Source organism: Lathyrus oleraceus, chromosome 2 (genome assembly GCF_024323335.1).
Source record: "Lathyrus oleraceus cultivar Zhongwan6 chromosome 2, CAAS_Psat_ZW6_1.0, whole genome shotgun sequence".
NCBI lineage: Eukaryota > Viridiplantae > Streptophyta > Magnoliopsida > Fabales > Fabaceae > Lathyrus > Lathyrus oleraceus.
In genome coordinates, this window is record NC_066580.1 from 107,314,222 (window position 1) to 107,450,429 (window position 136,208).

Below are 136,208 nucleotides of genomic sequence, written 5' to 3' on the forward strand. Positions count from 1 at the left end.
CAATCTTGACAAAATGGGGTTTAGCTCCTCATCATCATTTTACAAAGCAAAATGCAATGGAAGTGAACTTTGTTTTTTTCTCTTACAAAAATCTCCAAGTATGAATGTGTTAATGTTCCAATTGTTAGAATCCATATCACTTTACATTCTGATTTTCTAAAAGGGTTGACATTTCCTAAAATGATCATTTCTCATCTAAGGCAGAAAAGCTCCCCCAAGGCAGACACCAAAATGGCAAAACCAGCTGGCCTTGAAAACAACACTCTTGACCAAAATCAGCTTGCTGGATTCGCAGCCTTCGCGGCGCGAACTGAAGCTGCTTCAGCTTCCTTGCCTTGCAAGCTTCATTCAATGTCTTCCCAGTGGTATTCTTCCAAATTGGGCCTCCAATTTGCATTCAACACCTCTTCCATATTATGATGTTGCATTCCAAAAGCTCTCTTATCCAAAAATTCTACAAAACTAACAAATATGTGAAATAACTATTCAAAACAAAATAAATTAAACCTAATTGCATTTATACAAAATAGTGAGAATAATAGTGTGTAATTACATCAAAACTTGGTAAAAGGGACCAATAAAATGATATAAAAAGTAGTACTAATTGGTCCCTAACATCTATGTACGTACTCTGACTTAGGCCAAGCAGTTTTTGTGATCTATCTCTATAGATTCTGATTCCTAATATATAGGCTGCTTCACCTAGGTCCTTCATAGAAAAGCATTTCCCCAACCAAGACTCTACTTGTTGTAGGGTAGGGATATCGTTTCCAATTAGTAATATGTCATCTACATATAATACCAAGAAAACGATCATGCTCCCACTAACCTTCTTGTAGACACAAGGCTCATCTTCGTTCTTGATGAGTCCATATTGTTTTACCGTTTCATCAAAACGAAGATTCCAGCTTCTGGAAGCTTGCTTCAATCCATAGATTGATTTTTGTAACTTACATATCTTTTGGGCTTCTTCTGGTATGTCAAATCCTTCAGGTTGTGTCATGTACACATCCTCAAGAAGATTCCCATTAAGGAAAGCAGTTTGGACATCCATTTGCCATATTTCATAATCATGATATGCAGCGATAGCAAGTAAAATCTGAACAGATTTAAGAATTGCAATTAGTGAAAAGGTTTCATCATAGTCAACCCCATGAATTTGTTTATATCCTTTTGCAACCAGTCTTGCCTTATAGGTATGTACCTTACCATCCATGTCAGTCTTCTTTTTGAAGACCCACTTGCATCCTATAGGGTTAACTCCTACAGGAGGCTCTACCAAGGTCCAAACTTGGTTTGTGTACATGGAATCCATTTCAGATTTCATGGCTTCTAGCCACTTCTCAGACTCGGGACCAGTTATAGCCTCTTGGTAGGTCACATGCTCATCTTGATCCATGAGTAATACATCACCTTGACCAGTTATGAGATATCCATATCTCTCAGGTATGTGACGTATTCTGCTTGACCTACGTTGGTCTTGTTCTACTTGAGTAGGTTGCTCTTCCACAACTACTTGTGTTTCTTGCTCTAATTCCTCCATAGGTGTGTCGATGCTTTGTGATTCTTGAATTTCTTCAAGCTCTACTTTCCTCCCACTGATTCCTTTGGAAATAAAATCCTTTTCTAGGAAAACTCCAGTTCGAGCGACAAACACTTTTCCCTCAGAAGGATTGTAGAAGTAATACCCTCTTGTTTCTTTAGGATACCCCACAAATAAGCATTTGTCAGATTTGGGCTCAAGCTTAGTTGAAATTTGTCGTTTCACATAAACTTCGCAACCCCAAATCTTCATGTAAGACATATGTGGTTTCTTACCACTCCATATCTCATATGGTGTCTTTTCAACCTTTTTGGATGAAACACAGTTAAGTGTGTAAGCTGCTGTGAATAGTGCATGTCCCCAAAAGGAGTTTGGAAGATCGGCGTGACTCATCATGGATCGGACCATGTCTAACATAGTTTGATTTCTTCTCTCAGATACACCATTCCATTGGGGTGTTCCAGGAGGAGTAAGTTGGGATAGGATCCCACACTCTTTCAGATGGTCATCAAACTCTAGGCTTAAATACTAACCACCTCGATCTGATCGAAGAGTTTTAATATTCTTACCTAGTTGGTTTTGTACTTCATTCTTGAATTCCTTGAACTTTTAAAAGGATTCTAATTTGTGTTTCATTAAATACACATACCCATATCTACTGAAATCATTAGTAAATATGATGAAGTATTGAAAACCTCCTCTGGATGGTATGTTCAGTGGTCCACATACATCAGTATGTATGAGGGCCAAAAGATCATTAGCTCTTTCACCTTTTCCTGTGAATGGAGACTTTGTCATCTTTCCAATTAAACAAGATCTGCATGTCTCATATGATTCATAAAAAAGAGTCAAAGAGTCCATCTTTATGGAGTTTGGAAATGCGTTTCTCATTTATGTGGCCTAATCGACAATGCCAAAGGTAAGTTGGATTTAACTCATTAGGTTTCATCCTTTTAGTATTAATGTTATAAATAGGCATTTCAAGATCAAGGACATATAGTCCATTGTTCATTTGTGCAGTAGCATAGAATATATCATTCAAATAAATTGAGCAAAAATTGTTCTTTATTATAAATGAAAAACCAAACTTGTCCAAACAAGAAACGGAAATAATATTCCTGCTAATTGCAGGTACATAATAACAGTTCTCTAACTGAATTATTAAACCATTAGGTAAAGTCAATACATAAGTTCCTACGGCTAAAGCAACAACCTTTGCTCCATTGCCAACTCGTAGGTCGACTTCACCGTTTGCCAAATCTCTACTCCTTTTTAGTCCATGCACATTGGTACAAATGTGAGAACCGCATCCAGTATCTAATACCCATGATGCAGAAGTAGATAAATTAAATTCAATACCATAAATACCGGTAGTTGAAGTCTCTACTCCATTCTTCTTATCTTCCAGGTACTTTGGCCAGTTTCTCTTCCAGTGTCCGGTCTTACCACAATGGAAGCAGGTGCCTTCTTTTGCTATGCCTCCACTAGGCTTCAAAGAAGCAACAGTGGGTTTGGGTTTGGCAACTTCCTTGCCTTTCCCTTTATCACCTTGCTTGGTAGGCCTTTTGTTCTATCTCTTTCCATTTCCGATCATCAGAATGGACTTCCCTTTTGACTTCAGATTCTGCTCAGCAGTTCTTAACATGGGTAGCAGTTCAGGAAGAGATTTGTCCATATCATTTATATTGAAATTTATGACAAATTGACTGAATCTATCTGGCAACGATTGCAAGATCAAATCAGTCGCAAGTTCCGTTCCGAGGGGAAAACCCAACCTCTCAAGGTTTTCCACATACCAAATCATCTTGAGCACATGGGGACCTACAGGGGCTCCCTTAGCTAACTTGCCTTGAAAAAGGGATTTTGAAACTTCAAACCTTTCATGCTTTTCTTGCTCTTGATAGAGCATCTTCAGGTGTTCGATCATATCGAACACTGCCATGTTCTCATGTTGCTTTTGCAACTCTGAGTTCATGGTAGCTAGCATGAGACAAGCAGTTTCATTGGCATCATCGACATGCTTCTTATAAGCATCTCTTTCTGCCTTAGATGCATAACTAGGAGGTTCCTCTTCAGGAACAGGTTTCTCCAAGACATACAGCTTTCTATCATATTTGAGGACAATCCTCAGATTTCGGTGCCAATCCAGAAAATTTGTCCCAGACAATTTTTCCTTGTGAAGGATTGATCGCAAAATGTTGTTAGAGGTGTTTGTCGTCATGGTAATCTACATGAAAATAATGAAAATATAAGTATCAATAACATATTTAATTATGCCTTTAATTAAATATGCTCCCACTATTTTACTCAAAATAAATGAGCCTCACCATTTGATTCGGAAAATCCCGTTGGAAGATTTTCTAGTGGGTCGAGATCCATATTTCACTTTGTTTTAAGTCCGCGTAGGCGGATTACATAAAACTAGGTTATTTAGGTAGGAACTCCTTCCAATTGTATCTAATACAACTCTCGAATATTTTAGTTGGGTGAATAACTCCTTATTCCAATCCATCACATGGATCATTTCCAACTCTTGCTTCTAAACATATATAATCTTATTATAATTTGTTTAGTTAAGTTTGACCCATTGTTTTAACAATTGGATATTACAATTATCCCATCGCACCTTACTAATATAGAACATGCACCTCGCGTACGCGAAACCTACATTATCCGATACTAGTCTTGATGAGTGCTAAAACTTGGAAAGCATAAACTTAATATTTAATTTGAGGGAATTTGCAATTATTTTGATCTCACCGGCTTATTTATCATATAAATTGTCTCTCACATGCATGAACATACATTCACATGCATCAACATACATACATAATGAAACAGTTATGGCCCATAGCGCAGTTGTTCTCCCAAGCCAATGAGAGAACCTAAGCTAACCTAATAACGATCTAAGATTCTCCAAGCAAGATCTTCAAGGTTGTCCTCCTTTGATATTGAATTCTTCTCTTTCTTCATAACATTACATTACATAAAAGAAACTCGTTTTACATACGAGGGAGTGAGATGAGAAAAGAAGTTACATTAAGAGATTAAAAGAGAGGCACGACATGCATGTCGTATTTTAAAACCCAAAACAAAATAAAGGAAAACTAATGCCATAACCGATCACCACAAGACAATAATAATAAACACATTATTATTATTAATTTTAATTCTTTTAATTAATTAAAACCAAATTAAATTTCGATGACCGATCACACAACGCAGAGATAGCCGGGGGTCTGTGCCCGGTCAGCGGGAACGGGTGTTCCGCTGCCCGGTCAGCCAAATTTTTTAATGAACAATTCATTTGAAATCGACGTCATTTTTCGCATCAACACTTGATACTTTAAAGCACAACTCTTGCGCAGTCACAACCCCAATCGCATAATCAGTGATAGAATTGTTACCTCTTGTGACGATTGTAACCTTTGATGCAGATCTACGGAACAATCACGAATGTTGAACAATGACAACGCCTCTACTCAGTCCACACGAACGGATTCCTTCAATCTCAAAGCTAGCTGCTACAAATGAAGGCTTTGAGAGAGAGAGAAACGAAATTCCAACTGCACTAATGCTTCTGCATAAGGGTTCTATTTATAGAACCACTTGTGTGGGCTATAAGCTAAAAAGCCCACTTAAGTGTATGTGGCTCATATCTTATAATATGCCAAAATCACTTAAGCGTGTGGTAACTTACCATATTTTGTATTCTACTTAAGTACACTGTACCTTACGATGTTCTACAATTCACTTAAGTGCACCATACCTTATGATGTTCCTTAGTTACTCTATCTCTCATCAATCCGTCCTTTGTGTGTGACTCTGTAGGTTTTTGCGGCATCGACAATTATATTAAATCACACATTTAACATAATAAACAGTGAGCGGTATCTAGCAACACATCACTACTACCCAAGACAAGAAAATGTCATGTGATCTGAAAAATCCTTCTGTGATAATACTTATGTGTATAATTACCCTTTTTCCCTTATGTCTATATTGAACACAAGGCATATACTGTGTCATCCTTGTCCAGTTCAATATTGGGCCCATAGACATTTATCCTGTTACGCAGGATGGGAAAATTCCATCTAGGTCACTCATGTCCCTTAGCATGCTTCGTGGAGTACCCATCAACTGTCTTTATGGTCATCCAATTACGGACAATGTTTGATCAACAATAAGGCACTCGACTCTACATCTAGGGTCCATAGTGGTTTCAGGTCGAAGGGTGGTATACACCATTATCACCATGAGAATAACTTATGACACTTTGCATAACATTCTATATAGTATTCTCATAGCGGGTCAATCCAGTATAAATATTACTCTTAATATTCATACCTATGTTTAAGACTTGATAACTCCTTATCCATGATCCATGAGATGTGATCATCAGTCTATATACATAATAGTCTAAATGCTTTAATGTTATCCCACTTCACAAAAAAGCTCGACTACGGATACTTTAAGAATAGTGTCCTTATGTTTAATGTGATCTCATGATTAAGTTACACTTGATACATTAAACGGACTATCTATTCTAGGGACTTTATTAAACAAACATAATAAAGAAAAAGCCTTTTATTATTAATAAATAATTCGATACAAGTATCAAAAGTATTGGCCTCTAGGGCTTACTGTAACACCCCGATAAAAATAAGATAATTATTTAAATTAAGTTAATAATATATTTATTAATTTAATTAAATAATTGGATTATTATTTGAATATTATTGGGATTGTTATTATTGGATTATTATTATTATTATTATTGGAATAAAAGTTGGAATTAGAAAAGGTCCCATTTGGTAAAAAGAGGTTTTCACGTGAAAACAGAGAAACGACTGAAAAGTGGAAAAGGGAAAAGGGCAAAGAGCAAGAGAACAAGGGTTGAAGGAAGGAAAAGCTTGGAGCTCAGAGATTTGCCGGATTAACTCAGGTAAGGGGGGTTTATCGTCGTTTAATGGGTATTATGGGATAACATGTAATGGGTAGTGATAAACCATTGATTTGACTCTGATTAGAATGATGTATGCTGAAATTGTGAAATATTGGATGAACGAAATTTGGATTATAATTGAAAGAAATTCGTAGGAATTAGATGTAATAATGTTAGAAATTGTGAAATTGAATAGGGTATGATTTGTGTTAGATGATATGAACGAATGTTGTGTAAGAATTGGACTGTGGAAGGTTGGATCTGAGGAATCTCGTAGCAGAGAAAACCATAGCAGATCTGGAATTCTGGTTTCTGGTCATACGCGTATGGCACTAGGCAATACGCGTATGAGATGGTCTGGTACGCGTATGGCACTAGGCAATACGCGTATGGATGAGGAAGATGATGTTTTGAACGGGGTTTTGTCTCTGTTGGTACGCGTATGAGGAAGTGGTACGCGTAGCATACGCGTATGAGACAGGTGATACGCGTATGGGATTGGCTGAGAAATGGTCCATACGCGTATGGGACTAGGCAATACGCGTATGGGCAGATTTGTGATTTTTTCTGGGCAGTTTTTGGTTGTTCAGCTGAGTAATGAAATTTAGCTGATGTATGATATAGTAGGGATCATTTCCCGTTGTTTTGAGCAGTGTAGGTATTAGTAGAGTGTGCTAATACTGTGATTATTAATTGGCATGACATGATATGATTTTGTGATAATATACTGATGATGTATGATTGTATGCATAATGTATGTATTATGTGGAATGGACTGTTTTATGGCTTAGAGTGTGAGCATATGTCCATTGTGGATTGTTGTTGATGTTGTATGCTGGGTGATTTAGCGTGCATATTTTGGCCTTTATGGTGGTAGCTAATTCCCATGGTGAGGAATTAGTGAGTGAGTTATTGTGAATTGTTGTTGATGTTTGCATGCTAGGTGGTTAGCGTGCATATCATAGCCCTTGGGGTGGTAGCTAATTCCCATGGTGAGGAATTAGTGAGTGAGTCACTAGGTCTCAAATGAGTGGGACTAGTGAGCTTGGTAGCCGTATCTGGATTTGATCGGTGAGGTTGAACTATATGTTCACGAATAGTCGGTACCGCATGCATGGAGTCTCATTGCATAATGTATGTATGTATGGTGTATAATATGAATGGATGTATTCCAATATTATACGTGTTGTTTTGGTGATTGTGTTGAGTATGATTTTGGAGTTGATATTACCGTTACTGATTGTGTGATCTGATTAGGGTGATTGAATGTGTTAACTTACTTCACATTATATGATAATTTATAATGCTTATTATATCGATTGAGGAACTCACCCTTACAACTATGTTTCAGGTAACGAGCAGTGATTGAGTAGAAGCTAGTCCTTGGAGTCTAGTGTAGTTCCTTAGTGGGTCATGCTCTGGTAGATGTAACATCGGGACGGGATGTTTTACTTGTTTTCATTTTGACTGTTGAACAAGTTTACATGTAATGTGTTACATGTTTTGCATTGTGGTTAGACTTTATCCGCTGCGAATTATGCAAATGTTTTAATTTGATTAAATAAATGAGCATGACAGGATATTTTGGAAAACGGTGTGAAGTGTCAAGTGTGACACCCTTAAATTGCATATTTACTCTGATTTATGTTTTGATGTTTTAATTTAAATTTGGGGTATTTTAGAGTGGTGTTACATTAGTGGTATCAGAGCATAGTCGGTCGAGTCGAGTCGTAATTATTTTGTTTCCCTGTACGGGATAGGTGTTGTGTAACCCTATCAGTACTTATTGTTTTAGCTTGTTGGGCTTTCAGAATAGAGATGGCTGGAAGAGGAAGAGATGATGCTGCGATTGCTGAGGCTCTGGGTATGCTAGCTGGAGTACTTGGAGGGAATCCGAATGTTGTGGGACTGGGAGCTGCTCGTCAACTGAGTGAGTTCCAGAAGAATAATCCTCCAATGTTCAAGGGAGCATACGATCCAGATGGTGCTCAGAAGTGGTTGAAGGAGATCGAGAGGATCTTCCGAGTGACGGAGTGTGCCGATAACCAGAAGGTCAGGTTCGGTACGCATATGCTGTCAGAAGAAGCAGATGATTGGTGGGTTGCTACCCGCACTGAGTTGGAAGCTGCTGGGAGTGCTGAGATCACATGGGCGGTGTTCAGAGAGAGATTCCTGAGGAAGTACTTTCCAGAGGATGTCAGAGGAAAGAAAGAGATAGAGTTCTTGGAATTGAAGCAGGGTAACCGGTCTGTTACTGAGTATGCTGCTAAGTTCACAGAGCTGTCGAAGTATTACACTCCCTATAACGAGGCTACTGGGGAATTTTCAAAATGTGTGAAGTTTGAGAACGGGTTACGTCCCGAGATCAAGCAGGCTATTGGGTATCAGCGGATTAGAGTGTTTTCTGATTTGGTTGACTGTTGCAGGATTTTCGAACAGGATACCAAGGCTAGAGCGGAGAGCTATCAGCAAAGGGTTGATAGGAAAGGCAAGAATCAGAATGATCGTGGAAAACCGTATGCAGCTAGCAAAGGTTTCCAGAGACAGAGTGGGATGAGGAGATCTAGTGGGGGAGACTCCAGTGCCCCTGCTAAGTGTTACAGATGTGGTCAGGCTGGACATCGTATCCATGAGTGTACCAGTACGGAGAAGAAGTGTTTCAAGTGTGGAAAAGGTGGTCACTTGGCTGCAGAGTGCCGGTTGAAGACTGTGACTTGTTTCAACTGTGGAGAGGTGGGTCATATCAGTCCACATTGTCCTAAGCCGAAGAAAGAGAATCAGTCGGGAGGCAAGGTCTTTGCTTTATCGGGTTCTGAGACTTCTGCAGATGATCGTTTGATCCGAGGTACGTGTTATATTAATGGCTTTCCTCTTGTAGCTATTATTGACACAGGTGCGACTCATTCCTTTATATCTTTGGATTGTGCTGTGAAACTTAAATTAGAGATATCTGAGATGCATGGAAGTATGGTGATTGATACTCCTGCGAAGGGTTCAGTGACTACTACTTCAGTTTGTTTAAATTGTCCTTTGAGTATTTTTGGTAGAGACTTTGGGGTGGACCTTGTGTGTCTTCCACTAGTACAGATTGATGTTATCCTGGGTATGAACTGGTTGGTGTTTAACCGAGTTTATATCAACTGTTTTGATAAGACTGTGATCTTTCCTGAGATTGAGGAAGGAAAGAGTTTGTTTCTATCAGCAAGGCAGGTGAATGAGGCAGTAGCAGATGGGGCAGAGTTGTTTATGCTGTTAGCGACTTTGGAGGCTAAAGATAAACTGGTGATTTGCGATCTAGCCGTGGTGTGTGATTTTCCTGATGTGTTTCCTGAAGAAGTGAATGAATTACCGCCAGAGCATGAAGTTGAGTTCTCGATTGATTTGGTACCTGGTACTAGGCCGATATCGATGGCTCTGTACCGTATGTCTGCTGTTGAGTTAGCTGAATTGAAGAGTCAGCTGGAAGATCTGTTGGATAAGAAATTTATTCGTCCGAGTGTGTCACCGTGGGGTGCACCAGTGTTATTGGTTAAGAAGAAAGAAGGTACTATGAGGTTGTGTGTAGACTACAGGCAACTGAATAAAGTGACGATCAAGAATCGGTATCCTTTGCCGAGGATTGATGATTTGATGGATCAGTTGGTTGGTGCGAGTGTGTTCAGCAAAATAGATTTGAGATCGGGATATCATCAGATACGTGTGAAAACTGAGGATATTCAGAAGACTGCTTTCAGAACAAGGTATGGACATTATGAGTATTCTGTAATGCCTTTTGGTGTGACTAATGCGCCTGGGGTATTTATGGAGTATATGAATAGGATTTTCCATCCGTATCTAGACAAGTTTGTTGTGGTGTTTATTGACGATATTTTGGTGTATTCGAAATCTGAAGAAGAGCATGCTGAACATTTGAGAGTGGTTTTAGGAGTTCTACGAGAAAAGAAGTTATTTGCTAAACTATCCAAGTGTGAATTTTGGTTAGAAGAGGTTAGTTTTCTTGGTCATGTGGTTTCAAGAGGTGGTGTTGCTGTTGATCCTTCTAAGATAGAAGCGGTATCTAAGTGGGAAGCTCCGAAGTCAGTTTCTGAGATAAGAAGTTTTCTTGGACTTGCAGGTTATTATAGGAAGTTCATTGAGGGATTTTCTAAGTTGGCGTTACCGTTGACGATGTTGACTAGAAAGGGGCAAGCGTTTGTTTGGGACTCGAAATGTGAAGAAGGTTTCCAAGAGTTAAAGAGAAGGTTAACTACTGCTCCTATTCTGATATTACCGAGTCCGTCGGAACCGTTTGAGGTTTACTGTGATGCTTCATTGTTGGGTTTGGGTGGTGTTTTGATGCAGAATAAGCAGGTTGTAGCTTATGCTTCGAGACAACTGAAGGTTCATGAGGGGAACTATCCGACACATGATTTAGAGTTGGCCGCTGTGGTATTTGTTCTGAAGTTATGGAGGCATTACTTGTACGGGTCAAGATTTGAGGTTTTCAGTGACCATAAAAGTTTAAAGTATTTGTTTGATCAGAAAGAGCTGAATATGAGACAGAGGAGATGGTTAGAGTTTCTGAAGGATTATGACTTTGGTTTGAATTACCATCCGGGTAAAGCAAATGTAGTGGCTGATGCATTGAGTCGGAAATCACTGCATATGTCTATGTTAATGGTTAAGGAATTGGATTTAATCGAGCAGTTTAGAGACTTGAGTTTGGTGTGTGAGAGTACTCACAATAGTGTTAAATTGGGAATGTTGAAGTTAACGAGTGGTATTCTGGATGAGATTAGAGAGGGTCAGAAATCTGATGTGCTTTTGGTTGATAAGTTGACTCTAGTGAATCAAGGTCAAGGTGGTGAATTCAGAGTTGATGAGAATGGTGTTTTGAAATTTGGTAATCGGGTGTGTATTCCGGATGTTACCGAACTTAAGAAGAGTATTCTTGAGGAAGGACATCGCAGTGGCTTGAGTATTCATCCTGGAGCTACGAAGATGTATCATGATTTGAAAAAGTTATTTTGGTGGCCGGGAATGAAAAGAGAAATTGCGAGTTTTGTTTATTCTTGTTTGACTTGTCAGAAGTCAAAGATTGAGCATCAGAAGCCGTCTGGGCTAATGCAACCGTTGGCTATTCCAGAGTGGAAGTGGGATAGTATCAGTATGGATTTTGTTTCTGGTTTACCGAGGACGATTAAGAATTTTGAAGCTATTTGGGTGATTGTTGACAGATTGACAAAATCGGCTCATTTCATTCCGATCAGAATGGATTATTCGTTAGAAAGATTAGCCGAGTTGTATATTGAGAAGATTGTAAGTTTACATGGTATTCCGTCGAGTATCGTTTCGGACAGAGATCCTAGATTTACATCGAAGTTCTGGGAAGGTTTGCAGAGGGCTTTGGGAACTAAGCTGAGATTGAGTTCTGCATATCATCCGCAGACTGATGGTCAGACTGAGAGGACGATTCAGTCACTAGAAGATCTTTTGAGGGCTTGTGTTTTGGAAAAGGGAGGTGCTTGGGATTGTTATTTACCTTTGATTGAGTTTACCTACAACAATAGTTTTCATTCGAGCATTGGTATGGCACCGTTTGAAGCTTTGTATGGTAGGAGATGTCGGACACCTTTATGTTGGTATGAGTCCGGTGAGAATGTTGTGGTTGGACCGGAGATTGTTCAACAAACTACGGAAAGGATTAAGATGATTCAGGAGAAGATGAGAATTGCTCAGAGTCGTCAGAAGAGTTATCACGACAAGAGGAGGAAGTCACTTGAGTTTCAAGAGGGAGATCACGTGTTTCTTCGTGTTACTCCGATAACTGGGGTTGGTCGAGCTTTGAAGTCGAAGAAGTTGACACCTCGATTCATTGGTCCTTATCAGATTTTGGAGAGGATAGGGGAGGTAGCCTATCGTATCGCTTTACCGCCGTCACTTGCGAATTTGCATGAGGTTTTTCATGTGTCTCAGTTGAGGAGGTACATTCCTGATCCGTCGCATGTGGTCCAAGTAGATGATGTGCAGGTGAGAAATAACCTGACTGTTGAAACATCACCTATGAGGGTCGAGGATCGAGAGTTGAAGCAGTTGCGGGGTAAAGAGATTGTTTTAGTAAAGGTAGCTTGGGGAGGACCAGCAGGTGGCAATGTGACTTGGGAACTTGAGAGTCAGATGAAGGAGTCTTATCCAGAGTTATTCGCTTGAGGTATGTTTTCGAGGACGAAAACTCTTTTAGTGGGGGGGGAGTTGTAACACCCCGATAAAAATAAGATAATTATTTAAATTAAGTTAATAATATATTTATTAATTTAATTAAATAATTGGATTATTATTTGAATATTATTGGGATTGTTATTATTGGATTATTATTATTATTTATTATTGGAATAAAAGTTGGAATTAGAAAAGGTCCCATTTGGTAAAAAGAGGTTTTCACGTGAAAACAGAAACGACTGAAAAGTGGAAAAGGGAAAAGGGCAAAGAGCAAGAGAACAAGGGTTGAAGGAAGGAAAAGCTTGGAGCTCAGAGATTTGCCGGATTAACTCAGGTAAGGGGGGTTTATCGTCGTTTAATGGGTATTATGGGATAACATGTAATGGATAGTGATAAACCATTGATTTGACTCTGATTAGAATGATGTATGCTGAAATTGTGAAATATTGGATGAACGAAATTTGGATTATAATTGAAAGAAATTCGTAGGAATTAGATGTAATAATGTTAGAAATTGTGAAATTGAATAGGGTATGATTTGTGTTAGATGATATGAACGAATGTTGTGTAAGAATTGGACTGTGGAAGGTTGGATCTGAGGAATCTCGTAGCAGAGAAAACCATAGCAGATCTGGAATTCTGGTTTCTGGTCATACGCGTATGGCACTAGGCAATACGCGTATGAGATGGTCTGGTACGCGTATGGCACTAGGCAATACGCGTATGGATGAGGAAGATGATGTTTTGAACGGGGTTTTGTCTCTGTTGGTACGCGTATGAGGAAGTGGTACGCGTAGCATACGCGTATGAGACAGGTGATACGCGTATGGGATTGGCTGAGAAATGGGCCATACGCGTATGGGACTAGGCAATACGCGTATGGGCAGATTTGTGATTTTTTCTGGGCTGTTGTTGGGCAGTTTTTGGTTGTTCAGCTGAGTAATGAAATTTAGCTGATGTATGATATAGTAGGGATCATTTCCCGTTGTTTTGAGCAGTGTAGGTATTAGTAGAGTGTGATAATACTGTGATTATTAATTGGCATGACATGATATGATTTTGTGATAATATGCTGATGATGTATGATTGTATGCATAATGTATGTATTATGTGGAATGGACTGTTTTATGGCTTAGAGTGTGAGCATATGTCCATTGTGGATTGTTGTTGATGTTGTATGCTAGGTGATTTAGCGTGCATATTTTGGCCTTTATGGTGGTAGCTAATTCCCATGGTGAGGAATTAGTGAGTGAGTTATTGTGAATTGTTGTTGATGTTTGCATGCTAGGTGGTTAGCGTGCATATCATAGCCCTTGGGGTGGTAGCTAATTCCCATGGTGAGGAATTAGTGAGTGAGTCACTAGGTCTCAAATGAGTGGGACTAGTGAGCTTGGTAGCCGTATCTGGATTTGATCGGTGAGGTTGAACTATATGTTCACGAATAGTCGGTACCGCATGCATGGAGTCTCATTGCATAATGTATGTATATATGGTGTATAATATGAATGGATGTATTCCAATATTATACGTGTTGTTTTGGTGATTGTGTTGAGTATGATTTTGGAGTTGATATTACCGTTACTGATTGTGTGATCTGATTAGGGTGATTGAATGTGTTAACTTACTTCACATTATATGATAATTTATAATGCTTATTATATCGATTGAGGAACTCACCCTTACAACTATGTTTCAGGTAACGAGCAGTGATTGAGTAGAAGCTAGTCCTTGGAGTCTAGTGTAGTTCCTTAGTGGGTCATGCTCTGGTAGATGTAACATCGGGACGGGATGTTTTACTTGTTTTCATTTTGACTGTTGAACAAGTTTACATGTAATGTGTTACATGTTTTGCATTGTGGTTAGACTTTATCCGCTGCGAATTATGCAAATGTTTTAATTTGATTAAATAAATGAGCATGACAGGATATTTTGGAAAACGGTGTGAAGTGTCAAGTGTGACACCCTTAAATTGCATATTTACTCTGATTTATGTTTTGATGTTTTAATTTAAATTTGGGGTATTTTAGAGTGGTGTTACACTTACACCAACAGAGATGCCCAAGACGATAATGCCATATCCAATCTTCTCTACTTGCTTCAGTAGCAAGACATATATGCTCCATAACATTCAACTCAACCTTGAAGTTCTATTGGAAGCCATAAGCACTTTAAGAACCAAAACTTCTCTTGTGTTCATAATGCACAACCCATTGCTTTCCTTGTGAATCTTGTAACCCTTCTCAAGCAATTGGTCAATACTTAGAAGGTTACATTTGATTCCAAGAATGTACAATACATCTTTCACCAAGGAATGTCCATCGTCCTTTATCATGATAAAAACATCACCAATCCCATTGGCCATTAGAGTGGTGTCATCTATGAACTTTACATTGTTCTTCATGGCACAATTAATTTTGACAAACCAATTCTTTCTTCCCGTCATATGAGTTGAACAACCCAAGTCCAAATACCAATCATCACTGTATTAAACTCCTTTCAAACTCAATATAACGTCTTCCTCTTCGTGCAACCGGTTAATCGTATCATCCAATCGGCCATAGCTAAATTTTTTAGCATTCTTTGAGCTACTACGTCTGCTGTCCCGCGGTTATTGAATTCTACAATTCCCTTTCTTTATCATGACCAAGAGTGTATTCTCTTCATCAAACTCTTGTCTTGCAACCTTGGCTTCACCCTCTTGAGATTCCTTCTTATTCGCATTGCACTCTTTTGCAAAATGACCGAATATTTTACACTTATAACACTGCTCATTGCTCTTGTCAAAGCTCTACCTTTCACCTCTAAAGTTGCCTTAACCACCATTTTTATTGTAGCTGCTCTCACCCCATTGACATATCGAATTCTTTGAATTTTGGGTCTCTCTTCCACTAAAATTATGAAAATTCCCTTTTGCTATTCATGGTCCATTTTCCTTTCAATCTCTTGTTCTTCTCATTGAAATGAGCTTGAAAAGCGATCTCCGTATTTTCCTTATCGTTATTCCTCTCTTCCATGATTTGCTCATGAGCCTTAAGAGAAGTTTGCAGCTCTTATTTTCTCATCGCAGCAAGATCCTTTTACTCCTCAATCGCCATAATTATATTGTCAAATATTGGTGTTAAAGAACGCAAGATTTTAGCGACAATATATTGTTGCGTAAAAGTTTCTTTGCATGCGTTCACTTGATTCACCAACCGAGTGATTCTCATTGCGAAATCGTTGATTGTCTCCTTTTCCTCCATTTGAATCAATTTGAGTTGACATTTATGAGTTTGTAACATCACCACCTTTTCCTTGTCATCCCTTGTATAGACCTTCTCTAAGATCTCCCATGCTGCTTTGACGATTCACAATCACCAACTTTCTCAAAGTTATCGCCATCAACACATTGATGGATCAAGAATAGCGTTTTAAAGTCTTTCTTCTTCTCTTCCTTATGTGTTGCTTGTTGTGCCTCTATTTTATTTTGACCAATAGAAGTAACATAATTCTTGATCACTTCAAGAACATCTTGGTAGCCAAACAACACCTTCATTTGCTTGCACCATTTGTCGTAATTCTTCACGTCAAGGATATGTAGGTTTGTAGGGATTCTTTCATTGGAGACAGAATTCATGTTGCACACAAGGTGTTTGTGGATCTGAACCAGGCTCATGATGCCAAATGTTGGAACAAGAGACCACAAGTTTGATGAATAATGATGGAGAAACTTTAGATGTGGAAAGTGAAAGAGGAGAATTGAGAGAGAGAGAGAGAGAGAGAGAGAGAGAGAGAGAGAGAGAGAGAATTGAGGGTGAGAGATTATTATTGCATTAACAATGGATGAGTGTGCATCCTAAACACTTATACATGAGATACAATATGATTGGGAACTGAATTGACCAAGTAAAATAGTAGAAAACTCAAAATATCATGCTTGTAATCGGTTACATCAAAATGAGTAACCGGTTACATAACATGGAATTAAACCAGTTTCAGTGGTGTTTACCAGTAATTTCTGACAAACAACCGCTAGTCCTCCAATATTATTAATCTTGGTAACTTACAGGATCGACTAGATTGATCTTAGGACATGTGTCTCAAGAACTAGTGTTATGGTGATTTGATTCATGATTAAGTTTGTTTCTAGTTTATGAATGGTAATTAGGGTTCTTTATCTAGCGTTAATGGTACAATAGTAAAGGGTGTTTCGGCAATAACTCTAAACGAAATCTAAAGGCTTATGACTTTAAAGATAAAGGATAAATGGGAGTAATTTTGTAAAAAGGGCTTTTTTTAAAAATAACAAAGGTTATTGGCAAAAGTAAAGATAAATAACTTGAAGTAAAAGGTTTTAAGTTTGAAAAAGGTGCTGGAAATAAAAGTTTGACGAAATGTAAATGTAAAGGTAAAAGCAATGATGAAAGGCTTTGAAGATAAAGGCAATTCGACAGAAGGCTTAAATATAAATAAAGACAGTAAATGGTTTAATTTAAGTAACTTGCATTAAAAAAGATAACATGAAATGTAATCATGGTGTTCTTCATACATGCATTTTCAGCAAAGACTCGTTTCTCTCGCTCCGGTACTTTGAGTATTTTTAATGAATTTTGTATATCAGTTTGAACACACAAAATCTAAAAATTAAGACTCCTATTTATAACAATTCGACCCTAACGGTCTCTACACAGATGATTGCCACGTTCGAAGTTTTCAAGCATTGCGTGTCTCAGATGCTTCCACGCGTTCGTCTGACGAAACTACTTCGTTTGAATTTCAAATCTTTCCCGCTCGAAGCTTCGAATCTGCCAAACATCGTTGTCGAAGAGAACTTATGGAGATCCTAAAATCTTCTAAGTCTTAAGCTTCGACAAAAAGGTTCTTTCTCCCAAGAAAAGGATTTAATAAATAGCTTCGACAAAGCCATTTTTATATTATTCTCCAAAACATGATATTTTCAAAGAACTTCAACCTAATGGTCGAAATCTCCAACTAACAAGTGGTAACCTATTATACCAGAATGGTTAACCGATTATATCTACAAAAAAACCACATTTATGCTTTTTAATTGAGCATTTGACCTTGTTGTAATCAGTTACCTACCCATGGTAACCGATTACAACACTAGAATTACTTGAAAAACATCAACAATTTAAGGCAACTAGCTTGACCTTTGGGTATTTCTCTAGAGCAACTTTGATTGCTAAGCGTAGGGAGTACATGTATATTGGTGGTTTTGTTTATTCTGGGTTGTCCATTCTTCTCTGGTTGCACTTTGTGTCGTTCATCTTTGAAGGTTCGATGATTATCTTTAAATTTGAGGTAATTTGCTGCCATAATTCTTACTTTTCTAGAAGTTATATTTATGCTTTATTTTCTTATATGGTATTTATTTTATTCTTTTGTTGGAAGAACCAAAGTCTTAGATTCTTGGGTATTCTAGCAAGCCATCTTCCCTTTCCATGCTTCTGTTTTGTTTTGTATGTCTGTTTGATGATATAGTATCTGATGACATGTTTTAAAAATAAGATGAAGTCACTTTTACCGTCACTTATTAATGTTTGGTGATTGATACAAGATTGGGGATTCTTTGTACCATACTTGATTAAGAGTATTTATTTAGTGGTTTTGGGCATAGGCAACACATCCCCTGGGTAAGAACTAGGCTTACTAAGTAGCATTGAAAGATCTTTTCAACGTGGTTTCAGTGTTTTCCATAAAATTAATGCTCTAACTAATATGCTAGTATAGGCTTCTCCAAGAAACTATTAGCAGCTTTTTAGTAGTTTTTCCAAATTATCAATAAAGGGTTACTATACATGAAACAACCCAATTTTGAGTACTTGCCTTTTGTATATTTTGGCTGATATACATACATATATACTTAAATACATACATACATAAAGTATGAGATATACGATCTATTATATTTCATCATGCACTATAACTCAACTTTTTTTCTTTTGTTTGTTTTAGTTGTTTATCTTCCTGGATTACCTATTTTTAGATATTCTTTGGATATTGCAAAAGAGCATGTCAATTTTATTGATGAGAGGCTTGTTGGAAATCCACCATAAGCTATGGAGAATTTCAATCAAACTTGATGAACAAGATTGTTATCACCCACACAATAACAATGAAAAAATAAGAACAATTTATAAAGAAAATAAAGAACGACGAAGGAGAAGAAGAATTTTCTGCAGAGTTTCTCTCTGCCCACAACCTGTGGAAAAACTTACAATGTTATGAATACAACAATCACTTCATTACAATAATAAGGGTTACTCCCTCTATTTATAGATTTAGGTTAACTTGCTCAGTAAGCCAAGGCCCAAAACTATAAAAGCCCAAAATAGTTAACACTAATAAAAATTAGGCCAAAGTCGAAATCTTGTGTGAAGCAACATGCTTCGACATTTCGACACTAATACAACTCAACACACTAGGTGGTTCGACACTTCCTTGCTTCTTTCGAGAAACCTACTTCGACACAAGGAATTACAATTCAACACATCATTTAATTCATTATGTCTAAGCTATCCATATTCATCATAGAGCTTAGTCTTCTGAGCACTTCGACCTGCACTCCCTTTGTCATGATGTCTACAATCTGATTCTCAGTTCTGCAGTGTTCCATATTCATCTTCCTATATTCTACCTACTCTCGAAAATAATAGAACTTCATTTTGATGTGCTTGCTTCAACCATGTGCTATTGGATTCTTCGCCAGATTGATAGCTAACATGTTGTCGATTTTCATGGTAATTGCACCACGACTCTTCCCTGTTATCTCTTCGACCAGAACCATTATTCATGTTTCTTGACATGCATAAAGAGAAGAAATTATGTATTCTACTTTGCATAAAGATAATGCCACTACAAGATCCTTTCTCGAACTCTAAGCAACTGGTGCACCACCTAGCATAAACACATTACCAACTGTGGATTTTCGATCCTCAACATCACTACACCAACTTGAGTCGGTGTATCCCACTAGTTTGCATTATTTTCTTTCATCATATGTATGAAAGAAAACGTCATAGTTGAGAGTTTCTTTTAGATACCTTAGTATCCTCTTCGCCGCTGCTAGATGTGATACATTTGGCTTTTGCATGAATCTACTCACCATACCTACATTGTATGCTAAGTCAGGCCTTGCGTGACAAAGGTATCGAACTGACCCAATAAGTCTTCTATATTGGGTTAGGTTGACACCATCTGAATCTGAATCTTTCGAAAATTGTAATCTGGCCTCAGCTGGAGTCGAAGTTGGGTTACAATCTTGCATCTTAAATCTCTTGAGTATTTCTCTAGCATACCTTCTTTGATGCATCACCAAACTGTTGGTGTAAGCCCTAGAGGCCAATACTTTTGGTACTTGTATCAAATTATTTATTAATAATAAAAGGATTTTTCTTTATTATGTTTGTCTAATAAAGTCCCTAGAATAGATAGTCCGTTTAATGTATCAAGTGTGACTTAATCATGAGATAACATTAAACATAAGGACAATATTCTAAAAGTATCCATAGTCGAGCTTTATTGTGAAGTGGGATAACATTAAAGCATTAAGACTATTATGTATATAGACTGATGATCACATCTCATGGATCATGGATCAGGAGTTATCAAGTCTTAAACATAGGTATGAATATTAAGAGTAATATTTATACTGGATTGACCCGCTATGAGAATACTATATAGAATGTTATGCAAAGTGTCATAAGTTATTCTCATGGTGATAATGGTGTATACCACCCTTCGACCTGAAACCACAATGGACCATAGATGTAGAGTCGAGTGCCTTATTGCTGATCAAACATTGTCCGTAACTGGATGACCATAAAGACAGTTGATGGGTACTCCACGAAGCATGCTAAGGTACATGAGTGACCTAGATGGAATTTGCCCATCCTGCGTAACAGGATAATGTCTATGGGCCCAATATTGAACTGGACAAGGATGACACGGTATATGCCTTGTGTTCAATATAGACATAATGGCAAAAGGGTAATTATACACATAAGTATTATCACAAAAGGATTTGGCAGATCACATGACATTTTCGTGTCTTGGGTAGCAGTGATGTGTTGCTAGATACCGCTCACTGTTTATTATGTTAAATGTGTGATTTAATATAATTGTCAATGCCACGAAAACCTATAGGGTCACACACAAAAGGACGGATTGATGAGAGATAGGGTAACTAAGGAATACCGTAATGTACGGTGCACTTAAGTGAATTGTAGAACATCGTAAGGTACAGTGTACTTAAGTAGAATATGAAATATGGTAGGGTACCATGCACTTAAGTGAAATATGGTAGGCCACATACACTTGAGTGGGCTTTTTAGCTTGCAGCCCACACAAGTGGTTCTATAAATAGAACCCTTATGTAGAAGCATTTCTTTCACCCACTTCGAATCTTTCAATGCCTCAACTGCATTGACTGGTTCGACATCTGCATAGAAATCACAGTGTACCAACTCACCTTCTTTATTGACCACATCATCTGATATAATCACACATTCTTGAAACCTTTCAAGCACGTGTCTTGTTCTTTGAGGTCTACTTGGGCTTGCTTCACCTCTGACTTCTTGTTGAACTTCTCTTTCGACTTCACTAGTTGGTTCATTACAAAATGTTCTCACTAAATCCTACTTAACATTCTCAGTACAACCTCATTCCTTAAGCTCATCTATGATCACGTCTATGTTGATCACCACTTGCTTGTTTACTGGGTCGAACAACTTGTATCTTCCAGTCGAATGATATCCTATCAGGATCATCTGAATCGACTTGTCATCAAGTTTTCTTCTCAACTGATCTGGAACATGTCTATGTAATATATATCCAAACACCTTCATATGACTCAAGTTAGGCTTGACACCAGACCAACATTCTTCTTGTGTGATTCCTTCTAGCTTCTTCATCAGACATCTGCTTAGGATATATGTTGCAGTCGACAAAACTTCTGCCCATAATTCTTTGGGTATATGCTTGCCTTTCAACATGCTTCTATCCATATTCATGATGGTTCTATTCTTCCTTTCTCCGACTCCATTATATTATTGAGTGTAGGGTGGCACCACCTCATGCACGATCCCTTATTTCACACATAATGCGTCGAAATATGGCGACAAATATTCTCCACCACCATCAATTCTCCGAGTCTTGATCTTTCGATCGCTTTGTCTTTCAACCATAGATATAAACTTGGCCTCAATCACTTCACTATTATTCTTGATCAGGTAAGTCCGTAGTTTTTGACAAAAATCATTTATCCTCTAATCGACTCCACCTGGATAGGACCACATACATCTGAGTACATGACTTCAAGAATTTCCTTCGACCTGCTTCCTGCATCCTTACTGAAGTTGTTCTTGTGTTGCTTCGCCTGCACACATTCTTCACACACTTTGTTCTGAATGTCGATTTATGGTAATCCTGAAACCATATTTCTTCTCTTCAAATCTCTGATGTCTTTGAAATTGAGATGGCCAAGTCTATAATGGCATACCCTTTCATTTCTACTAGCTTCTGTTGTAAGGAATTTATGCTCCATCACATTAAGCCCAATCTTGAAGGTTCTATTCTTAGACATTGGAGCCTTCAAGATCAACCTTCCATTTGAGTCGAGAAATTTCATCATCTTGTCTTTGATCGACACCTTGTAGTTCTATTCGACTAACTGCCCTATGCTAAGCAAATTTCTCTTCATGTCTGGTATGTACAACACATTTGTAATTAATGACATCTTGCCATCTTTCGTCATAATCAGAACATCACCAACATCTTCAGCTGCTAGAGTGTTATCATTTGCAAACTTCACCATGTTTTTCAATGAGGGCTTTATGTCGACAAACCAATATTTACTTCCAGGCATGTGTGATGAGAATCCTGAGTCCAAGTACCACTGGTCCTTGAATCTCTCTTCATCTCTCTGTCATACCCCGATTTTGGCCCAGAATTTTTTTCTCATAGATCATTCATTTTCTTTTCTCCTCATGACCATTTCATCTGGTCATGAATCTATCCACCGACTTGTTTCGTTTAGACTTGTCATCACCTGATATTCCATAAACCTTTGGGCCTCACCATTTGTCTTGAGATAGAGTGATTATTTTCCCTTGGTCAAGCAAGACATGGAACCCTTTATCATGTGATAAAATCAGTTATTGCTTTGGTGTAATAACCGGTCAAGCTGCATTGAAGAGCTTGCACCCAGAAACATGTGATGGATCAAGTTGTGTAAAAGGAGGTGTGGCAATGTGTTTTACACATCTTTGAGTTTATTTGCTTTGGGTAAGAATGGAGTAAGAGGCTTCATGATTGCATTTGGGAGATGATCAACTTAATGAAAAGGAACCTAATGGAGTAAAATCATTTACGACAGATCACTTTTGTGATATAGTCAGTAAAGCTCTCAATTTACTTTATTTCAATGTTTATATTGACTCAATAGCAGCTGCTAAGGATCTCGATCCTAGTTCTATAGTGCAAACGCGGCGTCTGGTGCCGGTGGTGATACCTCTGGTTCGAGTTCCAATTATGTTGGCCTGATAACTGGCGTGAGTGTTGGGGTAGTGAGTGCAGTGGTCTTGGCCGGATACTGTGTAGAAAAAGAGGAGGTGCATAAAGACAATAAATTGAAAGCTGCAATCCAGGCGTTTGCTTTACTTGAAAGACAAATTCACAGGAAGTAAGAAACAAACATTTTATTGAACAAACTACATATTGCAATAGGAGGCAACGATACATGTTTTCTTGATATTCTTGAGACACGTATTCTTGTACATCAAATACCTTTACAACATCTACAACACCAAACACTGATACACTACATATCTTCTTTCAAATAAATGGACAAAACACACTGATAAACTACATCTTTATTTGGGGGACATCAAATGCTGCTTAAAGCTTCTCTAGTGTTAGCAAAACACATGAATTGCTTTTAATGGAGGAGACCTTCACCTCACTGCAAAAAGAAAAGATTAATCATGAAATTATACATTGTCAAAGATAATCACAGACCACATCTACCAGGCGAGGCCATAGCATTTGCGGGGTTAATTCCAAATAAAGGTAATTCAGACTTGTAACCGCAAAGGCAAGTAAGATTGCAACGGTGGACAACATGCAGCATTTCGTATCTGGGCTTGGTGGGTTTTCACCGGTAACGGCGTCATGACATAATTTTAGCTCACTTGTTTCTATGTTACATAGTAAAACAGCTAGACTTCCACCCAACATGGCAAAGATCAGAGGCTGCAAATTAGTTCAAACGTTGTGCCTTTTTGAATAAGTTAAGACAAACAAGTCATTCAGAACCAAACCATAATGAAAACCCTGATGTTTCTGAATTGGTTAACCATCTAGCTCATCAGTTATTGTCAAACAATGGATTGATTTGTATACCGTTATGACAGGATGATCTGCTAATCACGACGTAGAACCTCCTCCAAATATTGCTCTCTGTATCTCAAGTCGCACCAATTCTACGGTAATTGGACAGCAGTGTAACAACACACCTGGTTTTAGTCTTGGCACCGAATTGTCTTTAACTTCTTTCAAACACCTGAAATCAGTAAAGGGACTCAAGTTTTAAACTCATAAAAGCATGCTTGCAATGTACGCCAAAAGCTATTGAAACTTGGTCCAACCATAAGTTTTTTCAAACCATACCACCGGACCAGAGAAGCAATAGAAATGTAACAAGTGAGTTTCCAAAAAAGCATAATCATCAAGAATGTATAGTTGGTCAGTTGAATTTTGCAAACCTGGCTGTTCAACCTCAGGTAAAAGAAGGGAAAACTTTAGCACAAAATGTGAAATCCATTGATCCTAGTGTGAAGCCGCCCATAGTTCCTAAAGAGATGATATCTCAAGCAACTTTGGCATCGAAAATTGAGGTTCAACATCAAACTTCACAGCCATCATTTGATAGTCTCAAGGCTTTTACAGGCTCCATCATAGAGCATGGCGAGAATTTAGAAAAAAGCTTCAAGAGAACAAAGTTCAACTTCATAGGTTTCCGGTTCTTAACCTTTAAAACAAGTCTCCAGATTCAAAATGCAGACAAAATAAATATACCTTATAGTTCAGCTTCAGCTAGTCATTTCGGGACGGAACGGTCTGGAATCGCTCCATCTGTTGAGAAGACTCCATCTTCTAAAGATGTAGAGAATGACCATGGTTCACCTACGATACGAAGATAGCATGGACAATCTGAAAATGATAAATATCTTTTAGATAATCCAAGCTTAATTCACATGGAAAGGGACTCGACTTCCATACAAACCAATTCGTTTTGATATGCCTTGAGCTTAACCTGAACTGACCGGCGAGCGAACCTTGCAGTAGCGCCAACCTACATGTTTCGTCTCCAAGCAAGCAAAATAAAATTCGCATCAGTCCAATAATGATAATCATAAAACCATGCAAACAGAAGTAGGACAGTAAATATCAGTACCGCAATCTCGGTCCATGGCTATTTCAACTACTTCTATTTTGAGTTTTCCGACAGTGTTTCCATTTTGCATTTCCACTTCATTTTGGACATTTCTTCTAATAGATTCTTTGAAGGATATCTCAATTCTTTGTAACATCATATGCAAGAGGGACTCCTTGATTCCATGTACATCCAATGATGCCAATGGAGCATCAGAACCCTCTCCAGAATCAATCAGTTTCCAACAGCCATCATGAAATTCCACAAAAATCCTGCCACAAACTGGATCGCTTTGAGAAGCAGAAGTAATGAATCTCCAATATCGGTTTCATATTCGATCCAAACCAAGAGGTTCCAACAGTTCTGATGATGAAAATGTCAAAAGTCTTGGACCTGTCACATTATTGCTCAAGGGTCAGGACCTTCCTGTCAAGAGTGATGATGATAAAGAAGTGCAATCCAGTAAGACTTCAGGATGACAAACCTGTCCAGCCAATTGCTTTATCAGATAAAATTCTGAAAGGATCAAAAAGCTTATCATTTGTATTCCTTGGGATTCCTACAGCAGATTGAAATCAAACATCGCGACAACGCCAATTCCGCAGCATTTTACCTCCGAACGAATCGCACCAAAGCCATGTGAAATCCATGCTCACAAGCTCAATGTTTTCTCCTGCAAGCATCAAACCACACGGTTACATTTCGATAATTCGAGGAAAATGTATATTCTATTCAAGTGAAATAGACTGCAGTAAATAAGCTTCTTACCGACAGTAAAATTTTCTTGGAGATGAAGAGAATTGAGGGAGGGACCACAAGTTGGAATGAAGACAAAAATCCCCAAGCATCCTCCGTACGAACAGGTTCCACTACAGAACAGGAAACACAGCAGGAAAGGGATTAGTCGCATATAAAAGGAAAATTACTATTCATAAAAACCCTAGAGAATGGAGCGGCCATTGTTGATAAAAAGCAAGAAACAAAAGAAACCCTATTTTTGATCAGAGAAGAAGAGGCGAACCCTCACAAAGCCCAATTCGCGAACCATCTAGAAGAGGGAGAAAGGAGAACGAAGCACGAAGAAAACAAAAGAGTCAGACGAGGTGTTACCTTCTCAAATCACCGTTTCAATTTAGCGATAACAGGTAAGCTTTCTTAGCGAATCGTGCGTGTTGGTTCTCGTTTGCTAGTGACTGGGAACGATCCATTCTTGACCTTGGGTCGAATGAGGAATAGTTATCGTTATGCTGGTTGTGTCTCTTTACTGATTGAGAAGTTTCCCTCTTTTACTTATTTTCCGTTCAGTTCCAGGATGAAAGAACTGTTTTCTCTATGAAAAGTGTGGATTTTGGAAGTAGGAGACGATTACTTTTCGTTTTTTTGCTTCTGTTCCTTTGGGTTTGACCCTTTATTTTGATTGTTTTAAGGGGCATCATTGGTTAAGGGATTGATTATTGTGCCCCCTTTAAGTCTACCCGTTGGTTTTCTTTTGCATTAACTTTTTATTAATTACTGACAATAATTATTAGTGTTGGGAATCTTCGTAGTTCGTACCGAACAGCCAGGCGGCTAGGGTTTGTCTGTTAGTCTTCTTTACTTATTTTTGTGTTTGGACCAGTCATGGTGAAACAGATCTTCACTGACCCGGGGCCCGACAGTCCAAGAGTTCCACATGTGGGCCTTATTCAATCCATTTTTCACGGCCCATGTTACAGCCTTTTTGATATTGATTTTTCTCGTGAGTGGACCACTTGTCCCCTTTTATACTTTATTTATTCCAAGCCTAGTAGCAGGCAGCTCATGGCCGGATGGAATAGGAGATACTTCACCTCCCTCTTTTTCCTGGGTTCGACACCTGAGTGTTGCGTATTTGTTTTTGCAACATTTTATTTTCTTTTTAATTTATGTTTTAACCCAATTTCTCTCAAACTCATTTTTTTAATATTTACCCCTTTTATTTATTTTAATTAACAAAACATCGATTTTAATTTATGGATTCAACTACTCTCATGTTGTTTATCCATGATTATTTTAGCGAGATAACAATAGAATTTTGTCGCGTTATGATTAATCACATATGACATTTCAATCATTGTCAATATGTGCAAACCGGTTCAACTACTCTCATGTTGTTTATCCATGATTATTTTAGCGAGATAACAATAGAATTTTGTCGCGTTATGATTAATCACATATGACATTTCAATCATTGTCAATATGTGCAAACCGGCTTTGAGCACATTATTTAGGTTTTGTGTGTCCCTCAATTTCCATCCGTGCAAATCTCGATTTTACTTTTTTTGATTTAATTTTTAAGTGTGTTGTAAATATAACTTGTTGTGTTATTTATTTTCTTCACATGGCTTACTCTTGGGCCTTCTTACAATTAGACAGTTCCCTTGCACCTACACTCATTCATTCTTTATTTATTGATTGGTCCGATTTAATTATTCCATTACTTTGAATCCCCATTCGATAAAATGTACCCCCACTCCCCTGATGTGTAATAATTTTACTACTTTTTATTTCTTTATTTGCTTGACTGTTTAGTTAGCTACTAACACAAGAATAAAACCAATCATTTCCAAAAGCCCAAAAATAAGACTCGATCCAACATCGAGTATTTTCTCAACAAACAATTCAATCCATTTCTTCCTCCCATTCTATTCCATTTCTTTCAAACCTTCATCAAATGCTTGATCCAACGTCAAGCCATTTTTCATAACAAAAACTCAAAAAAATACTTAATCCCTATTTAAACACTTTTTTCAATAAAGATGAAAGTGGAACATGGTGGATACCGTGCACTCCTGAGATTAAGATTCGAGGTGGATACCTCGCCTATCTTAGTTCTCGCCATCATCCAAATTTATCTATTTTGTTTCTCTCAAACCTTCATTCAAATCTTTCTCTTAAACGTCCATCAAATGCTTGATCCAATGTCAAGCCATTTTCATAATAAAACTCAAAAATACTTAATTCCTATTTAAACACTTTTTTTCAATAAGGATGGAAATGGAACATGGTGGATATCGTGCACTCCTGAGATTAAGATTCGAGGTGGATGCCTCGCCTATCTTAGCTCTCGCCATCGTCCAAAATTGTCAATGCGGTTTCTTCAAACCCTTTCTCAATCAAACCTCAAAAACACTTAATTCTTATTAAACATTTCTGCAAATAAGATGGAAATGGAACATGGTGGATACCACGCACTCCTGGGACTAGGATTCGAGATGGATATCTCGCTCATCCAAGTTCTCGCCATAACTCAAAACATATCAAACCAATCAATTTCTTTCCTCGCCGCCGTGCGATTGACTCTTAAACCTTTTCTCGCCGTCGTGCGATTGACTTTTAAACCTTTTCTCAAACGAAAGGTACTTTATTTCAAAACAATGCAAGGAAATGTTTCTCCACCTGTTTTGGGTAGTCCAACAATGTTTTCGTCGATTTGGCACAAAGTAGCTTTCGCTAAAATCGACCAACAAACAAACATTTTTCTACCCAAAACTATGTAAGCCTTGATTTCTCTGTTGAGATACGTAGGAGAAGGATTTGTAAATCTTGTCAGGCCCACTAATAAAAAACTTAGGTTTAGTCGTTCGTCAAAAAATCCAAAAACATTCTCCTCTCTTCTATTCTTTCTTTCCCACCTAATAACTTAAAGCCTAACATTTCAAACTAACATTAATGCGCACAACTAACCTAACGGTTCTCGTTGAGTACAACGGACGTGACAGGTGCTAATACCTTCCCCTTGCGTAAGCGACTCCCGAACCCTGATTTGGTTGCGACGACCATAATCATTGTCATTATTTATTGGGTTTTATCGATATTTCCCCTTTCCTTTTTAGGAATAAATAAAGTTCGGTGGCGACTCTGTTCAGTCCATATTGCGAGCGCGCGATTGCGTTTTGTTTCTCTCAAACCTTCATTCAAATCTTTCTCTTAAACGTCCATCAAATGCTTGATCCAATGTCAAGCCATTTTCATAATAAAACTCAAAAATACTTAATTCCTATTTAAACACTTTTTTTCAATAAGGATGGAAATGGAACATGGTGGATACCGTGCACTCCTGAGATTAAGATTCGAGGTGGATGCCTCGCCTATCTTAGCTCTCGCCATCGTCCAAAATTGTCAATGCGGTTTCTTCAAACCCTTTCTCAATCAAACCTCAAAAACACTTAATTCTTATTAAACATTTCTGCAAATAAGATGGAAATGGAACATGGTGGATACCACGCACTCCTGGGACTAGGATTCGAGATGGATATCTCGCTCATCCAAGTTCTCGCCATAACTCAAAACATATCAAACCAATCAATTTCTTTCCTCGCCGCCGTGCGATTGACTCTTAAACCTTTTCTCGCCGTCGTGCGATTGACTTTTAAACCTTTTCTCAAACGAAAGGTACTTTATTTCAAAACAATGCAAGGAAATGTTTCTCCACCTGTTTTGGGTAGTCCAACAATGTTTTCGTCGATTTGGCACAAAGTAGCTTTCGCTAAAATCGACCAACAAACAAACATTTTTCTACCCAAAACTATGTAAGCCTTGATTTCTCTGTTGAGATACGTAGGAGAAGGATTTGTAAATCTTGTCAGGCCCACTAATAAAAAACTTAGGTTTAGTCGTTCGTCAAAAAATCCAAAAACATTCTCCTCTCTTCTATTCTTTCTTTCCCACCTAATAACTTAAAGCCTAACATTTCAAACTAACATTAATGCGCACAACTAACCTAACGGTTCTCGTTGAGTACAACGGACGTGACAGGTGCTAATACCTTCCCCTTGCGTAAGCGACTCCCGAACCCTGATTTGGTTGCGACGACCATAATCATTGTCATTATTTATTGGGTTTTATCGATATTCCCCTTTCCTTTTTAGGAATAAATAAAGTTCGGTGGCGACTCTGTTCAGTCCATATTGCGAGCGCGCGATTGCGTTTTGTTTCTCTCAAACCTTCATTCAAATCTTTCTCTTAAACGTCCATCAAATGCTTGATCCAATGTCAAGCCATTTTCATAATAAAACTCAAAAATACTTAATTCCTATTTAAACACTTTTTTTCAATAAGGATGGAAATGGAACATGGTGGATACCGTGCACTCCTGAGATTAAGATTCGAGGTGGATGCCTCGCCTATCTTAGCTCTCGCCATCGTCCAAAATTGTCAATGCGGTTTCTTCAAACCCTTTCTCAATCAAACCTCAAAAACACTTAATTCTTATTAAACATTTCTGCAAATAAGATGGAAATGGAACATGGTGGATACCACGCACTCCTGGGACTAGGATTCGAGATGGATATCTCGCTCATCCAAGTTCTCGCCATAACTCAAAACATATCAAACCAATCAATTTCTTTCCTCGCCGCCGTGCGATTGACTCTTAAACCTTTTCTCGCCGTCGTGCGATTGACTTTTAAACCTTTTCTCAAACGAAAGGTACTTTATTTCAAAACAATGCAAGGAAATGTTTCTCCACCTGTTTTGGGTAGTCCAACAATGTTTTCGTCGATTTGGCACAAAGTAGCTTTCGCTAAAATCGACCAACAAACAAACATTTTTCTACCCAAAACTATGTAAGCCTTGATTTCTCTGTTGAGATACGTAGGAGAAGGATTTGTAAATCTTGTCAGGCCCACTAATAAAAAACTTAGGTTTAGTCGTTCGTCAAAAAATCCAAAAACATTCTCCTCTCTTCTATTCTTTCTTTCCCACCTAATAACTTAAAGCCTAACATTTCAAACTAACATTAATGCGCACAACTAACCTAACGGTTCTCGTTGAGTACAACGGACGTGACAGGTGCTAATACCTTCCCCTTGCGTAAGCGACTCCCGAACCCTGATTTGGTTGCGACGACCATAATCATTGTCATTATTTATTGGGTTTTATCGATATTTCCCCTTTCCTTTTTAGGAATAAATAAAGTTCGGTGGCGACTCTGTTCAGTCCATATTGCGAGCGCGCGATTGCGTTTTGTTTCTCTCAAACCTTCATTCAAATCTTTCTCTTAAACGTCCATCAAATGCTTGATCCAATGTCAAGCCATTTTCATAATAAAACTCAAAAATACTTAATTCCTATTTAAACACTTTTTTTCAATAAGGATGGAAATGGAACATGGTGGATACCGTGCACTCCTGAGATTAAGATTCGAGGTGGATGCCTCGCCTATCTTAGCTCTCGCCATCGTCCAAAATTGTCAATGCGGTTTCTTCAAACCCTTTCTCAATCAAACCTCAAAAACACTTAATTCTTATTAAACATTTCTGCAAATAAGATGGAAATGGAACATGGTGGATACCACGCACTCCTGGGACTAGGATTCGAGATGGATATCTCGCTCATCCAAGTTCTCGCCATAACTCAAAACATATCAAACCAATCAATTTCTTTCCTCGCCGCCGTGCGATTGACTCTTAAACCTTTTCTCGCCGTCGTGCGATTGACTTTTAAACCTTTTCTCAAACGAAAGGTACTTTATTTCAAAACAATGCAAGGAAATGTTTCTCCACCTGTTTTGGGTAGTCCAACAATGTTTTCGTCGATTTGGCACAAAGTAGCTTTCGCTAAAATCGACCAACAAACAAACATTTTTCTACCCAAAACTATGTAAGCCTTGATTTCTCTGTTGAGATACGTAGGAGAAGGATTTGTAAATCTTGTCAGGCCCACTAATAAAAAACTTAGGTTTAGTCGTTCGTCAAAAAATCCAAAAACATTCTCCTCTCTTCTATTCTTTCTTTCCCACCTAATAACTTAAAGCCTAACATTTCAAACTAACATTAATGCGCACAACTAACCTAACGGTTCTCGTTGAGTACAACGGACGTGACAGGTGCTAATACCTTCCCCTTGCGTAAGCGACTCCCGAACCCTGATTTGGTTGCGACGACCATAATCATTGTCATTATTTATTGGGTTTTATCGATATTTCCCCTTTCCTTTTTAGGAATAAATAAAGTTCGGTGGCGACTCTGTTCAGTCCATATTGCGAGCGCGCGATTGCGTTTTGTTTCTCTCAAACCTTCATTCAAATCTTTCTCTTAAACGTCCATCAAATGCTTGATCCAATGTCAAGCCATTTTCATAATAAAACTCAAAAATACTTAATTCCTATTTAAACACTTTTTTTCAATAAGGATGGAAATGGAACATGGTGGATATCGTGCACTCCTGAGATTAAGATTCGAGGTGGATGCCTCGCCTATCTTAGCTCTCGCCATCGTCCAAAATTGTCAATGCGGTTTCTTCAAACCCTTTCTCAATCAAACCTCAAAAACACTTAATTCTTATTAAACATTTCTGCAAATAAGATGGAAATGGAACATGGTGGATACCACGCACTCCTGGGACTAGGATTCGAGATGGATATCTCGCTCATCCAAGTTCTCGCCATAACTCAAAACATATCAAACCAATCAATTTCTTTCCTCGCCGCCGTGCGATTGACTCTTAAACCTTTTCTCGCCGTCGTGCGATTGACTTTTAAACCTTTTCTCAAACGAAAGGTACTTTATTTCAAAACAATGCAAGGAAATGTTTCTCCACCTGTTTTGGATAGTCCAACAATGTTTTCGTCGATTTGGCACAAAGTAGCTTTCGCTAAAATCGACCAACAAACAAACATTTTTCTACCCAAAACTATGTAAGCCTTGATTTCTCTGTTGAGATACGTAGGAGAAGGATTTGTAAATCTTGTCAGGCCCACTAATAAAAAACTTAGGTTTAGTCGTTCGTCAAAAAATCCAAAAACATTCTCCTCTCTTCTATTCTTTCTTTCCCACCTAATAACTTAAAGCCTAACATTTCAAACTAACATTAATGCGCACAACTAACCTAACGGTTCTCGTTGAGTACAACGGACGTGACAGGTGCTAATACCTTCCCCTTGCGTAAGCGACTCCCGAACCCTGATTTGGTTGCGACGACCATAATCATTGTCATTATTTATTGGGTTTTATCGATATTTCCCCTTTCCTTTTTAGGAATAAATAAAGTTCGGTGGCGACTCTGTTCAGTCCATATTGCGAGCGCGCGATTGCGTTTTGTTTCTCTCAAACCTTCATTCAAATCTTTCTCTTAAACGTCCATCAAATGCTTGATCCAATGTCAAGCCATTTTCATAATAAAACTCAAAAATACTTAATTCCTATTTAAACACTTTTTTTCAATAAGGATGGAAATGGAACATGGTGGATACTGTGCACTCCTGAGATTAAGATTCGAGGTGGATGCCTCGCCTATCTTAGCTCTCGCCATCGTCCAAAATTGTCAATGCGGTTTCTTCAAACCCTTTCTCAATCAAACCTCAAAAACACTTAATTCTTATTAAACATTTCTGCAAATAAGATGGAAATGGAACATGGTGGATACCACGCACTCCTGGGACTAGGATTCGAGATGGATATCTCGCTCATCCAAGTTCTCGCCATAACTCAAAACATATCAAACCAATCAATTTCTTTCCTCGCCGCCGTGCGATTGACTCTTAAACCTTTTCTCGCCGTCGTGCGATTGACTTTTAAACCTTTTCTCAAACGAAAGGTACTTTATTTCAAAACAATGCAAGGAAATGTTTCTCCACCTGTTTTGGGTAGTCCAACAATGTTTTCGTCGATTTGGCACAAAGTAGCTTTCGCTAAAATCGACCAACAAACAAACATTTTTCTACCCAAAACTATGTAAGCCTTGATTTCTCTGTTGAGATACGTAGGAGAAGGATTTGTAAATCTTGTCAGGCCCACTAATAAAAAACTTAGGTTTAGTCGTTCGTCAAAAAATCCAAAAACATTCTCCTCTCTTCTATTCTTTCTTTCCCACCTAATAACTTAAAGCCTAACATTTCAAACTAACATTAATGCGCACAACTAACCTAACGGTTCTCGTTGAGTACAACGGACGTGACAGGTGCTAATACCTTCCCCTTGCGTAAGCGACTCCCGAACCCTGATTTGGTTGCGACGACCATAATCATTGTCATTATTTATTGGGTTTTATCGATATTTCCCCTTTCCTTTTTAGGAATAAATAAAGTTCGGTGGCGACTCTGTTCAGTCCATATTGCGAGCGCGCGATTGCGTTTTGTTTCTCTCAAACCTTCATTCAAATCTTTCTCTTAAACGTCCATCAAATGCTTGATCCAATGTCAAGCCATTTTCATAATAAAACTCAAAAATACTTAATTCCTATTTAAACACTTTTTTTCAATAAGGATGGAAATGGAACATGGTGGATACTGTGCACTCCTGAGATTAAGATTCGAGGTGGATGCCTCGCCTATCTTAGCTCTCGCCATCGTCCAAAATTGTCAATGCGGTTTCTTCAAACCCTTTCTCAATCAAACCTCAAAAACACTTAATTCTTATTAAACATTTCTGCAAATAAGATGGAAATGGAACATGGTGGATACCACGCACTCCTGGGACTAGGATTCGAGATGGATATCTCGCTCATCCAAGTTCTCGCCATAACTCAAAACATATCAAACCAATCAATTTCTTTCCTCGCCGCCGTGCGATTGACTCTTAAACCTTTTCTCGCCGTCGTGCGATTGACTTTTAAACCTTTTCTCAAACGAAAGGTACTTTATTTCAAAACAATGCAAGGAAATGTTTCTCCACCTGTTTTGGGTAGTCCAACAATGTTTTCGTCGATTTGGCACAAAGTAGCTTTCGCTAAAATGGACCAACAAACAAACATTTTTCTACCCAAAACTATGTAAGCCTTGATTTCTCTGTTGAGATACGTAGGAGAAGGATTTGTAAATCTTGTCAGGCCCACTAATAAAAAACTTAGGTTTAGTCGTTCGTCAAAAAATCCAAAAACATTCTCCTCTCTTCTATTCTTTCTTTCCCACCTAATAACTTAAAGCCTAACATTTCAAACTAACATTAATGCGCACAACTAACCTAACGGTTCTCGTTGAGTACAACGGACGTGACAGGTGCTAATACCTTCCCCTTGCGTAAGCGACTCCCGAACCCTGATTTGGTTGCGACGACCATAATCATTGTCATTATTTATTGGGTTTTATCGATATTTCCCCTTTCCTTTTTAGGAATAAATAAAGTTCGGTGGCGACTCTGTTCAGTCCATATTGCGAGCGCGCGATTGCGTTTTGTTTCTCTCAAACCTTCATTCAAATCTTTCTCTTAAACGTCCATCAAATGCTTGATCCAATGTCAAGCCATTTTCATAATAAAACTCAAAAATACTTAATTCCTATTTAAACACTTTTTTTCAATAAGGATGGAAATGGAACATGGTGGATACTGTGCACTCCTGAGATTAAGATTCGAGGTGGATGCCTCGCCTATCTTAGCTCTCGCCATCGTCCAAAATTGTCAATGCGGTTTCTTCAAACCCTTTCTCAATCAAACCTCAAAAACACTTAATTCTTATTAAACATTTCTGCAAATAAGATGGAAATGGAACATGGTGGATACCACGCACTCCTGGGACTAGGATTCGAGATGGATATCTCGCTCATCCAAGTTCTCGCCATAACTCAAAACATATCAAACCAATCAATTTCTTTCCTCGCCGCCGTGCGATTGACTCTTAAACCTTTTCTCGCCGTCGTGCGATTGACTTTTAAACCTTTTCTCAAACGAAAGGTACTTTATTTCAAAACAATGCAAGGAAATGTTTCTCCACCTGTTTTGGGTAGTCCAACAATGTTTTCGTCGATTTGGCACAAAGTAGCTTTCGCTAAAATCGACCAACAAACAAACATTTTTCTACCCAAAACTATGTAAGCCTTGATTTCTCTGTTGAGATACGTAGGAGAAGGATTTGTAAATCTTGTCAGGCCCACTAATAAAAAACTTAGGTTTAGTCGTTCGTCAAAAAATCCAAAAACATTCTCCTCTCTTCTATTCTTTCTTTCCCACCTAATAACTTAAAGCCTAACATTTCAAACTAACATTAATGCGCACAACTAACCTAACGGTTCTCGTTGAGTACAACGGACGTGACAGGTGCTAATACCTTCCCCTTGCGTAAGCGACTCCCGAACCCTGATTTGGTTGCGACGACCATAATCATTGTCATTATTTATTGGGTTTTATCGATATTTCCCCTTTCCTTTTTAGGAATAAATAAAGTTCGGTGGCGACTCTGTTCAGTCCATATTGCGAGCGCGCGATTGCGTTTTGTTTCTCTCAAACCTTCATTCAAATCTTTCTCTTAAACGTCCATCAAATGCTTGATCCAATGTCAAGCCATTTTCATAATAAAACTCAAAAATACTTAATTCCTATTTAAACACTTTTTTTCAATAAGGATGGAAATGGAACATGGTGGATACCGTGCACTCCTGAGATTAAGATTCGAGGTGGATGCCTCGCCTATCTTAGCTCTCGCCATCGTCCAAAATTGTCAATGCGGTTTCTTCAAACCCTTTCTCAATCAAACCTCAAAAACACTTAATTCTTATTAAACATTTCTGCAAATAAGATGGAAATGGAACATGGTGGATACCACGCACTCCTGGGACTAGGATTCGAGATGGATATCTCGCTCATCCAAGTTCTCGCCATAACTCAAAACATATCAAACCAATCAATTTCTTTCCTCGCCGCCGTGCGATTGACTCTTAAACCTTTTCTCGCCGTCGTGCGATTGACTTTTAAACCTTTTCTCAAACGAAAGGTACTTTATTTCAAAACAATGCAAGGAAATGTTTCTCCACCTGTTTTGGGTAGTCCAACAATGTTTTCGTCGATTTGGCACAAAGTAGCTTTCGCTAAAATCGACCAACAAACAAACATTTTTCTACCCAAAACTATGTAAGCCTTGATTTCTCTGTTGAGATACGTAGGAGAAGGATTTGTAAATCTTGTCAGGCCCACTAATAAAAAACTTAGGTTTAGTCGTTCGTCAAAAAATCCAAAAACATTCTCCTCTCTTCTATTCTTTCTTTCCCACCTAATAACTTAAAGCCTAACATTTCAAACTAACATTAATGCGCACAACTAACCTAACGGTTCTCGTTGAGTACAACGGACGTGACAGGTGCTAATACCTTCCCCTTGCGTAAGCGACTCCCGAACCCTGATTTGGTTGCGACGACCATAATCATTGTCATTATTTATTGGGTTTTATCGATATTTCCCCTTTCCTTTTTAGGAATAAATAAAGTTCGGTGGCGACTCTGTTCAGTCCATATTGCGAGCGCGCGATTGCGTTTTGTTTCTCTCAAACCTTCATTCAAATCTTTCTCTTAAACGTCCATCAAATGCTTGATCCAATGTCAAGCCATTTTCATAATAAAACTCAAAAATACTTAATTCCTATTTAAACACTTTTTTTCAATAAGGATGGAAATGGAACATGGTGGATACCGTGCACTCCTGAGATTAAGATTCGAGGTGGATGCCTCGCCTATCTTAGCTCTCGCCATCGTCCAAAATTGTCAATGCGGTTTCTTCAAACCCTTTCTCAATCAAACCTCAAAAGCACTTAATTCTTATTAAACATTTCTGCAAATAAGATGGAAATGGAACATGGTAGATACCACGCACTCCTGGGACTAGGATTCGAGATGGATATCTCGCTCATCCAAGTTCTCGCCATAACTCAAAACATATCAAACCAATCAATTTCTTTCCTCGCCGCCGTGCGATTGACTCTTAAACCTTTTCTCGCCGTCGTGCGATTGACTTTTAAACCTTTTCTCAAACGAAAGGTACTTTATTTCAAAACAATGCAAGGAAATGTTTCTCCACCTGTTTTGGGTAGTCCAACAATGTTTTCGTCGATTTGGCACAAAGTAGCTTTCGCTAAAATCGACCAACAAACAAACATTTTTCTACCCAAAACTATGTAAGCCTTGATTTCTCTGTTGAGATACGTAGGAGAAGGATTTGTAAATCTTGTCAGGCCCACTAATAAAAAACTTAGGTTTAGTCGTTCGTCAAAAAATCCAAAAACATTCTCCTCTCTTCTATTCTTTCTTTCCCACCTAATAACTTAAAGCCTAACATTTCAAACTAACATTAATGCGCACAACTAACCTAACGGTTCTCGTTGAGTACAACGGACGTGACAGGTGCTAATACCTTCCCCTTGCGTAAGCGACTCCCGAACCCTGATTTGGTTGCGACGACCATAATCATTGTCATTATTTATTGGGTTTTATCGATATTTCCCCTTTCCTTTTTAGGAATAAATAAAGTTCGGTGGCGACTCTGTTCAGTCCATATTGCGAGCGCGCGATTGCGTTTTGTTTCTCTCAAACCTTCATTCAAATCTTTCTCTTAAACGTCCATCAAATGCTTGATCCAATGTCAAGCCATTTTCATAATAAAACTCAAAAATACTTAATTCCTATTTAAACACTTTTTTTCAATAAGGATGGAAATGGAACATGGTGGATACCGTGCACTCCTGAGATTAAGATTCGAGGTGGATGCCTCGCCTATCTTAGCTCTCGCCATCGTCCAAAATTGTCAATGCGGTTTCTTCAAACCCTTTCTCAATCAAACCTCAAAAACACTTAATTCTTATTAAACATTTCTGCAAATAAGATGGAAATGGAACATGGTGGATACCACGCACTCCTGGGACTAGGATTCGAGATGGATATCTCGCTCATCCAAGTTCTCGCCATAACTCAAAACATATCAAACCAATCAATTTCTTTCCTCGCCGCCGTGCGATTGACTCTTAAACCTTTTCTCGCCGTCGTGCGATTGACTTTTAAACCTTTTCTCAAACGAAAGGTACTTTATTTCAAAACAATGCAAGGAAATGTTTCTCCACCTGTTTTGGGTAGTCCAACAATGTTTTCGTCGATTTGGCACAAAGTAGCTTTCGCTAAAATCGACCAACAAACAAACATTTTTCTACCCAAAACTATGTAAGCCTTGATTTCTCTGTTGAGATACGTAGGAGAAGGATTTGTAAATCTTGTCAGGCCCACTAATAAAAAACTTAGGTTTAGTCGTTCGTCAAAAAATCCAAAAACATTCTCCTCTCTTCTTTCTTTCTTTCCCACCTAATAACTTAAAGCCTAACATTTCAAACTAACATTAATGCGCACAACTAACCTAACGGTTCTCGTTGAGTACAACGGACGTGACAGGTGCTAATACCTTCCCCTTGCGTAAGCGACTCCCGAACCCTGATTTGGTTGCGACGACCATAATCATTGTCATTATTTATTGGGTTTTATCGATATTTCCCCTTTCCTTTTTAGGAATAAATAAAGTTCGGTGGCGACTCTGTTCAGTCCATATTGCGAGCGCGCGATTGCGTTTTGTTTCTCTCAAACCTTCATTCAAATCTTTCTCTTAAACGTCCATCAAATGCTTGATCCAATGTCAAGCCATTTTCATAATAAAACTCAAAAATACTTAATTCCTATTTAAACACTTTTTTTCAATAAGGATGGAAATGGAACATGGTGGATACCGTGCACTCCTGAGATTAAGATTCGAGGTGGATGCCTCGCCTATCTTAGCTCTCGCCATCGTCCAAAATTGTCAATGCGGTTTCTTCAAACCCTTTCTCAATCAAACCTCAAAAACACTTAATTCTTATTAAACATTTCTGCAAATAAGATGGAAATGGAACATGGTGGATACCACGCACTCCTGGGACTAGGATTCGAGATGGATATCTCGCTCATCCAAGTTCTCGCCATAACTCAAAACATATCAAACCAATCAATTTCTTTCCTCGCCGCCGTGCGATTGACTCTTAAACCTTTTCTCGCCGTCGTGCGATTGACTTTTAAACCTTTTCTCAAACGAAAGGTACTTTATTTCAAAACAATGCAAGGAAATGTTTCTCCACCTGTTTTGGGTAGTCCAACAATGTTTTCGTCGATTTGGCACAAAGTAGCTTTCGCTAAAATCGACCAACAAACAAACATTTTTCTACCCAAAACTATGTAAGCCTTGATTTCTCTGTTGAGATACGTAGGAGAAGGATTTGTAAATCTTGTCAGGCCCACTAATAAAAAACTTAGGTTTAGTCGTTCGTCAAAAAATCCAAAAACATTCTCCTCTCTTCTATTCTTTCTTTCCCACCTAATAACTTAAAGCCTAACATTTCAAACTAACATTTATGCGCACAACTAACCTAACGGTTCTCGTTGAGTACAACGGACGTGACAGGTGCTAATACCTTCCCCTTGCGTAAGCGACTCCCGAACCCTGATTTGGTTGCGACGACCATAATCATTGTCATTATTTATTGGGTTTTATCGATATTTCCCCTTTCCTTTTTAGGAATAAATAAAGTTCGGTGGCGACTCTGTTCAGTCCATATTGCGAGCGCGCGATTGCGTTTTGTTTCTCTCAAACCTTCATTCAAATCTTTCTCTTAAACGTCCATCAAATGCTTGATCCAATGTCAAGCCATTTTCATAATAAAACTCAAAAATACTTAATTCCTATTTAAACACTTTTTTTCAATAAGGATGGAAATGGAACATGGTGGATATCGTGCACTCCTGAGATTAAGATTCGAGGTGGATGCCTCGCCTATCTTAGCTCTCGCCATCGTCCAAAATTGTCAATGCGGTTTCTTCAAACCCTTTCTCAATCAAACCTCAAAAACACTTAATTCTTATTAAACATTTCTGCAAATAAGATGGAAATGGAACATGGTGGATACCACGCACTCCTGGGACTAGGATTCGAGATGGATATCTCGCTCATCCAAGTTCTCGCCATAACTCAAAACATATCAAACCAATCAATTTCTTTCCTCGCCGCCGTGCGATTGACTCTTAAACCTTTTCTCGCCGTCGTGCGATTGACTTTTAAACCTTTTCTCAAACGAAAGGTACTTTATTTCAAAACAATGCAAGGAAATGTTTCTCCACCTGTTTTGGGTAGTCCAACAATGTTTTCGTCGATTTGGCACAAAGTAGCTTTCGCTAAAATCGACCAACAAACAAACATTTTTCTACCCAAAACTATGTAAGCCTTGATTTCTCTGTTGAGATACGTAGGAGAAGGATTTGTAAATCTTGTCAGGCCCACTAATAAAAAACTTAGGTTTAGTCGTTCGTCAAAAAATCCAAAAACATTCTCCTCTCTTCTATTCTTTCTTTCCCACCTAATAACTTAAAGCCTAACATTTCAAACTAACATTAATGCGCACAACTAACCTAACGGTTCTCGTTGAGTACAACGGACGTGACAGGTGCTAATACCTTCCCCTTGCGTAAGCGACTCCCGAACCCTGATTTGGTTGCGACGACCATAATCATTGTCATTATTTATTGGGTTTTATCGATATTTCCCCTTTCCTTTTTAGGAATAAATAAAGTTCGGTGGCGACTCTGTTCAGTCCATATTGCGAGCGCGCGATTGCGTTTTGTTTCTCTCAAACCTTCATTCAAATCTTTCTCTTAAACGTCCATCAAATGCTTGATCCAATGTCAAACCATTTTCATAATAAAACTCAAAAATACTTAATTCCTATTTAAACACTTTTTTTCAATAAGGATGGAAATGGAACATGGTGGATACCGTGCACTCCTGAGATTAAGATTCGAGGTGGATGCCTCGCCTATCTTAGCTCTCGCCATCGTCCAAAATTGTCAATGCGGTTTCTTCAAACCCTTTCTCAATCAAACCTCAAAAACACTTAATTCTTATTAAACATTTCTGCAAATAAGATGGAAATGGAACATGGTGGATACCACGCACTCCTGGGACTAGGATTCGAGATGGATATCTCGCTCATCCAAGTTCTCGCCATAACTCAAAACATATCAAACCAATCAATTTCTTTCCTCGCCGCCGTGCGATTGACTCTTAAACCTTTTCTCGCCGTCGTGCGATTGACTTTTAAACCTTTTCTCAAACGAAAGGTACTTTATTTCAAAACAATGCAAGGAAATGTTTCTCCACCTGTTTTGGGTAGTCCAACAATGTTTTCGTCGATTTGGCACAAAGTAGCTTTCGCTAAAATCGACCAACAAACAAACATTTTTCTACCCAAAACTATGTAAGCCTTGATTTCTCTGTTGAGATACGTAGGAGAAGGATTTGTAAATCTTGTCAGACCCACTAATAAAAAACTTAGGTTTAGTCGTTCGTCAAAAAATCCAAAAACATTCTCCTCTCTTCTATTCTTTCTTTCCCACCTAATAACTTAAAGCCTAACATTTCAAACTAACATTAATGCGCACAACTAACCTAACGGTTCTCGTTGAGTACAACGGACGTGACAGGTGCTAATACCTTCCCCTTGCGTAAGCGACTCCCGAACCCTGATTTGGTTGCGACGACCATAATCATTGTCATTATTTATTGGGTTTTATCGATATTTCCCCTTTCCTTTTTAGGAATAAATAAAGTTCGGTGGCGACTCTGTTCAGTCCATATTGCGAGCGCGCGATTGCGTTTTGTTTCTCTCAAACCTTCATTCAAATCTTTCTCTTAAACGTCCATCAAATGCTTGATCCAATGTCAAGCCATTTTCATAATAAAACTCAAAAATACTTAATTCCTATTTAAACACTTTTTTTCAATAAGGATGGAAATGGAACATGGTGGATACCGTGCACTCCTGAGATTAAGATTCGAGGTGGATGCCTCGCCTATCTTAGCTCTCGCCATCGTCCAAAATTGTCAATGCGGTTTCTTCAAACCCTTTCTCAATCAAACCTCAAAAACACTTAATTCTTATTAAACATTTCTGCAAATAAGATGGAAATGGAACATGGTAGATACCACGCACTCCTGGGACTAGGATTCGAGATGGATATCTCGCTCATCCAAGTTCTCGCCATAACTCAAAACATATCAAACCAATCAATTTCTTTCCTCGCCGCCGTGCGATTGACTCTTAAACCTTTTCTCGCCGTCGTGCGATTGACTTTTAAACCTTTTCTCAAACGAAAGGTACTTTATTTCAAAACAATGCAAGGAAATGTTTCTCCACCTGTTTTGGGTAGTCCAACAATGTTTTCGTCGATTTGGCACAAAGTAGCTTTCGCTAAAATCGACCAACAAACAAACATTTTTCTACCCAAAACTATGTAAGCCTTGATTTCTCTGTTGAGATACGTAGGAGAAGGATTTGTAAATCTTGTCAGGCCCACTAATAAAAAACTTAGGTTTAGTCGTTCGTCAAAAAATCCAAAAACATTCTCCTCTCTTCTATTCTTTCTTTCCCACCTAATAACTTAAAGCCTAACATTTCAAACTAACATTAATGCGCACAACTAACCTAACGGTTCTCGTTGAGTACAACGGACGTGACAGGTGCTAATACCTTCCCCTTGCGTAAGCGACTCCCGAACCCTGATTTGGTTGCGACGACCATAATCATTGTCACTATTTATTGGGTTTTATCGATATTTCCCCTTTCCTTTTTAGGAATAAATAAAGTTCGGTGGCGACTCTGTTCAGTCCATATTGCGAGCGCGCGATTGCGTTTTGTTTCTCTCAAACCTTCATTCAAATCTTTCTCTTAAACGTCCATCAAATGCTTGATCCAATGTCAAGCCATTTTCATAATAAAACTCAAAAATACTTAATTCCTATTTAAACACTTTTTTTCAATAAGGATGGAAATGGAACATGGTGGATACCGTGCACTCCTGAGATTAAGATTCGAGGTGGATGCCTCGCCTATCTTAGCTCTCGCCATCGTCCAAAATTGTCAATGCGGTTTCTTCAAACCCTTTCTCAATCAAACCTCAAAAGCACTTAATTCTTATTAAACATTTCTGCAAATAAGATGGAAATGGAACATGGTAGATACCACGCACTCCTGGGACTAGGATTCGAGATGGATATCTCGCTCATCCAAGTTCTCGCCATAACTCAAAACATATCAAACCAATCAATTTCTTTCCTCGCCGCCGTGCGATTGACTCTTAAACCTTTTCTCGCCGTCGTGCGATTGACTTTTAAACCTTTTCTCAAACGAAAGGTACTTTATTTCAAAACAATGCAAGGAAATGTTTCTCCACCTGTTTTGGGTAGTCCAACAATGTTTTCGTCGATTTGGCACAAAGTAGCTTTCGCTAAAATCGACCAACAAACAAACATTTTTCTACCCAAAACTATGTAAGCCTTGATTTCTCTGTTGAGATACGTAGGAGAAGGATTTGTAAATCTTGTCAGGCCCACTAATAAAAAACTTAGGTTTAGTCGTTCGTCAAAAAATCCAAAAACATTCTCCTCTCTTCTATTCTTTCTTTCCCACCTAATAACTTAAAGCCTAACATTTCAAACTAACATTAATGCGCACAACTAACCTAACGGTTCTCGTTGAGTACAACGGACGTGACAGGTGCTAATACCTTCCCCTTGCGTAAGCGACTCCCGAACCCTGATTTGGTTGCGACGACCATAATCATTGTCATTATTTATTGAGTTTTATCGATATTTCCCCTTTCCTTTTTAGGAATAAATAAAGTTCGGTGGCGACTCTGTTCAGTCCATATTGCGAGCGCGCGATTGCGTTTTGTTTCTCTCAAACCTTCATTCAAATCTTTCTCTTAAACGTCCATCAAATGCTTGATCCAATGTCAAGCCATTTTCATAATAAAACTCAAAAATACTTAATTCCTATTTAAACACTTTTTTTCAATAAGGATGGAAATGGAACATGGTGGATACCGTGCACTCCTGAGATTAAGATTCGAGGTGGATGCCTCGCCTATCTTAGCTCTCGCCATCGTCCAAAATTGTCAATGCGGTTTCTTCAAACCCTTTCTCAATCAAACCTCAAAAGCACTTAATTCTTATTAAACATTTCTGCAAATAAGATGGAAATGGAACATGGTAGATACCACGCACTCCTGGGACTAGGATTCGAGATGGATATCTCGCTCATCCAAGTTCTCGCCATAACTCAAAACATATCAAACCAATCAATTTCTTTCCTCGCCGCCGTGCGATTGACTCTTAAACCTTTTCTCGCCGTCGTGCGATTGACTTTTAAACCTTTTCTCAAACGAAAGGTACTTTATTTCAAAACAATGCAAGGAAATGTTTCTCCACCTGTTTTAGGTAGTCCAACAATGTTTTCGTCGATTTGGCACAAAGTAGCTTTCGCTAAAATCGACCAACAAACAAACATTTTTCTACCCAAAACTATGTAAGCCTTGATTTCTCTGTTGAGATACGTAGGAGAAGGATTTGTAAATCTTGTCAGACCCACTAATAAAAAACTTAGGTTTAGTCGTTCGTCAAAAAATCCAAAAACATTCTCCTCTCTTCTATTCTTTCTTTCCCACCTAATAACTTAAAGCCTAACATTTCAAACTAACATTAATGCGCACAACTAACCTAACGGTTCTCGTTGAGTACAACGGACGTGACAGGTGCTAATACCTTCCCCTTGCGTAAGCGACTCCCGAACCCTGATTTGGTTGCGACGACCATAATCATTGTCATTATTTATTGGGTTTTATCGATATTTCCCCTTTCCTTTTTAGGAATAAATAAAGTTCGGTGGCGACTCTGTTCAGTCCATATTGCGAGCGCGCGATTGCGTTTTGCATAAGTCGTGTCTCTCATTTTCCATGAGGTACGACAAATGGCGACTCTGTTGGGGACTACTCGTTTCCTAAGCGAGTCAAGCCTAGTTAGGACGTTTGTGTGCCTTTGTTTGTTTAATTGTGTGGCTTTTCTTTATTGCTTTTATTATCTTTATTCTTACATTGATATATTTGTTGTATATTGGTTCCACTGTATTGGGTACTTGGATTTTGATTGCAAACCATGTATGAAAGACTCTACACCCGAGTCTAGAGTGAAAAAACATAAGATAGGAAGATGGTTGAGTAGTACAGACTTCCGAGGTGAATACTTTGTAAGAGTCGGTACGAGAACCTAACTTAGAGTAGATCCTTTTGCAAATATTGTCGCCCGAGTGTCGCTCCCCGGATTTCCCGAATCCAAGTACAAACGCGAAAAGAGTGGCACGGAGAAAGAGTAGAGTCGCCAGCTATGTACTTTTATCCCAAGAGGAGGGAAAGGTAGTACTGCATAACCAAGAGGGAACGGATAAAACAAAGTCTCGAACCAAAGAAAACTGAGTAAGGGGGCCGGTTACGTGAAGGGAAGGTTATCGCACCCCTTCACATCTGTGGTACTCCACAGGATCCACGTTTGCTATTTATGTCTAAAGTGTGTGTATAAAAAGTCCTATATGCGATGCGAAAGAGAGAAAATCAAAGTAGGGAAAAGAAAAGTTATTGCTCGCACAGGCCCTACCCTGCTGCATACGTATCTCAAGAAGGATTGAGAATCAGAGCACCGTAGCTCGGCTAACCTATTTGTTTGTGTTTTTAGATGAATGACGTTACTACACAATCTACCGGATGCTCGACCTTTGGAGACTTACTCACCTATAGTAGAAGGAGTTAACATGTTCTTAGGAGAAGAAAAATCAATGAGTTTGTTTGTGTTTTAGGAATGCTCATGCAAAAAGGAAGTCCTAGACGAAGGAACCGTGCTACCTTAATTGACATGCAAACGAGAGACTATATGAAGCCTAACAATCCTATGGGGAGACGATCACACCATACAAAACAAACATGCATAAAGTAAACACGCCAACAAGGGGGCTCAAACATCCGTGGGTAGGGCTTTAGTCAAGAGGGGTCATATCAACCTCGACAAACAAGCCATGGAAAGGTAATCAAATGGGCTCTTAACCACTGACATTGAACGTCAGGGTGAGCAAATCAAGCGGGTAATGAGGATAAGACCTCACAGCTCTTAACCCTGGATAGGGTGAGCTCATGACAAAAAGTGGGGATTCAGAAAGGTGGAACCCTCTCCACTGACTGACCGGACAAAAGATCTTGGGCTTTTGTTCTGAAGCATCGACACGTAGTGCGAGCATAAAGAACGACACACTGAATAACGGGGGATTGACTACTAATCCCTTTTATCCGTCAATTGCCTCTTCATGGAGGTCTTTAGCACTGGTGCCTCTTCTTGGAGGTCTTTAGGCACAAAAGTAAACACACAAAAACATTGCCTCCTATTGAGGTCTTCCAGCTAAGAAAGCGGTAAAATGCTAGAAAGATGTAAAAGGGATCAAGAGATCTACCACACGGATAAAGATCTGAAGTAACAGCAACTAAAGAAATAAGAAACCTAGAGATCTCTCAAGCTAGCACCATCAAAGAAAACAAGTCAGCAAAGAAATCAATATAAATCTCCAAATGGTATCCCACAAATAAAGTGGCATACCAAGCAAGCTATCTCTTCAAGAGTCATGTGAGCCCTCACAAAAAAAAAACTCAACAAACAGGTTAGAGAAACAAGATGGGGTGCAATCAAGAGTTGCACCAAATAAGAGACTCACATGAATCATGCCATTAAAGTTCACAAAAAGCAACCAAGGGTAGGAGGCCTAAACCTCTTGTCAAACAAATGCATTAAAAGGGTATCAAAACTCAAAGTCAGGGGGCAAGGATCCACACATCAAGACATGACATACATACTAAAACATGTGCCCACATGCAAAACCTAACGATACCCACTTTTCCAAATTCACCCATAATACCTCATACATTCCGAAATTTCAGGTTGAAAGCATAAAGTAGTGGAAATAGGGCATACCTGATTGGGGAGGATCGATTGAAATTGAATTGCACTGTTGGCTTTGCAGAACAATCTTAGGGTTTATATGAGAGGGAATTGGTTCTTTGCAGATGAGTTCCCTTCAGTCTCTGGAGGTTGCTCTGAATTAGTTAGAATCTCTCTCTAGGGTTTTTCCACTAAATTTTTTTTAGAATTTATAACCTGATTTTCGTGGCTTTGTGGGCTCAAAAGAGAGAGGTCCAAGTCCAAGATTTTTCTGTTATATTTTTATTTTATTTTTTTATTTTAAATTTTTTTATTCGTTTCTTTTTTTTTCATTTATTTATTTATTTATTTATTTATTTTTTTATTTTTTAATTTTTTTTTTATTTTTATTTTTTTTAAACGCGTGGGCTTCGCCTAGCGAGCATGATAGTTCTGGAAATTCCTCTGAGCGCAGGTGATTCTGGTGGCTTTTCTTGGGACTCGCTAGGCGACCCATTCTGCTCGCCTAGCGAGCATGACAACTCATGAACAAACTTTTACTCCTTTGAATGATGAATAGACCCTATTTGAACATGTTGGAAGTAACTCAAGTCATTCCCTGGCCATTTCACCTTCAGTTGACCAACAGTTGACGAGAGGTCGAACCCCAATTCAGATGAGCTTTGCTGAAATGCAATATGAAATGTTAAATGACCTAAAAATGAATGCATGAATGTGGAGGGCAAATTTGAGGTGCTACAGCCGCCCCTATTCAATCAATTGTGAACCTGAACAGATGAAGGCAACGACTATTAGACTTTCAAGGTAAACGGGGATTGAATACCAAAAGAACCGGAGAATTTGCACTCTGTAGGTGACGAATCAAGGAAAGCGGGGCCATTTACCGATGGCGGCTTCAAAACAAAACTGATATTTACCGATATCAAGGAAAGCGAGGCCATTTCCCGATGGCGGCTTCAAAAGCAAATTGATATTTACCGATATCAAGGAAAGCGAGGCCATTTACCGATGGCGGCTTCAAAAGCGAATTGATATTTACCGATATCAAGGAAAGCGAGGCCATTTACCGATGGAGGCTTCACTGGGGAGGAACAAGATGTTTACAAGTGAAACAAGACCAGACATTTACCGATGACTGGGAAGGAACTCGATGTTTACCGACATCGAACAATGATGTTTATAAGTGAGACAAGGCCAGACATTTACCGATGACTGGAAAGGAACTCGATGTTTACCGACATCGAACAATGATGTTTACCGACACCGAACAATGATGTTTACCGACACCAAAGAAAGAATACGCTTATGAAACGAAACCATTTACCGATGGCGAAAATGAAACACTCGATATTTACGGATAACGAATCTGCTGGGGAATCTTAAACAATAAAACCATTTACCGATGGTTATCAAGCGGCCGATGTTTACCGACATCGAACAATGATGTTTACCGACACCAAAGAAAGGAAAGGACACACATGGGTGTTGACAGAACAATCTTTTGTAGACACCGTGAGAGACATGCCATTTACTGATGGCCAACGATTGGAATTCGACGTTTACCGACATCGAAAGATGATGTTTGCCGACATCAAAGAAAAGCACAAACATTTACGGGGATCAACACGACACTTACCGGTATCGCAAGGATGATATTTACATATGTCAAAAATAAGGCAGACACTTACTGGTGACTAAATCGGAAGGGAATCAATCTTTCCTTTCACGGACTGGTGAGAAAATAAATCTCACTGGGGTTATTGATTCCGAATGTTGCCAAGAGCAACTGCTGCAAATGTGCTACACTGATGTTGAAAAATGATTCGTCTCTTCCGGAGATATGATCCAATCTGGTTTACTACATGTATGCATATGTTTAAGTTTTCCATGGCGTAATGCTCCACACTGAATGGAAATGCTACGCGATTTGAGAATGCGAATGCAAATGATGATTACTATACGCAAGATGCAAAGGGAGGAAAACTCCTGCTGGGAAAGCAAATGATCACTTTACTGAGCACACAATTTCTGATTCGATCTTCCAACTCTGTGGGGACATACAATAATTCTGCTGAGGATACTTACTGATCTGACATTCTCGGAACGGTAGCGAAACCAACTCAACTGGGGAGTCACTTGTTGGGAAAACACCAACCTCTCGACCATGCTGGGGAAACAAATTCTGAACTCAACTTAGACGACCCAACTTCTTACATGGCTGGACAGTGTTGAAACAACAGGGTCTTCCTTCGAGCAAACTTTGGCTCATCTGCTTTAGCCATCAATCAAAGATAGTAACCTGCAAAACGACAAGACATACATGCCCCAGGGGATCGTATGGACAAAATATACTCAAGTGTACTCAACATTCAAAATGATTTTCCGATGTTTTATCTTTCCGCACGTCATTGTCTAGCCTTCATGTTTTTAGATGTAATGTTCATAACAAATTCAGACGTTTTTTGCAAACAAAACAGTAGAATAAAAAGAACAAGAGAGCAATTTGATTGAATAACGACTTTTATTGATTGAAAATGGCCTATAAAGGCAAATACATCAGGAAGCAATTCCTAGGAAGAGGTAATTGCGCCAAAAGAGAAGATAAACTATCCTATTGGCAATGTGAACACGGCATTCCACTATTTTCCAATTCTGTTATGACTCATAGATCTTCAATTTCCCCCAAATTCTTTGCTTTCTGAGAAGAGTGATTGGACCGATCATATCCTTCAAGATGGTAGACACTGAAACGCGATGAAGTACAGATAACTCAGACTGTAGTCTTCGCTTTAATCCCTCTTTTGCCTGGACCTCCTTTTTAGGTTTTCAATCCACCGGGATACCCATTTTTGCCTAAGCCGCCTTTGTAGGTTTTCGACTTACCGGGTATACATATCATTTTTATTCTTTATCCCTAACTTTTGTCCGAACCTTTTTCTTTTCTTTTTCTCTTGGTTCGCCGGGATGCCCTTTTTTGCCTGGACTTTCTTTCTTTGTCCAACGGGTCAGTTTATGCGAAGTATTTTTTGACTACATCTGAATTCACAGGAGACGAAAAATATTCACCATCCATAGTTGTAAGCATCAAGGCTCCACCAGAAAAGACCTTTTTAACAACATATGGACCTTCATAATTCGGAGTCCACTTGCCCCTGTTATCTGTACCGGGAGGAAGGATCCTCTTCAAAACCAAGTCACCTATCTGATAGCTTCGAGGACGCACTTTCTGATCAAAGGCCTTCTTCATCCTTCTCTGATATAGTTGTCCACGGCACACAGCTGCTAATCGCTTTTCCTCAATTAAATTTAACTCATCAAACCTGGCTTGAACCCACTCAGCCTCGTCAAGTTTTACATCCATCATCACCCTCAAAGAAGGGATTTCAACTTCTACTGGCAAAACTGCCTCCATGCCATACACAAGTGAAAACGGAGTTGCCCCGGTTGACGTACGCACTGAGGTACGATACCCATGCAAAGCGAAAGGCAACATCTCATGCCAATCCTTGTACGTCACAACCATCTTTTGCACAATCTTCTTAATGTTCTTGTTTGCCGCCTCTACTGCACCATTCATCTTTGGTTTGTAAGGAGAAGAATTGTGGTGTTCGATCTTAAAGTCTTTGCAAAGCTCTTTCATCATCTTGTTATTGAGATTCGAACCATTATCAGTGATGATTCTCTGGAACCCCATAACAACAGATAATTTCTTTCTTAATGAATCAAGCAACCACTTGTCTGGTAACATTGGCATAGGAAGCTGTTTCCACCCACTTGGTAAAGTAATCAATCGCGACTAGGATGAAGCGATGTCCATTGGAAGCAGTAGGTTCAATCTTTCTAATCATATCGATGCCCCACATCGCGAATGGCCAAGGAGAATTCATAATATTCAGAGGGTTTGGTGGTACATGCACTTTATCTGCATAGATCTGACATTTATGGCACTTCCGAGCATATTTGAAACAATCAGATTCCATGGTTATCCAGTAATAACCAGCTCTTAACAACTTCTTGGCCATTTCATGACCACCCACATGGGTACCGAAAGATCCCTCGTGTACTTCCTGCATTAACATGTCTGCTTCGTGTCTAACCACGCATCTGAGCAGAACCATGTCAAAGTTCCTCTTGTACAACACATCATCCTTGTTCAAGTAAAAGCTTCCAGCTAGCCTTCTCAGTGTCTTCTTGTCATTCTTTGACGCTCCTTTAGGATACTCTTGGCTTTTGAGGAAATTCTTAATATCATAAAACCACGACTTCTCATCAATAACAGACTCGGCTGCAAACACATACGCAGGCCTCTCGAGTAGATTCACAGTAACGTGTGGCACATGATTCTGCCAATGAACTTTAATCATGGAAGACAATGTGGCTAAGGCATCAGCCATTTGATTTTCATCTCGGGGTACATGATACAACTTTACTGTCTTGAAGAAAGTCAGGATCCTTCTGGTGTAATCTCTATAAGGAATCAAATGCGGCTGATGAGTATTCCAATCTCCATTGACTTGGTTAATCACTAGAGCAGAATCTCCATAAATGTCTATAGTTTTGATCCTTAGATCGATGGCTTCCTTAATCCCCATGATACAGGCCTCGTACTCAGCTTCGTTGTTGGTTACTTTAAAAGTCAATCTGGCGGAAAAAGGTATGTGTGCACCTTTAGGATTAATGAGTACTGCCCCAACACCATTTCCATTCACATTTACCGCCCCATCAAACATCAGTGTCCACTTGTCATCGGGATCCGGTCCTTCCTCGACAAGAGGCTCTTCACAATCTTTCATCTTTAAGTACATGATATCTTCATCGGGGAATTCAAACATCATCGGCTGATAGTCATCAATTGGTTGCTCGGCAAGGTAATCAGACAGAATACTACCCTTGATGGCCTTTTGCGACGTGTATTAGATATCATACTCTGTCAAAATCATCTGCCAACGAGCCACTCGTCCGGTAAGAGTCGGCTTTTCAAAGATATACTTTACTGGGTCCATCTTAGAAATCAACAAGGTAGTATGGTTCAACATATACTGTCTTAGTCGGCGAGCAGCCCATGCCAAAGCGCAACAAGTTTTCTCGAGCAGCGAATATCTTGTTTCGCAGTCGGTAAACTTTTTGCTAGGGTAGTATATTGCATGCTCTTTTCGACCAAACTCGTCATGCTGTCCCAATACACACCCCATCGAATTCTCTGTTACTGAAAGGTACATTATCAGAGGCCTCCCAGGAACTGGAGGTATAAGAATTGGAGGTTTCTGCAAATATTCTTTTATCTTATCAAAAGCTTTTTGACAATCATTGTTCCACCTGATTTCTTGATCTTTTCTTAGCAATTTAAATATTGGTTCGCACGTAGCTGTTAGGTGTGATATGAACCGTGCAATGTAGTTCAGCCTCCCTAAAAACCCACGAACTTGCTTTTCCGTTCTTGGTTCAGGCATTTCTTGAATAGCTTTTACTTTCGCTGCATCAACCTGAATCCCTTTCTCACTGACAATGAAACCCAACAGCTTTCCAGATCTCACTCCAAACGTACACTTGTTTGGATTCAGCCTCAGTTTGAACTTTCTCAATCTTTCGAACAACTTTTGCAAGTTTACCAAGTGCTCCTCTTCTGTCTGAGACTTCGCAATCATATCATCCACGTACACTTCAATTTCTTTGTGCATCATGTCATGAAAGAGAGTCGTCATAGCTCTTTGGTAGGTAGCACCGGCGTTCTTCAAACCAAATGGCATTACCTTATAACAGAACATGCCCCAAGGTGTAATGAATGTCGTCTTCTCCATGTCTTCTGGTGCCATCTTGATCTGATTATAGCCAAAAAATTCATCCATGAAAGAGAAAACTGAAGACTGAGCAGTGCTATCGACCAATACATCAATGTGAGGTAATGGGAAGTCATCTTTCAGACTGGCTCTGTTTAAATCTCGATAATCGACACACATCCTGACTTTACCATCCTTCTTTGGCACGGGTACGATGTTGGCCACCCAAGGGGGATAATTGGTAACTGCTAGAAAACCTGCATCCAACTGTTTCTGAACCTCCTCTTTGATCTTGACAGCCATATCAGGAGTAGTTCTGCGAAGCTTCTGCTTTACCGAAGGACAATCTTCTTTGAGAGGTAGCCTGTGCACCACAATATCTGTATCCAAACCAGGCATATCTTGATACGACCATGTGAATACGTCCACATATTCTTGCAACATTTCAATCAGCCCTCTCTTGACCTTTTCCTCTAAAGCGGCCCCTATCTTGATCTCCTTCTTTGCACCCTCAGTACCAAGGTTAATGACTTCCAACTCTTCCTGATGAGGTTGAATGACCCTTTCCTCCTGTTTCAATAGTCTGGCCAATTCTTTGGGGAGTTCATAATCTTCTTCACTCTCCTCTTCGGCTTGGTAAATGGGATCATCGAAGTCATACTGAGCCATAACAGAACTGTTTTTAATGGAATCCGCAAGATCAATTCTGCACGAACGATGTTTCATGCTTTATTTTAGAAAAGAGTTCAAGAAAGTCACAAAAAACAAAAAAACATTGCCATTTTTATTGTTTTGAAAATGAAAGTAAAAACAGAAAGACAGTGAACACAAATTTGATTGCAAAACGTCCTTTATTGATGATAATCATTGAAAATTCAAAACATGATGTGGCCCTACAATGAACCACTACGCCTTGGGCAGGGCGTAGGGCTTTCATGCAAAATGAAAAATAGAAGAAAATTACTCTGTTTGAAGAGTAACTTGGACTATTTCTTCAGCAGTCCAGTTGTTGATCTTCTCCCCTGGAGCACACGGGCGCACCCAATTATCCATATCACAATCACTGTCACCATCTTCATTGTCTGTTGCAAAGACATCCCCGTGATTCATCAATCCAGCACTAGTGAAAGTACACGACCCTTTCTGATTCTAGACACCCTGCTCTGATGATTGAAAAGGCTGATAACCAATGCCAAACAGGTCTTCTTTTACGGGCACATCAATCACCTGGCCCCAGCCTTCCGCGTTACTTGAATGAATGACCTCCAGAGCTTGTTTATAGGATGCAATCGAGGTACCTGGTTTCTTCTGTTCAACAAAAGCCACCTTCTCAATACTGACAGTCTCAAAGGCTTGACATAGCGTTTCATGAATTTCGCCATCCATCTCCACATATTTGAAGGAGAATAAATGGCTCACAAAGATGTCCTCTTTGCCACACACGGTCACAACTTGACCATCCGACACATATTTTAGCTTTTGGTGGAGAGTCGAAGAAACTGCTCCGGCTCCATGTATCCAGGGACGCCCCAACAGACAACTATATGCTGGTTGAATATCCATCACATAGAAGACAATATTAAACACTTCCGGCCGATCTTCACGGGCAACGTGACTTCACCATAAACTGATCGCTTGGATCCATCAAAAGCACGGACAACAAGATCACTTGGTGCGAGAACAACCCCTTCGACATCAAGCTTACTCAGAGCCTTTTTGGGCAGCACATTCAAAGAAGAATCGGTATCAACCAAAACATGCGACAAAACGGCACCTTTGCATTCCATCGTGATATGCAGAGCTCTATTGTGATTGCGACCCTCAGGTGTCAAGTCTAGATCCGTGAATCCCAAACCATGTCTCGTGTTAACATTTGCAATAACACCTTCGAGCTGGTTAACAAAAATCTCTTGGGGCACATAAGCCATATTCAACATTTTCAATAGGGCGTTACGATGCGCCTCGGAACACATTAACAGAGAGAGAATAGAGATTTTTGACGGTGTCTGGTTCAACTGATCCACGATCTTGTAATCACTTTTCTTGATAATTCTCATAAATTCCTCCACGTCCTTCTCAAAAGAACCCTCGGGCACTTCCTTTTGCACTGGTTCTTCTTCAACTACATCTTGTTTTCCTTTTGTTCTAGCAAGAGCCTCAGCATTGTTGTCCTTCGGAACCTGTGGTGCAAACAAACGACCACTTCTCGTAAATCCTCCGGGTCCTCCCACATTACCCACAACCGAACCAACTGTTACTGGAGTCTGATTTACTGATCTGGTCTGATTCTCAGGTCTTCTATTTCTGCAAGAAGCATTGTCATATTGCCACTGAATTGCTCTACTATTCTAAAAAAGTCTTCCACTAGAAGCAGCAATGGTGGTAGGAGCACTGGTAGTTACTGGAGCATTAATCACGGGAAGACCAACAGTTACCGGAGCAGATATGGTCACGGGCGCAGCTACGGTCACAGGAGTACCAATAATCACAGGCGCACTAATAGTTCTTAGAGCACGTACAGGACCTTCTGACGGTGTAAAGTAAATGGTAACAGTTGATACCTCTCCACGGTCTTTCACTACTCGATCAAACTGTAAATAACCTTCATTCATCAATTCCTGGATACCTTTTTTCAATTTCACACAGCCGTTTTCATGATTACCACAATCTGAACAATTATTGTCACATCCCGGGAATACTCCCCCTCTAAGCAGACGTTCCTTCACCATAAACAACGAAGTCTGAACGTCATTAACATCGACTACCAAGTCCAAATTTTCCCCATCTTCCACACTGTTTACTCTGGGGCCTCCATGCTGAGGCGTAAGATTATTCACCAAATTCGGAGTAGGAGCAAAGTTAATCGTCTTGGCATCGATCAAGTCTTGGACTTTATGGTGAAAAGCCCGATAATTCTCGTTGTGGTGCCTTGGCGCACCAGAATGAAAATCACAACGGACATTAGCATCATAACCAGCGGGAATCCTTGTTAATGGAGCCATAGTGCGAAGTTCAACAAACTTTAACCTGAGCAGTTCAGGGAGTAATTCAGCATAAGTCATTGGCAACGGATCAAAATGACAATCTGGCATTCTTTGTCTTGGTTGGAATTGGCGTTGTTGTTGTTGTGATTGTCCTCTTTGTTGTTGTTGAGGTGGGGTTGCTGGAATAGTCACAGCAGCAACTTGACGGTATTGTTGTTCTCTGTTTCTATTTCTCTGATTACATATAGCATTTGTCTCACCCTCTCTCCTTCTGGGTGCCCCTGAAAATGGTTTCTTAGCACTTGAAGAACTTGAAGAACCCGAGTCTTGGATTTTTCCCGCTTTGATAAGACTTTCAGTTCTTTCTCCGCAAATCACAACATCCGAAAAACTACCAAACGGGCAACTTCCCATACGATCCATGAAAACAGCTTGCAGGGTTCCAATGAACATATCTGTCAATTCTCTCTCCAACATCGGAGATTGTACTCTCACAGCTAGCTCGCGCCACCTCTGGGCGTATTCCTTGAAACTCTCACCAGTCTTTTGAAACAAACTCTGCAACTGGGTTCTGCTCGGAGCCATGTCCATGTTGTGCTTGTACTGCCTCAGAAAAGCTTCACCTAACTCTCTCCAGCATCTGACAGATTCTTTTCTCAAGTCCATGTACCAATCCAAAGATGCTTCAGACAAGCTGTCTTGGAAAAAGTACATCCATATTTTTTCATCATCAGTATAAGCGGATATCTTCCGGTAGTAAGCTTGCACATGAGTTCGGGGACAAGAAGTGCCATTGTACTTTTCGAAAGATGGCGCTTTGAACTTGTACGGGATCCTCAACCCATCAACTAAACCCATATTAGAAACATCAAAACCCAAAGAATTCTGGCACTCCATGGCGCAAATCTTTTCAGCAAGGGCGTCGACCTTTCTATCTCTCTCTTCCGCCTTTCCAAATTCATCATCATCACTGGGAATAGTGAACATATCTTCTTGCTTGTCAACCAAATGAGAAGGATGGTGAACTGGAGCACGTGCCGCTCGAGCATTAGGAGCCTCTGTAATGATGGGTTGTCCATCGATTCTAATACCACGCAATTCGTCACCATTAGCATAGTTGTTGACAGGGTTGGTAACAGCAGCGTCATCGACAGGGGTTCCTTCTGGCGGATTCTGACCGACAGGGGGAATCGCAGTTTCTTGTCTCTGGGCCAAGGCTCGGAGTTCCTCTTGCCCTTGCACTACCCCTTGCATCATACTCATGAACTGGGCCATGTTGGTCCTCATCTCTGCTAGTTCTGCTTGAACTTGATCCATGATCTTCTGTTGATTCTGCCTTGTTGCGTAACGGTGCGGACGATGCTCAACAATCCTGCCTGAAGCGGGAACCAGAATGAGAAATCCTCTTCAAGAACACATGTAATGATACAAGAATGATATGTGTATGATGCGTATGCTATGTTTTATCATTTCTCAGGTATTCAAGAGTCTCGTCCATCTTTTGAAAAATAACAACCTGCACTCGTAGGCGGAACAACAAAGAAGCAACATACACTTGACGGCAAGCAAAAGTGAAACATCAATAATCTCATTCATAGACATAAGGAATCCCATCCAACAATCCTGGAGGTGATTCTCAAAATAAACAACAAGACAAACTAGGAAAGTCGTCCTTCAGGAATGAGAGTCTTCAAATACCGACACTGATCCATCAATCGGTCACATTCTGAACACTCAGGTAGAGGGGTGAGCTTCTCTTTTAGTTGCACCCTGAGTTCAACAACTTCCTCTCGGAAATGAGATGCACGGATGTCACTTCCTCTGAGTTGGATCTCTGCTGCATGCCTCAGATCTACCTCTTTCTTCAACTGAGTATCTTTGTCCTTAAGCTGTCTTTCTAAGTCTCGAATCTTCTTTTTGTAATTGGCTTCCGCTTTTTGTAATCTCAAGCGTTCAAGGTGTTCTTCATCCAACATTGTTTCTATCTCATCATAGGACCTATTTTTGTTTCTCGATCTACTAGCACTTTCACTTTGCACTCCTTTGAGTTTATGAGCCAAACTCCGCCTATCAGTTTTTGCTTTGTAAAGCTCCATTTGGATCCCTTGTTCATTTTCTTTCAACTGGCGATTCTCCATTAAGGCTTGTTTGTAATACTCAGCAGGCACACTCTCAGAAAGGATCAAAGGCGGTTGCTCCTGTAATGGTTCCATCCGGTCATATGGTAGCAACAAAGTTTCAACTCTTTCCTTGACCCACTCAGTGTAAGCAGGCATAGAAATTGCAAATTTCCTCCCTAAAACAGATCCATCTTTTATACCAATATTCTCCCAAGCTATTCCCACTTGCTCCAATCTTGCTGGATCACTCCGTTTCTCAAAGTACACACTTTCAGCTATCTCGACATCTTGCGGCCTTTCATTCATGACAAAACCCAACTGACGGAGAGAAAGAACCGGGTTGTAGTTGATGCAACCCCTAGTTCCTATGAGTGGAACATTGCGAAACTCTCCATAACTCATAATGACGTTGCGCACATTAATCCTATAAGCTTGCCACTTGATATCATAAGATGTAAGCGACATGACCCTCTGAGTCCATTTGTGAGTATTCTGAGTATCCACAAACGGTCCATTGGTTGGTAGAAAAGACAAGAACCACTTGAGTAGCAACGGGAGACAACACCTGATAGCTCCACACTTACCATGCCTGCTGTGTATCGCATAATAGGTGTCAGCTAATAAGGTAGGCACCGGGTTTCCTCTAATGAAAATAGTGATTGCTGCCAAGTCCACGAAACTAGGCATACTAGGGAACAAAATAACTCCATAAATCATGACAGCCAACTGAGCGTTGAAAGCTACCCAATTTCCTTTCTTTGCTTCTTCCTTAGCCATCCTTACCAAGAACTTCAAGGACAAACCCACAACATCACCGCTTGGTTTCCAATTATCGCTCACTTCCTTGATGCTCAAGTAAAGAGCCTTAGCGACAACTTTGAAATCCACCTCCTTTGGCACATCCAAGAAAGGTACTCGATTTTTGATTCGGACATTCATAAGGATGGAATACTCTTCAAGAGTGGGAGCTAGCTGGTAGTCCTGAAAAGTAAAGAAACGAAGCTCCAGATCATAGAACTGTAAGAGAGTCTGCAGAGGTACCGGATCAACTACCATCTTCAATAATGCCAAGATATCCCCATACTGATCATCAAAAACCTTCTGATTACGGTCGGTCACGAGATTACCCAATTCTTCCAAAGATGTCAACGGCTCACGGTAAAAGCTGTAGGTGCAAGTCTTCCTCTTCGACTCTGGAATGGCAGCCATCTCTCGGTGTGAATAGACTCCTGAATAAACCTAAAAAATGATATGCATATGCGGGTTAACTTTTTTCTTTTTTATGCATTATTTTATTTTTGAAAATAAACATGCTATGATGCAGAATGATGAAACAATGGATGGTTGGCTGTGTATCACAAGGCACAGGATCGGAACTTCAACATGAATTCGGAACCGGGAACCATAGAACACAATCATCAGCTTAGAACCCATACTTCAGAACCAACGGTCACCAACAAGAACCAAACAAAAGTCACCAACAGGACACGGTCACCAACAGAACAAGTCACCATCAGTACCTGTAAATGATTCAATCCCGCCCCACTCACGGGTGTAATCTAGGCCAGGGTAAGGTCAAGAGAAACGCAGGATAAACAATCCTTTCAAGAATATCATCATATGCACACCAGGTGTATGCAACGATAATACCCCATTAGAATCTGAACTGCCTGTGATACCATGTTCTGCTAAGTGGCGCCATACCACCCGCTTCCCATGAATCACTCTATTCCTAGGTGTCCTAAAGTTCACTCATAGCTTGTGTATTGGGCCTTTTACCTCTTGTGACTCCCACCCAACAACGAAACAGATACACAACCAACACAGTATGCATGAAACAGTAAGGCGCACATAGGATGCAATGCAAGCAGATAAGTATGCAAAGCAATAAATAAATAACACACAATAGACAACAAACAAGCGCTAGGAAAGGCCCAATAGGGAAAATAAGTCCCCAACAGAGTCGCCAGCTGTCGCTCCCTGGATTTCCTGAATCCAAGTACAAACGCGAAAAGAGTGGCGTGGAGAAAGAGTAGAGTTGCCAGCTATGTACTTTTATCCCAAGAGGAGGGAAAGGTAGTACTGCATAACCAAGAGGGAACGGATAAAACAAAGTCTCGAACCAAAGAAAACTGAGTAAGGGGGCCGGTTACGTGAAGGGAAGGTTATCGCACCCTTTCACGTCTGTGGTACTCCACAGGATCCACATTTGCTATTTATGTCTAAAGTGTGTGTATAAAAAGTCCTATATGCGATGCGAAAGAGAGAAAATCAAAGTAGGGAAAAGAAAGAGTTATTGCTCGCACAGGCCCTACCCTGCTGCATACGTATCTCAAGAAGGATTTAGAATCAGAGCACTGTAGCTCGGCTTACCTATTTGTTTGTGTTTTTAGATGAATGACGTTACTACGCAATCTACCGGATGCTCGACCTTTGGAGACTTACTCACCTGTAGTAGAAGGAGTTAACGTGTTCTTAGGAGATGAAAAATCAATGAGTTTGTTTGTGTTTTAGGAATGCTCATGCAAAAAGGAAGTCTTAGACGAAGGAATCGTGCTACCTTAATTGACATGCAAACGAGAGACTATACGAAGCCTAGCAATCCTATGGGGAGACGATCACACCATACAAAACAAACATGCATAAAGTAAACACGCCAACAAGGGGGCTCAAACATCCGTGGGTAGGGCTTTAGTCAAGAGGGGTCATATCAACCTCGACAAACAAGCCATGGAAAGGTAATCAAATGGGCTCTTAACCACTGACATTGAGCGTCAGGGTGAGCAGATCAAGCGGGTAATGAGGATAAGACCTCACAGCTCTTAACCCTGGATAGGGTGAGCTCATGACAAAATGTGGGGATTCAGAAAGGTGGAACCCTCTCCACTGACTGACCGGACAAAAGATCTTGGGCTTTTGTTCTGAAGCATCGACACGTAGTGAGAGCATAAAGAACGACACAATGAATAACGGGGGATTGACTACTAATCCCTTTTATCCGTCAATTGCCTCTTCTTGGAGGTCTTTAGCACTGGTGCCTCTTTTTGGAGGTCTTTAGGCACAAAAGTGAACATACAAAAACATTGCCTCCTATTGAGGTCTTCCAGCTAAGAAAGCGGTAAAATGCTAGAAAGATGTAAAAGGGATCAAGAGATCTACCACACGGATAAAGATCCGAAGTAACAGCAACTAAAGAAATAAGAAACCTAGAGATCTCTCAAGCTAGCACCATCAAAGAAAACAAGTCAGCAAAGCAATCAGAATAAATCTCCAAATGGTATCCCACAAATAAAGTGGCATACCAAGCAAGCTATCTCTTCAAGAGTCATGTGAGCCCTCACAAAAAAAACTCAACAAACAGGTTAGAGAAACAAGATGGGGTGCAATCAAGAGTTGCACCAAATAAGAGAATCACATGAATCATGCCATTAAAGTTCACAAAAGGCAACCAAGGGTAGGAGGCCTAAACCTCTTGTCAAACAAATGCATTAAAAGGGTATTAAAACTCAAAGTCAGGGGGCAAGGATCCACACATCAAGACATGACATACATACTAAAACATGTGCCCACATGCAAAACCTAACGATACCCACTCTTCCAAATTCACCCATAATACCTCATACATTCAGAATTTTCAGGTTGAAAGCATAAAGTAGTGGAAATAGGGCATACCTGATTGGGGAGGATCGATTGAAATTGAATTGCACCGTTGGCTTTGCAGAACAATCTTAGGGTTTATATGAGAGGGAATTGGTTCTTTGCAGATGAGTTCCCTTCAGTCTCTGGAGGTTGCTCTGAATTAGTTAGAATCTCTCTCTAGGGTTTTTCCACTGAATTTTTTTTAGAATTTATAACCTGATTTTCGTGGCTTTGTGGGCTCAAATGAGAGAGGTCCAAGTCCAAGAATTTTCTGTTATATTTTTTTTATTTTTTTATTTTTTATTTTTTTTCTTTATTTTTTTTTATTCGTTTCTTTTTTACTCGTTTTATTTATTTATTTATTTATTATGTTTTTTTTTATTATTATTATTTTTTTTCGTTTTTTTTTAAACGCGTGGGCTTCGCCTAGCGAGCATGATAGTTCAGGAAATTCCTCTGAGCGCAGGTGATTCTGGTGGCTTTTCTTGGGACTTGCTAGGCGACCCATTCTGCTCGCCTAGCGAGCATGACAGCTCATGAACAAACTTTTGCTCCTTTGAATGATGAATAGACCCTATTTGAACATGTTGGAAGTAACTCAAGTCATTCCCTGGCCAATTCAGATGAACTTTGCTGAAATGCAATATGAAATGTTAAATGACCTAAAAATGAATGCATGAATGTAGAGGGCAAATTTGAGGTGCTACATCGAGGTGTATACCTCGTAAGCTTTAATGTTTCAAAGGGGTCCATGACTCTAAGAACCTTTTAGAACATTGAACCTTTTGGCCAACTAGGAATGATGGTTGCATAGTATGGATTCCCGAGATGAATACTTCGTAAGAATCGGTATGAGAACCTCGCTCAGAATAAATTCTCTGGATGGAGTTGACGATCGGAAAGTATTTTCCGTAAGCGTCAAACATTATTTTGAATCCATTACTCTGAGTATCCTGTCTAGAACCAAGTCGATGGTTGCGTAGTACGAACTCCCGAGGTGAATACTTCGTAAGAATCGGTACGAGAACCTCACCCAGAATAGATTCCCTTGATAGAGTTGACGACCGGAAAGTATTTTCTGATAAGCGTCAAACATTCTTGTGAATCAATAACTCTGGGGATCCTTTATAACAAATCCCTAGATCATACCCGGTGAGAACCCAATTTTGGAAAGCAATCAGATTTATCCATACCTCGGACATTTGAACCTGTACCAAAAAAAAACATTGTATCCATCCATTCATTGCATACGCATAAAAAGCAAAACTCTTAGTTTGTTTCGCATTGTTTCAGGAATCCAAGACTTGTTAGCACAAAAGAATCCTGAGAGAAGAAGCACTTTTCAGTTCAAATACAAGAACGTGGACCTTTCCAGCCTGCAAAAGTTGAGTGCTAAAGTAACACCAATCAAACTCAACAACTTTGTGCAAAACTATGGAAGAATTCTGGACATCCTAAATGAGAAGATAGACATGATGACCGCAAATGACTATGGCTCAGTTCCGTGATCCACCTCTACGTTGTTTCACGTTTTCTGACTTCCAATTGGCTCCTACCTTGGAGGAGTTTGAGAGGATCATAGGCCGGAATTTGAAGGACCATAATCCATTTCCTAAGTTCGATGAAGATATTCCTCCCAAGAGGATAGCTTTAGCTTTGGGTCTGAAAGTTTCTAAAATCATGGACAATTGGGATGTGAAGGGAGCTTTCAATGGTTTTTCTAGGAAGTTCTTGGAAGATCAAGCTAGAAAGATGGAAAAAGAAGGGAATTGGGAAGCCTTATATGCTGTGTTAGCCGTGTTGGTATATGGGATAGTTCTCTTCCCAAATATTGACCATTTTGTGGACTACCTGGCGGTGAGAATCTTCCTCTCTGGTAACCCTGTACCGTTCCTCCTGGCAGACATCCACTATGCTCTCCATGATCGCCATGAGAAGAAGGGAGGAACCATCTTATGTTGTGCGCAATTGTTGCATGCCTGGTTTAGATCCCATATGCCCGAAGAAGGCCCTTTTGTCTCAAAGGAACTCAAGCCCTCGCAGAAGTTAGCTTCCCTCACCTCCAATCATGTTAAGTGGTATATCAGGGACTAGGAAATCGAGGATGTTATTGTCATCATTGGAGACTTCCCCAATGTACCTTTGATAGGAACCAAGGGTTGCATCGACTATAACCCCGTGTTATCTCTGAGGCAGCATGGTTACCCTATGAATGGCCCTCCAAAAGCTGAAGCCTTAAAGCCTTTCATCTTACACAGTGCTGAAGCAGATCATCCCATGGTGAAAAAGATCAAGAGGTCTTGGCAAGAAGTTATCAGAAAGGGTAAGGAGTTGGGTAAGAGAAAGGTCATTGCTCAAGAGCCTTATACTTGTTGGGTTAGAGAGAGGGTTCAGGTGGTTAAACTCCCTTTTCCATTTGATCCTTCTATCTATCCGTCGGTTCTTGAGCCAGAACCCATATTACCTGAAGACGTGGAGAAACTCAATGCCCGTATCAAGGAGTTGGAGTTGGAGAATGTTGACATGAGAGTTAAGCTCGGCCGAGTCTCAATAGAGAATGGGAATTTGAAAGACGGTCAACAGAAGAAGGACAAAGAGCTTGAAGTCTCCAACAAAAGAGCTAGGGAGTCTGAAGCAAGGAGAGAAAAGTTCGGACAAGCGCTCTACAACACTAAATCTGTGTTCAAGTCAAAGGAGGAGGAGTTGGATAGAGCTTTACTCCGGATTCAAAAACTCAACAAGACTTTGGAATTGACCCTTGAAATGAAAAGGGAAGCACGGCTGATTTCTGAGATTCGTACTCGTGAACTGGAGAATACCGTTCAGAAATCCAAGGATACTCTGGAACGCGAGAAGCTGAGGACTGAAGAGTCAAAAAGAGTTTGCACACGGCTGAAATATCATTTGGAACGAGCCGATGCTAGAATCCATGCACTTGAAGGTGGGGATCAGGATGCTACCTATATGATGTTGCTAGGTGAATATAGGGACATAGAGGTGACTAAGGCTGAAGACTTGCGCATCATTCAAGACCTCCAAGGGCTCTACACTGAGTGGAAGGGCAAATTTTTGAGGCTGTTCGGATTTGCGAATTCCGTCATGCGAGAGCTACCTGAGAAACTGCAAGAAGCTGATTGGTGCATGTGTCTAGAGAACACCCCACATCAAGTCTTTAATTTCATTAAGTTTTGTAAGGAGATGCTAGAAGGGCTGACTACTGACCTTGCTACGGTTCGGAAAGCCCATAAGCCATAAGCACGTTATTTGTATTTGAACTTTGCTATGAGATTAATGAAAAATCGCTTTTGAGATTCATTTTTATTGTGTTTCATTTCCTTATTACTTTAAATATTTGCAAACAAGTATTGTGGTATTTCTGAAATGAATGACTGAAACTAACCAAGAGTTTTGCAAATAAGATGCATCCATACATGCAATCATGCCTTTTCAAAATAGAGTCTCACTCCTCCCTTTCTTCCTCCATTTTCACGCTGAATTTTCAACACCAATATAATACTCGCGCTCGAGCAAGACAAAGAATGGTTGAACAAGAGCAAGAGAGCGCCCGAATTAGAGCTGAACTGGACGAGATCAAGGGAGGCATGTCCCAGATGAGAGAGATGCTGCAAGCTTTAACCTTCAGGTTTGAGGTTCCGCAAGCGACCGTGATTTCAGAGACCACGAGCCCAGCAGTGGAAGTCCAACCTCAAAGGATGTTACCCTCAACCCTTCCTCCATATGGGCTACCTGATGACTTCGTCCACCGAGCGGAAGTAATGCACGACATGGGGAAATCTGTCCAGCAAGCCGTGCCATTACCGGTTTACACCGACACACGTCCAGTCATCCATACTGTTGTTTCACCTGCTGCCTATGCTAGGGATATTCCTCACTATGAAGATCAACAACACATGTATCATACTGTCGACTCAACCGTTGCTGGTGACGAAGTAAGGTTTGAGGATTTCAGAGAAGTAAAGGAGAACATGCAGCTCCTTGAGAAGAAATTCCGAGATTTAGTAGGAGACCACGTCTTTGGATCTGCTGCCAAAGAAGTGTGCCTTGTATCCGGGTTTATGATTCCGGCCAAATTCAAAACTCCAGACTTCATAAATACAAGGGGCATACTTGTCCAAAGAGCCATCTCATCATATATTATCGAAAAATGGCTGTGCACGTGGAAGACGACAAGCTGATGATCCACTGCTTTCAAGATAGCTTGAGTGGGGCTCCTTCCAAATGGTATCTAAGTCTGGATCAGAATAGGATCAGGTTTTTCCAAGACTTGTCAGACGCGTTCATAAAACACTACAAATACAATATGGACATGGCGCCTGACAGAAGACAGTTGCAAAGCATGTTCCAGCATGACAAGGAGTCTTTCAAGGAATATGCTCAGAGATGGAGGGAGTTGGCTTCTCAAGTTGAACCACCTCTTGCTGAAAAGGAATTGGCCGAACTGTTTATCGACACTGTCCAACCCCAATTCTATGAGAAGATGGTTGGGAGTGCTTCCTTGGGATTCTCCGAGCTTGTGGCCATAGGAGCTCGCGTTGAATATGGTGTGAGAAATGGCAAACTGGCGGTTGTAACTGGAACTTCAAACGCTAATCAAAAGAAGTTCTTTGGAGGGTTTCCCAGAAAGAAGGAATGGGAAATAAATGTTGTGACTGTTGGTCAAGGAAGAGCTCCTCCAAGAAGGAGACCACAACAATATCCACCTCAACAGTATGTTCAACAACCATTTCCCTATCAGCAGCCCATGTATCCCGTCCAGTATGCTCCTCAGCCGTACGTAGCTGATGTGACGCCTGCATTCAATCAACAGCCTGCTCAGGCTTATCAAGCGCCTCAGGTTTATCGACCAGCTCTAGTTCAACCACATGTTGTGGTTCCTCCAGCTTACCAATAAGCACCAGTAGCTCCTTTTTATCAGCAGCCGAGAGCTCAAGCGCCAAGGCAAAATGCTCAAAACCAGAATAGGAGGCAAGGGGATAGGGCGACCTTCAATCCAATCCTAATGTCGTACACTGAGCTTTATCCCTCCATATTGCAAAAGGGTTTGGTGGTTCCCAGACCTATGGGACCTCCACCTGATCGTCTGCCTCCATGGTACAACCCTAATGCACACTGTCCTTTTCATGAAGGTGCCCCCAGGCATGACCTAGAGGGTTGTTACACTCTGAAGCATAGGGTTCGTGAACTGATTGAGAGAAAGATCCTATCTTTTAAGGACATGGGACCGAATGTGAAGAACAATCCTCTTCCTCCCCATGGAGATCCTGCGGTAAATGCCATTGAAGATACCTCTGTTGGTGTTACGGTTGATTAGGTGGATGATGTTAAGACTCCTTTGGCAGCATTCCATGCCCGATTGGTGGAAGCTGGTCTGATCAATGTTAATCATGACAACTGCGAAGAGTGTGCCACACACCCAAGAGGGTGTAAGTGTTGGTGTAAGCCCTAGAGGTCAATACTTTTGGTACTTGTATCGAATTATTTATTAATAATAAAAGGCATTTTCTTTATTATGGTTGTTTAATAATGTCCCTAGAATAGCTAGTCCGTTTAATGTATCAAGTGTGACTTGATCATGAGATCACATTAAACATAAGGACACTATTCTTAAAGTATTCGTAGTCGAGCTTTATTGTGAAGTGGGATAATAGTAAAGCATTAAGACTATTATGTTTGTAGACGGATGATCACACCTCATGGATTATGGATAAAGAGTTATCAAGTCTTAAACATGGGTATGAATATTAGGAGTAATATTTATACCGAATTGACCCGCTATGAGAATACTATATAGAAAGTTATGCAAAGTGTCATAAGTTATTCTCATGGTGATAATATTGTATACCACTCTTCGACCTGAAACCACTATGGATCCTAGATGTAGAGTCGAGTGCTTTATTGCTGATCCAACGTTGTCCGTAACTGGATAACCATAAAGACAGTTGATGGGTACTCCACAAAGCATACTGAGGGACATGAGTGTCCTATATGGAATTTGCCCATCCTGTGTAACAGGATAAATGTCTATGGGCCCAATATTAAACTGGACAAGGATGACACGGTTTGTACCTTGTGTTCAATATAGACATAAGGGCAAAGGGGTAATTATACACATAATTATTATCACAGGAGGTTTTGTCAGATCACATGACATTTTCGTGACTTGGGTAGCAGTGATGTGTTGCTAGATACCGCTCACTGTTTATTATGTTAAATGCGTGATTTAATATAATTGCCAACGTCGCGAAAACCTATAGGGTCACACACAAAGGACGGATTGATGAGAGATAGAGTAACTAAGGAACATCGTAAGGTACGGTGTACTAAATGGAATACGAAATATGGTAAGGTACCAAATACACTTAAGTGGGCTTTTTAGCTTGAAGCCCACACAAGTGGTTCTATAAATAGAACCCTTGGGTAGAAGCATTGTAACACAGAAGATAACTCAAGTGAAGACTTGGAATTTTGTATCTCTCTTTCTCTCACTCAAAGCCTTCATTCATAACAGCTAGCACTGCGATTGAAGGAATCCATTCGTGTGGACTGAGTAGAGACGTTGTCATCGTTCAACGTTCGTGATCACTCTGTGGATCTGTGTCAAAGGTTTTGATCGTTACAAGAGATCTGCACCAAAGGTTTGAATCGCCACAAGAGGTAACGATTCTATCACTGATCATGCTCATTCGTAAGGATCACTAAATGGAGAAAATTTAAAATTCCGCTACGCCATGGATGGCAATTCTCCTTCAGTGGTATCAGAGCCACTTACGAAACCATGAATCTGATAACTGTTTTTGTTCTGTATTAATATGATTAAAGACAGAATGAATCAAATATTAAATTGAGATCGATCAAGTTACATATATATGCTATATGTAATCCTGATGCAAAATACATTATATATGATTTAGTGTTCTCGTTTCGTTCATTCAAACACTCAATGATTGTTTTCCTTTGAGCGATCAATGGTCATTTACTTCTTGATCCGACATTAGTATGGTGAAGCAATGACGTGTTGATCAATCATACTGAATCAACAACCGAGATATGTTTGACGGTCTGAAATTGGTGCATCAGGGTTAGTGACGGCACAAGGGTTGTGTTATCAGAGAGTTATGCGATTGGGGTTTGATTGCACAAGAGTTGTGCTTTCTAAACACTTTTTGGAATAGTGTTAACCGGTTAACGCATATGGTTAACCGGTTAACGTAATACGAAATAATTTTTTTTGAGTTTTTCAAACAGTGTTAACTGGTTAACGCAAGACGAAAAACAGTTTTCCAAGAGATTTTTAAACAGTGTTAACCGGTTAACGCATTTGGTTAACCGGTTAACGCAAGGCAGAAAACAATTTTTTTAACAGATTTCAAACAGTGTTAACCGGTTAACACATATGGTTAACCGGTTAACGCAAGGCAAAATTCACTAACTCAGTGCTTTAAAGTATCAAGTGTTGATGCGAAAAGCGACGTCGATTTTAAATGAATTGTTCATTAAAAATTTTGGCTGACCGGGCAGCGGACCCCCGGCTAACTCTGCGTAGTGTGATCGGTCGTCGAAATTTAATTTGATTTTAATTAATTAAAGGAATTAATAATAATAAAGTGTTTATTATTGTCTTGTGGTGATCGGTTATGGCCTTAGTTTTCCTTTATTCTGATTTGGGTTTTAAAATACGACCTGCGTGTCGTGCACTCTCTTAATCTCCCAAATGTAACTTCTTCTCTCATCTCACTCCCTCGTATGTAAAACGAGTTTCTTTATGTAATGTAATGATATGAAGAAAGCAAAGAAGTTAGTGCCAAAGGAGGACAACCTTGAAGATCTTGCTTGGAGAAGCTTAGATCGTTGTTAGGTTAGCTTAGGTTCTCTCATTGGCTTGGGAGAACAATTGTGCTAGGGGCCATAACTGTTTCATTATGTATGTATGTATGTTGATGCATGTGAATGTATGTTGATGCATGTGAGAGACGGTTTATATGATAAACAAGCCGGTGAGATCAGAAAAATTGTAATTCCCTCAAATTAAATATTAAGTTTATGCTTTCCAAGTTTTAACACTCATCAAGACTAGTAATGGATAATGTAGGTTTCGCCTACGCGAGGTGCATGTTCTATATTAGTAAGGTGCGATGGGATAATTGTAATATCCAACTGTTAAAACAATGGCTCAAACTTAACTAAACAAATTATAATAATATTATATGTGTTTGCTTCCAAGTTTTAGCACTCATCAAGACTGGTATCGGATATGTAGGTTTCGCCTACGCGAGGTGCATGTTCTATATTAGTAGGGTGCGATGGGATAAATGTAATATCCAAATGCTAAGACAATGGGTCAAACTTAATTATAATAATATTATATATGTTTAGAATCAAGAGTTGGGAATGATCCATATGATGGATTGGAATAAGGAGTTATTCACCCAACTGAAATTTTCGAGAGTTGTATGAGATACAATTGGAAGGAGTTCCTACCTAAATAACCTAGTTTTCTGTAATCTGCCTACGCGGACTTAGAACGAAGTGAAATATGGATCTCGACCCACTAGAAAATCTTCAACGGGATTTTCCGAATCAAATGACGAGGGTCATTTGTTTTGAGTAAAATAGTGGGAGCATATTTAATTAAAGGCCTAATTAAATATGTCAATGATACTTATATTTTCATTAATCCTTATGTAGATTACCATGACAACAAACACCTCTAACAACATTTTGCGATCAATCCTTGATAAGGAAAAATTGTCTGGGACAAATTTTCTGGATTGGCACCGAAACCTGAGGATTGTCCTCAAACATGATAAAAAGCTGTATGTCTTGGAGACACCTGTTCTTGAAGAGGAACCTCCTAGTTCTGCACCTAAGGCAGAAAGAGATGCTTATAAGAAGCATGTCGATGATGCCAATGAAACTGCTTGTCTCATGCTAGCTACCATGAACTCAGAATTGCAAAAGCAACATGAGAACATGTCAGCGTTCGATATTATCGAACACCTGAAGATGCTCTATCAAGAGGAAGTAAGGCATGAGAGGTTTGAAGTTTCAAAAGCCCTTTTTCAAAGCAAGTTAGATGAGGGAGCCCCTGTAGGTCCCCATGTGCTCAAGATGATTGGGTATGTGGAAAACCTTAAGAGATTGGGTTTTCCCCTCAAAAAGGAACTTGCGACTGATTTGATCTTGCAATCGTTGCCAGATAGTTTCAGTCAATTTGTCCTAAATTTCAATATGAATGATATGGACAACTCTCTTCCTGAACTGCTCGCCATGTTAAGAACTGCCGAGCAGAATCTGAAGTCAAAAGGAAATCCATTCTGATGATCGGAAATGGAAAGAGACATAACAAAAGGCCCACTAAGTAGGGTGATAAAGGGAAAGGCAAGGAAGTTGCCAAACCCAAACCCATCGTTGCTGCTTTAAAGCCTAGTGGAGGCATAGCAAAAGAAGGCACCTGCTTCCATTGCGGTAAGACCGGACACTGGAAGAGAAACTGCCGAAAGTACCTGGAAGATAAGAAGAATGGAGTAGAGACTTCAACTTCAGGTATTTTTGTTATTAAAATTAATTTATCTACTTCTGCATCATGGGTATTAGATACTGGATGCGGTTCTCACATTTATACAAATGTGCAGGGGCTGAAAAGAAGTAGAGATTTGGCAAAAGGTGAAGTTGACCTACGAGTTGGCAATGGAGCAAAGGTTGCTGCTTTAGCCGTAGGGACTTATGTATAAACTTTACCTAGTGGTTTAATAATTCAGTTAGAGAACTATTATTATGTACCTGCAATTAGCACGAATAGTATTTCCATTTCTTGTTTGGACAAATTTGGTTTTTCATTTATAATAAAGAACAATTGTTGCTCAATTTATTTGAATGATATATTTTATGCTACTGCACAAATGAACAATGGACTATATGTCCTTGATCTTGAAATGCCTATTTATAACATTAATACTAAAAGGATGAAACCTAATGAGTTAAATCCAACTTACCTTTGGCACTGTCGATTAGGCCACATAAATGAGAAGCGCATTTCCAAACTCCATAAAGATGGACTCTTGGACTCTTTTTATGAATCATATGAGACATGCAGATCTTGTTTAATTGGAAAGATGACAAAGTCTCCATTCACAGGAAAAGGTGAAAGAGCTAATGATCTTTTGGCCCTCATACATACTGATGTATGTGGACCACTGAACATACCAACTTGAGGAGGTTTTCAGTACTTCATTACATTCACTGATGATTTCAGTAGATATGGTTATGTGTATTTAATGAAACACAAATCAGAGTCCTTTGAAAGGTTCAAGGAATCCAAGAATGAAGTACAAAACCAACTAGGTAAGAATATTAAAACTCTTCGATTAGATCGAGGTGGTGAGTATTTAAGCCTAGATTTTGATGACCATCTGATAGAGTGTGGGATCCTATCCCAACTTACTCCTCCTGGAACACCCCAAAGGAATGGTGTATCTGAGAGAAGAAATCGAACCCTATTAGACATGGTCTGATACATGATGAGTCACACCGATCTTCCAAACTCCTTTTGAGGACATGCACTATTGACACCAGCTTACACACTTAACCGTGTTCCATCCAAAAAGGTTGAAAAGACACCATATGAGATATGGAGTGGTAAGAAACCACATATGTCTTACATGAAGATTTGGGGTTGCGAAGTTTATGTGAAACGACAAATTTCAACTAAGCTTGAGCCCAAATCTGACAAATGCTTATTTGTGGGGTATCCTAAAGGAACAAGAGGGTATTACTTCTACCATCCTTCAGAGGGCAAAGTGTTTGTCGCTCAAACTGGAGTTTTCCTAGAAAAGGATTTTATTTCCAAAGGAATCAGTGGGAGGAAAGTAGAACTTGAAGAAATTCAAGAATCACAAAGCATCGATACACCTATGGAGGAATTATAGCAGGAAACACAAATAGTTGTGTAAAGAGAAACATGCTCAAGTAGAACAAGACCAGCGTAGGTCAAGCCGGATACGTCACCTACCTGAGAGAGATGGATATCTCGTAACAGATCAAGGTGATGTATTACTCATGGATCAAAAATGAGCCTGTGACCTACTCGTGGAATCTTCGTTTTGATGAAACAGTAAAATAGTATGGATTCATCAAGAACGAAGATGGGCCTTGTGTCTACAAGAAGGTTAGTGGGAGCATGATCATTTTCCTGGTATTATATGTAGATGACATATTACTCATTGAAAATGATGTCCCTACCCTGCAGCAAGTAAAGTCTTGGTTGGGGAAATGCTTTTCTATGAAGGACCTAGGTGAAGCAGCCTATATATTAGGAATCAAAATCTATAGAGATAGATCACATAATGCTTGGCCTAAGTCAGAGTACATAGACAAAGTGTTGAGACGCTTTAATATGAATGGTTCCAATGGTTATGTGTTTTGCTTAAATGGTGGCGTTGTGAGCTTGAAAAGTTCAAAGCAAGATACAGTTGCTGATTCTACAACCGAGGCCGAGTATATTGTTGCCTCAAGTGCAACAAAGGAAGTTGTTTGGATCAAAAAGTTCATTAGTGAACTTGACATAGTTCCTAACATTGTGGATCCCATTGGTCTCTATTGTGATAACAATGGCGCTATCGCACAAGCTAAGGAGCCTAGATCTCACCAACGATCCAAACACATACTCAGGCGTTATCACCTCATTCGAGAGATAATAGAAAGAGGAGATGTGAAAATATGAAGAGTACCTACACTTGACAATATTGTTGACCCACTAGCAAAGCCTCTTGCGTAGCAGAAGCATGATGGCCATACTAGATCAATGGGCATTAGGGATATGCCTGATTGGCTCTAGTGCTAATGGGAGATTGTTGGTGTAAGCCATAAAGGCCAATACTTTTGGTACTTGTATCGAATTATTTATTAATAATTAAAGGCATTTTCTTTATTATGGTTGTTTAATAAAGTCCCTAGAATAGCTAGTCCGTTTAATGTATCAAGTGTGACTTGATCATGAGATCACATTAAACATAAGGACACTATTCTTAAAGTATCCGTAGTCGAGCTTTATTGTGAAGTGGGATAATAGTAAAGCATTAAGACTATTATGTTTGTAGACTGATGATCACACCTCATGGATCATGGATAAAGAGTTATCAAGTCTTAATCATGGGTATGAATATTAGGAGTAATATTTATACCGGATTGACCCGCTATGAGAATACTATATAGAAAGTTATGCAAAGTGTCATAAGTTATTCTCATGGTGATAATAGTGTATACCACTCTTCGACCTGAAACCATTATGGATCCTAGATGTAGAGTCGAGTGCTTTATTGCTGATCCAACGTTGTCCGTAACTGGATAACCATAAAGACAGTTGATGGGTACTCCACAAAGCATGCTGAGGGACATGAGTGTCCTAGATGGAATTTGCCCATCCTGCGTAATAGGATAAATGTCTATGGGCTCAATATTGAACTGGACAAGGATGACACGGTCTGTACCTTGTGTTCAATATAGACATAAGGGAAAAGGGGTAATTATACACATAATTATTATCACAGGAGGTTTTGTCAGATCACATGACATTTTCGTGACTTGGGTAGCAGTGATGTGTTGCTAGATACCGCTCACTATTTATTATGTTAAATGCGTGATTTAATATAATTGCCAACGTCGCGAAAACCTATAGGGTCACACACAAAGGACGGATTGATGAGAGATAGAGTAACTAAGGAACATCGTAAGGTACGGTGTACTAAAGTGGAATACGAAATATGGTAAGGTACCAAATACTTAAGTGATTTTGGCATATTATAAGATATGGGCCAAAATACACTTAAGTGGGCTTTTTAACTTGAAGCCCACACAAGTGGTTCTATAAGTAGAACCCTTGGGTAGAAGCATTGTAACACAGAAGAGAACTCAAGTGAAGACTTGGAATTTCGTATCTCTCTTTCTCTCACTCAAAGCCTTCATTCATAACAGCTAGCACTGCGATTGAAGGAATCCGTTCGTGTGGACTGAGTAGAGACGTTGTCATCGTTCAACGTTCGTGATCACTCTGTGGATCTGTATCAAAGGTTTTGATCGTTACATGAGATCTGCACCACAGGTTTGAATCGCCACAAGAGGTAACGATTCTATCACTAATCATGCTCATTCGTAAGGATCACTAAATGGAGAAAATTTTAAATTCCGCTGCGCCATGGATGGCAATTCTCCTTTAGTAAGATGGTACGAGACAACATTCAAGACTTGATGGATAAGGGAGTGCTTCAAATCTCCAGTGTTGCGAAGAACGGAGACGTGTTGGTAATTGAACCTTGTTTCAATTTACCTGAACCAGTCGAAATCCCATATTACAGTGGTGGAGTGGTCCTGGCGAATAGTAAGTTATCGCCTGTTGAAATATGTATGCCCATGCCTTTTCCATATGAGAGCACCAAAGTTGTGCCTTGGAAATATGAGATTACCGTTATGGACAAGGTAGTTGAAGGAAGTGAAGACGCTGAAGTGACAGAAGATGTAAGTGAAGACGTCACCAATATTGCAGGAATGAGCAGAATGACTCGTAGTGGTTGAATCTATATGCCTGAATTCAATGTGACTCCTCAAGGGTCAAACAAGGAATCAACAGTCGCAGCTCCCACTAAAGAACCCGAAGTGGTCCAATCCGAAGATGCTATTGAATTCTTGACGTTAATCAAGAGAAGTGATTACAAGGTTGTGGACCAGTTGCATCAAACACCATCTAAGATCTCTATTCTGTCTCTGCTATTGAACTCCCAAGCCCATAGGGAGGCTTTGTTGAAGGTACTTGCCCAAGCTCATGTCACGCAAAGCATAACAGTTGACCAATTTGATGGGGTAGTTGCAAATATCACAGCTTGCAATACTTTAAGCTTTAGTGGAGAGGAATTACATGAGGATGGACAAAATCACAATCGTGCTCTCCATATCTCGGTAAAATGCAAAGATGATGCTTTGGCAAGAGTTTTGGTTGATACTGGATCTTCTCTGAATGTGATCCCAAAGAGAACAGTCGCCAAGTTATCTTATCAAGGATCAACTATGAAACCCAGTGCCTTGATAGTGAAAGCTTTTGATGGTTCCAGGAGAACCGGGATTGGAGAGGTTGAATTTCCCATATTGATTGGTCCTCACGTATTCCCGATTAATTTCCAAGTCATGGATATTAATCCAGCGTATAGCTGCTTACTAGGACGTCCTTGGATTCATGCTGCAGGGGAAGTCACCTCCACTTTACACCAGAAAATGAAGTTTGTGGTGGATAATCAATTGATTATTATCTCTGGGGAGGAGGACTTTATGGTCAGTTACCTTTCATCCTTCAGGTATATCGAGGCTGATGAGGACGCTTTGGAAACTTCTTTCCAAGCTCTTGAAATAGCCAACGCCACTTTCATGGAGATGAAGGACCCGGTTGGGAAAACTTGTTTGTCTTTCGCTTCACTGAAAAGCGTAATGTTTAGCATTGAAGGAGGAAACCTTGAAGGTTGGGGACAACTTATTGATATTCGTGAGAAGCATGATCGCTTTGGCCTGGGATATGTGCCTTCCGCTGCGAAAGGAGCCCGAGTCCCTACAAAGGACAACACCCGAAGCATCCAGGAAGTATTCCTCAGCACATGATTCATCCATGGAGATCAGGTCAATGCAATTGATGATAGCACTGAAAATAAAGATGAGCCATGTTTGGTTTACCGGTGTGAGACAACTTTGAACAACTGGAAGGCGGTTGAGATCCCCGAAATTTTTCCTTTGTCAAAGTAATAATTGTTGTATTTTTCCTTTCAAATCCTTAGTTCTGCCCAAGGCTAATGGATCATGTTGTAGGGCCCCTTTTCATTTTCAAATAATCATTATCAATGAATGAAAGGCATTTTGTTAAATTCTTATTTTTCATTTATTTTGCTTTCTCTTAACAAAATGGAAATCTTTTCCAAAACACAAAAAAAAAATCATTTATGCATCTTTTATTTTTACTTTTCTAAAAGAAATCAATCATTCAAACATGCAGAATAAATGATAACCCCGTTGAATCCATTGACTTTACTCCCTCCCATAACTTTGACTCCCCTATCTACCTAGTGGAAGAAGAGGGCGAGGAAGATTGTTACATCCCCTTCGAATTGGCAAGGCTGCTCGAGCACGAGTCCAAAGCCCTTCAGCCACATGAAGAACCGGTGGAAACAATCAACCTTGGCACAAAGGAAGAGAAGAAAGAAGTCAAAATCGGCACCACGCTTGAAGCAAGCGTCAAAGAGAGATTGGTTAAGCTGATACAAGAATATGTGGATGTATTCGCATGGTCATACCAGGATATGCCAGGTTTGGACACCGACATTGTAGAGCACAACCTTCCACTTCAGCCAGACTGTCCGCCAGTAAAATAGAAACTCCGAAGAACAAGACCAGATATGGCTCTGAAGATTCGTGAAGAAGTCAAACGACAATTTGACGCTGGTTTTCTCGCAGTGGCGAAGTACCCACAATGGGTAGCTAATATTGTACCTATGCCTAAAAAGGATGGAAAGGTGATGATGTGCGTTGACTATAGGGATCTGAACAAAGCTAACCCAAAGGATGATTTCCCTCTACCACACATTGATACTCTAGTAGACAACACTGCAAGTTTTGCTATATTCTCCTTTGTGGATGGTTTTTCTGGATACAATCAAATCAAGATGGCTCTAGATGACATGGAGAAGACCACTTTTATTACCCCTTAGGGCACATTTTGCTACAAGGTAATGCCTTTCGGTCTCAAAAATGCTAGGGCAACTTAACAAAGAGATATGGTCACTCTTTTCCATGATATGATGCACAAGGAGATAGAGGTATATGTTGACGACATGATCGCTAAATCTCAGAATTAAGAAGATCATTTAAGCCATCTGAAGAAGTTGTTTGAACGCCTCAGAAAGTTTAGATTACGGTTAAACCCTGCAAAATGCACATTCGGTGTTCGTTCAGGGAAGTTGCTTGGTTTCATCGTTAGTCAACGAGGAATTGAGGTGGACCCTGACAAGGTCCGAGCTATACAAGAAATGCCTGCTCCATGCACCGAGCGAGAAGTTAGAGGTTTCCTTGGACGTTTGAATTACATCTCAAGGTTTATCTCACATATGACGACCACGTGTGAGCCTATCTTCAAATTGCTTCGAAAAGATCAAGTTGTTGAATGGAATTCTGATTGTCAAAGTGCTTTTGAGAAGATTCGTCAATACTTGCAAGAGCCTCTTATTTTGATTCCACCTGTCCTAGGAAAGCCATTAATCATGTATATGACTGTGCTTGAAGGGTCAATGGGATGCGTGCTGGGGCAACATGACAAAACTGGTCGGAAAGAACATGTTATTTACTATCTGAGTAAAAAGTTTACCGATTATGAAAGTCGATATTCGCTTTTGGAGAAAACTTATTGCGTGCTAGCATGGGCCGCTCGTCGTTTGAGGCAGTACATGATTTTCCATACTACTTTGTTGATCTCAAAAATGGATCCAATAAAGTATACCTTTGAGAAACCTGCCTTGACTGGAAGACTTGCCCGTTGGCAGATGCTCTTGTCAGAGTACGACATCCAGTATGTAACCCAGAAGGCAATCAAGGGAAGTGTTTTAGCAGAGTATCTTGCTTATCAACCAGTTGAAGACTATCAACCATTGAAGTTTAATTTCCCCGATGAGGATATAATGGTGATAAAGGATTGTGAGATCCCAGGCCCAGATGAAGGACCAGAACCAGGATCTTGATGAAAGCTCGCGTTCGATGGTTCATCCAATTACAGTGGTCATGGTGTGGGAGCTGTTTTGATGAATCCAAATGGTGGCTTTACCCCTTTCACAGCAAGGTTGTGCTTTGATTGTACGAATAATGTCGCAGAATATGAAGCTTGTATCCTTGGTCTTGAAGTTGCAATTGACCTCCGAATCAAGATCCTTGAGGTGTATGGAGATTCAGCCTTGGTGATCTATCAAGTCAAAGGAGAATGGGAAACTCGTGATGCGAAGCTGATCCCGTATCGTGCTCATGTTATAAAGATGATAGAATACTTTGACGATATCACTTTCCATCACATCCCAAGAGTAGAGAATCAAGTGGCTGACGCTCTGGCAACATTAGCATCAATGTACCAAGTCAGATTCCATAATGAAGCTCCACTTATTCGAATAGAGCGAAGAGATGAGCCTGCTTACTGTCAGCTGATTGAAGAAGAAACTGACGGTAAACCATGGTTTCATGACATCAAGCGATATCTCTTAAGTCAAGAGTATCCAGAAGATGCTACATTGTTGGATAAGAAAACTATGAGGAGGTTATCATCCAAATTCTTTTTGAGTAATGATGTGCTTGATAAGAGAAACCATGACATGGTTCTGCTCAGATGCGTGGATAGACATGAAGCAGACATGTTAATCAAGGAAATTCATGAAGGATCCTTTGGAACCCATGCCAACGGACATGCCATGACCATGAAGATTTTGAGAGCTGGTTATTACTGGTTAACCATGGAGTCCGATTGCTTCAGCTATGCTAGGAAATGTCATAAATGTCAGATTTATGCTGACAAAGTGCATGTACCGCCAACACTGCTGAATGTTTTGGCATCGCCTTAGCCTTTCTCAATGTGGGGCATCGACATGATTGGTGCTATAGAGCCTAAGGCTTCCAATGATCATCGCTTCATCCTGGTTGCCATCGATTACTTTACTAAATGGGTAGAGGCTGCTTCCTACACCAATGTGATGAGACATGTGGTTGCTCACTTTATCAAGAAGGAGATTATCTACCGCTATGACATCCCTAGCAAGATCATCACAGATAACGGTTCAAACTTGAACAACAAGACAATAACAGAATTATGTGAGAGTTTCAAGATTGACCACCATAATTCTTCTCCCTACCGTCCAAAGATGAACGGTGTTGTTGAAGCCGCCAACAAAAATATCAAGAAGATCCTGCAAAAGATGGTGAAAACTTATAAGGATTGGCACGAGATACTACCCTTTACTTTGCATGGATACCGGACCTCAGTCCGCACTTCAACAGGGGCAACCCCATTCTCCTTAGTGTATGGGATGGACGCAGTTCTCCCAGTCGAAGTAGAGATACCTTCCACGAGAATATTGATGGAGGCGAAGTTGGATGAATCTGAATGGATCCAGAACAACTATGATCAACTTAACCTCATTGATGAGAAGCGTATGACCGCTCTATGCCATCGACAATTGTACCAGCAACGAATCAAGAAAGAGTTTGAAAAAAAGGTCCGTCCTCGAGAGTTCAAGGAAGGAGATCTCGTGCTCAAGAAGATCTTGCCAGTACACAAAGATTCACGTGGGAAGTGGACTCCCAACTATGAAGGCCCATACGTTGTAAAAAGAGCATACTCTGGAGGTGCTCTATTTCTCACAACTATGGATGGCGAAGAGCTCATTCACCCTGTGAACTCTGATGCAGTCAAAATATACTATGCCTAACAAATCCCGGTGGACTGAGAACCCGAGAGGGCGGTCCAAGCAAAGTTAGAGATAATTGAAAAAAAAATGGTAGCTCGCTAAGCTGAAAACCTGAAAGGGAGACTTAGGCAAAAAGGAGCGTCCCGGTGGATTGAAAACCCGAAAGGCAATCCAAGAAAAAATTAGGGACAAGAGGCATAGACTGCATCAGTTGTCACTAATCAACACAGAAGAGCTAAAAGTGGAAGATCAACTCAACTGCTCCCTTTAGAAGCGAGGTTTTGTGGAGTCATTGTTATTAGGGATAGTTAGTCATTGCGATTCGATGTAAACCTTTCCCTATTGCCATTTTAAAATTTATAACATTCCATGGAGCTACACCATTTGTGTGCTACCATTCTTGAATAAATACAAGTTTGCCTATCAAATTCTATCATTTGCTGTTTTTCTCTGATTTTCTTTGTTATGCAAAATGTCATTTATTTGTTAATAATGAATTTTGAACTCAGAAAGAATTTTTCAACATATTGAGAAACACAATTTTGCTTTGACATGTGGAAATATTAAAAGGAAATCTTTCGTCTTTCCCCGCAAGTCTCAAGTTGCAAGACTTCCCTTGGATGATCAACATATATCTCCAGAGAGCTTAAAGTTATCATTCTCTGAAAGGATTACTGGGCTAGTTGTAACTGTTCAGCTTGATAGATCCTCTTTTAATACATTTTGTTTTGCTCACTCTTTTGGTTGAGTTATTGGTGTTGAGGATTCAGTACCTCCATAAAGCTTTCCCTAATTTCCAGTCTGTATATTGTCAGCATTTGCATATCATGATCATTTATGTATCATGCATAGAAGCAAAATCCAAATCATGCATAGCCCGAAGTGCTTCGCGCTCATTCGCATAATCTCAGGTTTCGTTGTTGATTGTATCCCTTGACCTCTAAGATCAGTTGTTACTGGCATCGTCTGTTAAGTCTGGTTGTCACCAGTGTCTTTGTCCAAATCCAGTTGTAAATGGTATTCTTTAAAGTCTGGTTGTAACCAACATTTGTTTTAAGCCCAATTGTTATTGGCATCGTCTATTGAAACCCAGTTGTAACTGATATCTCTTTAAATCTGGTTGTCACCAGCATTTTCTGTCAAGTCCAATTGTTATTGGCGTCACCTGTTAAGTCCAGTTGTAACTGGCGTTCGAATGTTAAAATCCAGTTGTAACTGGTATCTCTTTAAAGCCTGGTTGTCACCAGCATCTTATCTTTGATCCAATCGTATTTTGTACCTCAAGCATAGTTGTAACTGGCACTTTGATAAAATCCATTTGTAAATGGTATGATAAATCTGGTTGTAACCAGCATTGTCTGTTAAGTCCAGTTGTAACTGGCGCTCAAATGTTAAATTCTGGTTGTAACTAGTATCTCTTTAAAATCTGGTTGTCACCAGCATCTTATCTTAAATCCAATTGTAATTGGTATCCCCAATCAAAGTTGTAACTGACATTATCTTAAATCCATTTGTAAATGGTATGACAAGTCTGGTTATCACCATTTTTGTTTGCAAGTCCAATTGTTATTGGCATCATCTGTTAAGTCCAGTTGTAACTGGCGCACATTTTGAAATCCAGTTGTAACTGGTATCTTTTTAAAGTTTGGTTGTCACCAGCAGCATTGTCAAATCCAGTTGTAACTGGTATCCTGTTAAAGTCTGGTTGTCACCAGCATCTGTCAAATCCAGTTGTAACTGGTATCCTTTTAAAGTCTGGTTGTCACCAGCATCTGTCAAATCCAGTTGTAATTGGTATCCTTTTAAAGTCTGGTTGTCACCAGCATCTGTCAAATCCAGTTGTAACTAGTATCATTTTAAAAGACTGGTTGTCACCAGCATATGCAAATCCATTTGTAAATGGCATCTTTAAGTCTGGTCGTCACCAGCACCCTTGAAATCCAGTTGTAACTAGTATCCTTTTAAAGTCTGATTGTCACCGGCGTGTATCAAATCCATCTGTAAATGGTATCTTTAAGTTTGGCCGTCACCAGCACCCTTGAAGTCCAGTTGTAACTGACACTAATCTGTTTGAGGATTGTTGTAACATATGTTTATGGTATAAGTCCAATTGTTGTTGATGCCTACAGATGGGTTCCTAGAAATTGTCATTTTGACTATTTCATTGACAGTAATTTCCAGAATTTTTAATCGGATGATTTTCTTGGGAGAAATATCCGGATTTTGTCAAAAAATGTTCAAGTTGTCATCAGGTCATGTATGAACTTGTTGATATACACTCTTTGAATTTTTTGATGTTTCCAGGTCATGTTTGAACCTACTGTCAAAACTTCTTGATATTCCCCAACATTGTCAGGTCATATATGAACTTGTCGCTGAACCTTTCATTCCAGCGTTACCAGGTCATGTCTGAACCTATTTTTGAAGAACCTTTTTCTTTGATTATTCTAGTGTCGTCAAGTCATGTATGAACTTGTTGTGGAAACTTTCTCAAAATGCTCAAGTTATTGGTGAGTCATGTGTGAACTTACTGACGAAATATCTTGTATTCTAAGTGTCGTTTATCAAATTTCACTTTGAGTACTCCCCAGTGTGTGTCTGACTCTCCAGCAGGATTGTTATCCCCAGCGAGTTGGTTTTGCATTGTTTGCCTGTTTCTCTGTGGGCCATCAGCATTCCCCACAGATTGGTTTGTCTAGTAGCATCTCCGTATCCCTAATAGATAAATTCAGAAATAAAAAGTCTTTCACCTATTCATATCATATCATAGCATTTTCATTTTTCAGGATCAAAATCTGGGTCTCCATGGTATTTAACCATCCCCAACTACGATCCGATGAAAAGTGTTGTTTCATTTTTTCTCTAGCGGAGGATGTTTAAATAGGGGCAACTTCCATACCCCGATTTTGGTCCTGAAATTTTTCCCATCAATCATTCATTTTCTTTTCTCCTCATGACCATTTCATCTGGTCATGAATCTATCCACCGACTTGTTTCGTTTAGACTTGTCATCACCTGTTATTCCATAAACCTTTGGGCCTCGCCATTTGTCTTGAGATAGAGTGATTATTTTCCCTTGGTCAAGCAAGACATGGAACCCTTTATCATGTGATAAAATCAGTTATTGCTTTGGTGTAATAACCGGTCAAGCTGCATTGAAGAGCTTACACCCAGAAACATGTGATGGATCAAGTTGTGTAAAAGGAGGTGTGGCAATATGTTTTACACATCTTTGAGTTTATTTGCTTTGGGTAAGAATGGAGTAAGAGGCTCCATGACTGCATTTGGGAGATGATCAACTTAATGAAAAGGAACCTAATGGAGTAAAATCATTTGTGACTTTTGTTCAATTGGCTTTTATTTAGTTCAACTTTAAGATTCAGTGTTGGTGTTACCGGCATTGTTGGTTCGAGCTCACTTTTTGTGATATAGTCAGTAAAGCTCTTAATTTACTTTATTTCAATGTTTATATTGACTCAATGACAGCTGCTAAGGATCTTGATCCTAGTTCTATAGTGCAAACGCGACAAAGATCAAAGGCTGCAAATTAGTTCAAACATTATGCCTTTTTGAATAAGTTAAGACAAACAAGTCAATCAGAACCAAATCATAATGAAAACCCGGATGTTTCTGAATTGGTTAACCATATAGCTCATCAATTATTGTCAAAGAATGGATTGATTTGTATACCGTTATGACAGGATGATCTGCTAATCACGACGTAGAACCTCCTCCAAATATTGCTCTATGTATCTCAAGTCGCACCAATTCTGTGGTTATTGGACAGCAGTGTAACAACACACCTGGTTTTAGTCTTGGCACCAAACTGTCTTTAACTTCTTCCAAACACCTGAAATCAGTAAAGGGACTCGAGTTTTAAACTCATAAAAGCATGCTTGGAATGTACGCCAAAAGCTATTGAAACTTGGTACAACCATAAGTTTTTCAAACCATACTACTGGACCAAAGAAGCAATAGAAATATAACAAGTGAGTTTCCAAAAAAGCATAATCATCAAGAATGTATAGCTGGTCAGTTGAATTTTGCGAACCTGGCTGTTCAACCTCAGGTAAAAGAAGGGAAAAATTTAGCACAAAATGTGAAATCCATTGATCCTAGTGCGAAGCCGCCCATAGGTCCTAAAGAGAAGATATCTCAAGCAACTTTGGCATCGAAAATTGAGGTTCAACATCAAACTTCACAGCCATCATTTGATAGTCTCAAGGCTTTTACAGGCTTCATCATAAAGCATGGCGAGAATTTAGAAAAAAAGCTTCAAGAGAACAAAGTTCAACTTCACAGGTTTCCGGTTCTTAACCTTTAAAACCAGTCTCCAGATTCAAAATGCAGACAAAATAAATATACCTTGTAGTTCAGCTTCAGCTAGTCATTTCGGGACGGAACGGTCTGGAATCGCTCCATCTGTTGAGGAGACTCCATCTTCTAAAGATGTAAAGAATGACCATAGCTCACCTACGATACGAAGATAGCATGGACAATCTCAAAATGATAAATATCTTTCAGATAATCTAAGCTTAATTCACATGGAAAGGGACTCGACTTCCATACAGACCAATTCCTTTTGATACGCCGTGGGCTTAACCTGAACCGATCGGCGAGCGAACCTTGCAGTAGCGCCAACCTGCATGTTTCGTCTCCAAGCAAGCAAAATAAAATTCGCATCAGTCCAATAATGATAATCATAAAACCATGCAGACAAAAGTAGGACAGTAAATATCAGTACCGCAATCTCGGTCCGTGGCTATTTCAACTACTTCTATTTTGAGTTTTCCAACAGTGTTTCCATTTTGCATCTCCACTTCATTTTGGACATTTCTTCTAATAGATTCTTTGAAGGATATCTGAATTCTTTGTAACATCATATACAAGAGGGACTCCTTGATTCCACGTAGATCCAATGATGCTAATGGAGCATCAGAACCCTCTCCAGAATCAATCAGTTTCCAACAACCATCATGAAATTCCACAAAAATCCTGCCACAACCTGGATCGCTTTGAGAAGCAGAAGTAATGAATCTCCAATATCGGTTTCATATTCGATCCAAACCAAGAGGTTCCAACAGTTCTGATGATGAAAATGTCAAAAGTCTTGGACCTGTCACATCATTGCTCAAGGGTCAGGACCTTCCTGTCAAGAGTGATGATGATAAAGAAGTGCAATCCAGTAAGACTTCAGGATGACAAACCTGTCCAGCCAATTGTTATATCTGATAAAATCCTGAAAGGATCAAAAAGCTTATCATTTGTATTCCTTGGGATTCCTAGACCAGATTGAAATCAAACATCGCGACAACGCCAATTTCGCAGCATTTTGCCTCCGAACGAATCGCACTAAAGCCATGCTCACAAGCTCAACGTTTTCTCCTGCAAGCATCAAACCACACAGTTACATTTTGATAAATTCGAGGAAAATGTATATTCTATTCAAGTGAAATACACTGCAGTAAATAAGCTTCTTATCGACAGTAAAATTTTCTTGGAGATGAAGAGAATTGAGGGAGGGACCATAATTTGGGATGAAGACAAAAATCCCCAAGCATCCTCCGTACGAACAGGCTCCACTACACAACAGGAAACACAGTAGGAAAGGGATTAGTCGCATATAAAAGGAAAATCACTATTCACAAAAACCCTAGAAAATGGAGCGGCCATTGTTGATAAAAAGCAAGAAACAAAAGAAACCCTATTTTTGATCAGAGAAGAAGAGGCGAACCCTCACGAAGCCCAATTCGCGAACCATCTAGAAGAGGGAGAAAGGAGAACGAAGCACGAAGAAAAGAAAAGAGTCAGACGAGGTGTTACCTTCTCAAATCACCGTTTCAATTTAGCGATAACAGGTAAGCTTTCTTAGCGAATCATGCATGTTGGTTCTCGTTTTCTTGTGACAGGGAACGATCCATTCTTGACCTTGGGTCGAATGAGGAATAGTTATCGTTATGCTGGTTGTGTCTCTTTACTGATTGAGAAGTTGCCCTCTTTTACTTATGTTCCGTTCATTTCCAGGATGAAAGAACTGTTTTCTCTGTGAAAAGTGTGGATTTTGGAAGTAGGAGACGATTACTTTTCGTTTTTTTTGCTTCTGGTCCTTTGGGTTTGACCCTTTATTTTGATTGGTTTGAGAGGCATCTTTGGTTGAGGGATTGATTACCGTGCCACCTTTAAGTCTACCTGTTGGTTTTCTTTTGCATTAACTTTTTATTAATTACTGACAGCAATTATTAGTGTTGGGAATCTTCGTAGTTCGTACCCAACAACCAGGTGGTTAGGGTTTCGTCTGTTAGTCTCCTTTACTTATTTCTGTGTTTGGACCAATCATAGTGAAACAGATCTTCACGGCCCATGTTACAACCTTTTTGATATTGATTTTTCTCGTGAGTGGACCACTTGTCCCCTTTTATACTTTATTTAGTCCTAGCCTAGTAGCAGGCAGCTCATGGCCGGATGGAATTGGAGATACTTCACCTCCCTCTTATTCCTGGGTTCGACACCCGTGTGTGGCGTATTTGTTTTTGCAACATTTTATTTTCTTTTTAATTTATGTTTTAACCCAATTTCTCTCACACTCATTTTTTTTAATATTTACCCCTTTTATTTATTTTAATTGACAAAGCATCGATTTTAATTTATAGATTCAACTACTCTCATGTTGTTTATCCATGATTATTTTATCGAGATAACAATAGAATTTCACCGCGTTATGATTAATCGCATATGACATTTCAATCATTGTCAATATGTGCAAACCGGCTTTGAGCACATTATTTAGGTTTTGTGTGTCCCTCAATTTCCATCCGTGCAAATCCCGATTTTACTTTTTTCGATTTAATTTTTAAGTGTGTTGTAAATATAACTTGTTGTGTTATTTATTTTCTTCACATGGCTTACTCTTGGGCCTTCTTACAATGAGACAGTTCCCTTGCACCTACACTCATGCATTGTTTATTCATTGATTGGTCCGATTTAATTATTCCATTACTTTGAATCCCCATTCGATAAAATGTACCCCCACTCCCCTGATGTGTAATAATTTTGCTGCTTTTTATTTCTTTATTTGCTTGACTGTTGTTAGCTACTAACACAAGAATAAAACCAATCATTTCCAAAAGACCAAAAATAACACTTGATCCAACGTCGAGTATTTTCTCAATAAACAAATCAATCCATTTCTTCATCCCATTCTATTCCATTTCTTTCAAACCTTCATCAAATGCTTGATCCAACGTCAAGCCATTTTTCATAACAAAAACTCAAAAAAATACTTAATCCCTATTTAAACACTTTTTTCAATAAAGATGGAAGTGGAACATGGTGGATACCGTGCACTCCTGAGATTAAGATTCGAGGTGGATACCTCGCCTATCTTAGTTCTCGCCATCATCCAAATTTATCTATTCTGTTTCTCTCAAACCTTCATTCAAATCTTTCTCTTAAACGTCCATCAAATGCTTGATCTAATGTCAAGCCATTTTCATAATAAAACTAAAAAATACTTAATTCCTATTTAAACACTTTTTTTCAATAAGGATGGAAATGGAACATGGTGGATACCGTGCACTCCTAAGATTAAGATTCGAGGTGGATGCCTCGCCTATCTTAGCTCTCGCCATCGTCCAAAATTGTCAATGCGGTTTCTTCAAACCCTTTCTCAATCAAACCTCAAAAACACTTAATTCTTATTAAACATTTCTGCAAATAAGATGGAAATGGAACGTGGTGGATACCACGCACTCCTGGGACTAGGATTCGAGATGGATATCTCGCTCATCCAAGTTCTCGCCATTACTCAAAACACATCAAACCAATCAATTTCTTTCCTCGCCGCCGTGCGATTGACTCTTAAACCTTTTTTCGCCGCCGTGCGATTGACTTTTAAACCTTTTCTCAAACGAAAGGTACTTTGTTTCAAAACAATGCAAGGCAATGTTTCTCCACCTGTTTTGGGTAGTCCAACAATGTTTTCGTCGATTTGACACAAAGTAGCTTTCGCTAAAATCGACCAACAAACAAACATTTTTCTACCCAGAACTACGTAAGCCTTGATTTCTCTGTTGAGATACATAGGAGCATGATTTATAAATCTTGTCAGGCCCACTAATAAAAAACTTAGGTTTAGTCCTTCGTCAAAAAATCCAAAAACATTCTCCTCTCTTCTATTCTTTCTTTCCCACCTAATCACTTAAAGCCTAACATTTCAAACTAACATTAATACGCACAACTAACCTAACGGTTCCCGTTGAGTACAACAGACGTGAGGGGTGCTAATACCTTCCCCTTGCGTAATCGACTCCCGAACCCTGATTTGGTTGCGAGACCATAATCATTGTCGTTCTTTCTTGGGTTTTATCAATATTTCCCCTTTCCTTTTTAAGAATAAATAAAGTTCGGTGGCGACTCTGTTCAGTCCATCATTGCGAGCGCGCGATTGCGTTTCGCATAAGTCGTGTCTCTCATTTTCCATGAGGTACGACACTCTCGTTGTAACCATCAACAATGTCTCTTCTTCTTCATGTTTCTCCAGCTTTGCATAAGTTCCTTAATTCTTCTTCTTTTCTGGATAATCACTAGAATAGTGATCATACTTCTGACAATTGTAACACTGAATGTGACTCTTGTCTGGCTTTTTCCACCACCTCTTTCTCTACCTTTAACACCACTTCTTTGGTTTCCTTGGTTCCAAGGTTTTCTCTGAGTCAACCAGTTTCCTTCTTGCTGATTTCGACCAGTCAGATTATTTTAGCCTCCTCTACCTTCCATTCCAACTTACTTTGCCTTTCCTTTCTTTTGTTGATTGCGCCTGCAAAGCCATGTCACTCTTCGAATTTCCTGCAGCGCTTTCATCCATTCTTTGTTCATGAGATTCAAGCATCCCATGAAGCTCTTCCTTTGTCAGTTTTAACAAATCTTTCGACTCTTCTATGGCTACTACCACGTGGTGGAACTTTGGAGCCAACAACCTCAAGATCTTTCCAACAACAGATCTTGATGTCAATACTTCTCCACATACCTTGATTTGATTCACCGGTTTCGTAACCTTGGTGAAGAAATCAATTATGCTTTCATTGTATTCCATCTGAAGCAATTCATACGTCCTTTTGTGAGTTTATAACCTCACCTCTTTCAACTTCTCCGCACCTCCAAACAACTTCTCCATAACTTCCCATGCTTCTTTCGCTGACTCTACATCACTAACCTTTTCAAAGTTATATGCATCAACACATTGATGGATTATAAAGAGATCTTTATAATCTTTCTTCTTCAATTCTTTATGTGAAACCTTTTCTTGATCTGTCGTGTTTTCTGCAAGCGTTGTTACTCCTTCCTTCACAAGATCCCAAAGATATTGATAACAGAACACAACCTTTATCTGATTAGACCAATTCTCATAATTGTTGTTCCTTAGAATTGGGAGATTTGCTGGAAAATGCACATTTGGATGATTCATTGCCATCGTGATTTTCTTCCCACGAATCACTTAAACTAGAGCTCTTGATACAAGATGTTGGAAATTCACCACAACCTATGGATAGTTTCAATCATTCTTGATGAACAAGATTGTTATTACCTACAAAATAACAATGAAAAGAGAAGAACAATTTAGAAATAAAAAAAAGAACGATGAAGGAGAAGAAGAATTTTCTACGGAGTTTCTCTCTGCCCATAACTTGTGGAAAAACTTCTTATTCATTTTGCAACTGCAAAATTCTGTGAATACAATGTTACGAATACAACAATAACTTCATTACAAGAATAATGGTTACTCCCTCTATTTTTATATTTAGGTTAACTTGCTCACTAAGCCAAGGCCTAAAACTATAAAAGCCCAAAATAGTTAACACTACTAAAAATTAGGCCTAAGTCGAAATCCTATGTGAAGCAACATGCTTCGACACTTCGAAACTAATATAAATTAACACACTAGGTGGCTTGACACTTCCTTGCTTCTATCGAATAACTTGCTTCAACACAAGGAATTATAATTCAACACACCACCTAATTCATTGTGTCGAAGCTATCTATATTCATCATAGCTCTTAGTCTTCTGAGCACTTCAACCTGCACTCCCTTCATCATGATGACTGCACTCTGATTTCCAGTTCTACAGTGTTCTATATTTATCTTCCCATCTGCTACCTACTCTCGAAGATAATGGAACCTCATTTCGATGTGCTTGCTTAGACCATGTGCTATCGGATTCTTCTCCAGATTGATAGTTGACATGATGTCGAACTTCATGATGATTACTCCATGACTCTTCCCAGTAATCTCTTAGACCATATTCACCATCCATATTGCTTGACATGCACAAAGAGAATCAGTTATGTACTCTGCTTTGCACGATGATATCGCAACTACTGGCTCCTTTCTCAAACTCTTAGCAACTGGTGCACCACCTAGCATAAACACATAGCCAACTGTGGATTTTTAATCCTCGGCATCACTACACCAACTTGAGTCGGTGTATCCCACTAATTTGCATTCTTTTCCTTTATCAACTACAGGAAACAGAATGCCATAGTCGAGAGTTCCTTTCAGATACCTTAGTATCCTCTTCGTCGTTGCTAGATGTGATACCTTTGGCTTCTGCATGAATCTACTCACCATACCTACATTGTATGCTAAGTCGGACCTTGTGTGACAAAGGTATCGAAGTGACCCAATAAGTCTTTTATATTAGGTTGGGCCAACATCATCTAAATCTGAATCTTTTGATAGTTAGAATCTGGGCTCAGCTAGAGTCGAAGTTGGTTTGTAATCTTGCATCTCAAATCTCTTGAGTATTTCGCCTGCATACCTTCTTTGATGCATTATCAAACCTCTACCACTCTTGTAGAATTTGATGCCAAGGAATATATGAGATGTTACCCAAATATTACATTTCAAACTCCTTGTTGAGATCAGCTTTAAAGTCTTCGATCTCCTTCTTGCAGCTACCTATTATCAATAAGTCATCGACATAGAGACATAGTATAAGCAATTCACTCTTGCTTCTTCTCACTTATATGCCACATTCAGTTGTACACATCATAAATTCCTTCTCCCTTAGAATTCATCTATCTTCTTGTTCCAAGCTCTTGGAGCTTGTTTAAGTCCGTACATGACTTTATGCAGCTTGTACACCTTTATTTCTTCACCTTGTTTCACAAACCCAACTGGTTGTGCAACATAAACTTCTTCTTCTAAGGAGCCATTCAGGAATGCACATTTCACATCCATCTGAAACATCTTCCAGTTGTTCACGTTTTCTAGACCAACAACCAACTTGATTGTTTCGATCCTAGCAAAAGGCACAAAAACTTCGTCGAAGTCAATTCCTTCTTTTCGAAGAAATCCTTTTGCCACAAGTCTCGCCTTGTATCGAGTCACTTCTCCTTTGGGATTCAACTTCACTTGTATACCCACTTCACATCAATTTCCTTATTGTCTTGGGGCAATTCGATAAGTGACAAAGTGTTGTTGACTTTGATTGAGTTCAGTTCTTTGATCATTGCTTTCACCCATTTGGAATCTTTCAATGCCTCAGCTGCATTGACAGGTTTGAATTCTGCATAGAAAGCATAGTGTACCAATTCACCTGTTTTATTGACCACATCATTTAATGTAATCACACATTCTTGCAACCTTTCAGTCACGTGTCTTATTCTTTGAGGTCTACTTGGGCCCGCTTCACCTCTGACTTCTTGTCGAACTTCTCTTTAGACTTCGCTAGTTGGTTCATCATAAAGTATTCTCACTGAATCCTACTAAACATTCTAAGTCCAATCCCATTCCTTAAGCTCATATATGATCACGTCCTTGTTAATCACCACTTACTTATTTAGTGGGTCGAACAACTTGTATCCTCCACTCGAATGATATCCTATCAGGATCATCTGACTTGACTTGTCATCAAGTTTTCTTCTCAACTGATCGGGCACCTGCCTATGTGCTATAGATCCAAACACCTTCATATGACACAAGCTAGGCTTGACACCAGACCAACATTCTTCTGGCATGATTCCTTCTAGCTTCTTCGTCGGACATCTGTTTAGGATATATGTTTTAGTCGACATAACTTCTCCCCATAATTCTTTGGGTAGATGCTTTCCTTTCAACATACTTCTAACCATATTCATGATGGTTATATTCTTCCTTTATAAGACTTCATTCCGTTGTGGAGTGTAGGGTGGCACCACCTCATGCATAATCCCTTTCTTTTAAACATAATGCATCAAAGTATTTCTACACATATTCTTCACAACCATCAGTTCTTAGAGTCTTGATCCTTCGACCGCTTTGTCTTTCGACCATAGATTTAAACATGGCAAATACCTCGATCACTTCACTTTTCTTCTTGATCAGGTAAGTCCATAATTTTCGACTGAAATCATCTATGAATGTAACAAAGTATTTGTTACCTCCAATTGAATCCACCGAGATAGGACCACATACATCCGAGTATATGACTTCAAAAATTGTCTTGGACCTGCTTCCTGCATCCTTACTGAAGTTGTTCTTGTGGTGCTTCGCCTGCACACATTCTTCACACACTTCATTGGGAATGTCAATTTTTGGTAATCGTGAAACCATATTTCTTCTCTTCAAATCTCTGATGACTTTGAAATTGAGATGGCAAAATTTATAATTCCATATTCATTCATCTCTACTAGCTGTTGTTGCAAGGCACTTATGCCCCATCACATTAAGCTCAATCTTGAAGGTTCTATTCTGAGACATTGGAGCCTTCAAAATCAACCTTCCATTTGAGTCGAGAACTCTCATCATCTTGTCTTCGATCGACACCCTGTAGTTCTTTTTGACTAATTTCCCTATGCTGAGAAAATTATTGTTCATGCCTGGTATGTATAACACATTTGAAATTACTGACCTCTTTCCATCTTTCCTCATAATCAGAATATCACCAACACCTTCAACTGCTAGAGTGTTGCTATTTGTAGATTTTGTTGGTGTAAGCCCTAGAGGCCAATACTTTTGGTACTTGTAACAAATTATTTAAGGCTTTTTCTTTATTATGTTTGTTTAATAAAGTCCCTAGAATAGCCAGTCCGTTTAATGTATCAAGTGTGACTTGATCATGAAATCACATTAAACATAAGGACACTATTCTTAAAGTATCCGTAGTCGAGCTTTATTGTGAAGTAGGATAACATTAAAGCACTAAGACTATTATGTATATAGACTGATGATCACATCTCATGGATCATGGATAAAGAGTTATCAAGTCTTAAACATAGGTATGAATATTAAGAGTAATATTTATACTGGATTGACCCGATATCAGAATACTATATAGAATGTTATACAAAGTGTCATTAGTTATTCTCATGGTGATAGTGGTGTATACCACCCTTCAACCTGAAACCACTATGGACCCTAGATGTAGAGTCGAGTGCTTTATTGCTGATCAAACATTGTCCGTAACTGAATAACCATAAAGACAGTTGATGGGTACTCCACAAAGCATGCTGAGGGACATGAGTGACCTAGATGGAATTTTCCCATCCTGCATAACGAGATAAATGTCTATTGGTCCAATATTGAACTGGACAAGGATGACACGGTCCATGCCTTGTGTTCAATATAGACATAAGGGCAAAAGGGTAATTATGCACATAAGTATTATCACAGAAGGATTTGTCAGATCACATGATATTTTCGTGTCTTGGGTAGCATTGATGTGTTGCTAGATACCGCTCACTGTTTATTATGTTAAATACGTGATTTAATATAATTGTCAACATCGCGAAAACCTACAGGGTCACACACAAAGGACAGATTGATGAGAGATAGAGTAACTAAGGAACACCGTAAGATACGGTGCCCTTAAGTAAATTGTAGAACATCGTAAGGTACGGTGTACTTAAGTAGAATACGAAATATGGTAAGGTACCATGGGCTTAAGTGATTTTGGGAATATTATAAGATATGGGCCAAAATACACTTAAGTAGGCTTTTTAGCTTAAACCTCACATAAGTGGTTCTATAAATAGAACCCTTGTGCAGAAACATTCATTGCGGTTGCATTATTTTCGTTTTCTCTCTCTCTCTCTCACTCACACTCAAAGCCTTCATTCGTACCAGCTAGCACTGAGTTTGAAGGAATCCGTTCGTGTGGACTGAGTAGAGACGTTGTCATCGTTCAACGTTCGTGATCGCTCCGTGGATTTGCATAAAAGGTTTTGATCGTCACAAGAGATCTGCACCAAAGGTTTCAATCTCCACAAGAGGTAAATATTCTATCACTGATCATGACCATTCGTAAGGATCTCTAAAGGAGAAAATTTTAATTTTCGCTGCGTTTTGGATCGTAAATTCTCCTTCAGTGGTATCAGAGCCACTTACGAAACCATGAATCGGATAGCTGTTTATTTTCTGCATTAATATGATTAAAAGAGAGAATGAATCAATTAATTAAACGGGTAATTAAATTTGGCATCATGAGTGTACGAGTTGGATGATTGATGTTGACTATGCTTCGGAACCGACATTAGTATGGTGAAGCAGCGATACATCGATCGTCCATAGGTTACGCAATTGAGACCGATCAACTTATATATGATATAAGTAATTCTAATGCAAAGTACGATATATATGATATACTATTTCTGTTTTGTTCATTCAAACACTAAATGGTTGTTTTCCTTTGAGCGATCAATGGTCATTTGCTTAGGAATCCGACATTAGTATGGTGAAGCAATGACCTGTTGATCAATCATACTGAATCAACAATCGAGGTGTGTTTGACGGTCTGAAATTGGCGTATTAGGGCTGGTGACGGCGCAAGGGTTGTTCCGTCAAGGAGTTATGAATTGAGGGCTTGTTGGAACACGTCTGTTGACTGTTTCAAAGCGCTGGTTTTTGGCCGCGTGACGATCGTCACAGACCTGTGACGATCGTAACAAGCTGGACGTGACGGTCGTCACATTCACAGATTCAGAATTCTAGGCGTTTCTGTTATTTTGGCCATGTGACGTTCGTCATGGGCCTGTGACGGTCGTAACAAGTTGGGCGTGACGTTCGTCATGGGCTTTGTGACGGTCGTCACATTCACAGAGTCAGAATTCTCGGGGTTTTGTTTTGTGATTGCGCAAGAGTTGTGTTGATGCAAAACAATGCCGATTTCAAATGAATTGTTCATTAAAAATTTCGGACAGCGGACCCCCGGCTAACTCTGCATAGTGTGATCGGTCGCTGAAATTTAATTTGGTTTTAATTAATTAAAGGAATTAAAATTAATAATAATAATGTGTTTGTTATTATTGCCTTGTTGTGATCAGTTATGGCCTTAGTCTTCCTTTATTTTGTTTTGGGTTTTTTAAATACGACCTGCGTGTCGTGCCTTTCCTTTTAATCTCTTAATGTAACTTCTTTTCTCATCTCAATCCCTCGTATGTAAAACGAGTTTCTTCTGTAATGTAATGATATGAAGAAAGAGAAGAATTCAATATCAAAGGAGGATAATGATATGAAGAAAGAGAAGAATTCAATATTAAAGGAGGACAATATTATGAAGAAAGAGAAGAATTCAATATCAATGGAGGACAACCTTGAAGATCTTGCTTGGAGAAGCTTAGATCGTTATTAGGTTAGCTTAGGTTCTCTCATTGGCTTGGGAGAACAATTGCGCTAGGGGCCATAACTGTTTCATTATGTATGTTGATGCATGTGTATGTATGTTGATGCATGTGAATATATGTTGATGCATGTGAGAGACGATTTATATGATAAATAAGTCGGTGAGATCATAGCAATTACAATTCCCTCAAAATTAAATATTAAGTTTATGCTTTCCAAGTTTTAGCACTCATCAAGACTAGTATCGGATAATGTAGGTTTCGCCTACGCGAGGTGCATGTTCTATATTAGTAAGGTGCGATGGGATAATTGTAATATTCAACTGCTAAAATGATGGGTCAAACTTAACTAAACAAATTATAATAATATTATATATGTTTAGAAGCAAGAGTTGGTAATGATCCATATGATGGATTGGAATAAGGAGTTATTCACCCAACTGAAGTTTTCGAGAGTTGTATGAGATACAATTGGAAGGAGTTCCTACCTAAATAACCTAGTTTTGTGTAATCTGCCTACGCGGACTTAGAACAAAGTGAAATATGGATCTCGACCCACTAGAGAATCTTCCAACGGGATTTTCCGAATCAAATGATGAGGGTCATTTGTTTTGAGTAAAATAGTGGGAGCATATTTAATTAAAGGCCTAAATAAATATGTTAATGATACTTATATTTTCATTAATTCTTATGTAGATTACCATGACAACAAACACCTCTAACAACATTTTGCGATCAATCCTTGACAAGGAAAAATTGTCTGGGACAAATTTCCTGGATTGGCATCGAAATTAGAGGATTGTCCTCAAACATGATAAAAAGCTGTATGTCTTGGAGAAACCTGTTCCTGAAGAGGAACCTCCTAGTTCTGCACCTAAGGCAGAAAGAGATGCTTATAAGAAGCATGTCGATGATGCCAATGAAACTGCTTGTCTCATGCTGGCTACCATGAACTCAGAGTTGCAAAAGCAACATGAGAACATGTCAGCGTTCGATATGATCGAACACCTGAAGATGCTCTATCAAGAGCAAGCAAGGCATGAAAGGTTTGAAGTTTCAAAAGCCCTTATTCAAAGCAAGTTAGCTGAGGGAGCCCCTGTAAGTCCCCATGTGCTCAAGATGATTGGGTATGTGGAAAACCTTGAAAGGTTGGGTTTTCCCCTCGGAAAGGAACTTGCGACTGATGTGATCTTGCAATCGTTGCCAGATGGATTCAGTCAATTTGTCCCAAATTTCAATATGAATGATATGGACAAATCTCTTCCTGAACTGCTAGCCATGTTATGAACTGTTGAGCAAAATCTAAAGACAAAAGGGAAGTCCATTCTGATGATCGGAAATGGAAAGAGATAGAACAAAAGGCCCACCAAGCAGGGTGATAAAGGGAAAGGCAAGGAAGTTGCCAAACCCATACCCACTGTTGCTGCTTTGAAGCCTAGTCGAGGCATAGCAAAGGCAGGCACCTGCTTCCATTGCGGTAAGATCGGACACTGGAAGAGAAACTGCCCAAAGTACCTGGAAGATACGAAGAATGGAGTAGAGACTTCAACTTCAGGTATTTTTGTTATTAAAATAAATTTATCTACTTCTGCATCATGGGTATTAGATACTGGATGCAGTTCTCACTTTTGTACAAATGTGCAGGGGCTGAAAAGGAGTAGAGATTTGGCAAAAGGTGAAGTTGACCTACGAGTTGGCAATGGAGCAAAGGTTGTTGCTTTAGCCATAGGAACTTATGTATTGACTTTACCTAGTGGTTTAATAATTCAGTTAGAGAACTGTTATTATGTACCTCAATTAGTAGGAATATTATTTCCATTTCTTGTTTGGACAAGTTTGGTTTTTCATTTATAATAAAGAACAATTGTTGCTCAATTTATTTGAATGATATATTCTATGCTACTGTACAAATGAGCAATGGACTATATGTCTTTGATCTCGGAATGCCTATTTATAACATTAATACTAAAAGGGTGAAACCTAACGAATTAAAACCAACTAGGTAAGAATATTAAAACTCTTCGATCAGATCGAGGTGGTGAGTATTTAAGCCTAGAGTTTGATGACCATCTGAAAGAGTGTGAGATCCTATCCCAAATTACTCCTCCTGGAACACCCTAATGGAATGGTGTATCTAAGAGAAGAAATCAAACCCTGTTAGACATGGTCCGATCCATGATGAGTCACGCCGATCTTGCAAACGCCTTTTGGGGACATGCACTATTGACAGCAGCTTACACACTTAACTGTGTTCCATCCAAAAAGGTTGAGAAGACACCATATGAGATATGGAGTGGTAAGAAATCACATATGTCTTACATGAAGATTTGGGGTTGCGAAGTTTATGTGAAACGACAAACTTTAACTAAGCTTGAGCCCAAATCTGACAAATGCTTATTTGTGGGGTATCCTAAAGAAACAAGAGGGTATTACTTCTACAATCCTTCTGAGGACAAAGTGTTTGTCGCTTGAACTGGAGTTTTCCTAGAAAAGGATTTTATTTCCAAAGGAATCAGTGGGAGGAAAGTAGAGCTTGAAGAAATTCAAGAATCACAAAGCATTGATACACCTATGGAGGAATTAGAGCAGGAAACACAAGTAGTTGTGTAAGAGCAACCTGCTCAAGTAGAACAAGACCAGCGTAGGTCAGGCAGGATACCTCACCTACCTGAGAGATATGGATATCTCATAACTGATCAAGGTGATGTATTACTCATGGATCAAGAACGAAGATGAACCTTGTGTCTACAAGAAGGTTAGTGGGAGCATGATCATTTTCCTGGTATTATATGTAGATGACATATTACTCATTGGAAACGATGTCCCTACGCTGCAACAAGTAAAGTCTTGGTTGGGGAAATGCTTTTCTATGAAGGACCTAGGTGAAGCAGCCTATATATTAGGAATCATAATCTATAGAGATAGATCACAAAACTGCTTGGCCTAAGTCAGAGTACATACATAGACAAAGTGCTGAGACACTTTAATATGCATGATCGCAATCTGGTTATGTGTTTTGCTTAAACGGTGGCGCTATGGGCTGGAAAAGTTTAAAGTAAGATACAGTTGTTGATTCTACAGCCGAGGCCGAGTATATTGCTGCCTCAAGTACAGCAAAGGAAGTTGTTTGGATCAAAAAGTTCATTAGTGAACTTGGTATGGTTCCTAGCATTGTGGATCCCATTGGTCTCCATTATGATAACAATGGTGCTATCGCACAAGCTAAGGAGCCTAGATCTCACCAACGATCCAAACACATGCTTTGGCGTTATCATCTCATTCGAGAGATAATAGATAGAGGAGATGTGAAAATATGTAGAGTACCTACACTTGACAATATTCCTGACCCACTGACAAAGCCTCTTGCGCAGCAGAAGCATGATGGCCATACTAGATCTATGGGAATTAGGGGTATGCCTGATTGACTCTAGTGCTAGTGGGAGATTGTTGGTGTAAGCCCTAGAGGCCAATACTTTTGGTACTTGTATCAAATTATTTAAGGCTTTTTCTTTATTACGCTTGTTTAATAAAGTCCCTAAAATAGCCAGTCCGTTTAATGTATCAAGTGTGATTTGATCATGAGATCACATTAAACATAAGGACACTATTCTTAAAGTATCCGTAGTCGAGCTTTAATGTGAAGTGGGATAGCATTAAAGCATTAAGACTATTATGTATATAGACTGATGATCACATCTCATGGATCATGGATAAAGAGTTATCAAATCTTAAACATAGGTATGAATATTAAGAGTAATATTTATACTGGATTGACCCGCTATGAGAATACTATATAGAATGTTATGCAAAGTGTCATTAGTTATTCTCATGGTGATAGTGGTATATACCACTCTTCGACCTGAAACCACTATGGACCCTAGATGTAGAGTCGAGTGCTTTGTTGTTGATCAAACGTTGTCCGTAACTGGATAACCATAAAGATAGTTGATGGGTACTCCACGAAGCAAGCTGAGGGACATGAGTGACCTAGATGGAATTTGCCCATCCTGCATAATAGGATAAATGTCTATGGGCCCAATATTGAGCTAGACAAGGATGACACGGTCTATGTCTTGTGTTCAATATAGACATAAGGGAAAAAGGGTAATTATGCACATAAGTATTATCACATAAGGATTTGTCAGATCACATGACATTTTCGTGTCTTGGGTAGTAGTGATGTGTTGCTAGATACCGCTTACTGTTTATTATGCTAAATACGTTATTTAATATAATTGCCAACGTCGCGAAAACCTACAAGGTCTCACACAAAGGACGGATTGATGAGAGATAGAGTAACTAAGGAACACCGTAAGGTATGGTGCCCTTAAGTGAATTGTAGAACATCGTAAGGTACGATGTACTTAAGTAGAATACGAAATATGGTAAGGTACCATAGGCTTAAGTGATTTTGGGCATATTATAAGATATGGGCCAAAATACACTTAAGTGGGCTTTTTAGCTTGAAGCCCACACATGTGGTTCTATAAATAGAACCCTTGTGCAGAAGCATTCATTGCAGTTGCACTATTTTTGTTTTCTCTCTCTCTCTCTCTCTCTATCACTCAAAGCCTTCATTCGTACCAGCTAGCACTGAGATTGAAGGAATCCGTTCGTGCGGACTGAGTAGAGACGTTGTCATCGTTCAACGTTCGTGATCGCTCTGTGGATTGGCATAAAAGGTTTTGATCGTCACAAGAGATCTGCACCAAAGGTTTCAATCGCCACAAGAAGTAAATATTCTATCACTGATCATGACCATTCGTAAGGATCTCTAAAGGAGAAAATTTTAATTTCCGTTGCGTTTTGGATCACAAATTCTCCTTTAGATTTCACTATGTTCTTCATTGAGGGTTTTAGGTTGACAAACCAATCTTTCCTTCCAGACATGTGCGATGAGCATCCTGAGTCCAAGTGCCACTGGTCCTTGAATCTCTCCTCATCTCTTGTTGTAACCATCAACAACGTCTCTTCTTCTTTATGTTTCGCCAACTTTGCATAAGTTTCTTAATTCTTCTTCTTTTCTGGACAATCACTAGAATAGTGACCACACTTCTGTCAATTGTAACACCGAATGTGGCTCTTGTCTTGATTTTGACCACCACCTCTTCCTCTACCTGCAGCACCACCTCTTTGGTTGCCTTGGTTCCAGGGTTTTCTCTGATTCGACCAGTTTCCTTCTTGCTGATTTCGACCATTCGAATTATTGTAGCCTCCTCTACCTTTGTTATCATTCCAAATTCCTTTTCCTTTCCTTTCATTTGATGATTGCGCCTGCAAAGCCATACCACTCTTCGACTTTCCTACAGGTCTTTCAGTCATTCTTTGTTCATGAGATTCAAGCTTCCCTATGAAGCTCTTCCTTTGTCAGTTTTGACAAATCTTTCGACTCTTCTATGGCTACTACCTCGTGGTAGAACTTTGGAGCCAACGACCTCAAGATCTTTCCAACAACAGATCTTGATGTCAACACTTCTCCACATACCTTGATTTGATTCACCAGTTTCGTAACCTTGGTGAAGAAATCAGTTATGCTTTCACTGTCTTCCATCTGAAGCCTACGTCCTTTTGTGAATTTTTAACCTCACCTATTTCACCTTCTTCGCGCCTCCAAATGACTTCTCCAGAATTTCCCATGCTTCTTTCACTAACTCTACGTCACTAACCTTTTCAAAGTTATCTGTATCAACACATTCATGGATTATAAAGAGAGTTTTATAATATTTCTTCATCAATTCTTTGTGTGCAGCATTTTCTTGATTTGTTGCGTTTTCTGCAAGCGTTGTTACTCCTTCCTTCACAAGATCCCAAAGATCTTGATAAAAGAACACAATCTTTATCTACTTGGACCAAATCTCATAATTGTTGTTTTTGAGATCAGAAGATTTGCTGGAAAATGCCTGTTTAGATGATTCATTGCCATCGCGATTTTCTTCTCCCGAATCGCTTAAATCGGGGCTCTTGATACCAGATGTTGGAAATCCACCACAACCTATGGAGAATTTCAATCAATCTTGATGAACAAGATTGTTATCACCCCTAAAATAACAATGAAAAGAGAAGAAGAATTTATAAAGAAAAGAAAGAATGATGAAGGAGAAGAAGAATTTTCTGCAAAGTTTCTCTCTCTCCATAACCTTTGGGAAAACTTCTTATTCGCTTTACAACTGCAAAATTCTGTGAATACAATGTTGTGAATACAACAATCACTTCATTACAAGAATACGAGTTACTCTCTTTATTTATAGATTTAGGCTAACTTTCTCACTAAACCAAAACCCAAAACTATAAAATCTCGAAATAGTTAACACTACTAAAAATTATGCCTAAGTCGAATTCCTGTGTAAAATCATAAACGTTTTCAATAAAACAAATTATAAACAAAAGATTACTAGACATGAAACAACCCATTTTTTAAGTACGTGCCTTTTGTATATTTTGGCTGATATACATACATATATACTTAAATACATACGGTCTTTTCTATTTCATCATGCACTATAACTCAACTTTTTTTTGTTCTTTTGTTTATCTGCCTGGATCACCTATTTTTAAGATATTCTTTGGATATTGGAAAAGAGCATGTCAATTTTATTGATGAAAGGCTTGAAAAGCTTTTATACAGTGGTCAGCTAGATATTAAGGAAATAAGAAGAATTATTATAATTTTTTTATATAAGAATTTTTTACAAAAATAACCCACTTTTTCAAGGAAATTCCCAAAATACCCCTGGTTTCAAAAAAAATCCCAAACTACCCCATTTTTAGGAGGAGGCGCCAATTCAATTGGCGACTCCTCTTAAAAATTGAATGCAGGCGCCAATTGGATTGGCTAGGGCAGATGCCCTAGCCAATTGGATTGGCGCCCCTGTGTATGCCCTAGCCAATTGGATTGGCGCCCCTGTGTATACCTTGATAGGAGGCGCCAATTGGATTGGCGCCTCAGTGTAAAATGCAATTTTTGTGTTATAAATAGATGCGTTGTGTGAGTCATTATTCCACATCTCAATTAATCATTTGGAAATCATGTTTGGTGTTCGTCGCCGATACGGAAAGGTGATTTATGCGAGAGACAAACCTCATATGCTGATGTTGCTCTGGAACATCACTACGTTCGATCAACTGAAGAGGGAGCTGGTTCATTGTTAGATGGGAAAATACCAGAAGGGAAAAAAATTAGAAGTATTGAGAGACTTGACAATATCTTTGGTTGGGTGCGAATGAAGACTGATAAGGATGCTAGAGAAATGATGTTCGGTCGAGATGACATCAATTTGATTGTTGTTATCAGTTAGAAATATTTATGTTTTCAGATAGCTTATTTTGTACTGATGTTTGTTGTGAACCTCGTTGTAACAAAAACTTAATGATATATAATGATTGAAGGTTACAGAAATACAATGTTACAAAAAGCTTAAGACCTAGACGATGCTCCTCGTTTGGGACAGTTGTTCTTGTTGTGTCCTGGTTGACGACAGATACTACATAATCTTATCCTTTTATTTGTGGAATCCATTTCTGTCCTGATACGTGTGCTGTTTGGCCTTCCTTTTTTCTTTCTATGCATCTCGTCATTGTGCCAAACTATATCACCTTCATATGGAGGCCAGTATTCCTCCATTGGTAGTACCGAGAAGCTTTGATTATATACATTCATGACGGTGACGGTCTTGTACACATCAGATAAATGGTTGTAAGCGTCTTGACGAGTATAAGTGCATGCTGCAATGACATGGGAGCAAGGAATGCGGAAGGCCTGGAATTTTCCACAATCGCACCAACTTCTGTTTAGTCTAACAACATAGGATAAATTTGGTCTCCCCTCATTGTGATTCATTATTTCCTGGACGCTGAAATTTTGCCTATGACGGTCAAAGACTATTACAGCGTGTGTGCTAGCTTTGATGGTCTCCTCTTTCATGACCTTCATGCAACACTCACTGAATACTTACCCGGACATTAACACCGCACTCCATCTTTCACCTCTGGTTGCGAACGTAGAATCCAACCTATAATAGGTCGATCTTAACAAGGCGGTTATCGGCAGATTTCGAATTTCTTTGAATACCCCGTTCATGCATTCCACAAGGTTTGTTGTCATGTGGCCCCATCGATAACCTCTGTCAAATGCCCTTGTCCAATTCTCTACTTGTATATTATTTAGCCATCTCCCTGCGTCTTCATTAGACAGTCTAATTTCATCGCGATAATATTGAAATGAAGGCTGAGTTAGAGCATACCCAGCATTCACCACCTTCTTGCGAAGATTCATATCTTTTATAGCACGCATGAAGTTTTATGCAACGTGTCTGATGCAATAGATATGGGTAGAAGGAGGATCATGCCATCCGTTGTCATGGTTGTTGTGGGCACTCTCAATGGCAGCATGTCTATCAGAAATCAAACAAAGATTGGCTTATGGAGCCACATGCGTTCTGAGATGTCGAAGAAAGAACCCCCATCCACCAGCCGTTTCACCTTCAACCAGAGCAAAGGCAATGGGAAAGACGTTGTTGTTTCCGTCTTATGCAACCGCCATGAGCAAAGTACCCTTGTATTTTCCGTATAACCAAGTGCCATCAATTTGAATAATAGGTTTGCAGAATGCGAAACCTTTGATGCACAGGTCAAATGCCCAAAAGATACGGTGAAAGATTCTATTACCTGTAGCATAGGTTCCGTCTGGCATCATCACTGGCAATGTCTCCATAATTGCCACAGTTCCTGGGACATATGTTTTTAGTGCCCATAAAAACCATGGCAATTCCTTGTATGAATCCTCCCAGTTGCCGAATACTTGTTCAACAGTCTTTGTTCTTGCAATCCAGGCTTTCTTGTAAGATGGAGTATAATTATATGTTGTTCTGATATGGGATATAATTATACTCACCTTCACTGATGGGTCTTTATTAACCAACGGCAGAATGTCTTGACATATCAACGCAGCGCTTAGTTTACGATGATCTTGTTCAACGTTAGTTACAATGCAACAGTGAGGTGGGTCAATTGAAGCAATCTCCTAAGAGTCATTTTTCTTTTTGTAAGACGCAGCCAAATGAAACTTATAAAACATGTTATGACATTCGATAACATACCTTCTAGAATTAGTGTGTTTCACTGTAAAATCAGCAGAGATGTTCGTGGGGAATTTTTTGATAGCTAGAACACATTATTCTTTGGTACGAAACATGTCTCCCACCTTTAATTCGCCTTCTGATCTCAGATACGGATTATAGAAAACACTGTTGGATGTTTCATCGTCGTGCAGATCCATATTTGTCATATGTTGAGGCGGATTGTAGACATGACTAGGAGGTATTGGTGGTGGTTGATCATCATCTCCAATGTCGTTGTTCAGCATGTGATCAACCTGTATCTCAGTCTCCTCTTCTTCTTCATCAACGACGTCCACTTCTGCTTCTGCTTCTGGGTTGACGTCATCTGACCATTATGGATCAAATTCACCAGATTCATCCTGACTGGTTATTTGAGACTGCTGAGATGGTATACATGGTTGAAGAGTAATGTACAACTCAATACAGTTGCAACCTGAATGTTCATGACTAACAAACATGTATTCAACATCTTCATCGTCTCGTACCTTAAGGGGAAAAAACTTGCATTGACTATTCTCGAAAAATATTGGATTTTGATATGGGATCTTTGACACAATACCCGATCCTATACAGGATTGTATTCTTTTTTTCAAATGCAAGAAGGTTGCATTTATCTTGATCGTGAGTCTAATGGTATCAGTGTTTCAAAAACAAAAACCATACAACTCAGACGTGTATGTTTCCCCGTTGCAGTGAACGTTGACACTGTATTTTGGTGAAGATGACATTGTGCAGATGGAAACTATTTTCTTACTGAAGATGAATGTGAGTGAAGTGTCTTGGATGTTGATAGTACGATACTTAAATAGGGAAATGATGTGTCTCACATGCTAGCTATTCGGAGTTACGTGTCGCACATGCAAGCTAGTTTGAAGTGACGTGTCGCACATGCAAGCTACTATGAAATGATGTGTCAACCATGCAAGCTACTAAGAAGTGACATGTTCAGCATGCAAGAGAGAGGACAACCACGTGTCAGACATGTAGACACACACTCCAAATGAATTGGTGCCCCCATTCATTCCTTGCATATGGGCGCCAATCCATTTGGCGACACCTTGTCAAAGCATGCATGCAGACCTCGAAACCAAGCAATCAGACCTAGGTCTTGCATGCATGTCCCTATGGAGGCGCCAATTTGAATGGCAACCCCTCTTAAAGGTTGTACATGGTTTCCAATTCAAGTGGAGACACCATGCAAGCACAACTTTCCATGCTCCCATCCATTTGCCTATAAATACAACCACTCCATCAACACTTCTTCCACACCATCACTCTCACTACTTCTTCTACAATACTACTTCTACAATTTCATCTGCAACAACTTCTTGTAGTTTCATCTGCACCAACCCCCCGACAAAACGTCTATCCTCACAATGGACGAATCACATAGAGGAACGGTTGAAAACATCGCAACATATGTAAGTTTTTTCTTTTGTTAACTTTTTTTCTTTCATCTTCACCAACCCCCTTTTATTTTAACATACCAACATAGTCATGTTTTTTGTTCTTTCTTTTATAGGATGTATCAAGGTTACGGAATCGGGTCCACGAATATGTCCATATGGATCCGATGATTCAACCTTATGTTGAACTCTCCGATTTTGGTCATATAAGCAAGATTTTGTCTTGGTCCATAGATAACAAATTCATTCTAGCTTTATGCGAAAGATGGCGACCATAGACACACACATTTTGGTTCCCAACCGGTGAGTGTACCGTGACGTTAGAAGACGTCTACATGCTTTTGGGGCTACCCATTGAAGGTAAGGTTGTTAATGGTAAAACCAACTATGCAAATTCAATTTGCATGGATCTCTTGGAGACTGATTTGTTAGATGATAACGCAAGAGATCAAGGTACACTACTTTCACGCCTTAAGTCATACTATAATAGTTTATACTTAGATGAGCATTCTACCGAAGATGCTCGAATAATAAAAACTAGGTGTTACATTATGCTGTTAATTGACTCGTTTTTATTTCCCGAAGGTAGTGGTTCTAGCATGCATATTATGTATTTACCTCTACTTAGACATGTAGATAGAATAGGAAGTTACAGTTGGGGATCTGCTTGTCTAGCCTATCTCTATAGCTCCTTGTGCAAAAACTCACACAAAGACACATCTACATTTTCTGGATGTGCTGTTTTGCTACAAGCATGGGGTTGGTCAAGACTACCGTCTCTAGCACCCGTCAACAACAACCCTTTCACATTTCCGTATGCACAAAAGTAAGTTGTTTAAATTGCTATATCTTTACTTACTTCTTTAAAGATTATTACCTCTAACTAATATTTTTTGACTTTTTGGTGTAGATGGTCTGCACGTGGTATGAGTTACGACAGATGTCCAAGACACTGTATTACTCAGTATCGCAACCTGTTGGATCACCTTCGACCGACAAATGTAAGGATAATAACTTAATTATTTTGTTATATTTTGTTAACTTCTTCTACCTAGATTATAATCCTATCTTCTTTCACATTTCAGTTCATTTGACGTCCATATCTTAATTTGGATCATGACCATGAGGTCAACGCTGAAGACACGACCGTATGGACTGCATGCACACCGATAATACGGTTCACAACTGTGGAGATGCACAATAGTGATCGTGCGAAGCTGCAGTTCGGTATGACCCAAAACATCCCAAATCCCCCAGCTAGCCTAGGAGAATGGCATATGCGCAAAGTTAACGACCAATGGAACTTCAATCCATGGAAAAGCTTCGTAAGATCAGAGTGTCGCAAATGGAAGCACCGTCATGACCATGTGTTAACTGATGCAGTCATGCCAATTGAAGAAAAACCAAGTCGTACTTATATGGCTTGGTACAGATCGGTTGGTTTTCAGTTCATCGCCGAGGATATGTACTTGTACGACCCACGCCAGATGACTTACACACTTGACACCTCAACATCAAACCCCCAACAACAATGTCAGACCGGATACACACAACCCCCTGTCCGTCAAACGTTTTGTTCAACCAACACCCAAACATACAACCAAAACATGCCATACACCCAACCCCAATACCAAGAGCATACCCCATACCACCACCAACAAATTGACCATCAACCTGAGACCTAACATCGCTTCGCACCCACCCCATCACCCTACCAAAGTCGCCTTAGCCAGAACATCCAACTATCATTCAACACCAACCGCCCCTCCTCCTACCATAGCCAAGAAGCCCAAACCTCACAAAACCTAAACATCCAACAACCTTATCTCTACCAAACACCCCAACAACCTTTCCAACCTTTCCTCGACGCATCATTCACACCCATGTCTCCCTTCAACCGTCTCGGTCGCCCATCAATGAGTCATCCACAACCCAACTTCTCTGGCATGGGTCATGAGCCCAGCTACGGCGGTACACCATCGATGCATATTGAAGACTATGCCAACTTGTCTGACTACCTCAACATACCATCTCTTGTAGTTGGTAGTGACGCTCCTGGCCCCTCAGATGCTCAAACACCAGTGGTGAATCACCAATGCGGGTTAGGGCCACGGGTTAGGGTAGCTAGGGGATGTGGGACCGGAGGTCGGTTAGGTGATCCCGGTCATCACCATTAGGCTTTTTTGTGTAAACGAATTTTTTTATTAATATCAATTGGTCCTATTTCAAATTTATCTATCACGTATACCATTTAGCAAAAAAAAATTGCATTTTACACTGAGGTACCAATCCAATTGGCGCCTCCTCTCAAGTAATACACATGGGCGTCAATCGGATTGGCTAGGGCACATGCCATAGCCAATCCAATTGGCGCCTCCATTCAAGTATTTAAGAGGAGTCGCCAATTGAATTGGCGCCTCCTCCAAAAAGTGGGGTACTTTGGAAATTTTTTTGAAACCAGAGATATTTTGATAATTTCCAGAAAAAAGTGGGATACTTTGGGAAGTTTTTTGAAATCAGGGATATTTTGATAATTTTCAGGAAAAAATGGGTTATTTTTGTAAAAAAATATTTATATAATATTAACCATTTCAAGGGTTTTTTTAACAATAATAAAAAGTAGATTTTGAAATATTCAATTTTTTTTTTTTATTAAACTTCAGAAACTCTCATACTATAGCTAGTTATAAATCTGGTAACTACATGATTGAATTTTATCACTCTCTTCTTAAAAATGCATCGGAGTAGAGTAATCATTGAATTTTCTCGTTCTATTAATTAGGAGTAAAATATAAAAGTCCGTTTTTAATTTGAAGAGTTTAAATAGAACTAGAGACTTTCTCACCAAGTTAGATTATTTACTAGTTATATAATAATTTATTCCTTCTAATCTATGCTAAACTTAATTTAAAAAAATATTAAATTGTGTTTGATTTTTATTTATTGTGTAATTGATTATTATCAATTGTGCTTTCTAATTACTATTATTTTTATAAATATTTTTACATGTAAAATCACCAAGTAAATCATTAACGTTTCAATAAAACGAATTATAAACAAATAATGTATTTTTTCATCGATTTTATTAATTAATCAATGGACTGAATCACTCTATTACATATATATTTAACATACTCGAGTGAATCATAGTATTTTAATTTTGTAAAAAAATGAGTCGGTGTAATTCACTAAAGAGATAATAGTCATTAAATTATTAATAGTTTACAACATTAATTTTTGGACTATAGTTATTATTGTTTATTGAAAAGGCAAAATAAATAATTATTAGAAAAAGAGCATAAACAAACCGGCATAAGAATGTCAAATACAGAAATTTTTAAAAATAGTCTTACACGCCAAAAAGCATAAGTTCCAAATCATTTATTTCTAAATATTCCACCATTCTTTTCTCTATACTGTTTCTCATTCGTCTCTTCTCTTCTACAAACACGAACCACCTCGCCTCCCCACTTGTAATGGTGAAATTTGTAAAGGAGCTAGATGCTCAAATGATACAAGAATGGAAGGATGAGTTCATGAATTACCGGCAACTAAAGAAATTGATAAAGATAATGAAGTTGTCAATGACTTCAAGTTCAAACCAAAATGACAACAACTTCAATGAAATCCGATTTTCAATTTTGTTTCATGTCTTATGAAGAAAGTCACCTCCAGCCTCTCACCTACTAACTTTATATTCATATTCTTGCAACTACTATGAAAAAACCATGTATTATGTAGTGGATTTTTTTATCTTCTTTGTGACTAAATATATTTTTATATGTTGCAGCTGAGAAAGAAAACCATAGGAGACAGTGGAGAAGAAATCTATGAAACTGAAATTGTGCAACTATTTTCTCAAAATAATGTAGGTTTTTGACTTAAATTAATAATTATACATGTGAAAAATATTGTACATTTTTTGTTTTAATTTACTTTTATGTTTATCATTGTTTCATAGGTACATGGGTTTTTTGTGAGGCTCGATTATGAGCTAAACAAGGTTAACTTTTTTTTTTTATCAAAAAAAGAGAATGAATTTTTAGAAAGAGGAGATACATTGAACAAACTGCTTCAGATCTTGTTAGATTTAAAGCAAATTGTTAATGGACAGCAACAACTGACAAATAATGCTGAGAAAGTTCCTCATTTAACACAAGATCCAAATTTATTAGGTTAGATTGTAAATTAAATGTTTTTTTCACAAAATTTATACTATTTCTATTTCTATATTGCTATTAATTTTGTACTTTCAATTTCAGAATTTATTGCCATTACAAATCTACTTTGGGAGGATTTAGTGAATCATCCAACCGGAGATTTTCTTCGGAAGAAAATGATTCAAACTGCCCAGAAGATTCTTAGAAGCGCATTTGTTCAGTTCTACAAAAACCTAGACTTACTCAAGATTTATAGGTTTTAATTTTTCGTTGTTAATGATATTAAAAACAAAAATATAAGAAATATGTTGAAATAAATTTTCAAACAAGAATTTGTTTTTGTCCAAAATAATTTTTGAGAAATTTCAAACACACCAAAGCTTTTGAAAATTACGTGTGTTGGGTTTTGTATCTCATTCTCATTCTTTAATTATTTCATGATTATACCAAATTAAAATCCCATTCTTTCATTTGACAGCTCACTTAATACGGAAGCTTTTTCAAAGATTCTGAAGAAATTTGACAAGGTAAGATTCAAATTTAGCACTAAAATTAGATATTTAATATATTATAAAATGTTAATGAAGAATCAAACTTAATATAATATGTTCAACGTCAAGACTTTGGATACCTTTTATTCTTACTTAGTCCTAAGTATATGTCTATCTCAACCTAATACTTTCCATTTAGTCTTGTGAACTTCAACTTATTAATCATGTTCTAATCACAAGTGTATCTTAACCTTTACCGATTCTTAATCATACATTATTTGATCAAATCATATCTTAAGAGTGTTTATAATTAACATTATGGTCATAGAAAACTTATTAATCATGTTCTAATCACAAGTGTATCTTAACATTTTGTGACAACAGCTTATCATCTGTATTGGGATACTGTCAAGGATGCAAATTTTTTAAATTCTCAATCTAGAAATCCATGGCTTAGAGATGATCTGATTCTAAAGAATAAAAAGATATACTTTGTGTCAATTGTAAGTTTTCTCACCTTTGTGTGAATGAACATAAAAATAATGTTATGTTTTTTAATATTAGAATTGATATTTGATTGCAGACCTTAAACATTATTTTGAGGATGACATGGGTGCATTTCGAAACCGGGCCTGCTAAAATGGGACTATTAGATTTTTCATTGGCTGCACTAGAAGTTGTTCGAAGAGGTCATTGGAATTTCTACAGGTGCATTTTATCATTTTAAGGATTAGTCATTGAAAATTATTAAATATTAAACAAAAACAAATAATGAATTAAAGTAGTCTTTTTTTGTTTTTTAACAGGATAGAAATTGACTAAGGCATGTTTTATTTGATGTTGGATAAAAAAATTGTCATCTTGAAAAGAATTTATACTATGCACATGTTTGCCTACATTCTGTGTGAGAAAGGTGGCTTGGACTTTCTATAACAAAGAGAAAAAAAACGATTTAAAATATATTACAAAATGAGCACTTAGCTATCCCTGCAATTTAATATTAGGTTGGGTTTACATACGAAAACCAAAAATACTAATGTCGTTGACTGGGATGACCCAACCGACCTCCGGTTCCACATCTCTTAGCTATTTGAAAGCGTGGCCCTAGCCACGTTGTTGATTCACCCCAGGTGTTTAAGGATTTGAGGACCCAGGAACATCACCACCACCTGCAGCAGATTCCCTAAGATATTCAGTCAATGTGTATGCAATGAAGCACTACTGCCATAGCTGAGTTCGTGACACATGCCAAAGTAGTCAGGGTTTGTTTGGATTATTGGGGTGCGACTGGGACGATTGAAGGATGACATTCGTGTGAATGATTCGTTGAGGAAAGATTGAAGTGGTTGTTGTGGTGTTTGGTAGCCATCTGGTTGTTACATGTTTTGGTTTTGTAATGTTTGGGCTTCTTGGCTATAGTAAGAGGGATGGTTGGTGTTAAATGATCGTTGAGTGTACAGGAAACAATGGACCACAATGAAGAGGGACAAATTTATCCTATGATTTCAGACTAAACTGAAGTTGGTGCAACTGTGGCAAGTTCCAGGCCTTCCATATACCATGCTCCCAAGTCATGGTGACATGCACACATACTCGCCAAGACGCTTACAACCATCTATCTGATGTTTACAAAGTCATTAACATTATGAATATCTACAACGAAAGCTTCGCAGTGCTAACAATGGTGGAACATTAACCTCCATATCAAAGGGACATAATTTGGCACAACGATGAGATGCGAAGAAAGAAAAAAGTACGCAAAAACAGCATGTGTATTAGAACAAAAATGGATACGGCTAATTAAATGATAAGATAATGTAGTATATGTCGTCAGCTCGGACACAATCGGAAAAATTATTCCAATGTCAGAGCACCCTCTGCATCATAATTTAGTTTCTCCTTTCAATTTTTGTAACCTTAAAGTTTGTATATAACTTTTTGTTACAACAATGTTAACAACAAGCACCACCCCAGATTAAACACACTTAAAAACAACAACACTTTCCAACAAGAAACCAAATATCACAAAACGAACAACGACAAGTCTAAATAAACAACACATACAACAAATATTAAAACAACTAAAAATACTTAATCACACCATTTAAACACAATATTTCTAACTGATTACAACAATCAAACTGATACCATTTGATCCAAACATCATTTCCCTCGCATCCTTATCATTTTTAACTCGCACCCACCCACGTAGGGCATCGTGTCTCTCAATATTTCTATTTTTTTTACTTTCAGGTATGTCTCCGTCTAACCAACGAATCAACTCCCTATGTAGTTGCTTGAAACTACAGATGTTCTAGAAGAGCATCTCCATCGGAGGCTTGTCTCTCGAATAAATCACATTTCTTTTGTGACGACGAAGATGAACCATATTAGCAATAAATGAGAAGAGATATGAAAAAATGAATCACACCACACGTCTATTTATACTAAAAATAACATAACACACACTGGTGCCAATCCAATTGGCGATTGCACTTAAAACTTACACATAGACGCCAATTGAATTGGCAACACTAGGTGCAGAGGCCAATCCAATTGGCGCCACCTCTTTAAATTAGAGAGAAATCGTCAATTAGTATGACACTAATGCTTCAAGTTTGGTTATTTTGGGAAAATATCTAAAATATGGGTTATTTTGAGAATTTATAATATGCACATGTTTGCCTACATTCTGTGTGAGAAAGGTGGTTTGGACTTTCTATCGGGTTTGCCTACATCTATGTTTGACAGTTATCTTTCAGATAGATGTTGGATTCAGACTCACTCATTTTTATATCGGGTTGGAGTACTTGGCCCCTTCTACTCCCTATAATAAATTTTTACTTCAACAAAAAAGGCTGTATTATTTTTATTATATTAGACACCATGCTTAACAATTATTATATATATATATATATATATATATATATAATATATATATATATATATATATATATATATATATATATATCAAAATTTTCATCATCATTTCATTTGATTAATTTTATGTAAAATTTTACATAGGATGAAAAATGATGGTTTCTTATTAAAAAATCTTTAGTCACTAAATATTTTCTTTAAATAATTATCCCCCATACATTAAAGGATATTTATATAACACTAACTACAGTGATTAAAATAAATGAATTTTTATCCAAATATTTAATTTTTCAATTTTTTTTTCAAAATAACTCATATTTTCAGATAAATTCTCAAACTACCACACTTTTAAAAAAACACGTCAAAACGTAAGTGTCATACCAATTGTCGATTACTCTAAAATTTAAAGAGGTGGCGTCAATTGGATTGACTTCTTCACCTAGTTCTAACAATCCAATTGACGCTTATGTGTAAGTTTTAAGTGCAGTCGCCAATTGGATTGACACTAGTATGTGTTGTGTTATTTTTTTTATAATAATTGGCATTTAATATAAAATTCGAAATCGGAAATATTTATATTAATATTAGGTTGCGTTTACATACGAACACCAAAAATACTAATGTCGTTGATCGGGATGACCCAACCGACCTCCGGTTCCACATCTCTTAGCTACTTGAAAGCGTGGCCCTAGCCACGTTGTTGATTCACCCCAGGTGTTTAAGGATTTGAGGACCTAGGAACATCACCACCACCTGCAGCAAATTCCCTAAGATATTCAGTCAATGTGTATGCAATGAAGCGATACTTCCATAGTTGAGTTCGTGACCCATGTCAAAGTAGTCAGGGTTTGTTTGGGTTATTGGGGTGTGACTGGGACGATTGAAGGATGACATTGGTGTGAATGATTCGTTGAGGAAAGATTGAAATGGTTGTTATGGTGTTTGATAGCCATCTGGTTGTTGCATGTTTTGGTTTTGTAATGTTTGGGCTTCTTGGCTATAGTAAGAGGGGTGATTGGTGTTAAATGATCGTTGAGTGTACAGGAAACAATGGACCACAATGAAGGGGGACAAATTTATCCTATGATGTCAGACTAAACTGAAGTTGGTGCAACTGTGGCAAGTTCCAGGCCTTCCATATACCATGCTCCCAAGTCATGGCGACATTCGCACATACTCGCCAAGACGCTTACAACTATCTATCTGATGTTTACAAAGTCATTAACATTATGAATATCTGCAATGAAAGCTTCACAGTGCTAACAATGGTGGAATATTAACCTCCATATCAAAGGGACATAGTTTGGCACAACGATGAGATGCGAAGAAAGAAAAAAGTACGCCAAAACAGCATGTGTATTAGAACAAAAATGGATACAGCTAATAAAATGATAAGATAATGTAGTATATGTCGTCAGCCCGGACCCAATCGGAAAATTTATTCCAATGTCAGAGCACCCTCTGCATCATAATTTAGTTTCTCCTTTCAATTTTTGTAACCTTAAACTTTGTACATTAATAACTTTTTGTTACAACAATGTTAACAACAAGCACCACCTGTCGCTACGCGAAAAATACAGAGACGCCATCGGTTTTTATTTATTCCAAAGGAAAGGGAAAATATCGAGAAAAAAAACCAAAGAATGGTCGTCGCAACCACGAACAGGTTCGGAAGTCGGTTATGCGAGGGGAAGGTATTAGCACCCCTCACATCCATGGTACTTCATGGGAACCATCTAGGATGTTTGCGCTTATGTGTGTATTAGTTATCGAATGTTTGCTTGCCAAAGGTTAGCGGAGTGGAGGTAGATTTTAAATTAGTGTGCTCGCCAAGGAATGGATCCTCGTGCCTACGTATGCCCACTTGTTGAAGTGGGAAATCAGAGCCTTCGTAGTTCGTGGTTTTGAAATTGTTTGGTTTGTTTTGTTGATTTTATTACCTTGAAGAATGGTTTTCGAAGGTGTCACCCTAAGGCTCAAACAAAAGGTTTGAATATGTTGAGTTGTTTTTTATGATTTTTTGATAAAGTGTTATTGATTTCGGATTGCACTAAAGACTATGGATAAAGGTGAATACCTCAAACAGTCAAGCCAAATGTCTTGTGTTCGAAGCATTCAGAATAAGTGTAGGAAAGCTCCAGTCTCATCCCTTCTTTATCTCTTAAGGCTCGTGACGTACGATCCTAATCGCCATTTATGGCGTTTTTTGAATTTGATTTGGAAAATGACCGCTTGACGATGGATCAAGGGTTTTCTTATTGTTTTTTTTATTTAAGGAAAGGACCGCTTGACGTTGGATCAAGGGTTTGATTATTGGTTGTGAAATGGTGAACGTTCCTAATGCCTAAGGAGGAGCTAACAAGCAATAAAAGAAAGCAAGTAAATGCGTACATCGGAAAGGGGAGGGGGTACATGTAAAGTACAAGGGAGTGCGGAAATAAAAGGTCTCATTGTCAGGTAGCCCAAGAGAAAGCCGTGTGTGTGCATAATATCCTAAACTAGAAAGCACATAAAGATTACAATTTGGCTTGAATCTTGAATGCTCCTTTCCATGTTCGGGTCGAATGATTGTCCAAGGCCTTTTGCAAGGGTCCTAATGAGTCTCTAAGTCCATTATCCAATGTCCATTACATGTTAAGGGATTATCTTATTTTTGTATTTTTTAAGTCTTTGCCTTTTTTGTGTTCATTTTAGAATGGGATGAATGATGCACAATATGATTAAAAGCAAAATAAAAGTGACATAAAAATAAAAGTGCATAAGGTAAATGACAAAAATTAGGTGTTAGAAGCGGAAATTAAAAGTTAGAGGTTAGATGCGGAATAGTAGAAATTAGATGTTAGAAGTTAATGGTTAGAAATTAGGAATCAAAGTAGAAAATATAAGAGAATTAAATCCAAGTATCAATTCTAAAAATATTAACAAAATAAAATCTAAACAATTAATCGACCAATGAAAATATCACCAATCGTTACCGAATTAAAGTCTAATCAACAAACCAAAATTAATTCCAAAATTAACAATCAATTAATATCCACAATTTACAAATCAAGATCTAAAATCAATAATCAAAAATCAAAGTTAAATCTAAAGTATTCTAATCACGATTAACAATCAATTCATATCCTAAAATTTCCTAATTAATCGTTACTAATCTAATTATTATCCCTAATATTACTGCTAATTAATACAAATCCATCTAATTCTAATTCAACTATTATACTCATGTTAATGGACTAACAAAAGCAACGGAAGTGGACAAAAACCTGCGGGCCTTGGATTCAACAGGCCCAATCGGAGGGGGTATGGATAGTGAAGTACAGTATGCAAATGCACTGAAGGACTGGGCCTAAGGCCCAATTAACCCAAGGCTGCCTCAACGGGATGTATATCCCTTATTTCATCCTCCCGAATGTTCTAATGAACGTCTAACCTCGCCACATAGTCTCGTTGTCCTCTCCTAAGCTAACCTAAATGAGGAAACAAATTCCACCTAGCAAATCGATTAGCTTATTACTGTTGATGACGAAGGAAGATCCACCGCTCCGATAATCAACGGAAACTCCGATGAACCAAGATGATTGATGCGTCCCTCCGGTTGATTCCTTGCAATGGCGAAGAGCACGCGATGACGACAGATCTAGAACATGTGTTCTCGTGTTGACCGGCGACGGAGATCGCTCCGGTGAACCTGAATTAACGACGGAGAGCTCCAAAGTTTCCGTGAATTTACGCGATCTTCTTCCTCTACTATCATCTCCCTCTCCCTCTATTTCCCGTATAACTTCCTTATTCGTGTTTCGTCATGGATTCTTTTTCAGTTGCTTGGATATGCTTCACTCTTCTTTGAATTATATTGTTGTGATGTGAAGGTTGAGTAACATGTTATGGTGCGATTAGTAGAGTTGTTGTGGATTGGAAATGGAGGTTTGATTGAAGGTTTGGTTAAGGGATCGGAAGAGGGAATCGCGGTGATGGTTATGGAAGAAAAGTTGGTTAGAGATGCGATGGTGGGAAGAAGACGATGGTGAGAATTGGTTATAGATTTTTTTTGGCCCCGAATTCGTTGTTAATCAAGGTATTTATATAGTTTGAAGCTTGCGTTTCTGAATTTCTCAATGTCGTTTTGTCGTTTTTTCACGTTATGTAGGTTACCGTTGGTTCGCGTTTTGGAGCTGGTGGCGTATTTTCCTTTCATTGCGTTGGCTAGCAGCTTGTCTTTGCGTTTGGTAGCAGCTGCAGTTTCTTGGTTTTGGATGCACTTCGTAGCAGCCTGAAGTGTCGGCTTGGCTTCACTTGTTGGATTTGGCTTGATGGTTATCGCATTTCATGGCTTACGGCTTACGTTTCTGCACTGCTTTTGTTGTGGTGAGCTGCGTTTCATTGCTTTTGGCACTGCATCTCTCGCGCGGTAGCTATGGCTTGTATTGGCTCTTTGGTAGCCGCTTTTTGCCATGCACTTTGGCTTGCTTCTTTTTCCACAACATTATTTCCTTCATTTTTCTTAATGCACATTAATTAATGGATTAATGATAAGGGATGTAAAAGGTGAATTTTAGATTCAATTGGAATTAATGGAAAATGGATAATTGGACTTGTACAGGTTTGGATTAAAATTGGATTTGTAGTATGGACATTAATTGGTTTTGTGGATTTTGAAATGGTAAAATAGGGGTTAGCTCAAAGGAAATGGGTTTGAATGATTAATTGGATATGAAATTGGATTAAAAAGGTTTTAAGGGATTTGGATTAATTTGGTTTCAATGGATGTTAATTGGATAAAATGGAAATTGGATGGAGTTGATTTGGTTAGACAAAATGGATATGAACTTGGTACATGGCTAATGGATAATTGAATAAACAAAAACAACAAAAAAGGTGAATGGGTTGTATTGCAAATGAACAAGTTTGACCCGATTTGATATGAAATGAAATTCTAAAACCAATTTGACATGAAATGATGAAATGATTCCTAAAACTGATTAAATTTCCAAAACCAATTCGATTTTTCAAGAATCAATTTTGAACCGTCCAACTTAACTTGAATTTCCAAAATTAATTCAAAAAAGAACGAAATGATTCCTAAAATCAAATTTATTTTCAAAGATCAAATCTAACTTCAAAATCAATTCAAACTTCAAAAGTTAATTTGAAATTGAATTCAACACGAAGTTATAATTAATCAGAACAATTATTGACATGATGACGAAATGATGGTTGTATATGCAACGGATTGGTGAATCCAACTGACGCGACTTGTAAATTGGATTGAACCCTGCTTTTTCTAATGAAATGAATGGATGAGGATGATATGCATGCTTGGTGTTAATGACCTATATGATTATGTGAAGGGTGGGGGAATTTTAGGGTATGACAGCTGCCCCTATTTAATCTTCTCAGACCTGAATGTATGGATAGCAACGACTTCCAAGCAATCAAGGTAGGAGATGATTAAATACTTGAATAACAGGAAATTTGCTTGCCATGAACTAATGGAAAGCAATGTGAAGATAGGTCACAAGGAGGTCTTCTTCACTGGGATATATGGGAGAACAAACATGTCCTTGCGCAGGGCAGCTGCTGGGAACAGGAATGTCATTTGGTAAATGGGTTTATGAGCGGTTAGATATGCATGACATATGCAGTATGCTAATGCAATATGATTGATTATTTTTTCGTTTTATCTCTACTAACAAGTTTTTTTTTGAAGGCATCGATAAAGAATTTTCCGCTAGGGGATATCTCCTTGGTTATTGTTCTCTTTCGACTTATGAAATGATTCGCCAAACAAATCCTAGGATTCGGGATGGCATGTGACCTTACTGAGGACGACAGTAGGCGAATGAGGAGGTAAATTGTTGGTGGACAACTCTGAGGTTGGGGACAGAAGCAAAAGCAACACTGATTGTTGGGGATCAAAACATCCTGACCTCAATACTGCGACTAAGGCAAAACTGGACATTCTCAACTCTACGGTTGGAAACAAATTGTGATTAGCATCGGTTCTGAGACTGGAGGAAGGGTAAGCGTTAACTCTGTGGTTGGGTATAGTAGGACATCAACTCTAAGGTCGGGAACAAAGGTAATAGGCGTCAACTCGGAGGTTGGGTTTGCAAATATCAACTCTGAGGTTGGAGAATAAGAAAATGATACAACAACTCGAAAGTTGGGAAAAAGGTAGCCATTCCGCTCTGAGGCTGGGGATAAAAGGTATTCGTCAACTCTAAGGTTGGAAAAAGACAGTCGTTCAACTCTGAGGCTGAAGAAAGATAACTATTCAGCTCTGGGGTCGGGGAATAAAGAGACATACAACTCTGAGGTTGGGGGTAACACGGCACATTCACTCTGAAGTGTAAAAAGGTAGGTACTCAACTCTGAGGCCGAAAAAAAGGTGATCGTCAACCCTTAGGTTGGAAAAAAGTAGGTCCTAAGCTCTGAGGCTTGAAAGAGATACACCAACTCCGCAGTTGGAAAAATGTAACTGCTCAACTCTGAGGCCGGGAGCGAAAAATGGTAAACGTCAACTTCGAGGTTGGAAACAAGCATATACTCAACTCTGAGATTGGGGAATAACCGGTAAACAACAACTCTGAGGTTGGCAAAGGAACAACAACTCTGAGGTCGAGATAAGGAAAGGCAACATACAACTCTGAGGTTAGGGTAATACGATAAGCAATGACAACTCTGAGGTTGAAAAGGGCGACAACACTGAGGTTGGAAAAGGGGCTACAACACTGCGGTTGGAAAATGGGCGACAACACTGCGGTTGGAAAAAGGGACTGCAACACTGTGGTTGGCAACATTGTGGTTGGAAAAAGGGACGACAACACTGTGGTTGGAAAATAGGCTACAACACTGTGGTTGGAAAAGAGGGAAACAACTCTGAGGCTGCAAATAAGAAAGGTTACCATCAACTCTGGGGTTGGGATAAGGAAAGGTGAACATACAACTCTGAGGTTGGTTAATGAGAAAAGTAACAACAACTCTGAGGCTGGAAAAGGGATAACAACACTGAGGCTGCAAAAGGGTAATAACACTGAGGTTGGAAAAGAGATAACAACACTGAGGCTACAAAGGGGAAACACACAACTCTGAGGTCGGATATGAAAGGAATAGACAACAACTCTGAGGTCGCAAATAATAGAAATAGGCAACAACTCTGAGGCTGGAAAGAAGGAAGAAGCAACAACTCAGAGGTTGGAGTGAGAACTGACATCAACTCTGAGATTGGGTATATGATAGTCTCTCAACTCTGGGGTTAGAGGTAATGGAATCTAAACTGAGTAAAGGGCGATTATCTACAACTCTGCGGTCGGGGAAGAGAGATATCAACACCGACGGGTATCGGAAAAAAGTGATACACAACGACGAGCGAAGGGAAATCAATATCGACGGGTATTGAAAAAAAGTGATAGACACTAACGATTACTGCTTGATTGGTCTTTCAAATTTGAGAGGTGGGGGCTTTGCCAATGAGAATTGGACTTTGTAAGATGTTTGCCAAACAAGGTCTGGGCTTTGGCAGGCTATGTCAATTGGGCACTTTTCTGTAGATACGAAGACCTCAGGGGGTCCTGCAGGCACGACGACGAGGATGAAGTTTTCGAAATATGGTTACCCTTCCCGGGACTCACCAAACCTACATTGGGTATTTTGAAACAAATTAAAAGGCAAAGTCTTGACAGAGACAACCCTTCTCGTGCAAAAGGCAACGAGGGGGATACGTGATTTCGTGCACCAAGCAACGAAATAAACTCACGAAAGGAGAGTTATCTCAATGAAATCATCTCCTTGAAGGAGGCAACATGCTTACGGCGGGTAAGCAAAAAAGGAATGACTCCGAACAATCCTGTCGGGGTTGCCGACTAGGAGCTTTACAAGGGTCAAAAGGATCATTTATTTGCTATTGTGTAATTCCAACGGGGTGGATTATGGAAAGATGCCAACGACAATGGGTCGTTGAATAGTGCAAAGAGAGCTTTGGGCTTGATTCTTCCTTGTTAGAGAGATTTGTGATACGCTGGATGATATGTATGAATGAAATGATGTGAATTATGCATGACGAGTTGATGCAATGATACGAGGATCTACAGATGCCCCAATCTTGGGTATGATGCAATGAATGATGAGGAAGTTTACTTGAGTTGCAAGGCTTCTGATTTGGAGAGTGGGTTATGTCTCACGTGACTTCCCAACATCTGACTTCTTGATGTTGCTGGAGAATGGATCTGACGTAGACCTTCGGATGCCCCAGGATGAATTCGGAAATGCCTTCCCAGGTAGGGAGAGAACCTTCATCTCTTTGGATCGTCCTGCCCCAAGTTGTTGGGTATCTGCAAGGATTGCCCCAATCACTAGGTAGGAAGAAACTTCATCGTGGATTGTCACCATCGGATCTGCCCCAATGTCTCGGAACTGCATTCCTCTGATTAACCATTTTAGGGAGATTGACTTCTTGTACTCTTGGGATGGCCTACCCCAGTACGAGCCTTGGAGTAACTTTGCCTCTGGTTGGCTGATTTTTGAGGGAATGCCCCTGATTCACTGATCTTCAGAGAGATTGATTTAATCTCGCCTTGACTACTTCAGATTGACTGAATCTTGTAGAGATTTCTCGACGCGACTCCTCCTGATCGATGGGATCTCGAAGTTGTTTGTCTTCCTGCTCGACAGAGTCTTCAGACATTCTGATTGATGTGATCAAAAGAGAAGTGGCTTGCCCCTGCTCAGCGGAGGTCTCAGGCGTTATGCACTTTGGAATCATCAAGCTCCTCAATTCACACTCATTATGGTGAATCTCTTGATTCCAGATGCTTACTCACGAGTAAGACAAGTTCATTTTTGGAAATGATAATGCAATGTCATTTTTATGCCGTTTTGAAATCCAAACATGTTTACTGAAATTCTAACATTTAATGAATGCATCATTGATAACACATATGAGTAAATTGATGAGGAGTCAGTTTTAACACGATTGTTCTGACTATAGTACACCTTTGAAATAAACATTTGCTTCAATTAGGTCTTTTGGGGGTTGTAACATGGTCTGGTTCACGGTTTCTAGAAAGAAAGGATACAAGGCTCGAACCTATCCTTACCCACCCGCTCTTCGTGATATTCTCCAGTCCTACGTTCAGCTAGTTTGAAACAAACGCTCTTCTTCCGAAAGGGATTTAGGAGTGATGGTTAATGAACCCAAGAGGTTTTTTGGTGTGGCAGTCATGCACCTTCTATTTGGTTTGTGGCCACACAAATTTGTTCTTGCTGAGGATTTTCTTTCGATTCCTCTTTCGCAGATTTTTTTTTTCATTTCCCTAATTTTTTTTCAGATTTACAATCCACAGGGATGCCCTAATTTTTGTCTAAGCCACTCATTTTCGAGCTTTCGACTTAGCGGGTTTTCTTTCTTTTGATTTTTGATTTTTTCCTGTTTCTTTTTGTTGAAACAAATCGTGTGACATCTGGCCATTGATTTGAATGGGTTGTGACCACCTCGCGCCTATGTGGGTGAGGGATGATTGTTCGGTATTTGGTGGTTTCCGACCTCTTATGAGGGATAAGATATGGTTGATCCTCATATAGGACACTCCTCTTTTGAAGTTTGAACGCTAGGTCAAACTGACTGACGACTACCCTGTATCGGTTTGAGATTGAGGGTTTTATATTTAAGAAAGAAACTCCTACTCCTTGGCTCAAAGGGGTTAACTAGGGATTATCTTCCTTATATCTCCGGTGTTTGGGATTTGAAACAATGCCTTACATCATCAGCACGGTTTTATTCAAAAGCGTACGAGCAGTGAATTCGTTTCGTGTTTTTAATTACATCATCCTCCTCCAAAAACCAACATTTGAATATTGAAAAGATAAAGTATGAGTGGACATGAATGGATTTATTCAAAACATGCATATTTATTTCAATGTCATTATTATTCAAAAACAAACGAGTTTATTACAAATGAATGTTACAAATGACAATTAAGAAAATCACACATGAATGCTTGACCAAAGATTGCTGGACTGATCCGCTTTAATCTCGCACTACTTGGGGTCTTGGTTCTGGAAAAAGCTGACGAGACGGTTCCGCAGATACCAATCCTTCAGATCTGCCACTGCTCTGACTATGGCGCTGCAGATGTACTTTCCTGCACGGGGTTGTTTGGAACAACTGGCTTGAACGATATTGCTTTTGAGTCAATCAAGTCTTGTACTTTGTGCTTGAAGATATTGCAATTCTCGATCGAGTGCCCCCGCGTCCTAGAGTGATATTCGCAGCTGACGTTCATGTCATACCCGAGAGGAATAGGTACAGGAGGAGCCTTAGCTTCTCTCAGCTGGACCTGCGAATCCTTGAGCAAGTGAGCTAGCAGAAGTCCATACGGCATGGTGTAATACCCCAAAATTTACCCTTCATTTTTTCTGGAAGCATGGGATTATGTTTTACACTTCATTAGCATCATATTAGGTCATACTCATTGCATACTGCATTAGTGACATGGAGATCAGGTTTTGATCGATCACTCCTTAACAGAAGGAACCCGCACAAAGCAGGATTGAGATTTGGACTTCATTCTCTAAGTACACAAGTCTCAAAGGTCTCAGGGGACTCCAGGTATCTTATTATGGTCCTCAGTTCATCAGTGAAGGATTCAGAGCTATCAGAGTATTCATCTGGATTTAATCAGGAAATTAGGGTTTCATGGCTACCTGCAACATGCAATGGTTGTTTGGAAGTAGAGGAGCTCATCCATTTCATAATTGGAGAGGCATCTTGGCCTAGGAAGATTCATAATTATCTCAGAAAGATCCATTGGCAAGCAGTGCAATCAGTTCCTGATCATTTTGCCCTAAAACTAGGGTTTGGTATAAAATCAGTTTATTTCTGATTCTTTGGGTGAAACTTTTTTCCATGGCCCTCCATATGTCCACAAGGGTCTACATACAAAAAATCAGCTCTTTATTTGAGCTAGAAGTGCTTCAATTGATCAATGGAATCGGGAATCAGACAGTTTGGGAAAAGTCAACTGTGGGGCCAGAAAAGTCAACTCCTGACATTTTGAGAGTGGAATCTCAAAGTCCATGCCTAGGGGATCCTACATGTGAAATTTGATCAAGGTTGGATCATGGGTTCATCATTTAATCAGGAAGTGGAAAAGTTACTTAATTTGGAAATGGTTGACTTTCCATTTAGGGCAAGTTTTCATGATCGTTGCACTCACTTTAAGCACATTTTGCGTCAAGATAAGAGCTCCATTTGAAACTTTCTCCAACATGAAAGTTGTTCCTCTTGTTCCAAGCTTTCTAGATATATAAAGTTTTCTCCATTTGGATTAGAATTGAGAAAGTTATGCTTAGTCAAAGTGAGACATTTTTTTAGGACACTTAGAAAAATTTCTAAGTCAAAAATCTTCAAAATTTGTCAAGACTTCTTGGCCAGTTTTCTTGCACTTCAAGGCATTATTTGAAAATACTTTCTTCACAAAAATTGTACCTTGCCATGTCCTGTTTCACATCCTTTTGGAATCATCTCATTTGGATCCATGGTTTGAGAGATACATTCATTTAAAGTGGGCACCATGACTTGATTTTCTAGGCAGATTTTGGGCCTGACTGGCCCAATAAAATTTTCTAAGCATGTTGCACAAACCAGTCACGTTTTTTACCTCTTTTGGCCATGCATTGGACATCCATTCACTTAAGTTTGGCCCAAAATAACAACATTTTACACCTCACTTCACACTTTTATTCTTATGGATAAATCACTTATTAAAAAGCCCATGAGAACACCTAATCCACCCTATTTAAGAAGCTGAAACCCTAACCCTAAAGGAGCATTGGAATTTCGTGGCAAGGAGGAAAAGCTTCATCACATATCAGATTCCATTCCACTTCTATTTTCCATTAGGTAATCATCTCTTCCATGGCCATGTTTTGATATATCTATGCTTGCTTACCATGTTCATCACCATTAATCCTTCCATTTTCATATTTCTTTTTCTTATTTAAAATACTTTCTTCGTCCATAACATTATCCAAAAATATTTTTCACTTTTCTTAACGTCTTATTTAATTTTATTTAATTTTTATTTTTGTATTTATTTAATGTTAATATTTTATTTTAATTCTTTATTCTAAATGGTCCCTTTCAACACACTTATTTCTATTGATTTTATTTTCATGACTTAAAATTATTTTTAGATTTTGATTTTTGGGATGAAGGTTGACCACTGTCTCATGGTCAACCTGGCCTTTTCTTGGAATTTTATTTCACATTTTCAATTTATTTTGGATTTATTTTTGACCTAGTTTGGTTGGTTGACTTTTAATTTGACTTCTGTTTTATTTTAATTAATTCACATACCAATTTTCATTATTTTTAAAATATTTTTGGGGGATGATGATGTCCTGACCCTACCTTATTTAGTTTAAGTTGTCATAATTTCCTTGATTAATTTACTATTTATTCTTGCTTTATTTCTAACCTAGTCTTATTAATTGACTTTTGGTTTGACCTATGTTTTGTTATAATTAATTCACGTACCAATTTTCATTATTTTTAAAATAGTTTTGGGGGATGATGATGTAATCATCCTATATTATTTAGTTTAATTTTTCATAATTTTCTTGATTAATTTTCTATTTATTTGTTATTTTTTAAGTTGACTTGAATTTTCAGTTGACTTCTTTATGATCGATGTTTGACTTAGGGATTGCTTATGGCAATTGAAGAGATCTTTTGATCCTCCCTTGTTCATCTCATATGCCATGTATTAGAGGCCTTTTACCTTGATCTTATTTGGTCCTTACCTCATTTCCTGATTAAATTATTCAGTGGACCCTTCGTGTGTATATTTTCATCTGTTTGATTCATCTGTTATCTTTTATACTTGTTTCTCTCATTCATGCTTTCTATTGCTTGATTATTTAACATGTTCATACTCCCATGTGTTGTTTAAATGCTCCATTATTTGATTCTTTGGTTTGATTATATATTGTTTATTTATCCGATCTGATTGATAACTGTTGCCTACTTGTATGATGTAAGAGGCATATATTCTTATTGTTTGTTTGCCATGAACAATCCCCATACATAACAAATGTACCCCTCTCCCATAAAGTGTATAATATTTATTTCTTTATTTCTTTATTCACCTGTTAATACAAGAATTAAAAGGAACATCCGATAACCATTTCAAAATAAGATCAAAAGCTCGATCCAACGTCGAGTAATCATTTTTAAAACTTAACCGAACCAGCACGCATTCATCCATCCTCTTGTAAGTCGATTACCTCAGGCATCGCCATCTACCTGTAAGTCGATTGCCTCCGGCATCGCCATCTACCCTTATCCGTAATTCCTCTCCGCGCTCCATCCGTCGACTCTTGTTCCGTTTAGGTAGCACCCATTAGGTAGAACCCTTTTTTATGATAACGTAGGTAGAATTCCCATATTCTTTGCATGCTAACATTAGGTAGATGTTCCCCTTTGTAAATCCTAACACATAGGTCCATATTGCATGACAACTCTAGAGTAGAGCTTCCCCACTTTTAGACCTTCCGTGCGTCTCCGATCTTGTGGCATGTCAGTCTGTTCTATTGCAAAGAGGTAACTGCCTAAGACTCGATTCAGCGAGTTGCGACACCTACTTCTAGGACGTTGAACACACTGCCCACCTTCCTTTGACACAGCTGGTGTCCTCTTTTGTAAGTCCATGTTCAGATGGCAATCCTTAACCCCTAGTTAGCCGAACTTTGACAACTCTGATTCTCATGTTCATATGAGATACGTAGGCACGAGACACGATGTCTTGCCGAGTTTGACTGACGACTAACAACTAATCCTTGTTTTCTTTCGCCCTTGTTGCGATTCTTTTCTCTCGCCCTCGTTGCGATCGAGACCTTCCCTTTCTCTTGCCCTAGTTGCAATCGAGACCCTTTGTTCCCGTAGTTAGCTGAACTACGTTTTGCTCTGATTCTCATTCCAGATGAGATACGTAGGCATAAGACGCGATGTCTTAGCGAGCACACTTCTTTTTCACCCATAGGTAGCCGAGCTACGAAGACTCTGATTCTCATACTCAGATAAGATACGTAGGCAGTGGATGCGACATCCTTGCGAGTCATTTTCTTTTATCCTTCCTTTTAGTGAATAGTACTTTAGATATACCTACACCCTTTAGACTAGAACAACACTTATGAAAAGGGCTCCCTAGGAGTACCTAGGATGTTTTGGGTGCTTAAAACCTTCCCATTGCATAACCAACCCCCTTACCCAGATCTCTGACATTTTTACTAGTTTTTGATTCGATAAAACTTTTCGGTTTTTATTCGCTTTCTAACCATTCCTTTGGATAAATAGAAGTGCGGTGGCGACTCGACTTGTATGGTTTACCTTAGATTTAGTCAATATCTCTAATGGTAACGAATACCCCGCTACAGAAAAGTGGTGACTCAACTGGGGACTATCATTTGCCTAGTGGGTTTTGCCTACTTTTCATATTTGTTGTATTGTATGGTATATTGCTTTGTGACATATTTTTGTGCAATTTGGGATTACTGTATTGTATGTAATGATTGAATTGTTTGAATATTAATTCCTTGTATGCTTGATGATCTTTGTGAGATGAGTTCTATACCCGAACTCGAGTGCACTTAGGATATGAGAATGGCATAGTCTTGTTGACTTGTGTGGAGTTATTCCTTAGCAAGTTGACTTGCAAGCCCATTCACTTGGTGGAGGTTATGTTGGGATCAATAATGTCACACGAGTAGTCGTGGTTAGGCATTACTCTTTCCAATATATGCCTTAGAAGCCAAGGACCTTAGTTTACCAAGCCTATCTTGGCCTATTTTTAGGACGTATTGCAAAGATCGTTCAAGTGATAGATTTGATATGATCGTTATGCGATACTACACTCACAAGAGTCTCTCTTGAGAATATTTTTGGAATACGAGTAGTCGTTTATCCGATAATATCCGAAAGATGGGATGATGACTATGGGAACCTCTTGTAGAACATAATTGTCAGGTTTAACCATAGTACACTCCCTTTGGGTGGTTGTTAACCAAGACTCCATGCTCGTGACTTGCAACAAAGCCTTGATTCGTGGTTGATCCGTTCTTGTGTATCCGTAATATCAATGGAACTTGGGTGTTGATAAGGTGTAAACCATAATCCACCAAAATGGATGATTGATATTAAGGATGACTTGATCCATCCCATGACCTTTGTGTGGTGTGATTTGCTTGATCCTTGAGTGTGATTGTTGCATCCATGCATTCATGCATTCATACACATCCATATCATCAACAATGAGAAAATTTTCAAGGAACTTAAGAGGTCTATTTGCAAATATTTAGACATGGATAAGCAAAGAAAGAATACGAAGAAGTACAGTTTCAGACAACCCGACTTGAAAGAGTTAAGGAGTTTGACACCCTATGTATTAGATCCCTTGGAATTCAAGGCTCGTCATGGGAAACTTCTGTCTATTCTGGCTACTCAAGTGGATGAAGGTCTAATGAGTGTGTTGGAGAGAGTTCCTTCTTCACTTTTCTGGATTTTCATCTTTTGCCTACGCTTGAGGAGTATGCCTATCTTGTGGGTATACCTATTCTAGATCAGTTGTCATTCAGTGGCTTGGAGAGAGTTCCTTCTTCTTAAGAGATTGCTGATCTGTTGCGTATAGATGAATCTATTATTGGTGCTCATATGACTACCAAAGGTGGAATTCAAGGTCTCCCGTCTGATTTCCTCATTGGTCAAGCTACTACGTTTGGGAAGGCCATGAGTGAGGACACCTTTGAGGCCATATTTGTACTTCTCATCTATGGGCTAGTGTTATTCCCCAACATCGACAAGTTTGTGGATGTGAACGCCATTAGGATTTTCTCTACTCTTAATCCCGTTCCTACTCTGTTGGGTGACACTTATTTCTCTTTGCATATGAGGAATGCAAAGGGCGGTGGTACCATTGTGTGTTGTTTGCCTCTGTTGTACAAGTGGTTTATTTCGCACTTGCCTCAGACGCTCGCCTTCAAGGAGAACAAAGGATGTCTATGGTGGTCCACGAGACTTATGTCTCTCACTAATGATGATATCTTTTGGTATAACCGTGCATATGATGGTGTGCAGATTATCGACTCTTGTGGTGAATTCTCCAATGTACCTCTTCTTTGTACATGTGGTGGAATTAACAACAACCCTATTTTGGCACGTTGTCAGCTTGGGTTCCCCCTAAAGGATAAACCCAATAACATTCTGTTAGAGGGTGTGTTCTTTCAGGAGGGTAAATATCCCCAAGGCTTGAAGGGAAGGATGGTCCGCGCTTGGCGTAAGATCCATAAGAAAGGAAGGAAGGAGCTAGGTCCGAAGAACTGTATCGCTTTGGAACCCTATACCTCTTGGGTTATGAGGAGAGCTTCCGAGTACCTCATGCCTTATGAGTATCCAAGACCTACACCTTTGGTTGTGGCCGGGCCTTCAACCCTCCCTAGTCAAGGAGTAGAGGAGTTGAGAGACGAAGACCGTTCGCTTGTTTGGATCCGTGAACGAGAGGAGTTGCTTCAGCAGATCAGAGAAAATTATGCTTTGATAGAGTTCCTTGAGCACCAGGTTATTGATGATCCTGATGACGCATTGACTTCTCTACTTCCTCAGTCTTCCAAGTTTTGGAAGAGGAAGTATGATCGACTCACAAAAGAGAAGGCAGATATGGAGGCAGCCTATGAGAGGGAGGTGAAGAGGCTTCGTGCAGCTTATCTTCCGGTCTCGAGGGATTTGGACGATTGCTTCTAGAGATCCATAGGATGTTCATTTTCCTTCTCTCTTGTATTGTATTTGGTTACCAAGACTGTACTTCTTTGGTGTAAAAACATTTCCAAATATTAGTTGACGTGATATTTCCGTATGTGATAAACGTTTAGTATTTCCAAAATTTGCAAATAAGACTCTAAAGTTCCTCTGATATAAAAATTAAATCATAAGCATCGCATGCATCATGTTTATCTATTCCCAGGGGTTTATATCTTCTTCTTGATTCTAGTCGGGGTTTTCTTACACTGTTTATCTAATGTGAGACTGGAATCAAGGGGTAGAATACCCTTTGAAATTGATAAACAAATCATTGCATTTGCATATTCATTAGCATGTCTTGCATAACAGGTACCGCCGCAGTGTTCTCATCTTATTTGGTATTCCACTATTAGGATAGCTGACTCAGGCATTCACCGATACGGTACCCGAAGGAATCAACAGAGAGCAATGGAAGGTTTACAAGCAGAGCTCACTGAGATGAGGATTCGCATGAATCAGTTCATGGAAGTGGTCCAAGGAGTGGCTCAGGGACAGCAGGAGATTAGAGTGTTGGTACAGGGGAATCCCCCTACTACTCAACCGAGGTTGTGGCTGATCCTCCCGCTGGAGAGGCTAATGGACCCAATGGACTGGGGCCTATCCCAATCCCACATGGCAACCTTGATCAACAACCCATCCATGATGATCAGGAGGATCAATTCCCCCTTCTTTAGGAGGACTTTGGCATGGGCCATGGTATGGACCCTATGTTTCGGAGACTAGAAGAGAGGTTGAAAGCTGTGGAAGGGCAGAATGCTCTTGTTGTGGATGTTGCTGACTTGGGGCTGGTCCCAGGCGTGAGAGTTCCGCCAAAATTCAAAGTCCCCGTGTTTGATAAGTACAATGGCAACTCTTGTCCGAAGACTCACGTACAAGCTTACTTTCGCAAGATGGTTGCGTATTCTGATGATGAGAAGCTGCTCATGTACTTCTTCCAGGACAACCTAGCTGGGGCATCCTTGGAGTGGTATATGAGGCTGGACAGAGCCCATATTCGCTGCTGGAGAGACTTGGCTGAGGCCTTTGTGAAGCAATATCATTACAATGCGGATATGGCACCTGACAGGACTCAGCTCCAGAATTTGTCTCTCAAGAGCAATGAGTGCTTCGAAGAGTATGCTCAATGCTGGAGAGAGTTAGCTTCCCGTGTTCAGCCTCCGATGTTGGAAAAAGAGATGGCCAACATGTTTATGAATACACTGCCTGGATCTTATTTGGAGCGTCTGGTGGGTTGCAACGCCTCGAATTTAGCTGATGTGGTCTCTATCGGTGAGAGGGTGGAGAGCTACTTGAAGACATGTAAGATCCAAAGCGGGGTTGGATCATCTTCGGGGTCAAAGAAGCCGTTCTCAGGAGGACAAAAGAGGAGAGAAGGGGATGCAAATGTTGTGTCTTCTCATCAGAGCAGGGGTAACCAGAGGAACAATTTTCAGAATTACCATCAGCAACCCTATGTTGCAGCAATGACCATTCCAACTGCAGCACCAGTGCAATAACAACAACCTCAACGTCAACAAAATCAATACCAACAACAACAGGGTAACAAACCTGCTTATCAATAAAGACAGAGGATGATGGATAGGCGTTTCGACACTCTTCCGATGTCATACGCCCAATTGCTTCCCAACCTTCAGCAGTTGCAACTTGTGCAGTTACGCACTTTGGCTCCTCCCGTTGGCAGGCTTCCAGTGGGTTATGACGCCAATGCTAGGTGTAATTTCCACTCTGGGGCACCTGGCCACACTATTGAGAACCGCAAAGCTTTTAAGCACGTAGTTCAGGACCTTATTGATCCAAAGGCCATTAACTTTGCGTCGGCTCCTAATGTTGTCAATAATCCCATGTCGCAGCATGGTGGAGCAAATGTTAACATGGTTGAAGGAGAAGCCAAACTAGTCAAGGAGGTGTTGAAGCTGAAGACTCCGCTGTTAGAAATCAAAGAATACTTGCTAAAGGCAGATGTTTTCCCCGGCTGTGGGAGTGGTTGTTTGGGTTGTGTTGCACAGAGTGGGGGTTGTGTGAAGCTGCAGCAGGGTATCCAGGCCTTGCTTGACGATGGTATCCTCCAAGCTGAAGACCTATCTGCCCAAAGGTCTCTTGAAGGGGTTGTTGAAGGGGTTGATGAGAATGCAGATGTTGATCCTCTCTTTCCTGAAGATGCTGAAGAATTTACAAATGTTGTTCCTGCTGATTTTGTAATTCCCAATGATGTAATTAATTTTTCTGATGTTGTTGCTGATATTCCAAACATGGTGTTTGATTCTGATGTACTTGCTGAACTTGATTCCGATGTTTCGGATGTTTGTAATTCAATAAATAAGATTTCTGAGTATGACTGTGACGTTGCCACTATCACAATTTTCTACCCGACCGCTCAGATCAGTGCGCCAGTAACGCAACCGGTGCCACCAGTGCGACCGCATCAATCCACTATGACCATCACGACCCCTGGTCCTTTACCTTTCACCAGCGAAAGGGCCATTCCTTGGCATTACGGGGGGAGTGTGTACACGCATGATCATGGAGTGGAGCAGCCATTGAGAGTAGAAGAGGTGCAGGATCAAAAGTCTGGATCTGGAGTTGAGTTAAAAGATCCCGCAGTGGACAATGTTGGTGGAATCGGGCGATTCACCAGAAGTGGTAGACTGTTCTCACCACTGGTTATGCAACCTGATAGTGCTGACGCCGCGACGAAGGCCAAAGGCAAGCAAGTTGTGAATGAGGGTACCTCTGCACCACAGGCTGGCTTTGAGCCTGCTTTTGCGAAAGATGTGGACAAGCTCTTGAGAATTATAAAGAAAAGCGACTACAAGGTAGTTGATCAGTTGATTCAGACGCCGTCCAAGATATATATCCTCTCACTCCTGCTGTGTTCGGAGGCACACAGGGAGGCACTCCTGAAGGTCCTTAATGCTGCATATATGCCTCAGGAGATCTCAGTGAACCAACTAGAAGGGATCGTTGCAAATGATCATACAAGCAACGGGTTGGGTTTTACTGATTCTGACTTAACACCAGCTGGACGCAATCATAACAAGGCTTTGCACATTTCGATGGAGTGTAGAGACACTGTGCTATCTCATGTTCTGGTGGATACAGGTTCCTCTCTCAATGTGCTACCCAAGATTGCCCTATAAAGGTTAGATGTAGAAGGTTTGATCTTGAAGCCTTCCGATCTTGTGGTAAGAGCCTTCGATGGTTCTAAGAGGTCGGTGTTCGGAGAGGTAAAATTGCCCATTCAGATTGGATCACAAACCTACAACATTGTCTTCTATGTGATGGATGTCAGTCCTTCGTATAGCTGCTTGTTGGGTCGTCCTTGGATCCACAATGTTGGGGCAGTCTCCTCGACCTTGCATCAGAAGATCAAGTTCCCTGTCAATGGAAGAATTATCACTGTCTGTGGTGAGGAGGATATTCTGGTCAGTAACCTGTCTACATTCAAGTATGTAGAGGTAGAAGGTGAGATTCATGAGACCCTGTGTCAGGCCTTTGAGGCAGTTCAAGTCAAGGATGCAACTCCAGTGGAAGAGGTTGAAGCAGGTGCCTCTATTTTGTCCTTCAAGCAGGCACAGGCCTTGGTAAATTCAGGTGTTGCTCCCAGTTGGGGACGTCTGTTGGATTTACCTATGAAGGAAGGCAAGTGTGGGATTGGGTATCAGCCAACACTGACTTCTACAACTTCAACGCCACAGACTCGTCAGGGGCCGATTACTTTCTCCAGTGCTGGCATCATTCAGTATAGCCAGATCTCTGCAATCAACAAAGAAGATAGGGATAGTGATTGCGACATTGACAACTGGGTGCGTCCAAGGGTCCCGGGTGAAGTTCTCCGCCACTGGTCTTCTGAAGAGATTATCCAAGTCACTCTTCTTGAAGAGTAATTTTCTTTGTTTATTCATGCATATCCAAGTCTTACGTTCCGCCCAGGGCGTAATGACTCATTAGAGAGCTCGTGTATGTGAATACCTGCATTTTTTATCATAAATAAAGGACGTCTTTTTGTATTCAAATATTTTGTTCACTATCTTTCTATTTTTGCAGTTTTCAAAAATAAAAAAAATACATTTGGCAATGTTTTGTTTAGCTTTCACTTCTTGTTCACACTCATAAGCATATACCATCACTCATGCAGATGCACGTCACCGGATCCTATTGATAACAGTTCTGCTATGGCTCGCTTCGACTTTGAAAATCCAATCTTTCAAGCTGAAGAAGAGGGTGATGAATACTGTGAACTCCCTGAAGAACTTGCCAAGTTGTTAAAACAGGAAGAAAGGGTCATTCAACCGCATCAAGAGTCTACGGAAGTGATTAATCTCGGCACCGAGGACATCAAGAGAGAGATCAAGATAGGGGTTGCTTTGGAAGATAATGTGAAGAAGGGGTTGATTGAATTGTTGCAAGAGTATGTTGACATCTTCGCTTGGTCTTATCAGGACATGCCAGGGCTTGACACATACATGGTGGTACACCGTTTGCCTCTCAAAGAGGATTATCCTCCGGTCAAGCAGAAGCTCAGAAGAACAAGACCCGAGATGGCTGTCAAGATAAAGGAAGAAGTGCAAAAACAGTTGGACGCATGGTTCCTAGCAGTTACAAATTATCCGCCATGGGTTGCAAATATCGTTCCAGTACCTAAGAAGGATGGAAAGGTACGGATCTGTGTCGACTACCGGGATCTGAACAGAGCTAGTCCTAAAGATGATTTCCCATAACCTCACATTGATGTTTTGGTGGATAACACGGCTCAGTTCTCGGTATTCTCCTTCATGGATGGCTTTTCCGGCTATAATCAAATTAAGATGGCGCCAGAAGACATGGAGAAGACAACTTTCATAACCCCATGGGGCACCTTCTGCTACAAGGTGATGTCGTTTGGTCTGAAAAATGCTGGGGCAACATATCAACGAGCTATGGTAACTCTTTTGCATGATATGATTCATCATGAAATCAAGGTTTATGTTGATGATATGATTGCCAAATCTCAGACGGAAGAAGAACATTTGGTGAATTTGCATAAACTGTTTGAGTGTTTGAGGAAGTTC

At 39.3% G+C, this 136,208-nt stretch overlaps 4 long non-coding RNA genes and 1 pseudogene across 6 annotated transcripts; 3 read left to right on the top strand and 2 right to left on the bottom strand.

Annotated features, from left to right (window-relative positions):
• Nucleotides 1–23,368: 23,368 nt before the first annotated feature.
• LOC127118312 (uncharacterized) lies at nt 23,369–85,540 on the bottom strand. Of its 2 annotated transcripts, XR_007802177.1 has the most exons (4): nt 85,407–85,540; nt 85,028–85,317; nt 24,087–24,246; nt 23,369–23,936 (listed from the first exon to the last, which is right to left on the bottom strand). It is a non-coding gene; the product is annotated as an uncharacterized LOC127118312 (long non-coding RNA). The 2 variants fall into 2 exon arrangements; XR_007802176.1 differs by having other exon boundaries at nt 85,028–85,532.
• LOC127118311 (uncharacterized) lies at nt 24,584–26,568 on the bottom strand. 2 transcript variants are annotated; one of them, XR_007802175.1, is made up of 4 exons: nt 26,230–26,568; nt 25,888–25,988; nt 25,141–25,792; nt 24,584–25,038 (listed from the first exon to the last, which is right to left on the bottom strand). It is a non-coding gene; the product is annotated as an uncharacterized LOC127118311 (long non-coding RNA). The 2 variants fall into 2 exon arrangements; XR_007802174.1 differs by having other exon boundaries at nt 24,584–25,792.
• A 24,713-nt stretch (nt 85,541–110,253) lies between the features above and the next one.
• LOC127122108 (phosphate transporter PHO1-like) lies at nt 110,254–112,239 on the top strand (annotated as a pseudogene).
• A 3-nt stretch (nt 112,240–112,242) lies between these two features.
• LOC127121186 (uncharacterized) lies at nt 112,243–114,222 on the top strand. Its single transcript, XR_007803340.1, has 2 exons — nt 112,243–112,341; nt 114,134–114,222. It is a non-coding gene; the product is annotated as an uncharacterized LOC127121186 (long non-coding RNA).
• A 3,984-nt stretch (nt 114,223–118,206) lies between these two features.
• On the top strand, nt 118,207–118,906 carry LOC127118314 (uncharacterized). The gene is made up of 2 exons (XR_007802179.1): nt 118,207–118,386; nt 118,459–118,906. It is a non-coding gene; the product is annotated as an uncharacterized LOC127118314 (long non-coding RNA).
• Nucleotides 118,907–136,208: the final 17,302 nt, after the last annotated feature.